This window comes from Elephas maximus, chromosome 4, assembly GCF_024166365.1.
Source record: "Elephas maximus indicus isolate mEleMax1 chromosome 4, mEleMax1 primary haplotype, whole genome shotgun sequence".
Lineage (NCBI taxonomy): Eukaryota > Metazoa > Chordata > Mammalia > Proboscidea > Elephantidae > Elephas > Elephas maximus.
In genome coordinates this window covers 60,170,813-60,314,991 of record NC_064822.1, presented here as the reverse complement: position 1 = coordinate 60,314,991, position 144,179 = coordinate 60,170,813, and the positions used below count along the sequence as shown (strand labels likewise).

General features: G+C 40.1%; 1 protein-coding gene across 10 annotated transcripts; it reads left to right on the top strand.

Annotated features, from left to right (window-relative positions):
* Positions 1 to 69,821: 69,821 nt before the first annotated feature.
* PARP11 (poly(ADP-ribose) polymerase family member 11) lies at positions 69,822 to 129,104 on the top strand. 10 transcript variants are annotated; one of them, XM_049882236.1, is made up of 9 exons: positions 69,822 to 69,843; positions 96,958 to 97,072; positions 98,622 to 98,750; positions 100,082 to 100,202; positions 105,751 to 105,826; positions 114,321 to 114,393; positions 114,477 to 114,607; positions 123,924 to 124,075; positions 125,468 to 129,100. In XM_049882236.1, exons 3-9 carry the CDS (start codon positions 98,625 to 98,627, stop codon positions 125,782 to 125,784), a joined length of 996 nt encoding a protein of 331 aa, XP_049738193.1. In that variant the 5' UTR covers positions 69,822 to 69,843; positions 96,958 to 97,072; positions 98,622 to 98,624; the 3' UTR covers positions 125,785 to 129,100. The 10 variants fall into 10 exon arrangements, with proteins under 10 accessions (XP_049738193.1, XP_049738194.1, XP_049738189.1 ...); XM_049882237.1 differs by lacking the exons at positions 69,822 to 69,843; positions 100,082 to 100,202 and adding exons at positions 70,472 to 70,674; positions 113,546 to 113,574 and having other exon boundaries at positions 125,468 to 129,103; XM_049882232.1 differs by lacking the exon at positions 69,822 to 69,843 and adding an exon at positions 70,472 to 70,674 and having other exon boundaries at positions 96,961 to 97,072.
* The last annotated feature ends 15,075 nt before the right edge of the window (positions 129,105 to 144,179 follow it).

The window sequence follows — 144,179 nt, the reverse complement described above, 5'->3', positions numbered from 1 at the left end:
GTGTGCAGGGGTGTCTCATGAATGTTTTACTTTGCAATTCCCTAATGACAAGTGATATTGAGCATCTTTTCATATGCATATTTGCCACCTGTATATCTTCTTTGGTGAGGTGTCTCTTTACGTATTTTGCCCCTTTCTAATTGAGTTGTTTTCTTATTAAGTTTTAAGAGTTCTTTTATATTTTGAATACAAATTGTTTATTAGTTATGTGTTGTCTCAGGCTGGGTTCTCTAGAGAAGCAAAATCAGTAAAGCATATAAATATACAGAGAGAGATTTATATTAAGAAAATGGCTCACACAGTTGTAAAGGCTGGACTGTCCCAAGCCTGTTGGTCAGGATACATACAGGCTTCTCCTGATGCACCTAGCCACAGGGGCTGGTGAGCCTAGGATCAGCAGGTCAAACAGCAAGGCTCTTACTCACAGGTTGTGAAGACTGATGAATCCCAAGATAGGGCAAGTGAGATGGCAAGTAAGAACCAGAGGTCAGACAAACAGGAGCCAGCTGCCAGATCCAGAGTGAACAAAAGCCCACGAGCCTTGCCAGAGAGCCCACTTATATTCAATGCAGGCCACACCCCAAGGAAACTCCCTTTCAGCTGATTGGCTACTCACATCAGATCCCATCATGGAGGTGATCACATTATATCACATCTCATCATGGAAGTGATCACATCATTATACAACTGCCAAACTACATTATAATTGCCAAACCACTGAGAATCATGGCCCAGCCAGGTTAACACACAATCTTAATGATCACATGTGTTTTGCAAATATCTTCTCCAAGTCTCTGGCTTGTCTTTTTGTTTTTTAATAATATTTTATTGTGTTTTAGGTGAAAGTTTACATAGCAAATTAGGTTCCCATTTAACATTTTTTACACAAATTGTCCCATGATATTGGTTACAATTTTCACAATGTGTCAGCATTCTCATTATTTCCATTCCATTCTATTTCTATTGATCTATCTTCCCTTCCCCTCCTTGCCTTCTCATCTTTGCTTTTGGGTAAATGTTGACTGTTTGGTCTCATATAGTTGATTGTTTAAGGGAGCACATTTCTCATGGGTGATATTGTTTGTTTTATAAGCCAATCTATTATTTGGATGAAAGGTGACCTCCAGGAGTAGCTTCAGTTCCAAATTCAAAAGGTTATCTATTTTAGGGCGATAGCTTTGGGAGAGCCTCTAGTCTGTATTGGTCCAGTGAGTCTGGCCTTTTTTTAGAATTTGAATTTTCTTCTATGTTTTTATTGCATTCTATCTGGGACCTTCTACTGAGTCCCTGTAGCAGTAAATAATGATAGGTGAGCACCATGTAGTTCTTCCGGTTTCAGGCTAGAAGACGCTGTGGTTCATGTGAGCTATTAGTCCTATGGACTAGTTTTTTCATTGAGTCTTTGTTTTCCTTCATTCTCTTTTGCGCCAGATGAGTAGAGGCCAATAGTTGTATCTTAGATGGCTGCTGTCAAGCTTTTAAGACTCCAGATGCTACTCACCAAACTAGGGTGTAGAACATTATCTTTATGAACTATGTTATATGATAATTGGCTGAGTTGTCCCATGAGATTATGGTCCCAAACCTTCAAACCCTGTAAACCAATTCCTTGATGTCTTTGGATATGTCTAGAAAGTCTCTGTAACTCTACCTCCTATGTTCTTTGTTATATATAAGAATATGTTATATATGCAGCATACACAAACATGTATCTGCATATGTCTACAGATACACCTATACATGCATGCTCGTGTACTCGCATATGCCTTCCCATACATGTATATGCATACATAGCTACCTACGTAACCACACACATATTTTTTGGTTGTTATTACTGTTGTTGCAAAATTATATATGTTGTAGTATTTACCGAAACTGGACCTTTTTCTTGCGTACTTCTTAGTGTCCTCATTTACCTTGGTCAGGTTGTGCAGACTCCACCCATATTGGATATTCTTTCCTATTACCAAAAATAACAAGTGTCTAAGTGATTTCCCCCTCCATCCCACTACCATCCCTGATAACTACCAAAGAACATTGCTTTCTGTGTATATACCTATTCTTGGCTTTTTATAATAGTGAGGCAATACATTATTTGTCTTTTTGTGATTGACTTGTTTTACTCAGCATAATGTCCTCCAGATTCATCCATGTTATGTTTCACAGACTCCTCATTAGTCTTTAGAGTTGCCTAATATTCCTTTGTATGTATATACCACAATTTGTTTATCCATCTGTTGATAGGCACTTAGGTTGTTCCCGTCTTTTTGCTATTGTGAGCAATGCTACAAAGAGCATGTGTGTGCATATGTCTATTCATGTCACTGCTCTTATACTGTATTTTTACAAATAACGTGCCCACATAAATAACATGCACTCATGTATAACACGCGGAAATGACAAAATTATGTAAAAAAATGTCAGGGCATAGTGCGCATGCCTCATGACATTTCCAGAAGTGAATTCTGGACTCATTCGCCCTCATTCAGTAGTTCTAAAATGTTAATAAGGGGATAAGCCATGCTCAAGAAGTCACGGATTGAGTTTGACAGTACTCTGGTAATCGGAAAATAAACAATTGAAACTGTGCATTTGTTTCTATTAATTTAAGTTGATAATTATATCCCCATTGCTTTTGAGTCATCAATCAGAACCTTGAACCTACTGAAGCTTGTCCATAAATCACGTGTTATCAATTGGAAGCAGAAGTGTAAATGAAGTGAAGCCTACACCTGCATAAACGGCATCGAGTAGCTATCAACAGGAATCTCAATTCAAACTGTATGGACATAAATACCACAGTCATCTTCAGACTCTGGCTTTTAATTAGAGGAATAAATAACGCAAAACTGATACACGGTCACTCCTGGCTCAACAGTTGAATGTGAAAACCTTATCAGATGATCTTAAGCAAAACCATTAAGCTATGTTAAAAAAAAAACCAAACCCTTAGTCATCAAGTCAATTCCCACTCATAGCAACCCTACAGGACGGAGTAGAACTGCCCCATAGGGTTTCCAAGGAGCAGCTGGCTGGTGGATTCAAACTGCCGACCTTTTGGTTAGCAGCCGAACACTTAACCTTTGCGCCGCCAGAGCTCCTTAAGCTGTGTTAGGTCTGCTTACTTCACAGCGTAATTATGTCTTATTAGTGTCAATGTCTTTGATCAATGATTGTAAGTCGTCTTAGTCACATGCTTGGGAGAGTATAAAAGGATGCTTTCTTCTTGTATACCTCGCATTTGACTTTTGTGATCTCTTGGGAGCCCTGGTGGTGTAGCGGATAATAGCTAGGTTGCTAACCAAAAGGTCAGCAATTCAAGTTCACCAGCAGCTCCTTGGAAACTCTATGGGGCAATTCTACTCTGTTCTATAGGGTCTCTATGAGTCAGAATCAACTCGATGGCAAAGGGTTTGGTTTTGGATTTTTTTTTAATAGAACCAGCCAGTTATCAATTATATTGTGCACATTTTTCAGTTTATAAATGTAAATCTTAGAATACTTTAGTAACATTGTGTTGAATTCCTTAGAACCCTTCAGGATCATAGAAATTCAACACAAGCCCTACTGTGGCAACTTCAAACTGAAAGACACTGTGAGGGGAGAAGAGACAGGCAACAGAGCAGCAGCAAGAGAGTTGGAGGTTGGAGAGTAGTCCATTCGCAAATGGAGAAAGGAGAAAAAGGAGCTGAAGAAAACAAATCTGTGAAAACGCGCACATCATGGGCTGAAAGAGCAATGGCCTGAGTTGGAGAATAAATTGAAAGAGTAGATTATTTCTGGAAGGAAACAAAATCAAGCTATCTCTATTGTCACTGTTCGGAAAAAAGTGAAGCTTCTGGCAAATGAAAGGGGAATCCCAGATTTCAAGGTGGGTTTCTCCTGAATCTTTAAATTCATGAAAAGCAATGGCCTTTCTGTGAGAATGAGAGCCACTGGAGGCCAGCAACTTCCAGATGATGGAGCAAAAGATAGTCAATGTCTTAGTTATCTAGTGCTGCTATAACAGAAATACCACAAGTGGATGCCTTTAACAAAGAGAAGTTTATTCTCTCACACTCCAGTAGGCTAGAAGTCCGAATTCAGGGTCCCGGCTCCAGGGGCAGGCTTTCTCTCTCTGTCAGCTCTGGAGGAAGGTCCTTGTCATAGTCTTCCCTTGGTCTGGGAGCATCTCAGCACCGGAATCTCAGATCCAAAGGATGCCCTCTGCTCCTGGCACTGCTTTCTTGGTGGTATGAGGTCTCCTTGTCTCTCTGCTCACTTCTCTCTTTTATATCTCAAGAGATTGCCTCAAGGCACAATCCGATCTTGTAGATTGAGTTCTGCCTCACTAACAGAGCTGTGGCCCATCCTCCCTCTTTAATATAGAGGCAGGATTTACAACATATAGGAAAATCACACAATATCGGAAATCATGGCACAGCCAAAATGATACACACATTTCTGGGGGGACATAATTCAGTCCATAACAGTGGACTTCCACAAATTCATCACCAAAGAAACCTCTGAACTCGGAATCTCTGTAATGGACATAATTAATATGGATGGGTTTTTGATGTCTTTCAATATTCCAGCCACCAAGACTATAGCTGCTTCAGGTACGAAAACTGTAGCCATCACAACCACCAGGCAGAAAAGGGCTTGCTTCACTGTAGTGCTCAGTTGCACTGCAAGTGGGGTAAAAATAAGGCCAATGGTGATTTTCAAGAGAGTTATCATGCTCTTTGAAAAACTGCCCAGCAGTGTGGCTGTTCATTGTAATAAGAAGGGATGGATGGACTCTGATATTATGAAAGTATGGGTAAATAAATGTCATAGGGCTAGGCAGGGGGAATTCTTTCCAAAGGAGCCTTACTAATTTTTGGTATCACAGTTACTCACAAAGGAAAAAAAATTCATAGTTATATTAACTCAACTGATGCCCATTAGCAGTCATACCTGGTGGCCTTACCTGAAGCTGCAGCAATGCAAGACTTTCTTGAGATGAAAGTGGGATGAATGGATGCAGTCTGGGATTCAAGAGTTCACACCATTAGGACAACTGAAGCAGATGATGTTTGCAGAAGTCTGCAAATGGGCGGCTTCTCCTTGGAGGAAAATAACACCAGAAACCATCCACAATGGCTTCAGAAAGGCTGGGATTGTGTGCCAGCAGAATACTGACGATGAAGATGAAGACAACAAAGGCAGCAATGATGATAACATCATTTCAGAAGTCACAGAAGAGCGTCTGCAGGTGAATATTAGGTATATCGATGATGATAGTGACGATGGATCGGACTTTGAAGAGTTCCAGGAGTTGGATGATGATGATGAAGATAATAAATGAATAAACTAAAATAGCCTATTTTAAGATGAAAGCATAATTTCTTGTGGTGACTTTTATTCATTGATTTCAAAGACATTGATTATCAAAGCTATGTTACAGTTTAAGATTGATGAAAGCAATAAAATATAAACAACATCTTGTTCTTGTAGTTTTAAGCCTAGGATCATTTCTTACTAATTTCTAGCTCTTCATTTGGTTTCAACATGGCATTCCATTTCTCCATTTCCATCACGAGCCCTTTCAATTCACCATTGGTTGCACTTGGTTTAGGAAATATTCTTCACCGACACCACAATTCAAAGGTGTCAATTCTTCCGTCTTCCTCATTCCTCATGCAGCTTTCACATGCATATGATGTGATTGAAAACACCATGGGTTGGGTCAGGCACACCTTAGTCTTCAAGGTGACATCTTTGCTTTTCAACACATTTAAAGAGGTCTTTTGCAGCAGATTTGCCCAATGTAACGCATCTTTTGATTCTTTGCTGCTTCCATGGGTGTTGACTGTGGATTCAAGTAAAATGATATCCCTGACAACTTCAATCTTTTCTCTGTCTATCATGATATTGCTTATTGGTCCAGTTGAGAGGATTTTTGTTTTCTCTATGTTGAGGTGTAATCTATACTGAAGGCTGTAGTCTTTGATCTTCACCAGTAAGTGCTTTATCTCAGCAAGCAAGGTTGTGTCATCTGCATAACTCAGGTTGTTAATGAATCTTCCTCCAATCCTGATGCCCCATTCTGCTCCATATAGTCCAGCTTCTCGGATTATTTACTTAGTATACAAATTGAATAAGTATGGTGAAAGGATACAACCCTAATGCACACCTTTCCTGACTTTAGACCACACAGTATCCCCTTGTTCTGTTTGAACAACTGCCTCTTGATCTATGTACTGGTTCCTCATGAGCACAACTAAGTGTTCTAGAATTCCCATTCTTTGCAATGTTATCCATAAATTGTTATGATCCACACAGTTGAATGCCTTTGCATAGTCAATAGAACACATGCAAACATCTTTCTGGTATTCTCTGCTTTCAGCCAAAACCCATCTGATATCAGCAATGATATCACTGGTTCTACATCCTCTCCTGAATCCAGCCTGAATTTCTGGCAGTTCCCTGTCAATATACTGGTGCAACTGCTTTTGAATGATCTTCAGCAAAATTTTACTTGAGTATGATATTTCGTTGTTTGATAATTTCTGCGTTCGGTTAGATCACCTTTCTCGGGAATAGGCATAAATATGGATCTCTTCCAGTCGGTTGGCCAGGTACTTGTCTTCCAGATTTCTTAGATGAGTGAGCACTTCCAGCGCTGCATCTGTTTGTTGAAACATTTCAGTTGGTATTCCGTCAGTTCCTGGAGTCTTGTTTTTCACCAATGTCTTCAGCGCAGCTTGGACTTCTTCCTTCAGTACCAACAGTTCCCGATCATATGCTACCTTCTGAGATGGTTGAACATCGACTAATTATTTTTGGTATAGTGACTCTGTGTATTCGTTCCATCTGCTTTTGATACTTCCTGTGTTGTTTAATATTTTCCCCATAGAATCCTTCACTATTGCAACTCAAGGCTTGAATTTTTTCTTCAGTTCTTTCAACTTAAGAAATGCCGAGTGTGTTCTTCCCTTTTGGTTTTCCATCTCCAGGTCCTTGCACATGTCATTATGCTACCTCACTTTGTCTTCTCGAGCCACCCTTTGAAATCATCCATTCAGCTCTTTGACGTCATCAATTCTTCCTTTCGCTTTAGCTTCTTTACATTCAAGAGCAAGTTTCAGAGTCTCTTCTGACATCTGTTTTGGTCTTTTATTTCTTTCCTGTCTTTTTAATGACTTTTTGCTTTCTTCGTGTATGATTTCCTTGATGTTGTTCCACAACTCGTCTTGTCTTTGGTCATTAGTGTTCCATGCATTAGACTACAGGTTTTTATCCTAGTTTTAGCTGATGTGTTTGAGACCAAAATCTATACAAAATGAGAAAATAATCCAATACAATTTCTTCTTTTAAGTGTAGACTTCCCTTTTTTCACTCAAGTTCTACAAGGAAGTTGGGGGCGGGGTGGGGGGGTTGTGTGTGTATGTTTGCTTGTTCGTTTTTAAAAAATATTTTGTTTAGTTTATAATTGTCATCCGTGGGAAGGTCGCTCTGATAGAAGGTCCTCAGCCATTACTGGAAGCACAACCTCTGTTGAAGGATTTTAAACAGATTAAACAAAAAGACCCGTTGCTGTCGACTCGATTCCAATTCATAGTGACCCTGTAAAACACAGTAGAACTGCCCCATAGCATTTCCAAGGAGCACCTGGTGGGTTTGAACTGTCGATCTTTTGGTTAGCAGCTGTACATTTAAGCGCTATACCACCAGCATTGCCTTTAAGCAGATTAGTGGTTCATATTTTTTAAAGATTGTTAAAGTTTTTTTCTGCTCAATAATCCAGTTCTCTGAAGGACTGAGTGGTTTATACTGTTTCATTCATTTGACTCCTTTACTATAAAACCAACCCAGTGCCGTCAAGTCGATTCTGACTCATACTTTACTATATTGATTAGAAAAATATGTGTGATACCCTTTCCATTCTTGGGATGCACACAAATCTGGTTTATTCTCCCCCTTGACCTTCACAGCAGCTCTTGAGTAAGGAACTACTATTTCTACTTTAGTGTTAGGTAGCAGGTGAAATGTAAATACCACATATCCATGTCTGTACAGTTCACCAGATCACTAATCTACTTTCTGAAGGAAAGTATCTTAGGTCAATGGTTCTCAGTTGAGGGGAAAAAAAAATTCCCCCAAGAGATACTGGAAATGTCTGGAGACATTTCTGGATAGCAACTGGGGGAGGTGCTACTGGCCTCTTGTGGGTAGAGGCCAGGGTTGCTGCTAAACATCTTACTTTGCACAAGATAGTCCCCCACAACAAAGAACTATCCAGCCCAAAATGTCAATAGTTCCAAAGTTGAGACACTCTGTCTTAGATTAACCCCCAGGTTTTCTTCTCCTATTTTCATCCCACTCTCATCCTCAATCCAGCCACAACGTTGAACCAACTTGATACCTTGAATGCTATTTTACAACTTTAAAATTAAATTTTTCTCTTAATTCTTTGTTGATCTTGTCACCACAGTTAGAATGCCAGCAAGGATTCAAACAATATTTTACCTAGTATCTACTGTGCACCAGGCAGCATGTTAATTGCTTTCTCTCGCTATCTCGCTTCACTCATCCTCCTCAAATATCAACTGAGCCTTGACTATAGGCCAGGTACACTACTTCAAATCGAGGGAGGGATTACTACTGCTCTTTTTACAGATGAGGAAGCTGAAGCTCAAAGAGGTTGAGTGAATTGTCAAAGACCAGAGACTTCATAACTGGCTTGGCAGTTGGACTCTGAGGAGACGTCAAGCTACTGCTGCACTTGCTGAGAGAAGTCATCATAGTCCTTCACTTTGCTGGGACTCACGACAGTCCAGATGCTCTGCCTAACTGAGAGTAGGACTTAAAACCAGTTGCTATCAAGTCGTTTCTGGCTCAAGGCAACCCCACGTGGCTCATAGTAGAACTGTGCTCCACAGGACTTTCAGTGGCTGGTTTTTTGGAAGTAGGTTACCAGGGCTTTCTTCCTAGGTGAACTCAAACCTCCACCTTTCAGTTAGCAGTTGAGTCCATTAACTGTTTGTACCACGCAGGGACTCCAGGGTAGCACTTAAACCCATTGCCGTGGAGTCGATTCTGACTCACAGCAACCCTACTGGACAGAGTAGAACTGCCCCATAGGCTTTCCAAGGAATGACTAGATTTGAACTGCCAATGTTTTGGTTAGCAGCCAAGCTCTTAACCACTGCACCACCAGGGCTCCAGGGCAGCACTTAGCATCTATGAAAGATGGGGAAACAGAGGCAGGGGCTGAGGGAGTGACACCACCATCGCAGAGAGAGAAATAGAACCTCAGTGTTCCAAGTCCCCACCCAGGTGCTTTGCAGGCCTCCCAGAGAGTGTGAATGGGTTTTGATGGGGATAATAGTCTCTCTCCCAATACACTCACTGCTGGCCTTTCCTATTGAGCAATTCAGCCTTCAAATGCTCGGTACATTAGACCAAAGGATGGGTGTTTTGTCTTCTTTTTCCCCCCGCCTTTTTCTTTTTAGGGAAAGCAATTTGCTCCTTTCTGATTTAGAATGAGATCTGGCAAGTAAGTGCTTGTTCTCCCTCCTTCTCTTGTTCCCCCACTCCCTCCTCACCCTTCAGTTAAAAAAAAAAGTCCTGGGGGGGAGAGAGGGGGAATAAGAACACAGGATCCATGCTAAGCAAAACTATTTGCATAAGCTGTACACTTGGTTCTTAGAGCCTGGGCTGATCTAACCTATGACAAATTCCTCTGTCTCGGCTACCTGCCAGCTGCGTTTTCATCGGGGCTGGCAAGACAACTGAAGTCTACATTCTGTACTAATTAACGACCTTCAGGGGAGAAGACCACCAATTGCAATGCCAGCACACTTCGCTTGTTAAAGGGGACAGGGGGCCTTGTTGGACAAGGCCCAGGCTTTTTTCTTTGGGGTGGTGGGTGGATAAGCAGGCCAGGAGGGGTGAGGGGTGGGGCTAGGGGTGAGGGCTGGGGGTGGGGGGAGCAATAAACAAACCAGAAAGACAAACTCCATGTTGTAGTAACGGTTGGGACCACATCAGCACATGCCAGAACATTGTAGTGAGCCCTAGGCTTCTGCAAGGTACCTCTGTAGCAAGCAGGAAACGTGGCCGGAGGTGAGGCGCTCTCGGGAAAATGACTTCTGCTGACCTGGAGAGCTGCAGGCAGACCCCACGCTACAAAGGGCAGCCCTGCCCCTGGCTCCACAGCATGGGTAGCACTTGAGTCTGTCAGTCACACCCTAGCGCACATAGTCATCAGTGTTGGTAGCTTCATCTGCTGGTGCAAAGATCAGGGATATGTTGCTACAAGCCACACAGGGAGAAAAACATCTCCTTTCCTGGGATTCCACTGATTTCATCTCTCTTTATTATTGGTGGTGGTGGTGGGGTGGGGGAGATGATGAAACGACATTCTTAAAGAACATTTGGGGCAGGGGGAAGAATTGCCCATGATCTTGCCTTCTAGCCCAGCTGCTCATTTTCACGTACTGCTAGACGATTGTATTGCCTTTGGCCACATTCAAGTGAGCTCTTGAAGCTGTCGTTCTTTTTCTTCTTTGCCTGGATGGAGAGAGTTTTCAACTACAACACATTAGGGCTGGAAGGGGACTCTAACGGTCGTTTCATTGAGCCTCATGGCTCCAGGAAACACAACTTAGGAACTAACCCAGGTGGATGATGACACATCAATTTTTACAGAACTGCGAGGATGCCCCATGTCCCCTCTCACCCAGCCACACATTGGGTGGCTTATGGTGCCTGTTTGTGGGAGGACAGAGTTGAAGTGCGCTTGGCTGATGCTCCTTCTACCAGGGCCTCCCCCCACCTGTCAGCAGGGCCACTCCTTGAAGGAGAACTAAACCTTCTCCACACCATCTCACCCTCTCAGCACCCCGATCTCCAAAGCCTCTGACTTGGAATGAGTTCTTCTCTTACAAGCACATCCATTTGGCCTGTGAGAGGTAAAGTGGAGCCAATTGCCCCTTCCCTCAAGAGAAGCCTGGAGTAGAAAGATGGGGTGCCCCTCTGCTCACCCCTAGCCCCTGCAGGCTCCCAACCACCCCCGTATCACCAGCCCCATGCTTCATTAAGGGAGCACAATGTGTCCTCGTGGTCGCCTGCCAGCCGGGATGTCCTGTGTGACAGCAGATGCAAAGAGAATGAACAGGCGGCTGAAAGGGTTGGGGACAAAAAAGAGCACATTGTCCAGAGTTCTGAAAGGACTGCCTGAGAGGAGACATATGCATCTGAAAAAAATACCCCAGTGGGTCTCCCCCCTGCTGGTCCCAGCCCGCCCTCACCCAAACCCTCCACTGATATTGCACAATGGTGTCTCCATGCCAGGCAGGGCCGGGCAAGCTCCAGGCTAACAGCAGGCATTAGGGCTAGTGGATGAGTGGAGGGAAGGGTCTCGGAGGCACAGGTTCCTCCAACGGAGATTCTCCACAGGAGATTCTCCTGTCTGACTTAGGGTCATGGAGTCATTGAATCATAAAAGAGTGGAGCTGCGAGGGTCTGCGGAAATCACTATCTAACCCCCTCATTTACAGTGAAATAGACTGAGACTCAGGATAGATCATACGCTACAGATGGACAGTAGAGGCAGAGGCTGGGTGAGATGCCCCACTGGCTGGTGTAGCATATTTTTGGGTGCCAGTTATACATCCAGAGGATGATGATGGAATTTCCAAATGGAAGCTGCATTTTCTCTCTAGACCTTCCTTCTGCAGCTCTGCCAGAGTATGAAACCAAAATGCAACCTGGAAAATGACTGTGTCATATTCATAAATACCCCGGGGCTTGACTGGATATATGAGGTCAGGACTCCAAAAAATGGGAGAAGTAAAAACTAGCTTACAGACGAGCTGATATTTTGTGAGGGACAGCTTCACAGTTTTGTAAAAGGAAAAGTGCATGGGTTTGCAAGTCAAATATGAGTCTAAGTCCTCTGCTCTGTTTTGTGAACTTGGGTCATTCATGAGACCTCCATAAGCCCCAGCTTCATCATTAGAAAATCAGGGCTAATACAAATGCCAATGCCAACAACCTTATCAATACCAATTCTGGGACTAATTCTAATGTTAACAATATCTGCCCTGCCTTTCTCAAGGAGCCACATTGAGGATTAAAGGTGATGTTGTTGTTCTTAGCTGGTGCTGAGTTGGCTCCCAACTCTTAGCAACCCCATGCACAGTGGAATTGGACCGTTGTGATCTATAGGGTTTCTATCGGCTGATTTTTAAGAAGTAGGCTGCCAGGCCTCTCTTCCTAATCCTCCTTAGACTGGAAGCTCTGCTGAAACCTGTTCAACATCGTAACAACATGGAAGCCTCTACTGCGAGACAGGTGGTAGCTGTGCCTGAGTTGCATTGGCCAGTAATCAAACCCGTATCTCCTGTATGGAAGGCCAGAATTCTACTACTGCACCGCCACTGCTCTCTCAAAGTTGATACCAGGAGTGAAAGCTCTCTGTGGCCTATTGAGCACTGTACGAACTAGAATATTATTCTTAACATTAGAAAGCTTGCAGGAAGTTATCATTGCTCAGGACCATGTTCCTTTGTGGAGTATTTTCTAAACCAGCAACTGCTTTTCAACTTAGGCTTTTTGGAGCAGGGGGAAGGAAGATTTGATGACAGTCAGGGTTCTTTGTAAAACCAATTGTAAATTTGATATTGCCTACTTTTAATCATAATGGGAAAAGGGGCTTTTTAGAAAGCAAACTAGTCAAAGAAGGAGTCTGTGGGATCACTCACCTTTTAGCCTGTCTCCAGTGAATTTTCTGATGTGAGCAAGTTCCCCCTCCACCTGGGGCTGCTTCCTCCTCCCTCCACAACCCCTCCCAAGGTGTACTTAAGTGGACCCCACAGACTCAACTGTGAGTCCCGGGGAAATGAGCTCACCGGCTGTGGGCTAGCAGATGTGGGGAAGTCTGTGTGGTCTCTCACAACAGCTGTTTAGAATTCTTTTCCCCTGAAAGTTTCCATTCTGTATATGGGGAGGTGGGCCAGGGGGAAGGGCAAGAATGTCAGCTCCCCACCCTGTTTTGGAGCTGTTTTCTTTCTTTGAGATCTCTATGTTTCTGAGACATTGTACATGCTGGAAGATGTCATAAATGAGTTTGTTTTGTTCCAGATGTATGAGACCAGGATCTCTGGCTCGGATTATACACACTGTGTTGTCATGCCAATGCATTTGTATGTGTGCGCACACACACACACGTCCCAAACTTCTCAGCACTGAGAAGAAAACAAGGGAGCTAAGAGAAATAACTTCTCTCAAAAAACTTTCCCACTGTTAAGTCAAGCAACATGTCCCTGAACCAATTAGAGGACTGGTAACTGCCACACTAGGGGTCCCTGGGTGGTGCAAAAGGGTTAAGCATTCGTTGGCTAACTGGAAGGTTGGTGGTTTGCATCTACACCAGAGGCACCTCACAAGAAAGTTCTGACAATCTACTGAAAAATTGGCCATTGAAAACCCTGTGGAGCACAGTTCTACTCTGACACACACACGGAGTCACCCTGAGTTGGAATAGTTAAATGATACGCTGTCCAGAATTTCACACACGGCATCCAGAATTTAGAGGAAGGAGATTTCACCTTGGACTAGGATCATCAGAAGAGGCTGTGTGGGGAAGGTGAGCCTTGAGCTAGCTGGGAAAGAGGGTATAACTTCGGTAGTGAGGCAAAGACTGGGCATCCTGAGCAGGGTAATGGAACAAGTGAGAGTGTGGACGTAGGGACACCGCAGTTTGAATCATCCACATGCAGTCTACATATGTCCAGAAGTCTACTTAAAGGTTCCAGGGACTGAGAAGGCCAATGGAGAGCCAACTGGTCTATGACCATCTCCAAACAGGATCATGACCAAATCATCATCCATCACTTGTAAAGTTTATCCAAGAAAAGGATTGCAAAATCTTTTTGGTAATGTGTTTCAGAGTTTATTACCCTAATTGCTGACAACTCTTTCCTCATATTATCTTTTAATTCCTTTGGCGGCCCACTGTTCACAATCTGAAAGCAGGTGTTAAACCTGTGGGACCCATGACCCCAAAAAGGCTGAAAGGGCCTCACTCACTAAACACAACCGAGCACCTACTGTGTGCCAAGCTATATGTCAGGCTCTAGGAATTTAAAGGTGAATTATGATGCTCGTGTTTGGAATTGGAAACCCTGGTGGCATAGTGGTTTAGAGTTCAGCTGCTAACCAAAAGTTTGGCAGTTTGAATTTACCAGGCACTCCTTGGAAATCCAGTGGGGCAGTTCTACTCTGTCCTATAGGGTCGCTATGTGTTGGAATCGACTCAGTGGCAATGGGTTTGGTTTTTGTTATTGTTGTTTGGAATTGACTTGATGGCAACAGGTTTGGTTTTGGGTTTTGTCTTCAGGTTGCTCACAGTGAAATAAGCAATTAAAACATCATGTCAGAAAGGCTGTTATAAAACATAGGCAAAAAGAATTCACAAGAAAAATTAACTAACTCTGCTTGGGGGTTGGGTGGTGTTAAAGAAGGCTTCATGGAAGAGGTTACAGCTGTGGTGGGCTTGGAGGTATAGATAGGGGTTGACCAGTAGACATGAGAGGAAGTGGCATTCCAGGCACAGGGATTAGTATGTGTGAATGCATGGAGAGATAGAAGAGGATCCCCTCTCATTTCCTCCAGGATCCTGCTCTCACGCTTAACACATAGCTGATTAGCACCTGCTGAAAGAATGAATAAATAAATGAAGGAACATATAAATAGCCTAGCGCTTCACAGAATTGTCCAGGGGACTGGCAAACCTGTGGATGCAAGTGCCTCCATATGCAGTTATGAATTGGTTGGGCTCCAAAACAGAGCGTCTGAGACTGCGATGACTGTGAAGGTTCTTAGCAGAATGCCTAGCACAGGGAGGCACTTGAGCATTCATTTATTCATAGGCCACCCTGAGAAGAGGGATTCAAACATGAGGTCAAGAAAGCACTAGCTAACTCCATGAAAGCCAGAACAATAAGAGGAAGGAGTTTGATGTTGATGTGATGAAAGTGGGTCATGTTTCTCTACTGTGCGGCCATTAGCTTGTTTTCAAGTTTCTGTTACATCATCAAAGTCCATCTCCCCTTCCTCGTTAGGTTGGGAGAACAACACCATACAATAGGAACAGTACTAGCAATAGTAATGATGGAAACTCAGCATTAGCAGGCTCTGCTCTAAGCACTTCACATTTATTAGCTCATTTAATCCTCACAATTCTGTGAAGTAAGTGTGATGATTAGTGCCTTTGTATAAACAAGAAAGGAAACCCCGGCGGCATAATGGTTAAGTGCTATGGCTGCTAACCAAAGGGTAGGTGGTTCAAATCCACCAGGCGCTCCTTGGAAACTCTATGGGGCAGTTCTACTCTGTCCTGTAGGGTCGCTATGAGTCGGAATCGACTCGACGACACTGGGTTTCTGGATAGACAAGAAAAATAAAGTCCGGTTAAGCAACTTGCTCAGGGTCACATAGCTAATGGTTATCAGAGAGTGGAGTTGAATCCAGAAACCCTGGTGGCTTAGTGGTTAAGTGCTACGGCTGCTAACCAAAGGGTCGGCAGTTTGAATCCGCCAGGCGCTCCTTGGAAACTCTGTGGGGCAGTTCTACTCTGTCCTATAGGGTCGCTATGAGTCGGAATCGACTCAACGGCACTGGGTTTGGTTTTTTTTTTTTTGGTTTGGAGTTGAATTCAGGCAGTGGAGTTTCAGAGCTTAGGATTCTAATCATGACTCTCTAAATCTCTTTCCAGTGATGTAGGGTAAACCAGACCCCTTTCCCTACCCCCTAATGCCCATTTACTGAGTTTGAAAGACATTTATTCTTTAGGTAATAATTATTGTTATTATTACAACTGCCTTCCAGAAGTCCTTTCATACTCTCCCATTGTCACTTTCTTTCCTAACCTCAGGACACAGTGAGGAGGGAGTACATATGGCTAGCAATGAAAAACGGACATCGGAGCTGGGATGGGGTGGTATTCTGTAGTGTCTGATGACTTGAAGGAGTTCTGGGCATCTCTGTCTCCTCTATGGTCCTTTTCTTTTACTGGGGAAATTCCAAGCTCGTCCATGACCCTCTACTTCGCCCCGTCCAAAATCCTGAAAAAATTATGTAGAGGAGAAACTGAAGCACAGGGACAAAAAATTCATGTCCTACTCATAGGACCCTGAGAATATGTCAGCAAGACAGTACAGGGAGTCCTTTGATACACAGCTTATGCCACTAGACCCAAAACAGACTACAAGGAATGGCAGCCTCATGGCACACCTGCCTACATTCCCCACTCCCACACCCACAGCAGGCATCACTAATCAATCGGGGCATGCTTTCTCAATTCAGTGTTTCAGGCAGTCACTACCTCCTAGTCTTATCTGGCCCATCAGATAAACCCCCTTGACATCCTTGGACCAGCCATTAGCTCTCTGAAGTCCTAAGGGGACCAGAAGGAACTTCTTGAGTTCCTTCCTAGATCTAGAACCCGTGTTTTGTCCCCAAGGGGAGCCAGACATTTTCTCACTGCAAAGCTGTGGCTGAACTTGTATTTCATCCTTTTTTTATAAGACCAGGGAGATATCTGAGCAGTGGACCTGCATCAGGTTAAATAAACAAACTTTTTTTGTGTGCTAGGCCCTAGTGAAAATAAAATTTAACTATCTCCAAAGCTGCTGCTTAGGATTGGGCAGATTGTATTTATACTACAATGTGAATGACATCCTACAGTGTGAAGCAGTGGGCAACCTGTACAATTGTATGTTGAGGCCCTTGTCAACATCTCTGGCTTCAGGCAGCTCACAGTCTTAGTTGGGTGTCTAAACAAAAAATGACAGTTCAGTCTTATTAGCACTATCACCAAGGCACGTCCAAAGGGGACAAAGAAGAAAGAAGCCAGCACCCCTCTGTTTGGGAGCCAGGGAAAGCTTCAGAGGGGAAGCAGCCTTAAAGCTCAGCGTTGGACAATGAATAGCAAACCTATAGGACAGAGTAGAACAGCCCGACAGGGTTTCCAAGGAGTGGCTGGTAGATTTGAACTGCCAACATTTTGGTTAGCAGCTATAGCTCTTAACCACTGCACTACCATGGCTCTGAACAATGAGTAGAAGTTCCCCAAGTAGAGCAGGAAAGAAGGGGCATTTTGAGCAGAGGGGCTGGAATGTGGAAAGACAGTGCGTGGGGAACAGTTTAGTGTTTGGGGGAGTGTAGAAGGGGTGTGGTGCTGGTGGGAGTCGGCTCACCGTGTTTTCAAACCACACTGGTGATGTCTGGCTGCCTGCAGCTAGGTCAGGTCCCTCCCAGGAATCCTCTTGTCTGTGCTGCTTGGGGCTGTCTGGGAAGGAATGGTCTCTGAAGACAAGCATGTCCAATGTAGAAAGGAGATGGAGAGTTTTTTTTTTTTTTTTTTAAGGCAAAACCCCCAAGCCTCACTCCCACAGTACATCAGTGTGTAGAAGTGAGAGCAGCAATTCACAGCCTGTTTGCATGGGCCAGGGAAGGAGGCTTTCTGGGAGCGAGGTGAGAGCAAGGCTGTTCCCGGAGGCTCCAGTCTCTGTTTGTGCAGACAGCGTGGAATCTTTTCAAGCCATGACCGTGTGGCATCCGCTGTTTCCCTCCAGGAAAATCCTTGACATGCTGAGGAATGGGCTGGCTGGTGTGCCGGAGAGGCGGGCAGGCGTCTGGGGTTTGCTGCCCCATATGGTGGTCAGCCTAATCGAGAGTTCAAAGCGTGTAGGTTCAAAGGAGCTTTTAGCTCAGTCACAAGCTGAATGTAAAGATGATCCTAAGGATGAGGAGAGGGAAGGAAGAGAGGATTTTCAGAGACCACCCCTTTCTCAAGAAAGAGCTCCAAGGATCAATAAGCCTACTTCTAACCTAGATGGATGGGGAGCTCTGGTGGCGTAGTGGTTAAGAGCTTGGCTGCTAACCGAAAGGTCAGCAGTTGGAACCCACCAGCTGCTCAACAGTCTGCTCAGCAGTAGCAGTGTGTTCCATAAAGATTTACAACCTTGGAAACCCTATGGGGCAGTTCTACTCTGTCTTATAGGGTTGCTATGAGTCAGAATTGATGCTGTGGCAGCTGGTTGAGCAAGATGAGCACTTGACTGCTATCTAAAGATTGGCTGATTCGAACCCACTCAGAGGCACCTCGAAAGAAAAGCCTGGTGTTCTACTTCCCAAAAATAAGCCATTGAAAACCCTATGGAGCACAGTTCGACTCCGACACACATGGGCTTGCCATGAGTTGAAGTGGACTCCATGGCAATTTTTTTTTTAAGTTTGGTAGGCCAGATGAGTCTCCAGACACTAGGCCACAGAGGAAAGTGTCCAGCGTTTCAGGCTAGAGTTCCTTTTTCTCCTGCAGCCTTAGGAGAAAAGGTGGAAAGTACAGGTAACCCCAAGCCACAGGGCAAATGGCTGGCTTGCCATCTGGGCCAGTACTGCCTTGTCGAAGCTAAATTTGGAGTACCTGGCACCATTCAAAAAGCTCCAATTGCTGTTCTTTGCCTGAAAGTACAATCCAAAGCCCTCACTAAGGCTTCTAAGATCCGTCACTGTCTCCCTCCGTCTTACCACATTTCATCTGCCCACTTGTGGTCTATTCTCACTCCCCATGGTCTGCTCACCCTTCTCTGAGCTCTCCACACCCTCAGTGCTGGACCTCCAGCTGGCTAAGCCCTCTCCTCCCTTCTCTGTCAATTGAAATGTAGCCTGTCCACCTAGAGTGACTCACTTATCGCAGATTCTAGTGCCGGTAAGCCACAATCCCTTTTTCCTTTCCTCCACATGCCTGCACTCTGCTGTCTGTACCTCTGTCATTGCTCTCATTAGACTTTTACATTATCAGTGGTTGTATGCCTTTCATTGGATTTTGAGCTTCTTAAAGGCAGGAACCAATACCCCACAGTATCTTGTGTAGTGCTTCACACTCAGTCATCATATATTTGTTGGAGGGAGGGAAGGAGGAAGAAAGAAAAGGAGGAAAAGAAGAAGAGAAAGAAGGAAGGAAGGAAAGGAGGGAGGGAAGAATGGGAGGGAAGAGGGAAAGGAAAGAGGGAAAAAAGGAGGAAAGAAAAAAAGAAAGGAAGGGAAAAAGAGTGGGAAGGAAGGAAGTAGGGATTCATTTTTTTAAATTATTCTGTTTAATGAGGTCATTTCTTATTCTTGAAGGCAGACCTTACACATACTGTCCTTTGATGTAGATATAATAGATTCTGTCTGAAAGAGAAATCCTATAAGCCAGATGCTTTCACAAAGATATATACATTTAATACTGCATCATGAACTGTGTTAACGACCCCCCCGGCATAAAAGAAAAAACCAGACCTGTTGCCATTGAGTCAATTCCGATGTATGGCGGCCCTATAGGACAGAGTAGAACTGACCCATAGGGTTTCCAAGGAGCACCTGGTGGATTTGAGCTATGTTAGATATTTTAAATTAAATTTATGGTCTTAAAAAAAATTCAATAACTACTTCTTAAGCACCTCTTCTGTGTCAGGCACTCTACCGAAAAGGGGCTGTGAATTGGAAGCAGATATTTGCTTATTTTTCACCACTATATCCCACTGGCTTACTTCTACATGGAAGGAAAAGGAATCTGTCTTCCTCATCCAAATATGAGTACACAAAAACACGGTATAACAACTGTCCTCGAGAAGCTGAGAGTCCACCCACAAAGAGACGACCTGAGGCAAAATATCAAATGTGAGCTCAGAACCTTCCGTGTGGTGAGAGAGGAAGAAGAGGGAGAATTGCCTCCAGCTCGTGAAGATGTGAAAGCAGAGCCTTTCTGAGAGGAAGGTTGGAGGAGGAATTGTAAATCTGCTTGCTTAGTGCCAAAGAATGCTTGCCTTGGAAACCAGAGTGCCTCAGTTTCAGTCCCAGTGATAAAGTGCCTCTAAACTGGGTCAGGGACAAAAACAAAGGACAGACGATACCATAAATAATGAACTTTTAGGGCAGAAGTTGTCAGCTCAAGTACTTAGAGGCTATACCAGGGAGAGGGAACCAGGAATGGAGTGATTCGGTCAGAGGTCTGGAAGACTTCAAATCAAGCCATCAATCAATTCTTCGGTTCCACACTTTTCTCTTACCTAGCATATTGCAGTAACTTCTAATTGAGTTCCCCTATGTCAATTTCTCCCGGGTCTTATCTGTCCTCTACCTTGTTGCAAGATTGATCTTTTGGGATTACATGGTAATAATGTCATTACTTCCCTTCTTAAACCCTTTCAATAGTTCCCCCTGAAAAAGAATAAAATTAAGATCTAGATGGGCATTCAAAGTTATTACCTCTTCATTCTGTGTTTTAACAAGCCTTCCAGGTGATTTTGATGTATGCTAATGTTCAAGAACTATTCACATTTGGCTCATCCCTTTTACAGAGGAAGTATATTCTTGGTGTATCCTTCACTAATACGTCCCTAATACACACAATGTTTTATATCCCTAATACGTCCTGCAGCCCCTCAGCTCAGAGGCTAGCACATGGCAGGTGTTCAAGAAATCATGGAAAGGTAAAATGTACCTTCTGAGTAAAGGTTGCATGTCAAGCGGAGTGGTAGGTGCTGCCAGGAATCAGGGAATTAGATGTTTTACCGTGCATTTGTTTATAGTTTATTTGAGGAGACAAAATCAGCACACGGAACAACTGAGAATACCTAAGTGCTAATCTGCAGAGTGCAGTTACTAAAAACAACACAAGCACAGAAAAGGATAAGAGACACTGCTGGTTTAATCATATACCCTTATACAACCGAGAAGTCCCTAACCAAAAAGCAACCCCCTGTGGATGATGCAAATGGTTAACGCACTTGGCTGTTGACCAAAAGTTTGGAGGTTCAAATTCACCCATAGGCTCCCCCGACGAAAGCCCTGGCAATCTACTTCCAAAAAATCAGCCACTGAAAACTCTGTGGAGCACAGTTCTTCTCTAACACACGTGGGGTCACCGTGACTTGGAATCAGCTTGAAGGTAACTGGTATACAACTGAACTGTCCCTCCAAGGGGACTTGATTTATTCCCTTTCTGCTCAGGAAGAAGCAGTAAGCAAGCCAGGGAATGATGCTGACGATGATGATGAGGAGGACAACGACAATCCTACTACTACTTATAATGTAACAATAATACTAATAGCTAACATTTATTGAGGTCCTACTATGCATCATGAACTAAGCATTAAAAGCATTATATGTATTTATTTATTTCATAGAGGGTGGTTAATAACCCAATGAGGTAGATAATATTATTAACCAGTTTTACAGGGTTCGAAACTGAGGTTCAGAGAAGGCGGGTAAGGTTCTACTCCAGGAAGTGACAAAATCAGGTTTGAATCCAGGCAGCCAGACCCTTGAGAGCCTGTGTGCTAAGGAGGCTGGAGAGAAGGGAGAGGACCCCAGCACCGTGACGTGATCTGCAAAGTGCATTGGGCAAACACTTTATCATTAGAATGGGATTTTAGACCAAACGGGAAATTCTTGGTGCCTTCAGAAATATCCTTCCTTCCGGATGGCCGCTGCATCTTATTTGGCCCTCCGTGAGTTTTCAGCCTTGTGATAAGCTCCCTTTCTTTCGCACGTGGTAGATCACTTTTCATCAGTTCTGTTTTAATTAAAATGTTTCCACCGTGCTCCTGCCTCACAGAAATCCCAGCCTCCACCTCATCACCCTCTCCTCCCTTGCCTGTAGCACGAACAGACTCTCCTTTGATGCAGAGGATCTTTAAGGCCTCTCCTCCTCTTTAGAACATTCTTTTCATTCCCCCTTTCTCTTTATCCCAGAAGGTGTGGAGCACCTAGGGCCTATAGCTCCTTTTGGATAGACTTTAAAAACAGATGCACACAGAGTCACAGTTCAGTGTGATCTTGCAGAGCCAGTACTTTGGGGGACTCCCATCAACACAGTTTTATGCCATCTCTGACTTCCTGTGTGACCTTGGGGCCAGCCACTTGCCCTCTCTGTGTCTCAGTCTCCCGCGGCGGGATCATAATATCTACCGCCAAGCAATGCTTGGAGCATGAATGAATTATTATCCTGAACGCCCTCTGAGCTTCTGGGACAAAGGTGCTATGTTAATACACAGTACCCCTCTTCTTCTTCTTCTCATTAGTATTATTCAAACCCAGATGGCATTATTATTGTTGTTGATTGACAGCTCCGCATAGCCCCATTCACGGGTGTCAGAGAGCCAGGCGGTAGTTAACACAAGCGAAAACCATGTTTAAAACAAAGCCCAAGGAACACTCCAATAGTGTGTGCCTTGGATTGCTATTAAAGCCAGAGCAGCTGCGGTGGCAACACGGAGGGACAGGGCAAGGAAATGCATCCCGGAGCACAAAGAGGGGAAAGTGGGTCTTGACACTGATCATATAATCGTGCTGGGCTTTTATAGACACTGGGAGGCCTCAAACAGAATAAATGCTTGAACTTTATCCACGGTTTACAGGCAGCGGCTGTAAAGGTCTTTGTTGCTGTTGCTGCCATGTTAATGACCCAGCTTGGGGCGCTGCCGCCGCCGCCGGCCGCTTCTTCCAAAGAAAACAAATCAAAGTGAGTAACTCCATGTCCAGCAATGAGTTTTCCATTATATAAATATAAGTATAAATCTTTCGTAGTTGGGCGGCCATACTGCGACGTCGGAGGCTGGTAAAGGGGTCAAAGTAGCTAGACACTTTGAACCCCTGAGCCAGCACATCAAAAAAGAGTCCCCTTCTCTTTGTTAATTGCAAAATAAACAGATAAAAATAAGCCATGGTGCTTCAGCTCTGTGGACAGTGTTTGCACCAAAAGAGAGAGGATGGGGAGGCGGATGGAGGGGGAGGGATGGAGGTCCCTTGATCTAGTTCTCCATTACTTTTTCCACTTGGCCTACTCTGATAAAACCCCATGAGTAATTGATCCTCAAGAAGCCCAGACATTAATCTTCAGCTACAGGGCATGTCTTGGAACATTAGAGAAGGTTGATCAAGGTTCTATCTTGGGTAGACGCAATTAGTGCCTTGCAGGTTTTAAAAAAATGATTGTCCATAAATATTCTGATTGTCTTAATAGACCCTGGGAGTCCTTGGTAAGTTTAGGAAGCTGAAAAACGGAGGCAGTGAGCCTTTGGTGGGGGTTTTGGGCAAAAAAACAAATAGCCTGGGCTCCAGGGACATGGGAGAGGCTGTGGAGGTTGGAGTGAGCATGTGAAATAAGGCAGGGTAGAAGTGGAGGAAGAAAGGGAGAGAAAAGACTCGGGGAACCCGTCCCTGCTGGTGGGATGATGGCTTGGGGGTGCCATGCGTGGAGTGACAGGGACAGAGCTGGTATCAAGGGAGGGAAGTTAGACGTTGGGAAGTTCTGGGAGAGAGGCCCTGAGGGGTAGATGGTTCCAGAGCAGTGCTGGTCGCCTAGTCTTCGGCCCTGTTCTTCCTTCAGACACAGCGGGAAGAGGACAACATGCTTCTTGCGTGTGACTTTTTTTCCTCCTAAAATAGAAATCACCATCCCCAGAAAAAGTAAATGCCTTTCTTTCACCCAAACACTTTGCTTTCTTCTCTATATTTTCTCATACTTTTCTCCTTAACCAAATGTCTTTCATTCACTGGATCCCTCCAGCTACCTCTTCTTTGCCACCCAGTGGGCATTCATCCATCCATTCATTCACTCAGTCAACATCATGGACTCCTTCTACCTCTGCCTTCCAGGAAGTGTGCAAGACATTCTAGATGCTAATAAGGCAGGCTTTGTCCTCAGACAGTTCTCTTCCTAGTGTCAGAGACAGACAAACTAGTGCTGAGGTAAGTGCTAAGACCAAAGAAAGCACAAGTGTGCCTGAGTCAACTTGTGGGGAGGCGGGTGAGGAGATGTGGTATGTGTGCGTGTGTGAAGGTATGGTAACAGCCGGAAAGGATTCCAGGAGAAGGGAGTGATTGGGCTGAAACATGAAAACCAAATGGGAATGAGGTGAAGAAGAAGGGAAAGGATCTGACAAAAAGGAAGTACCTTGTTCAAAGGCACAGAAGTTTGGATTGATAAAAAAGAAAGCACAGAGTAAGGGCTAGAGCAGAAGCAATACAGGCAAGGCAAGCTGTGGGAATGACTTGTTGTCTAGAAAGGCTGGAGCAGAGAATGTGAGAGAGACATGAGGTAGGCAGGGGCCAGATCACAGAAGGCCTGATATGCCAGGATGAGGAGTTTAGACTGGATCCTGAAGTACAGGGATCCACCAGAGTGTTATAAGCGTGGGTTAGGGAGGTGGGAGGAACAAGATCCCATTAAAGAAAGGTCACTAAGCTGTGGAATGAAGACCAGATTGGTGGGGCCAGGCAGGGTGTGGGATGGAGGGACCAGTTGGTTAGGAGGCTGTTGCCATCTCCAGGGCAAGAGACAACCTGTACTGAACTAAGCAAAGAAGACAGATGTGACCATATAAAAAGGTAGACTCATCTAAAGAGGAAAGTGTGGGAAGAGTGAGGAGAGGAAGCATCCCTGAATTCTAGCAGGCCTAATAACTCCTTCCTTCTAACTCACTCTTCCCCCTGAAGTATACTTCAAACTCCTCTCCTTTAAGCTCCATCCCCTTGTGTCTTGGCTTTTGCTCAAGTCTCCCCCTCATAGCCTCCTCTGAGGTACGTACATCACCATAGTTCCTAGCTAATTATCCTCTCTGATCTCTTAAAGTGCCTTCTCCTCCAAATCTCCTTTCCACTTTCTTCCTTCTCTCCTTATTCCAGTCCCACGCTTTTCTTAGCTTGACACTGCAGTGGGAGTTGTGGCTTGCTTCTTGTTGCAGGGGATGAACTGGCTTCCAGCTTCTTGCCGCAAGAGCCACAGACTCCATTCTACTCAAGAGAAAGAGTTAAAGTATCTTCCTAGGAAGCAGGAAGAAGGAGATTTGGACCGGGGAGGAGAGAAACCAAGGGAGATGAGATCCGGGGTGGATTTAAAGCAGAAATAAAATTAAATTGGTCTTGCTTCTTCATGAAATATTTGGGTAAAGATTTAATGGGGCCCCTGGAGAGTTTCACATTCCATAGTTCTAAGTTTGGGATTTTTTTTTTTTTTTTAAAGTATGGGAGAGGACCTAATTCACAGAACAAGAAAGAGGCTGCCCTGCCCCCTACTCCTTCCTTTCCACTCCATCCTCAGAAGTCAGAATAGATTTCTGATTCCAGATCTTTCTAGAAAGCCAAATGGAGGCTTCAGAGGAACCACAAGGAATCATTTCTGTGCTTGCCATATTAATGAGTCCAGGATAACTTATTCATCACCTGCTAGATGTTCTGTTTGGTTACTTAACAATAGGTCACCTCTAATCCTCACATCAACCTTATGATGTAATTATAATACCCACTTTAGAGATGAGAAAACTGAGGTTTATGGGGGTTAAGTACCCTGCCCAAGGTTCCACACTCGGTCAGCGGCAGAACCATGGTTTAAATCTAAGTCTGCAGAGCTCCTCAGCCTCTAGCCTTTCTCACTCTACTGTGTGCTCCTTCTGCTGTGGAGCTAATGCACTTAAATAAAAATAAAAGTAAAACAATAGAAACTCACATTAGTTACTAACATAAGTTTAATCTCACATTCTCCTCTCTCCTAGAATGTTAGACACAGATGTCATTGTCTGGATCTTGCCCTCAAACAGTGTTGACAATGTTTCCCACAGAAGTTTCATATTTTTCTCCAGATGAAATATTTATTGTCCTGACAAGGTTTTTGTTTATTTATGTATTTGTTTTTTAAGACAACGTCAAATAAAGTTTTTCACTAACCCTATCTTACATCTTTCCTGAGAGAGTTCCTTTGGGGAACTAATCTTGGAGGGATATGAAGAATTATTTCTCAGGACCTGTAGGAGGGGCAGAAGTTCCAGGCAGAAGCTTGCATACCTTCTGCCTGGGTGGGGACCAGAAGCAGACCTGATGAGCAGTAGTTGGGGCATCTAGCAGATGATCAATAAGTTGCCCTGGACTCATAAATAGGTGTGGAAATCTGAAGAACAGATGCAAAGTGTGAGCCAAGGGGGATGCTGCCAAAGCAGAAAACTTAAAAATGTGGGAGTGGCTTGGGGCCAGTGGTGGGCAGAAGCTGGAATGACTTAAGAGTATTAGTAAAAATCCAAGTGTCTTAAAGAGACTGCTAGCAGAAGTCTGATGTCCCCTGAGAAATCTTTCAGTCAAGGATTAAAGGAAAATACTATTGGAAACTAGAAAGAAGAGAATCCATTATGTAGTGGCAGAAAGTTGAGCAATACTGTTTCCTGCAGAAATGTGGAAAGTAGAGAATGTACCTAATGAATGAGGTGATATAGCTAGGGTTAAAGGCGAAGTAGTCCCTGGGTGTCACATACAGTTAAGCACTTGCCTACTAACTGAAAGGCTGGTGGTTTGAATCCATCCAGAAGCACCCCATAAGAAAGGCCTTGCGAACTTCTTCCAAAAAATCAGCCACTGAAAACCCTGTGGAGTACAGTTCTTCTCCGACACACAGGTGGACAACTGGACAACTGGACAACAACTGTTTTCTTTCTTTTTTTTTTTGCTTGTTTGTTTGTTAAAGGCGAACCCAGCTTCTTGCTACTTGTAATAAAATTTGAAAGGAGGGAGATAAGCTGAAGAAAAAAAAAAAATTGCTATTTATAAGGGAGCCAGAATCTGCTAAGTTTGAAAACTTCGTGCCTCTCCAGATGGCAAACAATGCTAAATTAAGAAATGGCTCTGGACCAAGATAAAATTCAAGGAATGGTCAGGAAAACATGGTCTAAAGATGAAACTGTGGGTATAGTTGTAAAATTCTTTGCTAAGATCTTAGAAAGATTAAGGTAGTTCCTTGGAGAACTGTTTAAGTAATAAAAACAGGAGTTTGAAGACCTCTCAGCAGCCTCAGCGGAAGCCCAAGTTAGAGAATAGGTTACCATGAAGAGATTTGCAGATGTGGCCTTTTTTTAAAAGGAGTCGTTAGGAATGGAATCGTGTCCCCCAAAATAAGTGTTAGAATTCTAACCCATATACCCGTAGATATAATCCTGTTTGAGAATAGGGTTTTCTTTTATGTTAATGAAGCCATTTCAATGTAGGGTGTGTCCTAAACATAATCGCTTCTGAGTTATATAAAAAGCAGATTAGATAGAGAGGTGCACATATTGGGGAATACAAATGCTATGTGAGGATCGCCAAGAACCAAGGAAGGCCCAGGGCTACCAACAAGGAGGGAAATAACAGGGTTGTGACCCTGGTTTGGACTTTTAGCTTCCAGAGCTGTGAAAAAATACATTTATGCTCTTTAAAGCCACCTACTTGTGGTATTTCTGTTACTGCAGTACTAGGAAACTAAGAGGAGTGGAACGCAACAAGATTCATAGGAGGCTCCCAAAGGTTTTAAGAGAATTGTACTAGTGGAAACACTACTAGCTAGGACTAAAAGAGAGAGAAAAAATATACAATAAAATAAAAATTATTTTTAAACCTTGGATCCCCAAATTTTTATTGCTTGAAAACAGTCTGAGAAAATTAGTTGCAATCATTTATGAAAAAAGATGACATAGAGGGCAGAACCAAGTGAATAATTCCCAGGGCTTGATCCTTAATCATGTAACTGACAACATATGCGCTGCTAGATTTCAGAATTGCTTTAGACCAGTGACTACTGTGTGTCTCTCGTGTTTCCCCTTCTTGAATGGAAGTGTCTGTAACAGTCATCCTATGCCTGTACCACTTTTGTATGTTGGGGGTGTATGGGGAAGGGGGACAGATACCTTGTCTTTTTAAAACACAGGTCGTCAGATAAAGAGGAATTATACTAGAGAAGCTGTACTTGAGGAATTTCATCTGAGATGCCTCTTCCATCTGCACCTGGGCATAATTTAGATACTGGACTCTAGTCTCTGAGCTGATGCTGAAGTGGAATAAGACGTTTGGGGACCTTGGAAGGAGGTGAATATATTTTGCATATTGTAGGAATGTGAATCATTGAGGGCCAGAAGGAGCACTGAAATAGCTGGGCTTCAAGATGGCCCCCAGTGATCCCTGCCTCCTGGTGTTCACACCTTTGCAAAGTCTACTCCTGCATTGAATCAGGGGTAGTCTGTGACCAGTAGAGTACAGTAAAGGTGACAGTGTGTGACTTTCAAGGCTGAGTCGCTGTGGATCCCTCCTTGCTCTCTTGGATTACTCATTTTGGGGAAAGCCAGCGGCCATGTCATAGTGGCCCCCAAGCAGCCCTGTGGAGAGGCACAGGTCCTCCTGCCAACGGCCAGCATCGACTTTCCAGCCATGTGAGTGAGCCCCATGGGACAGGTTTGTGAGTTCAAAAATGGTAGGGACTATGTCTTATCACCTTTTCTGCTTATTCAAACTCATTGCAAAATTAACACAGGTGAGCAACAGATATTTGTTGGTGAATTAATAAATGAAAGGCTACAGGTGGTATCAAAACCCTGGTGGGCTTGACAACTGAGGCTGGAGAGAAGGTATGATAAGGAAGGTGTGGGGCTGGGGTCCTGTCTTATAGGTTAGTGCCTGATTTGGTGTCTAAGAAATCTGAATGTACTTACCAAATAATGGGAGAACACAGGAAAGACAGCTTCATTTCTTTGAGGAGAGCTGGGCACTCTCTTCTCCTTTGCATATAATCAGTATTTTTAGAACTAAGTTCCTTTGGTATTTAGGGACATGTCATACAACATGAAAGGGGAACCAGGGATTCTGGAAACCTGACCATCTATTTTCTAGAGACTATATGAGGGCTAACTTTCCTGTTGGGAAACCCACAAGGCATTAAGCATTGTGAGGCCAGAGACTGTCTTGTTTTGTCACTAAATATTCACTAAAAACAGTTCTTGAATGGTCGAATGGCATATGGAATTTCCAAGAGGGAGAAAGGGCTGTGAGAAAGGTCGGAGCCATTCTGGGGATTTCTAATGCTGTTTGAATGAGTAGGTTTTTTTTTTTTTTCTTTAAATAATGGTGTGAGTTTATGGGGTATGGGTGATATTGAGAGACCAGTATTATAGCACCAAGGTAGTGATTTTCAATGGCTGTGACCCTCAGACCCTTCTCCAGAAGACTTCCTATATCTGCAGCGACTCTGTTCTCCTTGATTCCTAGTAAAGACCACTCTTGAGGAAGCATGAGGCAGAAGCCCAAGCTTCCTGCTGTTGTGGAAAACTCCATCTGCGTGCCAGCAAACCAGAGTCATGATGGCAGACAAGTCACATTGGGCCCAGGATAAGATTTATTGAAATGATTGACTTATTTTTTTTTTCTGTTTCTCCCTGGGAAGATCTCGTAGTCAAGCCGAAAGAATTAGAACAAATATACACACCCCCAAACTACACAGAACTTTTACAAAGACGGTGTAGGGGTCCACCTGCAAGACATGTTTCAAGAGGATCTGGCAAGCCCCCTTCCCTTCCTCTTCTTCTCCCAAAAGGCCCCTTTAGCCCAAAGCTACTACTAACTAATAGAGTGGCTTTGTGAAAATTAGAAAGAGGCGTTCTTTCCTTCAGGAGGACACAGTTCTGTGCCACGGTGCACAGTGTGGGGAGTAAAGATGGGATTTACGATCTCACTTACTCCCTTGTCTTTAAGTCCTGTGTAGAGAACCATCCTCACAATCATGGACAACAGTCCTATTGTTATGGAGCCCAAAACTTCACCATTTAGATCTCATTCTATAATCTATACAACTAGATGAAGGTTTGTTTTTGTTGTTAGCTGACTTACGGGCCATCAAGTAGCCTCCAATTTATGGCAACTCCATACACATTGGAAAGAAACACTGCCCAGTCCTGTGCTATCTCCATGATCAGTTATGGATCAGGCCATTGTGATCTGTTGGGTTTTTACTGGCTGATTGTGAAAGTGGATTGCCAAGCCTTTCTTCCTAGTCTGTCTTAATCTGGCAGCTGCACTGCAACCTGCTCAGCATTGGATGAAGTTGTTATTCCTCATATCTTAGAGTGCAAGGCCTCCTGGATATTGAGGAAACATCCAGCTCCTACCAGATGTTATTGCATCACTCTTTAGCAAATGGCAGCTATCCAAAATCAAAGAAAGAGGAAGCGACACAAAAGGGGAGGCATGCCTTGGTGGGGATCATGGGCCATGGTGGGCATGCTGGCAAGTCCAGCTGGAGGGCCATGGGATGGCACTGGGAAAGTAAGGATCATCGCGGTAGAGAAGAGTAGTGGGAGCAAACCTCACTTATTTGCCAGTTCTGCTCAAATCTAGTCTCAGAGCTGGGAGAGAAAGTCTGAGCATCTAGCTTTCAGGGCATGCATTTCCCGATGCCCACTGAACGAAGCACCTGACTTCTCAGGGCTATTCCTGCTTAATGGTCCTGATTGTTTCCCTGCCAGGGCCCTCAAGGTCCTATGCCTGAGGTTTTCAGAATGTCTAGCCTGGTACCATGCCGCAGAGGGGAAGTGAGATGGGGAGGAATAGGGGAAATATAAGACCAAGGACTGAAACCCAGGTAATCCAGATTCTACTGGAAGGGAACTGAGCTGGGAGCCTAATCTTTTAAATAGTTTCTTCAAAATTTTAAAACCCATGATGACTGTACAACGTGAAAGTCTTGTGGGTTCTAGGTCAAAAGTAAAGCTGCAGTCTTTTTAGGGAACTGGTGTGGATGTAACCTGTGGTGGTGAGGAGCTATGCAATACACAGACTGAAGTAGCTGTTTTTATTACTGTGGCTGTTGGTTTGCAGAATGTGAAGGATACCCTCCACTTTATGCTGACTTCCACCTATTTAGGAGAGGGTTACGGGTGAGGTGAGGACAAGGGATTTACAGCATTGGTGTTTAAGTGGTAGAATTTTTGCCTTCCATGTGGGAGATCGGGTTCAATTCCCAGCGAAGACATCTTATCTACAGCCATAACCTGTCTGTCAGCAGAGGCTTGTGTGTTGCCATGATGCTGAACAAGTTTCAGTGGAACTTCCAGATTAAGAAAAGACTATTTCATTTCAGCCAATGAAAATTCTATGGATCACAGCACTCCAATCCTGTTGTGTGTGGGGTTGTCTTGAGTTGGGAGGAAACTGGACAGCAGTTAGCAACAATACTTAAAAGGTGAACATTCAGTGGTTTGTTCATGAAATATTTTCTGCTGCTGTCAAAAAGCCTCAGTTACATCCTTTGCACTTTGCATTTCAAATTGGCCATGAGGTCAAAATGTCCCGAAAAGGTGGAAGGACAAACAACGTGTATCCTGGCGAAAAGACCTTTACCCCTCTACTTGGGATGGGATAAGGCAGTTCTCATGGACCTCAAGCAAAATGGCTTGCATGTCTTCCCCCAGCATACATACACTTCAGTTGGTAACAGTCCCTCTCTCGTCTGCATTCCCATAACACAGACACATGCAGATATCACACTGAGATTGTGACTGTGTGTAGTTCTAGTTCTTCCCCTTGGGCGATGGTTCCTACTAGTGGGCCAAGACTGCCAGAAACTGTACAATCAGCACTGTCCTCATTTATATTTGCCCCTGTAGAGCTGTACTTTCCAATACAGTAGCCTCAGTCATACATGGTGCTAGAGCATTTGATATATCACAGCCCAAGTTTGGGTGTGCTGTAAGTGTACAATACTTGGCAGATTTTGAAGACTATGAAAAAAAAGTAAAATATCTCATTAATTATTTTCTTATTGATTACATGTTGAAATGATAATATGTTGGTAGTATTGAGTTAAATAAAATATATTATTAAAACTAATTTTGCCAGTTTCTTTTTAGTCATTTTAATATGGCTACTAGAAAATTTTAAATCACAATATGTGGCTTGCGGTATTACACTATTTAAGTACAGTATTATACTATTTTATACATTATTAAGGTATATTGGAGGTACTGGACAGCACTGTTTTAGAACTTAACTCACTGCCTAGCACATAGCAGAGGCTCATAACTGTGATTTGAAATGAAATAAACTGTGTACAAGAGCTATGATTGTCATAGTTCCTTTTGGCAGTTTTTTTTTTTTTTCCTCTTAGTGGCTATTTTTTGTTTTCCTTCTCAAACATTCACAGTTACTTGGCATAAAAGATCAAGACAGTAAGCCAAAAGATACTTCCAGATATTTTTTTCTGTTAATAAGATAACTTCATGCTCCTCTCCCTTATCCCCTTATCTGGGATGTTCCACAATGTGTCAAGTACAAGGAAAAAAGGCAATTTGTCAACTTTGCGTCCCGTCTGTAGATGTTGAAATTGATGCGAAATTCCAAATTATCTAAACTCTAAAAGCTTTCTGAGAGTCAATCATGGGTTCAAAGTCTATATCCATAGGAAATACAGCATCAAGCAGAGGAAGTAATTAACAATTTTCTGTTAAATGAAGTTAATTGAAATAAAGCCTTGAGCTTAAATTAGAAATGGGGACTAAAACAGTAACTTGGAGAAAAATTTTAGAGACTTTTTTTTTTCTTACTGAATCACTAGGGAGAAGAAATCTTATATAAGTTTAAGTTTTCAGAAAATGCTGATGACAATGACATTAAGTCAGAACAGAGTTCTGAAGTTAACTGGATGATCGTAACCTCATGCTTGCTTTGTAGTTCTCATACCCACATTTTTCATATGTAAGTTTTGCCAAAAGAACGAGCCTTACTTTGATGATTACTGGACCAGGTGAGAATGGGCTTGTGGAGGAGGAGTTCACTGGATAGGACAGGAGGGGAGAGGGGGCAGGGGGAGGGAGAGAGAAGGGGGCGTAGACAGGCACCAGAGGGAGGCTGTGGTTTTAGGGGATTTTTGTTTGTTTGTTCAATTACTTGTTGAATGGATTTAGTTTCTCTCCCCAGAAGAGATACAAATTTGAGATAAATTTTAGATGCTTTGAGAACAAAAATGCTACTCAGTTGAATTTGTTTTTTCCATAGCTGTGCAACTGAGCTGGAGGAAAAGAAAGCACAAGTAACTCCCATCAGACTGAAAACTTTTTTGTGTTTCTTCCACGTCACAGAGCCTTCATTCTCTTCCTGAGGAGGAAATAGTGTCCTGAAGGATTCCAGAAAAGTCAGACAATTAAACAAGTATTTTTGCTCAAACAACATGCCATTTGGTAGCATTTTCCTTGATAAATTATCTTCTCTTTGTCAAAAGGAGACCAAAAGTAGGAGAGAGATGCTGATGAAGAGAGAGCTAATTATATCAGGTGGACACTTGAGACTGTGTTGGCATCTCCTGTCTGGAGGGGGGATGGGAGGATAGAGAGAGTTGGAAGCTGGCAAAATTGTCACGAAAGGAGAGACTGGAAGGGCTGACTCATTAGGGGGAGAGCAAGTGGGAGTACGGAGTAAGATGTATATAAACTTATATGTGACAGACTGACTTGATTTGTAAACGTTCACTTGAAGCTCAATAAAAGTTAATAATAAAAAAAAGAATTATTTTAGGTGAAGGGAAAGACAATGCACAATACAGGCAAGATCAGCACAACTGGACTAAACTAAAAGTAAAGAAGTTTCCTGAATAAACTGAATGCTTCAAAGGCCAGCATAGCAGGGGCAGGGGTTTGGGGACCATGGTTTCAGGCAACATCTAAGTCAATTGGCATAATAAAATCTATTACGAGAACATTCTGCATTCCACTTTGGAGAGTGGCTTCTAGGGTCTTAAACGCTAGCAAGTGGCCATCAAAGATGCATCAATGGGTCTCAACCTACCTGGCACAAAGGAGAATGAAGAACACCAAAGACACTAGGTAATTATGAGCCCAAGAGACAGAAAGGACCACATAAACCAGAGACTACATCAGCCTGAGACCAGAAGAGCTAGATGGTGCCTGGCTGCAACCGATGACTACCCTGACAGGGAACACAACAGAGAACCCCTGAGGGAGCAGGAGAGCAGTGGGATGCAGACCTCAAGTTCTCATAAAGAGACCAGGCTTAATGGTCTGACTGAGACTAGAAAGACGCTGAGGTCATGGTCCCCAAACCTTCTGTTAGCCCAAGACAGGAGCCATTCCCAAAGCCAGCTCTTCAGACAGGAATTGCACTGGACCGTGGGATAGAAAATGATACTGATAAAGAATGAGCTTCTTGGATCAAGTAAACACATGAGACTATGTTGGCATCTCCTGTCTGGAGGGGAAATGAGAGAGTAGAGGGGGTCAGAAGCTGGCTAAATGGACATGAAAATAGAGAATGTAGGGAAGGAGTGTGGTGTCTCATTTGGGGGAGAGCAATTAGGAGTATATAGCAAGGTGTATATAAGTTTTTGTATGAGAGACTGACTTGTAAACTTTCACTTAAAGCACAAAAAAATAAAAATAAAAACTACTTTTGCCCAATTACACTAAAATATCTTATTAAAGTATTGTGAAGAAATGACAATAAAAAAATTTTATGGTGGAAAAAAAAAAAAGATTATAGCCAAGAAAATCCTAGGGGGCAGTTCTACTCTGTTACATGGCATTGCTATGAGTTAAAATCGACTCAATGGCACCTAACAACAACAATATTGCCTTAGTGAAGCAATATTAGATGATAGCCCCCCAAACAAACAAACAAAAAAACAGAAAGTAAGTGTAAAAGTCTAATAAATTTTTATTTTTTCCATGAAAAAAAAAAAAAAAAGGAGACCAAAAGAGTAACCTTTCTCCTGAGATAGAATCATCATTGATAGAAAGATAGAACTGGGTTTTTGGAGATGTTAAAGCATTTAAACGTACTAGAGATTGAAGTAATTAAGCTCTTTTCTATTACATCTTAAATTTTCTGAAAAGAAAAACAATAGAGCCCATGCTAACATCCTTCTTCCCTCCATTTTTTAAGGATCCCATGAAATTGAGGCAGAAAATGAGACTGCTTGTCCCTAAATTGTCTTACCTTAATAGCTGTCAAAGCCACACTTTCACAAAAGGTATATTGGGGTATCTCAAATGGCTCCATGCAGGGTTGGCTTAATGGTCGTCATATAAGCAAAAGTTAAGGGGAAAAAAATCTGTCCGCTCCTTTCTCTTTATTTTTGGAAGCAATAATGCGCCCTGGTAGCAGAGTGGTTAAGTGTTTGGCTGCTGATCAAAAGGTCAGCGGTTCAATCCCACCAGCCCAATTCCCTGGGAGAAAGATGTGGCAGTCTGCTTCCGTAAAGATCACAGCCTCGGAAGCCCTATGGGGGCAGTTCTACTCTGTCTGTCCAATGGGGTCGCTATGAGTTGGAATCAACTCCACGACAACAGGTTTGGATTGTTTGGTTTTAAAGGCAATTGGTAAATACAGTACATTGTAGTTACTCAGAGCAGATACTTAGATAAACAGCAATTGGCTGTGGAGGTAACAATATGGCAATAAACCACATGCATGTTTACCTTGCATACCATAGGATTCATTCAATCATTTAGTACACATATATTGAGTGCATACTTTGTGCCAGGTCCTTCACTCTTTCCAGAAAGTAAGATACTCTCTGCCTTCAGGAAGCTCTCAGCCTGGCTGGGAAGATAACAAGTACTAAACATTCACAATTTGGTGGCATAGGTAGTGTACAGAAAAGCAATACAGAGTAATACAGAAAGCAGTACATAGAGGTTTTTTTTTGTGTGTGTGTGTGTGTGCTTTAGGTGAAAGTTTACAGCTCAAGTTAGTTTCTCATATAAAAGTTTATACACACATTGTTATGTGACACTAGCTGCTATCCTTATAATGTGACAGCACACTCCTCCTTTCCACACTGGATTTTCTGTGTCCATTCAACCAGCTCCTATCCCTTTCTGCCTTCTCATCTTGCCTCTGGACAGGAGCTACCCATTTAGTCTCAAGTGTCTACTTAAACTGGTGCCACTGGTGAACTAAGAAGCATGATTTTCATGAGTATCATTTTATGTCTTATAGTCCAGTCTAATCTTTGTCTGAAGAGTTGGCTTTGGGAATGGTTTTAGTTCTGGATTAACAGAGAGTCTGGGGACCATGTCTTATGGGGTTCTTCCAGTTTCAGTCAGACCATTAAGTCTAGCCTTTTTAATAGAATTTGAGTTCTGCAACCTACTTTTCTCGTGCTCCGTCAGGAACTCTCTGTTGTGTTCCTGTCAGGGTGGCTGTTGGTGGTAGTCGGGCACCATGTAGTTCCTCTGGTCTCAGGCTGATGGAGTCTCTGGTTTATGTGGCCCTTTTTGACTCTTGGGCTCATATTTTCCTTGTGTCTTTGGCGTTCTTCATCCTCCTTTGCTCTAGGTGGGTTGGGAGCAATTGATTCATGTTAGATGGCCACTCACTGGCTTTTAAGACCCCAGACACCCTTACCAAAGTGGTATGCAGGGCATTTTCTTAATAAACTTTGTAATGCCAACTGACCTAGATGTCCCCTGAAACCATGGTCCTCAGACCCCTGCCCCTGCCACTCTGTCTGTTGAAGTGTTTGGTTGTATTCAGGAAACTTCTTAGCTTTGGGCTGTCTAGTGGTGCTGACTTTCCCTGTATTGTGTGTTGTTCTTCCCTTCACCTAAGATAATTCTTGTCTACTGTCTAGTTAGTGAATTCCCCTCTCCCTCCCTCCCTACCCTCGTAACCATCAAAGAATGTTTTCTTCTGCATTTAAACCTTTCCTTGAGTTCTTATAATTGTGGTCTCATACAATATTTGTCCTTTTGCAACTGACTAATTTCACTTAACATAATGCCTTCCAGATTCATCCATGTTATGTACATAGAGGAATTTAACAACATGATCTTTGCACGGAGAAGGAATATTAACTTAGTCTGTTGACTCTGGAAACAACTTTATAGTTGACATGATTTTTGATCAAGGTCTTGAAGATTAAAAGAGTGGCAGGAGGGCAGCCCTGGCAGTGGGAATAGCATATGCAAAAACATAGACTGAAAGGGCATACCATGTTCAGGGAACAGCAGGTAATTTGATGTGAGTGCTTGGCAGTGGAGTGAAAAGTGGGTCTGAATTGTGAAGGACCTTGCACGTCATCCTAAGAAGTTCATATATTAGTTTTGAAAAAACAAAACACAAAACGGACCTCCAGACCAGGCGGCTTCCCTTAAGTTTACACTTCCACACAGCCTCTGGGCTTGCACAGCTCTGGGCTCAAACCAAGGAAGAAATGTCAGGGAGCCTATCTCATTCTCTGTGCTCTAAGTACAAAGCAATGAAAGACAACAACAACAAAAAAAAAACCTAATAAGATATAGCCAAAGTCAAAAATGAGAAAAACAAAAATCTGTATGGACCAGAATGGCAGAGAAATGCAAAGCAGTGAGTGGGGCTGAAGCCACCGGCTTGCATGGCTCTGGGCCCAACCAAGGAAGAAGTGTCAGGAAGTAATAGAAGCTAAAGGTATCTATGCAAGAGAGGATAGAATCAGGCTGGTAGTCTGAAGTTAGGGTCAGGTGTTCTCACAAACCTTGGATCAAATGAAGTAGAAGACCCAAGACTCGGTCACCAGGAACTAATCCAGGCTCTTTGACAGGCTCTGTAATATTCTCAATATCACTGTGGGGCAGGAGCCACAGAAGACTATCATAAGACCTGCCTCTGGACTGAGGGTGCAGGTCACTGGGTGGGCACTTCCACAAAACTTCTCAACTGGGTGCAAGAGAGAGCACACAAAAGACAAAACAAAAACCTTTCATTAAAAAGAGCCAGCAAACAGAACAACCGGAACAGAAATAATGAGATTGTTTACGCATTGTGAAGAATGTAACCAATGTCACTGAACAATTTGTGTAGAAATTGTTGAATAGGAACCTAAATTGCTGTGGAAGTCTTCACGGAAAACACAATAAGTATTATTAAACGAACAAACAAAAAACCCAGCAAACATTCCAGAACATAGGTAAAAAATGAATGCTAAGAAAGACAGTCAACAAAATCAATGATCAGAGCATAAATTCACTCCAGCTGGGAATAATTTTATGAAGCAGTCTGGCAAAGACTTAAACGGTAAGTTTAAGATGATTCATAAAATGAAAAAGGAATTATATCCATTAAAAAATGACAAAAAATTATGAAATGAAACAGTGAGAAACTAAACAAGAATAAACAGTACATCAATAACATATGGCTGCATCACAAACCCTTCCAAAACTTAGTGGCATAAAAAACAAACCCGTAATATTTCATATGAATCTGTGAGTTGGCTGCACACAATAATTAGGCGGACATAGAGGATAGACTGAAATCTCCAAACACCAAAAAACCAAACCTGTTGCCATCGAGTTGATTCCAACTCATAAGGACTCTACAGGACACAGTAGAATTGCCCCACTGGGTTTCCAAGGCTGTAAATCTTTACGGAAGCAGACTGCCTCATCTGTCTTCCACTGAGTGGCTGCTGGGTTTGAACCACCAAGCTTTGGGTTAGCAGCTGAGTGCTTAACCACTGTGCTACCAGCGCCCCTTGAAAGCTTCAACACACCTCTAATTTAAGGACCAGAAAAAAGAAAAAGAGACTGGGATAAATGATAGAGAAGCCATTACTTGAAAATAGAGTAGCTTAGAATTTTCCAGAAACCCTGGTGGCATAGTGGTTAGGTACTATCGCTACTAACAAAGAGGTCGGCAGTTCGAATCCGCCAGGCACTCCTTGGAAACTCTATGAGGCAGTTCTACTCTGTCCTATAGGGTCGCTATGAGTCAGAATCGACTCGACGGCGGTTTGGGTTTTTTGGTTTAGAATTTTCCAGGATTGAAAAAAAAACACAAGAACTCAGATGAAAAGTGCACTCTGAGTACCTAGCAGAATAAAGATACGTCTATATCATTTTTTTTTTATATCATAGTGAGACTTCAGAACATTATCAATAAAAGGAAACTCTTTAAAGCTACCAGAGAGGAAAAATAGATTATTTACAAAAGATTAACAATTAGACTGAAGTTACATATTAAACTTTTCATCAGTAGCAATAAAAATCAACATATCTTCAAAGGATTCATGGAAATTTATATGTAGTTAACTCTCATTCAAGAATCAGTATACAATAAAAACCTTTCAGACATGAACAGACCAAAAATCTTACCACCCACGAATACTTACTAGAAGAAAAAAGATAAAGGAAAGAATAATACAAGAGAAATAATAGTGAGTACAGAAATTAATAAAATACGTTATTAAATGTAATAACTATTGGCTCTAGAGAGAATACTAACTTATTTGTGTTTATAAAAAAGCAAAAGTAAAATTCTAAACAAGATGGAGAAGGACGGGTTTAATAGGTACAGTGTAGCCAGGAGAAAAACAAAAAAAACAAAGAGGTTTAGTTTTGTTAAAAAATGTTGAGATGACTGTTAAATATGTTAAGGTTAAAAATATATAGTGATTAAAAACTTTCTTAATCCAAAAGTACGTAGAAAAACAGAAGGAAAAAAAGCATGGTAAACAGAAGATAATCACTCATAAATGGATTAAACTGAACAATTGAAAGCAGAAATTATCAGTATGAATGAATGAGGTAGATAGATAGATAGATCCAACTATATATGATTGACAATAAAGACACACCTAAAGCAATAGGAAAGATTAAGAATAAAAGGTGGAGAACGAGATTGGGCAAATTCCAAAACAATGTTGGGCAACAATGGTAATAACAGAAAAATGGCTCTTACGCCAAAAAGAATGAATAGGGGAAATGAGTGAATAGGGAAAAAAGTTTCATCTGGAGCCTCCAAGATGATCTAACAATCATGACCTTGCATGTACCTAACGACGTGTCTTCAAATTATATAATAGAGGAAAATGGACAATTTTATATTTATAGTAGGAGATTTTAACATTCCTCTAACAGAAAATGATAAACGAAACAGACAAAAATAAAATCTATAGAAAATATTTGGAAAGTGAATTTGCTTTCTATAGAACCCTGAACCTAACATATAAAGATTGTATATTTTTTCATATTAACACAGAACATTTGCAAAAACTGACCAAATAAAAAATATTTTAACAATTTTCAAGGAATTTGTATCATATATATCCAACGAAAGTCAATGTCTACTAGCAGAGAGGAGAGTTAAAAAAAAAAAATGCATATTTGAAAACTTAATAATGCCATCATTTAAGTAAGCTCTGGGTTCAAGAGGAAATCATAAAGTTCAAAATATTTAAAACTAAGTGAAACAGAGAGGATCATATAAAAAAGTATGATGCAGCTAAAGTGAAATTAAAAGGCACAACTATAACTTCAAATTTCTTTATTAAAAGGAAGAAAGATGAAAAGTAAACGAGTTTCTATTCAATTCCAGATGCTTGGGACAAAAAAATTCCAGAAAGAACCTAAAAAGAGAAGGAAGGAAATATGTAATAAAGACAAAGTAGATATCACTGAATTAGAATACAAATAAACAATACAAAAAATCAATAAGATAAAAATGTGTGCCCTTGAATAAAAGACGAATCTCTAGCAAAATCCATCAGAACAAAAAGCACAAGGAAGCAGCATTAATACTAAGAACAAAAAAGGGAGCTGACCACATCTAGAATAGCGACTGCACAAATTATAAGAGAAAATGAATCAATTTAGGCAAATAATTTGAAAAATCAGAAAAAAGAATTGCTTTTTTTGTTTTTAAACAAAAGAGTAAGGAGAAAATGAATACTGGAGTGAAATTAGAAATCTCTGCCATACCTTCTAAACCTAGTTTACTAAGAGTTTTTTTTTTAATCCTAACTGATAAATTCTGTTGAATGCTTTTTCTTCATCTATTGATAAAACCTTATGTTTTTCAATCTTTACTATTAAAAATGTGGACCAACAAGATAACTGAAACCTGGATCTCTGTCACTGTGGAACAATATTCTATTCCTGAAGACTACGTCTGAGATACCCTGAATATGAAAAATAAGTCTCTATCGTGTATGATTTACCACTATTTAGACTTTATGTGTTATTTGCAGTCAAGCCTAATCCTAATGGGTACATAAGGGAACACCTTAACCTAATAAAGAATATTTATAAAAATGTATTCTAAAATAACACATAATGGCAAAGTAACGTGAATGGTGCTTGCCGGAGATGTGCCTTGCAGAGGCCCTGAAAGGTGAAAAAATCAAAGAACCAAACCCATTGCCATCGAGTCAATTCTGACTCATAGTGATCCTATAGGACAGAGTAGAACTGCCCCATAGAGTTTCCAAGGACTGCCTGATGTATTTGAACTGCCGACCTTTTGGTTAGCAGCCCGTAGCTCTTAACCACTACACCACCAGGGTTTCCGAAAGGTGAAAAGAATTCCTATCAATCAGAGTCAGGAGGAAACAGAGCTGCTCACTATAACTGTTTCTGTTCAACGCTGTACTGGAAGTCTTAGCTAGTGCAATAAGATAAGAAAAATAAGTGATAGCTACAAGAATTTAAAAGGAAAAGGAAAGGTGTCTTTATTTGCAGATGGTATGATAGTCTGTAAGAGATTTTATAGATAAACTATTGGAATTAATAAGAATGTTCACTAAGCTAAACATAAGACAACAAACGAAATCAGTAGCCTACCTAATCACCGGTAATAAAATATCAGAAACATAATTTTAAAAAGTGTCTTATTCACAAAAATGTGAACGACGCTTAATGGAAAAAATTACAAAACATTATTGAAGGACATGAAATAAGACTTGATACATGCTTTCAGCTGCAAGTAAAAAATACCCCACCAGAAGTGTCTTAAATATGAGATATTCACTATTTTGCATAACAAGAAGTCCAACATAGAAGTCCAGGGTTAGTTAATTCTGCAACTCAAATATGTCAGTCAAACATGGCTCCTTCTGTCTCTCTACAGCATCATCCCCAGCAGGGCATTTATCCTCAGGTTTGTCCTCTCGTGGTTGCAGGACAGAGGCCTTGTTGTTGTTGTTGTTAGGTGTCATTGAGTTGGTTGTGACTCATGTACAGCAGAAAGAAACACTGCCCAGTCCTGGTCATCCTCACAATCGTTGCTATGCTTGAGCCTGTTGTTGCAGACACCATGTCATTCCGTCTCATTAAGGGTCTTTCTCTTTTTCATTGACCCTGTACTTTACCAACTATGTTGTCTTTCTCCAGTGACTGGTTCCTCCTGATAACACGTCTCTCCATCCTCGCTTCCAAGGAGCATTCTGGCTGTACTTCTTCCAAAACAGATTTGTTAACTCTTCTGGGTGCATAAATTCAAATGCATAAATTCTTCTTCGGTCTTCCTTATTCATTGTCCAGCTTTCACATGCATATGATGTGATTGAAAATACCACGGCTTGGGTCAGGCACAGTTCAGTCCTTAAAATGACATATTTACTTTTCAACAATTTAAAGAGGGTCTTTTGCAGCAGATCTGCCCAATGCAATACTTTGATTTCTTGACTGCTGCTTCCGTGGGCGTTGATTATGGATTCAGGTAAATTGAAATCCTTGACAACTTCAATATTTTCTCTGCTTATCACGATGTTGCTTATTGGTCCACCTATGAAGGCTTTTGTTCTCTTTATGTTGAAGTGTAATCCATACTGAAGGCTGTGGTCTTTGCTAGAGTCTATGTATAAAGTCCTCCCCACACAGCACTGTTCTAAAGCAAATAAATGAAGTATCTCTTCACACACCCATTTCTATCAAGCAGAAACAACTTTCCCAGAAAACTTCACCTCAAGTCCCATTGCCCAGGATTAGCCATGAGCCTATCTATGCCTACTAGCAAGGGAGGCAGGGAAATTATCTCATATTTTCAGACTACATCATGGGAGGCATGTCCTGTCAGCAAGCAAGAGTGGCATGGGGTAGGCTGCTGTTGAGTTGGCAATCAACAGGCTCTGCCACACCCAAGTAAATGGGTGGAAAGACTCAGTACCATTAGGTTGTCAGCTCTCCCCCAATTAAACATATGAATTCAAGGTAATTCCAGTCAAAATCAGAACAAATTTTTGTTGTTTTTTACAGAACTTGAAAAACTCATACTAAAATTAATATGGTACAGCAAAGGGGCAAGAGGAGAAAAGACAATTTTGGTGAAAACAGAACAAATTGAGGGCTCTTGTCCTATCAGAGATCAAAACATCTTAGAAAGCCATATTTAGCACAGGAACCACAGTCCAATAGAAGTTAGAGAGTCCAGAAACAGTTCTAAGCACTTACAGAAATTTGATATATGACGGAAGTGACATTATTTCACCCCTTAGGTCAATGTTTCTCAAACAACAACAATAAAATCTAAGGCCTTGTTTGGTAAAAATAAAAATCGCATGTACTCCTCCCCACCCTCAAAACAATATTCTCTCCTTAAGAGGGTTGAGAATTATAGTATTGCCTATATATCTCTACCAAGCAGGAAATGTATTTATGAGCCAATTTGCTTTAATGTTTCTTTTCTCAAATAATGTTGTATTTCTTCTGCTGCTTCAAACCGTACTTCACTTCCTCCCCAAATTCTGAAAAGTGCAAGGCTCCCTTCTCCCTGGTTCCCTCCCAACTGGGTTAAGAGTCACTGTGGGAGACAATGGGAAAACAAAGAAGAATTTTAAACAGGGGGATGACACAATCAGATTTGCATTGTAGGGAGATCATTGGGCAGCAAGAGGATGGGATATAAAAGAAAATAAGGTATAATCTTGTCCTAAAGGGTTTAAACATCTAGTTGAGAAGATAAAAAATACACATGTTTGGTAGCCCATAAAAGAGCCCACCCAAGGACTCACACAGAGAAGAGTGGGTTCGGGTTGTGTAAGGGGCTGGGAACTAGAGTTGGAGGACATGGCTTTGTCAGTTTAGCTCTTTGGACCTCCATCTTCTCATCCATGAGATAATGACAATACCTCCTTCACAAAGCTAGTATAAGAATTAAATTATAAGGCGTATATGGAAAATACTTAGATGACTGTAAAATACTACCTAGATGTCAGTGAATATAGAGTTCAAAGACTTATATCCTTGAGCTACAATACTTCAGCAGTAAAATTAATGACTTTGACCTGTTTGCTCCTTAAAAAAAAAAAAAATTGCTCCTTACCTGCCATAAATTCTTCAAGTGAGCAAGGTCAAAGGAGGGTAGTTTTATCACTTAGAAAGAAAAACCAAATCTTCCAGTTGGAAGGAATCTTAGAGGTTATTATTTCAGTCTCCCACTCAATGTAGGAATCTCCTCTACAAATTCCTGACCCAGGTGGCCATCCTGTCTCCGCTTGAACACTTCCGATGATGGAAGTGTTTACTCCCTCACAAAACAGCTCATTCCATGGGTGAACAGCAGGAGCTGTTATAAATGAAGCTTAAATCAGACTCATTCCAACCTGTTTTCATTTGTCTTAGTTCTACCTTCTAGGGCAACACAAAGCTAATTCACTCCCTTCCCCAGTTGACTGCCCCTCAAGGGTTTGAAGACTGCTATCAGGGCTCTCTAAGTCTTCCCTTCCATGGGATAAACAGTCTCAGTGTTTTTATCTGCTGTTCACATGACATGACTTCTAAGACCCTTCACGAAACTGGTTGACCTCCCTGGGTTGCTTACTACTTTGTCAGCATCCCCATTAAAATCTGGTGCCACTTCCCTTCCACCGCCTCTAAATGAAAACAACTCAAATGTCCCACAGTGAGAAAATTTAAGCAAATGAAGGCATAAAGCCGTATCCATATAATAGTGTATAGTGTAACTATTAAAACTGTGTTTTTAAATAACAGAGAATGATTTAGGGAAATAATACAGGATATCATGTTGATTAAAAAAAAAAGCGGAATACTCTATAAAAACCACATTTTAAATTCTCCCCGCTGTATGCTTTCATGTCTTATGAAGGACTATACCAAAATAATAACAGTGGTTATCTCTGAATGGTGAGAGTTAGATAAATGTGTTTTCTTCTTTATATCTTTTTGTATTTCTAAGTAGCTTTCTACGGTGAATATATTTGGCTTCTATAATTAAAAAAAAAAGGCAGAGCCCCACAAAGTTTAAAGTGAAGAAGTGTGGTACCTAAAACAAACCCCATGCTCTGATGCCAGGAGACCAGTGGCGCCCTCACCACTTGCTCTGTCCATTGCACTTTAACCAGTGTTGCCTCACATTAGTTTTTTTAATTTTTATTGTGCTTCAAGTGAAAGTTTACAAATCAAGTCAGTCTCTCATACAAAAATTTATATACACCTTGCTATATACTCCTAATTGCTCTCCCCCTAATGAGACAACCCACTCCTTCCCTTCAGTCTCTTTTCATGACCATTCCACCAGGTTCTGACCCCTTGGCCCTCTCATCTCCCCCCGCCCCAGACAGGAGATGCCCACATAGTTTCAAGTGTCACATTAGTTTTTTTGTAATCATGTCAGAATTTTTTGGCTCATATTGAGCTTTTTGCTAAGTAAAATTTCCAAAATCTCTCCATATTAACTATTGTCAATAGTTTGAATAATTGAGTTTTTTCTCTCATTGTGTTTAGCCAAAATGAAGAACTTACATTTTTCCCATTAAATTCCATTGTGTTTGTTTTGGCTCCTTGTTCAGACAAATCATATCTTGTTCCTGTCATGTAGCATATTACTTATACTACTTCTCCATTTTGGGTCAGCTCTTGTTGATATGAAGGCATATCTTTTGGGTCATTGAAAGCTTTTTAACAAAAGAGAGTCCACAACAAGTACCAGCAGCATCTTGTTCTGTATCTCTCTCGGGATTGACTTGGCTCAACCTGCCAGTGCTTTCGGGATACAACGGCTCACCCAGCTGGGACTTCACTTAGCTGTAGATCATCCAGTCGCTACCTCTTTACCTTCCCATGAGAAACTTAATCAAGAGCCCCGCTGAAAGATTCACTACATCTGGAACAATCTTGTGAGGTTTGGTAACATTTCAAAAAAAAATGAGATGATGTTAGTATGACGTGGCTTGTTGTACTGGAACTTGTACTGGCTTTTAGAGATCACACCACTTCCTTTCCTAAGTGATTACAATCTAGCCCTTTAATAACTCAGGTTAGAGTTTGCTGGGGATCTAAGTTAAACTCAGTCGTACAAAGTTTCCAGAACCTATATTTTTTTCCCTTTTTGACAACTCGGACAGTTGCCCATCACTAATCCTTTGGCAACACTCCTGAGATTCCTGAAAGATTACTGACAATGGTTTTGTGATGAAATCTACAAGTTCTTTCAGTCCCCAGGGATGTAATTTGTTGGGGCCTGGAGACTTGAGCTTATTTAGAGAGGCCAGGTATTTATTTTCTAAGGAGCTTCTCACCTAGGACTGCAATTTCCTCTTAACCATGTTTATACTACTCTTTCCACTTTGAAGATCATTCTCAGAGATAGAGAAGATGGGAGCTAAGTAGGAGTTGAGTAATTGTTTTGTATCTGTCATCTGCTAGCATTACTCCATCTGCCCCAAGCACTGAACCTGGCCATTCCCTGTTCTTCCTGCTCAGAACATACTTTCGCAAAGCTCTTTTTGCTGTTCCTGAGCATTTTTTTTTGCAAATCTCAGCTCATTCTGACCCCGAGCCCTGCTAACACTACGGCTACACGTCACGGCTCTGCCACTCTGCTTTTCTTCTCTGGTTATGTGCCCCTTCTTCCCACCTTTGAAAAGGCTCTTTGAAAACTTGGGAGTGCTGAAAGGCTTCCCCTACTGGCTCTTGGTCTTCCCTTTGCTTCCTCAACAGGAACACATGAGATTGTGTTGTCAGAATTTAATTTTGGAAAGAATGTTTCTTTAAAACACCCTCTGTCTTCTTGTCTTTAATAAACAATACCAACAAAACTACACCAACAACAAACCTTTTACTCTTGGGTCATATTACAGCTGCAAAGGAGGCCCAATTAGCAACTCTGCATCTTAAGCTCATCATGTGAACTTTCCTAGGAAAACAGGACAAATGATTAAAAAGTGTTACTTAATTTGCTTCAGACAAGAATGTGGAGGAGCTGTTCTTTGTTCATTGTGCAATAAGAGAGAGAAGAGATTAAGGAAAGAAAGGAAATTAACATTGACTATTAACTACATTATTTCATTTAATCTTCATATCAGCCCTGGAAGGTAAGCAATGTCTTGTTTTTATAGATGGGAAAACCAAAGCTGAGGTTAAGCACCTTGAAATAACTTTGTTCATGATCCAGTAAAAGCCACGAGTCAAACCCAATCAGTGCGATTCTGCCGTTCTTGTTCTTTCTCCAGCATTAGAGGCGATAGATAAGCAGCTCACAGGACCACTCATCCCAGAGACATGTTTTTTGGACCACAGAGCATTTTTAAAAATTTGAACTGATTGTCAGCATTTACAGTTTAGGGGATTTTACATCGAATTCCAGATTTCTAGCTTCTTGTGAAAATCTCCGGACCCACAGTTCCCCCAGAGCAATCACTGGCCAAGCTGAGTAGTGAAGATCCCTTAGAGAGATCATGACTCCCCAGACTGCCATACCCCCCACTTCCTTCCACATCTGTAATCTCTCCTTGGTTCTGCTAGGTATTTGAGTTTGGGATGCCCTATACCATGCTGCTGTTCCATTGTTTTGTTTTTTCCCAGTTTCAGAGAGAAAGCCTTCTGCCACATGAAAAAGAAGATAACAAAGGACATGAAAATCAAAGATATGTCTCTTACACCCAAGTCAGCAGGATTTTCCCCCTGGAAAAAGGGCTCCCAGAAAGAAGATCATAAAACTCCATGCTTGTTTTACTTCGCTTGTTCCCAGCGTCACCACTCCCAATAATGTACTTATTTTCTATACTGAATTTCTTCTAATTTTTTTTTTTTTACTTTTTATTGAGGTGAAAATATACACACCAAAACATTTGCCAATACAATGTACTGTGTTCCTTAAGTCACAGAGTCTAATGAGAAGATCATTTAAACCTTAAAATCTCCAAGAGTGAGCAAATGAGTTTGTTTGTATGACTGCCTAAACAGAGCTCTTGAGTGTGATTGAAGTCCATTTTCTCCCAGAGTCTCCAGCTAAGCCACCCTGCCTTTGTGGTTGGACGCTACAAACAGTATATATATCTCTCTACCACTGGTCTGTCAATTTGTCATATTGTGGTGGCTTGCATGTTGCTATGATGTGGAAAGCTACACCATGGGTATTTCAAATACCAGCGGGGTCAGCCATGGCGGAAAGGTTTCAGCAGAACTTCCAGAGTAAGACAGAGTAGGAAGAAAGGTCCAGTAATCTACTTCTGAAAATGATCCGATGAAAACCTTATGGATCACAACAGAAGAAAGAAAGAAAACAACAAAACCTATTGTCGCCCAGTCAATTCCAAATCACGGCCAGCCCATGTGTTGGAGTAGAATTTCTCCACGGGGTTTTCTTGGGTACAATCTTTATGGAATTGGTTTGCCAGGCCTTTCTTCTGCAGAGCCACTGGTGAGTTCACACTGCCAACCTTTAGGTTAGCACCCAATTGCAAACCGCTTGCGCCACCTAGGCATCTGTCACAACAGAATATTGTCCTCTATAGTGCTGGAAGATGAGTCCCCCAGGTTGGAAGGTACTATACAATAGCTGCAAAAATGGGCTCAAACATAACAATGATCACCAAGGTGGCATAGGACTCAGCAATGTTTTGTCATGGGTCGGAGTAGACTAGATGACAACTAACAACAGCAAAAATATGTGTGTCTGTGTACAGTGCGTACATGTATATACGGACTAGATGGACTGTACAGTGGAGAGAAACTAGATAGGGAATCAGGAAACCTGTTTTAGTCTTGGTTCTGGTACTACAGGGACATCAGCAGGTAGGACATTATAGTAACACAGACCTCAGGAGGCAAGACCAACACTAGGGCTGGGTAGTTAAAATGAAGAATATAGAGAGAATCCAAAAGTCATTTTGAAGGGAGAAATTCATTCATTCATTCTCTCAACAAATATTTATTATGTGCCTACTACATGCCAGGCATTTAGGCAAAAGGAACTCAAAAGCAAACAAGACAGACAAAAATTCTTGCCATTATGGAACTTACATTTTAGTAGGGGGAGACAGACCACAAATGAATAAATATACATTATGTCAGTCAGTGATAAGGCTATAGAAAATAATAAAGCAGGGTAAGGAAGTTAGGCAGCTTTAGGGCTGGGGAAGAGGGGTATTTAAATAGGGTAATTGGGCCCTCTTCACCAAGAAGGTAATATTTGAATACAGACCAGAAGGAGGTAAAGAAGCAAGCCATGTATTTCTTTGAGAAGGAACATTCTAGGCAGAGGGACCAGTGAGCACACAGACCCTGAGGCCGAACCTGCCAAGCACATTTCTGGTCAAGCAGAGGCCAGCGTGCCCGGAGTCAAGTAAGCATGGGAGAGAGTGGGTGGAAATGAGGTAGGACAGGTGACAGGCCCAGATCGCAAAACGACTTGCACACTGTTGCAAACACTTTGTGGTTTTGCTCTGATTGTCATGGGAAGCAGGAAAGTGACATGATCAGATGTACAGGATTCTTCTGACATCTCTGTTGAGAATAGAGTGTAAGCTGCAAGGGTAAAAGCAGGGAGACCAGTCAGGAAGCTATTACACAGTGGCTTGACTAGGCTGGTAGGCTTGGAATTGGTGAGAAGTGGTATATTTTGAGCATATTTTGAAAGTAAAGACAATAGGATTTGCAGAAGGACCAAAATAGGATATGAGAAAAGAGGAAGAGAGGGGGGAGAGAAAGGGAGAGTGAGGACTCTGAGGTTTTAAGCTGGAGCAAACCAGAAGGATGCAGGTGCCATTAACTGAGATGAGGAAAGCTGTGGGAGGGGCAGGTTTGGTGTCAGGACCAGGAGTTCAGTTGTGGATATTTTCATGCCAAGATGCCTACTAGACATTCAAATGGAGATTCTGAATAGGCAGATTGGGTATGTGCGTGTGCAATGTGAGCATCATACATGCCTTGATGGTATTTAAAACCATAGTCTGGATGAGATCACCAAAGACGGGAATGCAATTAGAAAAGAGGAGAGGTCTAAGGACTGGGCCCTGTATACTCCAACATTAAGAGGTGGGGACATAAGATGGAATCAGTAAAGGAAACAGAAAAAGAGCATCCAGGAAGGAGGGAAGGAGAAAACTCCAAAGACGGTGGCTTCCCAGAAGCTAAGTGAAGAAATTATATTAAAAAAGAGTAGAGTGATCACCTGTGTTGAATGCTGCTGAGGGGTCCAACACAATGAGGACTTAGAAATGACCACGGTACATGACAGTGAAGAGGTTATTGGTAAACTTGATAAGAACTGTTTTGGTAGTGGTGGTATGTGTGGAGGGGAGGGAGTGGAAGGGCAGGGTATTATAACATCCTAGTTAAAGTTAGTTCAAAAGAGAATAGGCTGCAAAACAAAACTAAATAGAGATATTATCTCACTCCTGCAAAAACGGCACTCATCAGAAAAACAGAAAACAACAATGGTGATGAAAATGTGGGGAGATTGGAACTCTTATCCACTGCTGGTGGGATTGTAAAATGGCATAAATACTATGGAAAACAGTATGAAACTTCCTTAAAAAAGCTAGAAATACCTTATGATTCAGCAATCCCTCTCCTAGGTATATACCCTAGAGATCTAATAGCAACTTCGGGAATAGACGTATGCACACCTACGTTCATCACGGCATTGTTCACAATGGCAAAAAAAGATGAAAACAACCTACGTGCCCATCAATGGATGAAAAGATAAACAAAAGGTGGTATATACGTACAATGGAATACTGCTGTTGTTGTTGTTAGGTGCCATCTAGTCGCTTCCAGCTTATAGCGACCCTATGCACAACAGAACAAAACACTGCCCAGCCCTGCGCCATCCTCACAATCATAGTTACATTTGAGCCCATTGTTGCAGCCTCTATGTCAATCCATCTCGTTGAGGGTCTTCCTCTTTTTCACTGACCTTCTACTTTACCAAGCATGATATCCTTCTCCAGGGACTGATCCTTCCTGATAAAACGTCCAAAGTATGTGAGACAGAGTCTTGCCATCTTCGCTTCCAGGGAACACTCTGGCTGTACTTCTTCCAAGATAGATGTGTTCCTTCTTCTGGCAGTCTATGGTATAGTCAATATTCTTAACCAACACCATAATTCAAAGGCATCAATTCTTCTTCAGTCTTCCTTATTCATTGTCCAGCTTTTGCACGCATATGAGGTGATTGGAAATATTATGGCTTGGGTCAGGTGCACCTTAGTCTTCAGTGGAATACTGTGCAACCATAAAGAATAATGATGAGTCCAGGAAACATAACATGGATGAATCTAGAGGACATTATTCTGAGTGAAATAAGTCAAGCACAAAAAGACAAATATCGTATGATAAAAAAAAAAAAAAACCCAGATACCACTTGTATAAAAAGACAATAATATGTATACATACAGAAATCAACATTCTTTGGTGGTTACCAGGAACAGAAGGGGGAAATTGGGGAATCTTTCTCTAGATAGTAGACACTTGTTATTTTTGGTGATGGGAAAGGCAATACTGAATGTGGGTGAAGTATGCACAACTTAACCAAGGTAAATGGTGACAATAAGAAATTCGCAAGATTAAGAGACTTCATTGGTAAATGCTATAGCATATACAGTTTGGTAACAACAGCAGTAACAACAAAAAGATAAGTGAGTGGTTACATGGGTAGAGATATATATACATATATGTGTATAGCAAGGTATATGTATGTATATATGTGTGCCTATATAGGTGTACCTGTAGGCATAGATATATACATGTTTGTGTGTACTCAACATATATTCATATCTATAATAAAGCACATAGGGGACACAGTCATAGTTACCTCCCACACATAACCAAACACCTCGTAAAATTGGTTTACTGGATTTGAAGCCTTCACCCAGTACCAGATCATAGTTTTGTGGGATAGTTTGGTTAATTGGCACAATGTAGTCTATAAGGCTTATGTTCTACACTCTAGTATGGTAAGTAGCATCTGCGGTCTTAAAAGCTTGCAAGTTGCCATCCAAGGTACAACTATTGGTCTCTACTCGTCTGGAGCAAAAGAGAAAGAAGAAAAGTGAAGACTCAGAGAAGAACCTAATCTACAGAACTAACTGCCTGCACAAACCAGGGCCTCATCTTATCTGAGACCAGAAGAACTAGATGGTGCCCAGCTACTACTATCCACACAGTAAATGGTCCCAGATAGAACAGGAGAAAATTGTAGAACAAAAGTCTAATTCTTATTAAAACAAAACAAAACAAAAAAGCCAGACTTACTGAACTGGTAGAACTAGAGGAACCCACAAGACTATTGCCCTGAGATACCCTTTAAACTCTGAACTGAAACTACTCTCAAAGGTTACCTTTCAGCTAAACAAGAGATTCGTTGATAAAATAAACAATATCACCCGTAAGTACCATGCTCCTTTAAAAAAAAAAAAAAAAAAGAGATCATTTTTGTGAGACCAAATGGTCAACATTTATCCTAAAGCATAGATGAGAAGTTCAGGGGGGCAGGGAAACTGGATTAATGGAAGCAGAACAACCAGGATGGAAATATGGAGAATGTAAACACAATATGGAAAATATAACTGTCACTGAACAATATGTATAGAAATTGTTAAATGGGAACCTAATTTGATGTGTAAACTTTCACCAAAAACTCAATAAAACATTAAATTAAAAAAAAAACAAAGAGAATGAGAAAAAAGAAATCAGAGAGAGTAGTACAAACAACTTTTTAAAGTAGCTTCTTGTGCAGGGAAGGGTAGAAATGGAATAGTAGCTGGAGGTTAAAAGAGGTTATGTGTTTGTTTTTAAAATGGGAGCATGTCTGAACGCTCAACAGACAGGTTTGTAGAGAAAGAAAAACAATGATTCAGGAGAGACAGAGAAATTGCTAGGACAATGTCTGAGTAAATCAGAGGGATGGGATCTAGTGCACATGTTGGGAGAGTGGCATTTGCAAGGAGCGTGGGCAACTCACCCATGATAATGGTATAAGGGCAGGATAAAGGTAGGCCCACACACTGTTCTTAGGGCATTTCTGCTTAGTCCTTCCTTGTAGTGCAACTGGAAGCATCATATGGCATTCAGAAGGACATTTTCTGATGTACTATTTGTCCCATAGGCTCTTGGCAAGATTCTATAACGAAATGAGGGCATGGAAAAGTGAGACGTACTTTGTACTAAAATTCCCCAGATCTCTCTTGGGGGAGCTTTAAAAAAAAATTTTTTTTTGGCAAAAATATACATAACAAAACATACAGCATCTCAGCAATTTCTACACGTACAATCCAATGACGTTGATTACATTCTTCAAGTTGTGCAACCATTCTCGCTATCCTTTTCCAGATCATTCCACCACCATTAAATAAACTCGATGCCCCCTAAGCAAAAACTCCCTCTTTCCTCCTCTTTCCCGTCCGTAGGGGGAGCTTTTATGCTTTGAAGGAGACAATGTGGAGCAGAACTTGTAGATATTGAGTCTTAATGTTGCTTTCCACATTCCCTTTCTTTTTTATTATTCCCACATGCCTCTAAGTCTGGATAAAACATTGTGTCTCTAAGATGTGTTCTAACAGAGTTCTAATCAAGTCTAAGAGCTTTCTCTTGGGGTGGTGCCTTCAGAGCTGGCTTCTGCAGCATTTGGGGAATACTAGAGCATTGTGCTCTGGCCCAAAAACATCCTCCAAGCACCACCGGACAGGCCTGGTGGCACAGTTGTTAAGAGCAAGGCTGCTAAGCAAAAGGTCAACAGTTTGAATCTACCAGCTGCTTCTTGGAAACCCTATGGAGCAGTTCTACTCTGTCCTATAGGGTCACTATGAGTCAGAATTGACTTGATGGCAATGAGTTTGGGCTTTTGTTAGTACCATCTGAGAAAGGTCTTTGTGGACACTCAGAGACATCAACCAACTTGCCCACTATTTATTCCCCTTACATGCTTAAATAAGATCCCGTTATGCCTCCAGAGCTGAAGTGCCAGTCATAATTTTTACTCTGAAAAGAACTTCTTTATGTGTATATATATACATAAAGTTAACATCAAAGTTCAGAAACTAAAGTTTTGAAAAAATCACCTCAGGCATTACATAATGATAAAAGGGTCAATTCTTCAAAAAAAACATAACAATTCTCCATGTGTATGTACCTAACAATAGCACATCAAAATACATGAAGTGAAAACTGACGGAACTGCAAGGAGGAAGAGACAAGTTCACTTTTTGGTTGGAAACTTCAATATCCCTCTATCAGTAACTGACAGATCCAACAGGCAGAAAATCAGTAAGATATAGTTGAATTGAACAGAAACACCAGTCAACTAGATTTAATTGACATTTATAGAATACTTTATCCAACAGCAATAGAATACACCTTCTTCTCAAGCTCACATGGAACGTTCATCAAGGTATGGGCCATAAGACATACTTTAATAAATTTAAAAGAATGGAAATAATAAAATAATACAAAGTACGCTCTCAAACCACAATGGAATTAAACTAGAAATCAATAACAGAAAGATAGCTAAAAAATCCCAAAATATTTTGAGATTGAACAACACATTTTATATAACACGTGAATCAAGAAGTGTCAAGAGAAAACAAACAATATGTTTAACTAAATGAAGTTGAAAATATAACATATCAAAAATTTTGGAATGCAGCAAAAGCAGTGCTTAGAGGGAAATTCATAACATTCAATGCATATATTTGAAAAGAAGAAAGATCTAAAAATTGATAACCTAAGTTTAACCTTAGGAAACTGAAAAAAAGAAGAGTAACTCAAATTCAAAGTAATCAGAAGAAAAAAAATAATAAAAATTAGAGCAGAAATCAATGAAACTGAAAACAGGAAATTAATAGAGAAAGTTAACAAAACAAAAAGGTGATTCTTTGAAAAGATTAATGGAATTGATAAACATCTAACCAGGCTAACCAAGAAAAAAAGAGCAAAAACACAAATTATTGATATCAGAAGTAAAAGAGGAATCATCACTGCTGATCCAGAGACATTAGAAGGATAATAAAGGAATATTATGAACAACCTTGTGGCTTCAAATCTGATAACTTACATAAAATAGATCAATTCATTGAAAGACACAATCTACTGAGTTCACACAAAGAGAAATGGAGAATGCGAATGGGCCTATATATATCTCAAAGAAATTGATTCAACAATTAATAACCTTCAAACACAGAAAGCACCAGATCCAGATGGTTTCACTGATGAATTCTACCAAATATTTAGGAAATGACACCAATTCTGTACAATCTGTTCCAGAATATACGAGCAGAGGCAACACTTCCTAAGTCACTCTATGAGGCCAGCATTGTTTGAATTCCAAAACCAGACAAAGACACTACAAGAAAGAAAACCTATAGACCAACATCTCTCATGAACATAGATGCGAAAACCCTCAACGAAAATATTAGCAAATCAAATCCAATAATTTATAAAAAATAATTATGTACCACAACCAAGTGGGATTTATTCCAGGTATGCAAAACTGGTTCAACATCAAAATATCAATTAATGTAATCCATCACATCAACAGACTAAAGAAGAAAATATCGTATGATCATATTAATAGATGCAAAAAGAGCATTTAACAAATTCCAACACCCATCCGTGATAAAAACTAAATTTTCTGTAGACCTGGAACTACTCTAAAAATAGTCTATTAATTTTAAAAAGAAATCACCTCTCCACTTATATCACTGAATAAAGCAGATATTGATGAGTACTTGAAATTTGCCAGTCATTATGTCATGTTTGACATGTATTATCACATTTGCTCTCAAAAAAAGTTGATGAAGTTTATTGTCCCTGTTTTATAGATACAGAAAGTGAAGCTCAGAGACCTTCAGCAGCCCAAGACCTGGAGGTGGTAAGTGACACAGCCGGCATCCCACTCCCAATCTGCTCCATCTAATACGTGTTTCTATGCAGTTGGAATCACCTAGCATTATTTAGTGGGCATTTTTTCACGTGGCTGCCTAGACTTCACAGTTGTCATGGTGAGGCTTTCCCAGTAGGAGCAAGACCTTTGGGAAATCTTCCAGTCCATCCCTTTCCTCCTGGACCAAATGATGCCTCTGTGCCAAGGGAGCTTAAACCTCCTCTGAAATTCCTCATTGTCACTGAGAACCTCCGTGGGTGGAGGCCCAGCTTCCTACTGGTGGGAGGCAGTGTACGCAGACAGCGCAGAGGCTGAGAAAGTAGGCCTGGGTCATACTTCCAGAGCTCAAGTTCTGCTGAGCCTCTTACTAAGTGTGAGACCATGGACAGGTGGCTAGGCTTCCTTGGGCTTCATTCATTTCAGGTTGAAAGAGTCATGATGTGGCCTCCTCTGCCCAGCTTTACGGGGGCCACACCTCTCCTCTCCTAAGGGACTCATCAGAGGAGTGAGGACAAAAGGAGTTCCACCCAGTCGTCCGGAGATGACAAAGCAGGAGGTGAGGAGAAACTCTGTGGGGAAGCCGTTGCTCAGACAATCGGCTGGCCTGGAATCCAGCTAGATGAAGGCCTGGGGTGGAACAATTCAGGGGTTCAGCACATGGTGGGGGAAAAAGATGGCTTCACAGGGCTAGGTTTCCCAGTAAGGGAAAGAACTTTACTTAAAGTGACAAGATTAGACAGAACTCTTTGGGAAAAGTAGAAGTGGCTTCAGTGGTATAATTTCTGGATGACTGTGAAAGGAAGCTGGGATGTACGTTCCCATGCCTGATGATGTATCTGGCAATGTGTGTGGCTGGAGTGTTTCTTCCTTACACTTTTATTTTTGCTTTTCTGTAAGAAGTTCCAGTGTTGTCTTTATTTTTTAAAAGTTATAAACACTTCCACTTATTACGAGCTTGCTAAGTGCCAGTTTTAAATATATTTGCCTAAGACTTTGGGCTGGAGTTCAGGCTTATAGTTCTTAGTTACGGAGAAGTTACTTTTAATGTATCCTACTTAGGCTGTTTGGCCAATATAGGGAAGGTTAGATTAGGATAGAATAGGCACCGGTGAGTTAGGCTTGGTCCTGAACTAATGAGTGATTTTCTATATATTCAGCAACGTTTCTCTCAAATCCCTTATCTGTGTAGAATAGGGAGGAACACGATCTGGTTTAAACTTTATTAGCAACTGTATAATAAAATCCATTTCTTGTCCTTAAATGAAGTGTCTTTATAGTATTAAGCTAATTTAGCAATGGGTTACTCTTCTATGACTCCTAAGATGAGAAAGAAATTTCCATGTATCAGATAATTACCTAAAGGTTATGATTAGGTAAACTGATGATGGCTTTGAATTCATCCAACATTCCTCCAGAGTTTATTGAGCATTCCCTATGCATCCAGGACAGTACTCAACATGGGGGGTAGGAAGAGGGAACCCAAGACTCAGAAATCAATAGCAATATAATTCACCGACACACCCACATTCAAATATCCCAAGGCATTATCGGGATTAAGGGTCAGATGAAGAGACCGGCACTGAATGCATTAGACGTTTAGGGAATGAAGAGCGCGCTGTGGCTTGGAGTGGTCAGGAAGGACTTCCAAAAAGAGGATGGTCACGCATGAAGCCTTAAAGGAGGAGTAGAGTCTGACTGAAAGGGATGGCTGGGAAGATAATTCCACCTTAGGGAAGAGATCTTAGCAAAAGGACAGAGCTGGGCACACAAATGGCACATTCAGGAAGAATGGCAAGGCCCATCTGGATGGAGAGAAGGTATGTGCCTGGGTGGAGTAGGAGATAAATTAGAATAAAATGTTGGGGCCAGATAATGTTGGACTCTTGAGTATCACTCTAAGGTATTTGGATTCTAAACCAAAATTTCTGTTCAAAATAAAAAAGGGTAGGACAAATTTTATTGGGCAGAAACTAAGAGCCAAGATAAACAATAAGATAAAATGATAGTAAGAAAATACTAGATTACTTAAGACACGGGACATGGACCATCAGACCAGGAACAGATGTTCAACTTCATCTGGTCCATAAGCATTATTTTACAGATGGGGAAATTGAGACTAAAATGAAATCAAAAGCTGCCCATGTTCACTCTGCTAGTGAGCGGGCAAGGCTAGAGTTAGAAATAGTCTGGTGTTCTCTCTACCCCCCTTAATAAATTCAAATCTCCAGACTTAGACAAGTCACGTCCCAGGTTATTCAAAGAACTCCCAGAACCATTGTCAATAATCTTTGAAAAAGCATGGAGAATGGGAGAGCTGTTAACAGACAAGAGAAGGACAAAGTTGTCCTGATTCTCAATAAGGGGGAAAGGGGCATATTATAAAAACTATAAGCCAGTCAGCTTGACAATTATTCCTGGCAGAATTCTAGAACAGAATTTTAAAAAGCTATTTACTGCACAAACATTATTATAATAATAGAAACGAAGGAGGAAATAACCCACAATTTCACCACTTTAACCCATCAACTGAACAGATTATTAAGTAGACTCTTTGTAAGTCTTTAGAAAAGCAAGGATCACTCAGAGCCAACCCGAAATCTCCGAAAACAAAACATGTCTTCATGTTATTCCCTTTTTGATAGGGATATGAGACTGGTAGTGAGAAGAGGCATCAAAATCATACTTGCTTTCAGCATGGTGCTTGACAAGATTTGTCAAAATCACCTTGTGGATAAGACAGGAACTGGCCAATAGCCAGTGGGTTCAACCACGGCTGGGGCAAGAATTATACGTAAAAAATGCTGATTATTACCTGTATAACAGCCTAAAGGGAAACTGTGTTGAGCAGTCATGGAGAGCTCTCTTTTCCACTATCGTGATAATATTTTGGTCCGTGCCTTAGAGGACATGCTTATCAGATCTTCATAAGGCATGAACAAGGAGATATGAAAGATGATAGAATAATATTAATAATAACTAACACTTAGTAGGCATTTGTTATGGCCTAATTGCAATAAATACACTTTTTCAACAAAATTTTGACATTTAAATAGTACCACCCTGTGAGGTGAGGTAGTAATATTATCTCCATTTTAGAGATAATAAATTCATGTTTTAATGGATTAAGTCTTTTGCCCAAGATTACACAGTTTGCGAAAGGAGGAGCAAAAATTTGAATACAGGTATGTATGGCACCAAAATGACTCTAAATAATTTTGAGAGGCCACAGCATTGAGCTTAAATCCACAAGATGTATTAGGGCTTAACACCCGTATTTTAATTTAAAAAATCAATTATACATACAAGAATTGGGCAGATCTGATCCAACATGTCCCTGTGAATGACCAGGGAATTTTGGTTGACTACAGGCACTAAAGAGAAAACAGTGTGACTAAGTTCTGAAGAAAAGTTAACCAAATCTTGGTCCTATTCATAAAAGGAAAGCATTTAAATCAAGGCAGCTAACAGCCCTGCTGGCTATGTGATCAGAGCACAGTTTAAGATAAAGCAGAGAAAGGTAAACAAGATAGATCTAGAAACCATGTCATATGAAAAATGATTAAAGAAACGGGTACTGCTTAGGCTAGGAAGCCCTAAAGTATCAAATATTTAAGGAACGAACCAACCAACCAACCAACCCATTGCCGTTGAATCGATTCATTTAAGAACGGTCATACAAAAGGGCAATTTTATTCTACATTACTCTAAAAGGAACGACCTAGATAAACGAGCGACAGATATAAACAGCCACACTTTGGCTCAATCTGAGGAAGAACTTTGTAACTATTGAAACTGTGTAGAAAAGTAATGGGCTGCTTCTTTGAGTGGAAAGCTTGCTGTTACTACAACGTTTAAACGGACCATGCGAGCACTTGTTAACGTGGAGGGATTCCTTTGTGCTGCGGCCGGAAGGCGCAGGCCATGTAGCTTCTTGCCAAATACAAAATTCTAAGGCTCAGTTTAGATGTTGGCTTTTCTCCACTTGGTTGGTGGTTATATTTCAAACAGTGAATGATCTATAAATAATCTTCAGATAAATCTAAATAAGTTAAAACAATTTGGATTGAGCTGAAGCGTGCTCTTTATAACTGCCGCTCATTTGATTTTAAGCTGCCCGATTCCATATTAGCATTATTTTAGGAGGGAATACCCATCTTATATCAGAATGAAGATTTAAGACTTATCACCTTTGATGGTTGTGTGCAGCTAAGTCTCCCGGCTACTTAATCTCTGTTTTTCACACTACGGAGTTAAGGGATTGTAGTTCTTTTTAAATACCTTTGCTCCTAAATACCTGATCCTGTGTTCATTCAGTCTTGGCCATTTGGTTGATTTAGGGTAAAGGGGCACAATTAGATCATTGCTACTCCAGAACAAAGCTATTCTAAAATGTGCTTGACAAAAGCTGATCTTGCTCATCCGGAAACAAAGGAATTCTCTGGCTTATTAGAAAGTTTGTGCTTTTTTTTTTTTAAATAAATCGGCGCTGTCCTTGCTTGTGTGCCAGCGCCATCTTGTGTTAGAATGAGCACATTTTTCCAGCCAAGGAGGAAATAAACTCATTCGGGACAATCTTTGAGGGACACCCCCTCCCATCTGCACCCCAGAATATTTGGATTGGAAAAAACCTTCAGAAGTCAAAGATTTAATGCTCCTGCATCATCTAGGCAGCCCTTTCCCAAGATCTTTTCCAGAGATATGGGGCTTTTAGTCTAGTTCCCAGAGTAAGCCTAAATCCAAGAGGCTGGGAATGAAAGAAATCCTCCCAGGACAAATGACAACAAAACAGTTGAATGGGATAAAGTGGTTTTTCCTTTCTCTTTCCTTTTAGTTTCACTTTCTTCCAACTCCTGTCATCTTAAAGCCTGCAAAGGCATGTGACTGGAGACCTGTGGAAATGCTCAGAAATAGCCTTTGTGAGTTAGAGCGGATCTAAAGCAGAAGGAGGAAATAGAAAACTGTAAGCACACTTCAACATAGGGTAAGAACACAGTTTTTTTATGGACAATAATTTTTTATTTTTGCCATACAGATCTTGTTCAGCTGTATGCTAATAATTAAGATGTCTTAAAATCATTCCCTATTTTATTCATTGAGCTGTGAAAAAGACACTGTATGCATTCCTGTTCTAGTTTCAGAATTATTCAGGATTTGGAATATTTAAGAATCCTGTAGCAAGTAAAAATGTAACCGTGAGTCAAGCATTAACCCCAAACTTGGATATAAAATGAGGGGCATGGTTTGATCGCTAAGATCCCTATTTTGCTTTGAGGGTTTCTTATTCTGTGTCAGGGTGACCTGGCACAAAGGACCCTGCGATTGGCAAAGTGAGAGCCTCCTTTCCTCTTTAGTTTTACAGGTGATTCACAGGAATGCACGCTCACTGACGCTGTGATGTGGACTGTAGATTTGACTATGCAACATTCTCGGCTGTTATCTCTCATGCCTTGTGTTCTTCAAATGGTTTGTATATTTACTTTATACTTTTCTCAAGTCTTACATGTGGCTTTTGTTTGTCTTTGTGGTTAAGCATAGGTAACAGAAGGAGCCCTGGTGGCACAATGGTTAAGTGCTAGGCTGCTAACCAAAAGGTCAGTGGTTCAAATTCACCAGCCACTCCATGGGAGAAAGGTGTGGCAGTCTGCTCCTGCAAAGATTACAGCCTTGGGAAACCCCTATGGGGCAGTCCTACTCTGTCCTACAGGTTGCTGTGAGTTGAAATTGACTTGACGCAATGGGGGTTTTATAGGTAACAGAACATTTGCCATTTCTACAATCTTCACATGTATAGTTCAGTGACATAAATTACATTCGTCATGTTCAGCCATTACCATTAACCGTTTCTGAATTTTTCCTTCCAAGTGACTATCTCTTTAGTCTCCTCCAATATATGAAAAGTTCCACAAAGGTAAAGACTGTTATCTTTTTCTGAGCATTTTAGTGCTAATACTCAGTATCTGGCCTAGCATTGATTTGTCTGATTATGACCAAATCATTGACTGAGAACAAGAAGCAACCTTGAAGATCACCTGGTCTAATTATCTCAATTTTCAGATGGGAAACCGAGACCCAAAAGTGGGATGTGATTTATTTGATATAGGTGGTGCAACGGTTAATATGTTTGGCTGTTAACCATAAAGGTTAGTGTCTACCCAGAGATGCCTAAGAAGAAAGGCCTGGTGATCTACGTCTGAGAAATCAGCCATTGAAAACCCTATGAAGCACAGTTCTGCTCTGACACACACGGGGTTGCCATGAGTCAAAACTGACTTCATGGCAACTGGAGAGAGTGAGGCTCAGAGCCTGGGTCAGTGCCCTGAGTCTCCTGTTTTAGCCACTAATACTGCATCTCAAGCTCTTCTCCAGATAATAACAGAGAACATGTGCCCCACTGCCACCAGCTGGAAGCAACTATCCACAATTGAGAAACTGCTTCAAAACCTCATGTGTGTGAATATTGCCTTCTAGTCCGCAATATAAGGAGCCCTGGTGGCACAGTGGTTACAGTGCTTGGCTGTTAACCAAAAAGGTCGACAGTTGGAACCCACCAGCTGCTCCATGGTAGAAAGCTGTGGCAGCCTGCTTCCCGTAGATTTATAGCCTTGGAAACCCAATGGAGCACTTCTACTCTGTCCTATAGCGTCGCTACGAGTCAGAATTGACTTGATGGCAATGAATTTGGTTTTGGTCTAGCCCACAATATGGAGTCCCTGGGTGGCGAAAACAGTTAAGCACTTGATTAGTAGCTGAAAGGTTGGTGGTTCGAACTCATCCTGAGGCACCTTGGGAGGCAAGCCTGGCCGATCTCTTTCTGAAAGATCACAGCCTTGAAAACCCTATGGAGCAATCCTACTCTGCACACGTGGTTGCTGTGAGTCGGAATCGACTCAACTGGCAATTAACAACAACATCCCATAGTATATACATGTTTGCTTTAATATAAAACTTTAGAATTTTATATTCTACTAAGGAAAATAGGTACGGAATGTATACTAGGAAAGAGTCATTTATTTTCCTTAACATAATGCTATAATCACTGGAGTCAGAACAGAGTAGTAACTGTTGGTATAGTGGTTGGAGTTTAGTGGTGAACATCTTTCTGGGTGTGGTTCTAGGCCCCCTACAGCTATGTGAATGGGGATAGACATCAGGAGGAGGGTGAATAAGGGAGATGAATGCCAAGGTTCTGTCTTTACTTTTTCTTTCTTTTTTTTTTTTTAACAACTTTATTGAGGTGTAACGCACATACCTACAATTCATTCATTTCAAGTGTACAGTTCAATGGGTATTAGTATAAAGGTGCTGTGAACAGCACAGAGAAGCGTGACAGGAGAGGAGAGGAGCTGGTTATGGCTGTGTTACAAACACACCCCCTCCACAGTGTTCTTTGGCATGGAAGGAACAGTGGTACCTCATTTTAAAACTCAAAGTATGCTCTGTCTTGCCTCCTAGTGACCTGTACGACATTATTAACCCACAAAAGAACCCTCCCCTCACCCCGCACACACACATACAAACTGAACCAAAGCTCTGTCCATAGACATTTGCTTGATTTGCTAAGCAGAAGCAATGGAACCCAGTGATTAACTTCCAGAAAAAAGCAGTTCTTGAGTTGATGGGTGTCTTGGTTGTCTAGTGCTGCTGTAACAGAAATGCCACAAGTGGATGGCTTTAACAAAGAGAAATTTATTTTCTCATAGTCTAGTAGCTTAGAAGTCCAAATGCAGGATGTCAGCTCCAGGGAAAGGCTTCCTTTGTCTGTTGGCTCTGGAGGAAGGTCCTTCTCATCAATCTTCCCCTGGACTAGGAGCTTCTCCATGCAGGAACCCCAGGTGCAAAGGATGTGCTCTGCTCCCTGCACTGCTTTCTTGGCGGTATGAGGTCCCCCATTTCTCTGCTCGCCTCTCTCTTTTATATCTCAAAAGAGATTGGCGTAAGACACTATCTAATTTTGTAGACCTCATCAATATAACTGCCACTAATCCACCTCATTAACATCATAGTAATAGGATTTACAACACATAGGGAAATCACATCAGATGACAAAATGGTAGACAATCGTACAATACTGGGAATCATGACCTAGCCAAGTTGACAGATATTTTGGGGGGACACGATTCAATCTATGACAGTGGGGAAAGGGACCAAAGGGGCAGAGAAAGGGTCATAGATGACAAAGCAGTAAGCAACATTGCCTTTTTAAAAAGAACGTAAATGTATCCTAAGAGCTGCTCGAATACAATTGAGGCTGGGTAATCGGGGCTGGTGTCAGAAGTAGTCGGGTTAAAGCCATATTGAAAGATGATGACTTAGTTATCTAGTGCTGCTATAACAGAAATACCGCAAGTGGATGGCTTTAAAAAACAGAAATTTACTCTCTCACGGTTTAAGAGTCTAGAAGTCTGAATTCAGGGTGTCAGATCTAGGGGAAGGCTTTCTCTTTTGGATCTGGGGGAAGGTCCTTGTCTCCTTTCAACATCTGCAGGCCCAGCATCCCTTGGAGATCTCCATGTGTCTTGGCATCAATCTTCCCCTGGGTCTAGGAGGTTCTCAGTGCAGGTACACTGGGTCCAAAGGATGTACTCCACTCCCAGCTCTTCTTTCTTGATGATAATGAGGTTCCTCTCTCTCTGCTTGCTTCTCTCTTCTTTTATCTCTTATAAGATAAAAGGCGATGCAGGTCGCACCCCAGGGAAACTCACCTTACATCGGATCAGGACAGTGATCTGAGTAAGGGTGTTGCATCCCACCCTAACCCCCTTACAAATGATTGGTTAATCACATCAGATCACATCATAGGGGATGATTACATCATTACATAACTGTCAAATTACATCATTACATAACTGCCAAACCACTGAGAATCATGGCGCAGCCAAGTTGACACGTATTTTTGAGGGACACAATTCAATCCATGACAGATGGCATAGAGTAGTGATTAGGAGCAGGGGCTCTGGTTCTAGCTAGACATCTAGGTTCAGATCCTTAACCTTGGGCAAGTTAATTAACCTCTTTATGCCCCAGATTCCTTATATGTAAAATGAGGATTGTAAGAGTACCTACTTCATAGGGTTGTTGTGAGGACTACATTTTTTAATACAGATAAAGAGCTTATAACAGTGTCTGGCACATACTTAGTGCCATGTAAGCATTTGCTAATTATTGTACCAGACACCATTCAATCTGCATCTCCTCCTGCCCCACCCCCACCCCCGCTTCCCAAACACACACACACATTCCTATTCCTCCTCACTCTTCTTTAATGTACCAGGCATATTCCTGCTTGGAACTTTGCACCAGGTGTTCCCTCTACATAGGGTAGTACTCTTTGCCCAGATATCTCTTAGCCTTACGCCTTCACCTCCTCCAAGTTTCCTCTCAATGTTACTTTCTAATAGAGGACCATCCTATCCACTCCCAGTGTCTCTTACCCTAATCTATGTTTTTTTCTGTGGTTATGTTAAAAAGAATTTTATTATTTATTGTCTCTCTTACCCACCCCCCCACCAAGGCCTGTGCCATCCCCCTAGCATGTAAATTCCACAAGGGCAGGGATTTTTATCTGTTTGTTCACTGATATTTTCTAAGAGTCTAGAGACAGTGCCTGGAACATGGAAGGTGCTTGCTAAATATTTGTTGAATGAAGAATGGAAGAGGCTAGTGATTCGTATTAGATAATCTGTTCTAATTTCCTGACGTCCTTGGATGTGTTCATTAAGAACAGGCTCAACCCCCACATGTATGGGGTGACTTAAGTCCAGGCAGAATCCCTAGGGCTGCTCCTTCTATCCCCCAAAGCTTTTATTTGCTTCCCTCTCCTTTAATTTTTGAAATTATTTCTTAGGGAAGTGTTTTCCTGCTTTTAACCTCAAAGCTTCTCATACTCTTTTCTAAGTCATTTCTGTTGTCCCTTTTGGGATCATTCCTATTAAGTCCTTTTTTGAGATGTGATGACCAAAACCCTAATGTGGCATTCCTGGAAGGAAAGCCCCAGCCAGGAATGTCACAGCTTCAGAGTCTTTTCAGAATTCTCCATCCTCTAATTAGGATGGCCACACATCTCAGCTGCTGCTTTTGACTGCTGCTGTGAGCTGAATGTTGATGCCCATCATTGTGCCTAGATCATTTCCCTGAGCAGCTAAAACTCATAATCAGTGGTATTTTCAATAGAGCAATCCCATTTAGCTCGGCCGAGTTATTTAACACTTCATTTTTCTAGGTTGAATTTAATTCCTTGTCATGTTTCCTAATTAGGAAGAGCTGTGGGATTTGTCTTGATTTTTTGAAAAATTCTTTCCCAGGAATGCTTATCTCGGCTTCAGCAAATGTTTTATCTGCTTGTTTCACCTCTTAATTCCTGCTGGGGTTGTTAACGTGTCAGACTTCAACAGCAGGGCTGATTCTGGGACTGCCTCATTGTTGGCTCTTGTTCAGACTGAGGCTGGGGCTTTATATTCAAGGCCAATGGCACAAATGCAGCTTTTTCTCCCTTACTCCTTTACCCTCTCCTGGCCCCTCGTCTCTCCTTTTAAGCCTTCTTCCGGTCTCCTGCTTCTCCTTTCTGTCTAATGCAGCCTGTCTCCCATATCCCTTCCTAGCTCTCCCCCATTTCTGGTTGTTAATCTGGCCTTTAAAAATAAAAACAATTATGATAATAAGATTAAAATAATAATACTCTGTCCTGCTTCTCTTTTGGGAGTCTGATTTTTTACAAATTCACCTTGCCACTCTCTTTATTCATCTACTTGTTTTCTCTATCTTGTTATTTTCATGCTATCTAGTGAGGGGTCTTCTCTGTTCCTTTCCTTCTCCCCTTCTCCTTTCCCATTGGTTATTTCCTCCTGCCCCTCCCAGCATTCAAGGACCGTTTAATGAACTCAACTGGGAGGGGTGTGTGTGTATGTGTATAATTAGTACCATCCTGGATTGGGTTTGGCATGGTTTAAGATATTGCCATCCAAAACACTCATAGGAAATATAAAAGTTAAAGTAAGATGTCTTCCATCTGTCAGGTTTTCCTGAGAAAACTAGTGACCATGGTCAGTTTGCATAGTTTCTACTGCTGTGGCACTTTGCCCAGAACTATGATGCAGAAGGAAGCCTTCCCTGTGCCAGACTCTGTGTAACAGGGAATATTTCAGGCATCATGGGCAGAGAGGAATCTATTGAAGGACTGTAGAGGTTCGGCTTCAAGGACTGAGCCCACCCCTGAGGATGTTACGGGAGAGCCCACTGAATTTGTTTTCTGTGAGCATGTTTTAGGAAGTCCCAAATCCACTGCATTTCTTCAGTAAAATAAGAGGTGACTTATCATTAGTTAAGGTCCCTAGGTTGAGGAGCCCTTGTGCCATAGTAGTTAAGTGCTCAGCTGCTAACCGAAAGGTCGGCAGCTCGAACCCACCAGCCACTCTGGCGAAGAAAGATGTGGCAGCGTGCTTCCATAAAGATTTACAGCATTGAAAAGTCTATGGGGCAGTTCTACCGTATCACATTTGGGTTGCTGTGAGTCGAAATCGACTTGATGGCAATGGGCAACGGGTTTGGTTTAGTTTTGGTTTTAAGATCCTTGGGTAGCACCAAGTTTGCTCTCGACTACTAGCCTAAAGCTTGGCGGTTCAAACCTACCCAGTGGCACCATAGAAGAAAGGTCTGGTGATCTGCTTCCGTAGAGATTACAGCTAAGAAAACCCTGTGGAGTTCAGTTCTACTCTGTAACATAGGGTCGCCATGAGTCGGAATCAGCTCGATGGCAATGGCTTTCTTTTTCTATCATTAGTAACAAACCCAAATTCCTAAAGGGCCCGGGTAGGTAATTTAAATGAGGAGGAGAGACGTTGGCCTGGTAAGAACTGAGGTAAACCTGAGAGCCCATTCCCAGGCTAAAGGCATTGCATGGGAATACAGTGTGTAAGGAAGCTGTTGTTTAATTTCCCACTTTTAAAATGGTGACCAAAATTTTTAAAATCTTCTGTGCGTGCTACAGCTCATTAGCTATCAGTTTGTGACTGCAGGACTAAATGATTGCTAAGGCTACTTCTCACACTTGCTCTCTAGTTCAGTGGTCTCAGTAATTGTTGCTGTGTGACATTGGTGGTTCAGTGGTAGAACGCTTGCCTTCACATGCAGGAGACCTGGGTTACGTTCCATTCTATCAGGGGAGACTTATGTACTGTTATGATGCTGAACACGTTTCAGGGGAGCTTCCAGACTGAGAAGCTAATAAGAAAGGCCCGGTGATCTGCATCTGAAAACCAGCCAATGAAAATCCTATGGATCACAAGGATCTGATCCACAACTGATCATGAGGATGGACCGGGCAGCATTTTGCTCAGTTGTGCATGGGGTTGCCATGAGTTGAGGGTCGACTCAGCCATAACTAACAACAACAATCAGTAATTCTAAGAAAAAAATTATCATTAACATTTGCATAGCTATTTTCAGTTTATGAAATGCTTCCCTTCATATTACTTTAGGACGTTGTTGTTAGTTGCTGCTGAGTTGATTCCAATTCATGGTGATCCCATGAGTACGTTGGGATACACCAATATATTTTAAAGACTTATTCACCTGATATGTATCTAAACCATTTGTGCTCTCTCCTTCCTACCTTCCCACTCAGGCAATACTAAGGATTCAAAGAAATAAAGTATAGCTCCAACCCCACAAAAGGTTGAGAACTTGGCCCTAATTTTTCTAGTTAAACTTCTTTTGTAAAAATCCACTCCACCTTAAAGAAGAGTTAATTCTTCAATTACTTAAATTGCTACTGTTCACTTTTCAAGGCTAGCATTACTCTGAGAACAAAAGCTGTCAAAGACAATCACAAAATAACACCAGTTACAATGGACCAATTTCATTAGTAGTAAATAAATTTTAATCCTAAATAAAAGGTTAACAAATTGAACCCAGAAGGATATTCAAAGACTATTACCTCCCCCTTTAGTTCTCAAAAATTTCAGAGGTTTTGGCCAATGTAGTAAGGAAGAAAATGGCATTACTTGTAGGTCGTATGACTGTCTATATAAAAATTTAGAGAGATGAACTGACAAGCTGTTAGAACAAATAAGACATTTTCAGAGTGTGATAGGATACGAGATAAATGCTCAAAAAATCAATAGCTTTCCTAAATTACAGCAATGAACAACTAGCAAATACAAAGGGAAAAAATCTCATTCACAATAACAAAAATCATAAAATATCCAGAAGCAAAGTTAATAAGAATTGTGCAAATCAATGTGAAAAAATGATTTTAAAAGTGTTCTTAAAGATGTAAAAGATCTAAATACATGAAGACATAGGTCCCCGAATGGGAAGATGCATGCTTTTGAAAATTTTGAAAAAGAAGAAAATTAGGAGGGAACTTGGTTTACCAGAGAGCAGATGTAATAACTGTAAAAAAAAATTATAAAAAAAGCTATAATAATTATAACAGTGTGGTATAGCATAGAAACAGGCACATAGTTAGAATAGACTAGAATGTTCAGAAAGAACCATACATACCCATGGAAATTTAGTTTGTTATTAATGTTGGCACTTCAAAGTAGTGGGAAGACTGGATTATTCAATAAATAATATTTGAGTAACTGGTTATCCATTTGGCAATAAGTGAGGATCCCTACCTCAATTTACAAAAATAAATTAGAGATTGCCAATTTATATACTATTCTTGAGTATAGTTTGGCACATTTTCATAATCTCTTATTGAAGAATTCCATTTCTGGGAATTAATTCCAAGAAAGTAAATGGACAAGTAAGCAGAAATGTCTGTACAAAGATGTTTGTAGTCAGTTATTTTTGAATAATAAACAAAAACTACGGAACCGTCTATCACAGTGGATTGTAACTATGGAACGCCACAAGTTAACTTTAAAATGATGAAAAATGCATTGGAATGCAAGGATATCCACATCACATTAAGTAAAAAAAGGAGGTTCTAAGTCTGTAGGTATTCTTTGATTACATTGTGTAGTTCTTGTTTAATGCGCAGAAGTATAGAGAAGTCTGGAAGGATGCATAGCCATTTCTTTTTCATTTTCTATAGGTAGATCCTGGAAGATTCTTGCCCTTTCTTTACCCCAATAGGAGTACACCCTAGTGGTCTTGGCTTAAACTTCTTGAGAGGGGAAGGGCTTTTCAGACATCCTGTCCTAGGTAAGTATGCTCCCATAGAACCCTGTACTTGCCATACTTTCTATAAATTATACATTTTTGAAAAAAATTACTTTCTTCTCTAGACTCTAATCTCCATGAGGGCAGGGGCTGTATCTGGATCAATCTTGTTCACTACAGGCCCTAGCAGTGTTGGCAAATAACTGTCATTTATTGAGCTCTTGCTATATGCCAAATACTGTGCTAAGCGCTTTGCATGATCTCACTATATCCTTAGGTAAATAGTAGTATTATCTCCATTTTGAGGATGAGGAAATTGAGGCTCAGATCATGAACCTTGTCCCCAAAACCCTTTGCCTGAGCTGGGATTCATTCACAGGTTTTTTTTTTTCACTATGGGCTACTACACTTACTATGCGGTGATCAGTAAATATCGGTTCTGCAGGAAGGAAATACAACCAGCTGTGGCTTGAGGATCACTTGGTGGGGATGTTGTAGAGATTTAGCATGAAAGGGCGGTCGAATTAGAAGCTCTATAAATTCATTTCCAAGGCAGATATCCGCAAGCCCCGCCCATTACGCCCCGCCCACGAGAGCCGGGAGGGACGATGCCGGGGCGGGAGAGCTTCCGGGGGGTGGGGCGGGGCCAGCGCTGGTTGGCCGGCCTCGGGCGGAAGTCGGGCAGTACGGTGGTCGGAGGACGCTGGTTTGTGACAGGGAGGGGGAGAAGGGAGGCCTGTGTAAAGGTTGCCTCCAACCCTTCGTTCCCGGGGACCCTCAAGAAAAAAACCCAACACCCTGGTCCCGCGGCTAGCCCCTTCCCCCAGGCTCTCTCCGCTTGATTTCGCCACCGTTATGTGGGAAGCGAATCCGGTGAGTAGCCCGGCGGGACGGGGCGGACCCACTGGGCGGGGTTGATGAAAGAGGGGCGGGGAGGGGGTTCCCGGGAACTGCTCCCCCTCACCCGCTTTAGGCTGGGTCTTGAGTTCCGGAGGCCTGAAGATCCCAGCCCTTGAGGCCTCTCTGGTCTCTGCCTTTTTGAGCGCTGGAGATGGCTCGGTGGGTTTTCCAAAGCTGTGTTGCTTTCCTATTACAATTACTTGTTTTACTTGTTGTGGTTTCACCGCTTCCCTTCACACTCTTTAAGGCTTTTTTTTTTTTTACTTGAGTTTCTGGGCTCCGAATCTGTTACTTTTCCTTTATCTCAGGTGTACCTGCCAGTTCCACCAATCTAAAGCGAGGGGATTCGGCCCCCGTGCCTTGAATGGGCCTAAAATGAGCCATTATTACTCTTGTTCTCTTCTTGGTGGAGAGTCATTTAAAATTTGGGGAACCGATTTTATATCCTAGGCCTCTAAATGGTGCAGTTCTGTAGATGTTTTCCTTCAGTGGACAGAGCTGATGCCTGGGAACGTTTCAACTGCAAGTCAGCTTCCCCCCTTGTTTGACTGCAGTATTTGCATTATGTCCGCATGTATTTTTCTCTACTTTGTTTTTATACATTCATTTAAAGTGTAACCCTTAAAGAGTGGGATCAGTTTACCAAGAGTATTCCATCAGTCTCTTCTTAGAGTTGAAATCACCTGGCAACGTGGCAAATGTACACTATTTACACCTTATGAGTTGACTGGAAAAATGGCAGTCACGTTTCAGCAAGCTGTTGAACTGAACATGTGAACTTACCCCATTTGCTGGGAATCCTGGTGGCCTAGTGGTTAAGAGCTACAACTGCTGAGTCAGCAGTTCAAATCCACCAGGCGCTCCTTGGCAACCCTATGGGGCAGTTCTGCTCTGTCCTGTAGGGTGGCTATGAGTTGGAATCCTTTCGATGGCAATTTTTTTTTTTTAACTGCATATGCTAATTGCCTACGTTTACTTTATAGTGTTTGGTTTCCGTTCTTGTAATAACTCTGCTATAATCAATACTCCTTTTTTTTCTTCTATTTCTGAAATGTATTTCCAGTATTAGCTGGATAAAAACCAAACCCAATGCTCTTGAGTCGATTCTGACTCATAGTGGTCCTGTAGGACAGAGTAAAACTGCCCCATGGGGTTTCCAAGGCTGTCATCTTTACAGAAGCAGATTGCCACATCTTTCTCCCATGTAGTAGGCTGGTGCGTTCCGACTGCCGACCTTTTGGTTAGCAGCCAAGTGCTGAACCGTGGTGCCACCTGGGTTCCTTATAAGTTAGAGAGTTAGTTTGTCTGAATTTGATGGTTGCACATTGCAGTTTCATCCCAGCCTATAATGTAAAAGTAGTCATCATCAAAGATTTTTTTGGTGCATACATATAATCCTCCAATATCAGGGCGCGTTAGAGGAAAGTAACTACTGGTATTTGATTTTAGCCAAAATAATTTGGAGTTATGAAAATATGTTCTCTGCTTAAATACTCAGTTTCACTATCTGTCATTAGCAGAATTCATTATGGATATTTTTTTTCTCCAATTTTAATTAGCAGTTCTTCACAAGCTTTCCGTAACATACCCTTCAGTCACTCAAGTACATGTCTTGTTTAAAATCACATGTTTTAAATCCTTCGCTATACTGTAAACTCCATATGAGCAGGGATTTTGCCTATTTTGTTTACTATATTATCCTCAGACTACAAAACAGAGCCTGGCACATAATAGGCACTCAATAAATATTTGTTGGATTAATGAATCATCTTAGCTAAGGTGATTGAACCAGTTCTAGATTGCCCCCACTGTTCACGCTCCCTCCTCTTTTGCACATACGTCAGAATTTGCTGTTGCATGTTTGTGAGGATTATAAAGGTATTAATGAGTGTCTCATACATTTGCCTCATTATGTCATTAAGTCACTTTGTAAGAAACACTTTTCCCTGAAATCACCCTAGTGATATTGCATGATTTCAGTAGAGCTGGCCCACTGTTGTTAATAGTGGTGATCCTTCCACATATAATCCCACATTTTTCTTTTGACCTTGATGCTACTGTGTTTTATTACTTACTGGTTCTGTTTTTCTTCCTATGACCATATGAATAAGGACAGGTTAATTTTTAAAAACACAACATTCTGATGTGAGTTTATAAGGGGCATCTGGATAGTCTGGCTGAGCTCCTGGAATAAAAAATAATTTTAATGTTACCCTAAGCTTAACACAATTCAGAAGGTGTTAAAAAAAAAAAAAAAAACCTACTGCCCATCCTAAAGATAAATGCAGATGACCTTTGCATTAACTCACTGTTTACCATTTCTTTCATTGAACGAGGCCACTCTACTTTGTGAAGGAAGGCCATTGTTAACAGCTTTACTTCAAGACTTCTGCCTAGTTTCTCCTTGTATATTTTTGGTAGCATCCATGGCCTTAATATGTCACCTCTGACCTGCAGATATACCTCCTATTACTTGTATTGCAAATATACTGTCTGTGTAATACTGTGTTTCACTCACAGGTGTTTCTTTTTTTTTTTTAATTTTTATTTTGCTTTAAGTGAAGGTTTACAAATCAAGTCAATCTCTCACACAAAAACATATGTACATCTTGCTACATACTCCCAATTGCTCTTCCCCTAATGAGATGGTCTGCTCCTTCCCTTCACTCTCTCTTTTCGTGTCAATTTTGCCAGCTTCCAACCCCTTCTACCCTCTCATCTCCCCTCCTGGCAGGAGATGCCAACATAGTCTCAAGTGTCCACCAGATCCAAGAAGCTGACTCCTCACCAGCATCCCTCTCCAACCGATTGTCCAGTCCAATCCCTGTCTGAAGAGTTGGCTTTGGGAATGGTTCCTGTCCAGGGCCAACAGAAGGTCTGGGGACCATGACCACTGGGGTCCTTCTAGCCTCAGTCAAACCATTAAGTCTGGTCTTTTTATGAGAATTTGGGGTCTGCATCCCACTGTTCTCCTGCTCCCTCAGGGGTTCTCTGTTGTGTTCCCTGTCAGGGCAGTAATCGGTTGTAGCCAGGCACTTCTGGTCTCAGGCTGATGTAGTCTCTGGTTTATGTGGCCCTTTCTGTCTCTTGTGCTAGTAATTACCTTGTGTCCTTGGTGTTCTTCATTCTCCTTTGCTCCAGGTGGGTTGAGACCAATTGATGCATCTTAGATGGCCGCTTGCTAGCATTTAAGACCCCAGATGCCACTTTCCAAAGTGAGATGCAGAATGTTTTGTTAATAGATTTTATTATGCCAATTGACTTAGATGTCCCCTCCTCACAGGAGTTTTCAGAAAATGTTACACTGACCCAAGTTATTGTAATTCTCAGAAGCAGCCACTCCTTCACGAGAAAGTCCATGAAATGGCTGGCAAGTGCAAAATCATCACTGACCCATCGTCGTTTTCTTGGAGGGAAAACACCAAGATAACCAAAGAGCTCTAAGTAAAGGTTAGCAGACAGTTACAGCTTTTTCAAGATAGTCGTGAGGTCTGTGATGACTTTCAGGGAGGCCAGATTGACAGAAACAGCAGGCAGTCCCCAGTGCTTATGTGAGCTCTTGGCTCTCCATCTCTCCATCCTCCTGGGGGAGCGGTAGCCCTTGACTAATAGTTCCCCAGTTTAAGAAAGCAGTAAATTTTGTAGAAATAAGTGGTGGGTGGGGGAGTTGCCACCACTGCTTTTACTCTGTGTATTCTGACTTTATCTTGCCTTTCTCAGTCTCTTTGCCATTGTCATATCCCACTTTGCTGGGATTGGAACAGGTAGTTCAGCATTACACACAAAGGAGTTTTGGCTTCTGTTACGTTGGTGAGGGAGAATGAAAAGTGACAAACATCTGGTCAAGATTACAAACCAGCCATTGCAGGAATAATTTATAGAAAGTGATAAACTTCCAAAATTCTATTCCATTTATTAACTCCTTAGATTAATCAGATGAGTTAGCTAAGGCAGGGGAAAATGATTTTCACAACATCACTCAAGTGAGTAACCGAAATGTAATAGTACCCAAGTCCCCTGACTCCTTTCTGTCCTGGTAGCAATGATGACATTTGTATATTAGTGCAGTGCTTTACTTGGCTGAGGCACCTTTTTCTCTCTTTTTTATGTCATAGTTGCTTCCAAATTCCCTTGGAGCTCTCTGTCCTTTTTCTATCAAGCTCCTTAAAAGAATAGTCTTATACTTTTGTCGTTACTCATGCCTTGACTGCATTAGCCGAGCTTCTACCCTTACCAGTTTATTGCTAGGAGGTCACCAAGAACCTTTGAGTGACTACATATGGTGCCACCCTGTCTGCCTTCAGCCTCTTCCATCTGTCTGCAATTTTGATGCCATCAGGGATTTTCCTCAAAATTCTTTTTTTTTTTTAGTTTCCTCGGAACTGTATTCCTTTGAATTTCGTCCCCTTTCTATAATTTATCTTTGAGTCATAATCTTGACTTAGCTACACTGCCTTCTACCCCTGAAATGTTCTACCCTTAATCTTTCTCTCTCTCAGCACATCCTTTTTTGGTGAGCTTTTCCAAGGACTCATATTAACTTTTGTGACTATGCCTGCCAGATGTATGTCTTTAGCTCCAACCCATCCTCTGAGCTGGGTGATGGATCACTCTACTTGATTGCCCTTCTGATAGTCCAGAGTTAATATGTCTAATCGGAACTCATTCAGTCATTTATTCATTATTTAGTTAATTCAGTCAACAAATATTTAGTAAGTATCTACCACATGTAAAACACTGTGACACATGTAAAACACCTAGACACTGCAGACGGGTAATGCAAACATGTATTGAATCAGACAGAGCCTGCCTCACAGGGGGCTATCAATACAGTTTGAGAAGAGAAAGTGATACCAGAGGAAGGTTTATTATTGGACCTAAGCCTTCCACTTATAGATTGTTCACATTTGTGGTCTTATGGGAAAGTCAAGGAAGCAAAATGACCATGCTCACAAAAGTGAACGAGAATGGCAGGTACAGTTTGGATAAAGGAATAAAGTGGAAAAACTGTGTCTCTGGTGATTAAAGTCTCAGCAAACTTATGAGGCACGGGCATCTTGGAGAATAAGGATGCAGGGGCTGGGGGCGGTGGTGACTAACGTTTATGGAATGTCTACTCTGAATCAGGTGGTGTATTTTATAGATACACCTTCAGGTTGGGGCGGGGATGGAGGCAGGATGTGTTGCTGGAAATGAGAGTACTATAGAGAACATACTGTCTCTGAAGATAGGTCCCTGACAGTAATTTATTACCTAGGATCAATATCCAGTCAGGGATTTATTTACTAATATCTTTATCTTCTTGGAATTCTGTGTAATTGTTCTAATAGTGGATTTAGCTAAGTTTAGAGCATGACCGATATCACTCTGAGGCTCAAAACAATTCTACTATTTGCTGGGAAACATAAACCTTTCACCAGGAAAAGAGAATATTAATAGCAGACGAGCGCCCACCCAGGAGTGAACTGAGGAGAGTAGTGTGACGTGCCAGTGATTAGTGGCCAGGGAGGCAGCACTAAGCAAAGTGTGCCCACATTTAGGTTGTCTAATGCCTCTGAGAGGTAGGAATTATTATCTTCAGTTTTTACGGACAATACTAAGGCTCCAAGAAGTTGGGTGAACTTTCTGAATAAGAACAGAACGAGGTTTTAAACCTAGAACTTTCTGATTCCAGAGCGCATACTCAGCAGTCTAACACAGGATATAGGAGTTGAGGGGAGTAGAAAAGTCAGGAAAGTAACAGGAAGTTAGAGATTAAGGAAGGATTCCTAAGCTGCTGAGAGCCACTGACAGCATGACTTTTTCATGGCACCAACTGTCCATGTTTTTAGAACTTTTTCTAGTGATGCAGGTGAGCAGGAGAAGAGAGATAATTGTCCTTCCCCAGGATTGGCGTGGCAGATACAGCAGAAGGCTGGGGAAGTAAGCCAATAGTTTTCACATCAGGGAAGGAAATGGAGTTTGGGATACAGGCTGCAGGCACATGATTGTAGTAGGTGTTTGAATGAATGATTTGAATACGCTGAGTGTGACTTACCTGGCGTAAAATGGTAAAAGCAGATTGTTGAGGTCTTTGGCTTACGCGACTCAGCTTCTAAGAATTAGGTATGCTGTTGAGAGGACTTCTGATGGCACTAATTTACTTATTGAGTGCCTACTATAAGCCAGTCAGTTCCAAGTCTCAGAGTTTACACTGGGGAACAGAACAGACTAGGTCACAGGTTTTGCAGATTTGCAGTCTGGTAGAGGGAGGCAAACAAGTAACAATCTCAATTGTAATAAAAACTGTATACAAAGGAGAAAAGCACACAAAGACCATGTATAATAGAAGGAGCTAGTGCTAGACTGGGAGATCAGGGGGAAGGCTACCTTGTAGAAGTAACTTTTACAGATATCCAAAGGACTGAACAAGAGTTAGCCCAGTAAAGATTGGCTGGGAGGTGAGGTAGACTGTTGAGACAATGGAAATAGTGTGAATAATGACCCTGATGTAGAATGGAGCTTGGTGCTTGAGGACCAGAGAGAAGCTATGTGTGGCTGGAGCACAGTGAACCAGGAGATGAGGCCAGGGAGTAAATAGGCACCAGGCTATGTGTGGCTTTGTGGCACACGTGGAGGATTTTGAACTTTATCCTTGGAAGGGTGACAAGCCTTTAAAGGATTTTATACAGGAAGTAATAAGAACAGATTTTTGATTTTAGAAAGATCTCTGGCTGCTGTGTGAAAATGAGTTACGTATTAGAAGATAGGGTAGACAGAATAATGGCCCCCCAAAGATATCCATGTTCTAGTCCTCGGAACCTGTGAATAATGTTAGGTTATGTGGCGAAGGGGAATTAAGTATACAAATGGAATTAAGGTTGCTAATCAGCTGGCTGTGTGTGAAAAGATGTGAAAGTTTACTTGGTTTTACACCACCATATTTGCTGAATGCTATTTGATATGAATTGATCAACACAGACCTTGTGGTGCATGTTTAACCTTTAAGAACATAATGGGACATTATAGTGAATGGTAACTTTAAAGAAAATAAAGGGATTTTTGTGAAAATCATCATTAATCTTATATTTTAACTTCCCAAACTCTCTGTGAACAAATTTCTTTCATTACTTTTTCCTCTGAAAATGACTGTGAACTACTTCATAGTCCTTGAGGACCATGCTTTGAGGATGCTGAGAAGAAAAAGAAGACGTATGAGCCATGAGGAACTCTAAAAGTTAGAGGTCGAGTAGAAGTCAGGGTGCAAAGGAGACTGAGAATTTGTGGCCCAAAATATAAGATAATCTGGAGAGTGTGATGCCCTGGAAACCAATGAAGAGTAACTCAAAACGAAGGGTAAACTGTGTAGAATGTTGCTGAGAAATCAAGGTGGATAAGACTGAAAAGTGTCTATGAGATGTAGCAACATGAAGCTCAAGCAAGTGTTTTTTTTGTTTGTTTTTTGTTTTTAGTGGTGGGCTGGAAGAGTTTGGGCCAAAAGCAGAAAAACTAAATTAGAGTGAGTTTTAGAGAACATGGAGAGTAAAGAAGTAAACATAGTGTGTATGGACAAAGAGTTATAGTTTATAAACCACCAAATGAGATAAAAGAGAAGTCTCAAAATATTCATTCCAAAAGAAGGTAGAAAGAGAGGGAGAAAGTAGCAAAGAACACATGTGAGGAATAAAAAGCGAATAGCAAGATAATAGACTTAAACCTAATGATATCAAATAGCCATACCAAATGTAAATGCTCTAAGCACCCTAATTCAACAGCAGAAATTTTCCAATTGGATAAAAAAGCACAACCCAACGTAGGTTGTCTCCCCAAAACAGATGTTACATATAAAGACACAAATAGTAAAAAACTAAATGCTAAAGGGAAATCATTACCACAGATACACAATACTTTTAATATGATATGTTAATATTAAAGATATCAAGGAAAGTGATATCGTGGATAAAGAATGTCATTTCCTAACGATAACGATCAACTGATAACAATCTTAAATGTTTACGTACCTGGTAACAGAGCTCCAAAATACGTGGAACAAAAACTAGTAGAACTGCAAGGAGAAATTTAAAAAACCATAGTTATAGTGGGATATTTCAGTACTCCTCTTTTCATTAATTGATGGTATAAATAGAAAATGAGCAAGGATCTAGAAAACTTGAACAGCACTATTAACCAGATTGACTTAATTGGCGCTTATAGGACACTCCACCCAACAACAGCAGAATACATGTTCGTTTCAACTCACAGAGGACATTTAACAAGTTAGACCATACTCTGGGTTACAAAACAAGTCTCAATAAATTTAAGAGCATTCAAGTCATATAAAATATGTCTTCTAAACAAGATGGAATTAAATTAGAAATCAATAACAGATACCTTAAAATCCCAAGATATTTGGTAAGTAAATAACACACTTCTAAATAACCCATAAATAACCCATGTGTCAAAGAAGAATTAAAAAGGGAAAATAGAAAAGTATGAAAACGTAACATTAAAATTTATGGGATGCTGCTAAGGCGGTGCTTAGAAGGAAATTATTAGCTAAATTAATAACTATATTAGAAAAGAAGAACCGTCATGAATCAGCATTCTCAGCTTCTTCCTTAGGAAACTAGGAAAAGAGGGTAAATTAAAGTAAGCAGGAACAAGGAAATAATAAAGGTCAGAGCAGAAATCACCAAAACAATAGAGAAAATTAACAAAACCAATGCTGGTTCTTGGAGAACATCTATCAAGTTGATAAACCTCCAGCCAGAGGTATCAGGAGAAGAAGAGAAGACACAAATTACCAATAGCAGGATGAGACAGGTGGTGTCACTACATATCCAGCAAACATTACAAGGTTAATAAAGGAATGTAATAAACAACTTTATGCCAATAAATATGAAAATTTAGATTAAATGGACAGACCCCTAGAGAGACACGAATTGCTAAAACTTACTGAAGAGTAAATCGGTAAACTTTAATAGCCCAATATCTATGAAATAATTTGAATTTGTATTTAAAAAATAACGTACCCACAAAGAAAGGTCCAGGCCAAGATCGCTTCACCGGTGATTTCTACCAAACATTTAAGGAAGAAATAATACAAATTCTACACAAGTTTCCAGCAAACTGAAGAGAAAGGACTACTTCCCGACTCATTCTATGAGCTTGTCATGACTCTGATACTGAAACCAACCAAAGACATTACAAAAAAAAAGAAACTGGAGACCAGTATCTCACGTGAATATAGATGCAAACCGTTCTAAACAACATGTTACCAAGTTGAATCTAACAATATATAAAGGCATTAATACAGGATGACCAAATGGTATTTATCCAGGAATGCAAAGTTGGTTTAATATTTGAATAGCAGTCAGTGTAATTCACTATATAAAAAAAGAAATAAAAAATCATGTGATCATTTCAATACATGCCAAAAAGCATTTGACAAAATCCAGTGTCCATTGCTGATAAATACTCTGAGCAAACTAAGAATAGAGCTTGCTTAACCTTATAAGGAAGTGTTCAAGAAAGGGCTAACTCCGAGTTCTTGGGTTGCTCGAGCCCTGCACATTGCTGAGAAAGGCTTGTTTCCATGACTGGCCTATGGCCAGCTTTGAACAACTGAGCTCTTAGAATGTTTTGTTTGCTGTGAGTGTATTTGCATGCCTGAGGCCATGCTACACCAGTTTGTCTAGGTAGTTTATACAAACGGTGTGATTCACGGTCAATACCTGCTTTCTCTTTTGAGGTCTGAAGCTTTAGTAACTGAGGCCACTCACACAGGCATTGTACACCTACGTAACTGACCCCGTTAATAAAAACCCTGAACACCTAGGCTTGTGTGAACGTCCCTGATTGCAACGCTTTGCACATGTTGTTACACTTTGTTGGTGGTGGAATTAAGTGTGTCCTGTGTGACTCCACTAGGATGAAACACTTGAAAGCTTGCACGTGGTTTCCTCTGGACTTCAGTCCATGGGCCTTTCCCCTTTGTTGATTTTACTCTGTCTTTTCACTGCAATAAACTGTAACCATGAGAATAACAACTTATGAGTCCTGTGAGTCCTTTTAGCAAATCATCAACCACCTGAGGGTGGTCTTGGGGAATCCTGATACAAGGGGCATCTATGAAAATTGCACATCTAACGCCATACTTAATGGTGAAAGACTGAATTCTTTCTGTGTAAGATTAAGAACAAAGCAATAATGCCCATTCTTACCACTTGTATTCAGCATTGTACTGGAGGTTCTAGCCAGTGCAGTAAGTAAGATACAAGAAGTAGCAAGCATCTAGATTTGAAAGAATGGGGTAAAACTGCCTTTATTCAGACAGTATGATGCTTATGTAGACAATTTGATGGAATCTCAAAATAAATAAATAAATAAATAAAAGCCCTAGAACTTAGGAAGGCTTCAGAATATAAGATCCATATACAAAAGTCAGTGTCTCTGTGTGTCTTATGTGTCTTAGCAACATACAACTGGGAATTGAAGTTTAAAATGGAAATGTGCATGACCTGTACACTGAAAACTACAAATCATTAAAAATTTGAAGATCTAAATAAATGGAGAGATGTATTTCATTCATTGGTTCGAATACTTAATATTGTTGAGATGTTAATTTCCCAGGTCAAGCGATAGATTCAGCGCAGTCGCAGTCAAAACGCAGAAGATCTGAAATAAGCAAAGCGATTCTGAAAAACAAGAACAAAGTTGAAGGGCTAGCAGTGCCTGATTTACAGCTTCATTGTGAAACTACACCAATCACAATGGTGTGGAATTGGCAGCAAGACTAGAATTGATTAATGGAACAGAATAGAGGAAAATTTAGACAATTGATTTTTTAAAAAATAATTTTTATTGTGCTTTAAGTGGAAGTTTACAGATAAGTCAGTCTCTCACATATAAACTTATATACGCCTTCCTACATACTCCCACTTACTCTCCCCCTAATGAGTCAGCCCGCTCCCTCCTTCCAGTCTCTCCTTTCGTAACCATTTTGGCAGTTTCTAACCCCCTCTACCCTCCCATCTCTCCGCCAGACAGGAGATGCCAACATAGTCTCAAGTGCCCACCTGCTGCAGGTAGCTCACTCTTCATCAGCATCTCTCCCCAAGCCATTGTCCAGTCCAATCCATGTCTGATGAGTTGGCTTTGGGAATGGTTCCTGTCCTGAGCCAACAGAAGGTGTGGAGACCTAGACAACTGATTTTTTACAAATTAAAATTCAGTGGAGAATGGACAGTTGTTTCAACAAATGGTGCTAGAACAATTGCATACCCATATGTAAAATAAACTTCAATCTGTACTTTGCACCATATTAAAAAATTAACTCAAAATGGACCATGGACCTAAAACTATAAATTTCTAGGAGAAAATCTTTGTGACATTGGATTAACCAAAACCAGAACCAAACCCCTTGCTGTCGAGTTGATTCCAACTCATAGCAACCCTATAGGACAGTAGAACTGCCCCACAGGGTTTCCAGAGAGCGCCTGGTGGATTTGAACTGCAGACCTTTTGGTTAGTAGCCATAGCTCTTAATGACTACTCCACCAGCGTTAGGCAAAGATTTCTTAAATATGACACCAAAAACATGATCCATGAAAAACAAAAAAGATAAATTGAACGTCATCAAGAGTAAAATCTGCTATTCAAAAGACAGTGGTAGGAGCATGAAAAGATAAGCTGCAGACTGGAGTAAATATTTGTAAAGCATATATTTGGTAAAGGACTTGTATCCAGAATATTCTCTCAATACACAGTAAAAAGAAAACAACCCAACTAAAAAATGAAGATTTGAACAGAAACTTTACCAAAGAAGACAAGCAGGTGGTAAACAAGTACATGAAAAGGTGATCAACATCATCGTCCTTGTTAGGTACCCTTAAGTAGATTCTGACTTAGTCATTACAGAAATGCAAACTAAAACCACAATGAGATACCACTATACAACTATAAGGGTGGTTAGAATAAAAAAGGCTGACCATAGCAACTATTGGTGAGAATATGGAGCAACTAAAACTCTCATACACTGCTTGTGGGAATGTAAAATGATGTCATTGTTCTTAGGTGCTGTTGAGGTTCCGACTCATAGCAACCCCATGTACAAAAGAACGAAACACTACCCAGTGTTGTGTCATCACAGTCGTTGCTGTTTCATGCCATTGTTGCAGTCACTGTGTTGATCCATCTCATTGAGGGTCTTCCTCTTTTTTGCTGACCCTCTACTTTATCAAGCATGGGGTTCTTCTCTAGGGAGTGGTCCCTCCTGATAACATGTCCAAAGCACATGAGATGAAGTCTCGCCATGCTCACTTCTAAGGAGCACTCTGGCTATTCTTCTTCCGAGACAGATTTTCTCGTTCTTCTGACAGTCCGTTGGTATGTTCAGTATTCTTCACCCACACCATAATTCAAATGCATCAGTTTTTCAGTCTTCTTATTCATTGTCCAGCTTTCACATACATATGAAGTGATTGAAAATACCATGCCTTGAATCAGGTACCTTAGTCCTCAAAGTGACGTCTTTGCTTTATAACACTTTAAAAAGACCTTTTGCAGCAGATTTGCCCAGTACACTATGTAGTTTGATTTCTTGCTGCTGTTTCTGTGGGTGTTGATTGTGAACTCAAGTAAAATGAAATCCTCAGCATCTTAAAAACTATTTTCTCTTTATCATGATGTTGCTTATTGGTCCAGTCATGGGGATTTTTATTTTCTTCATTTTGAGGTATAATCCTTACTGAAGGCTGTAGTCTTCGATCTTCATTAGTATGTCCTCAAGTCCTCTTCACTTGCAGCGAGCAAGATTGTGTCATCTGCATATCACAGATTGTTAATGAATCTTTCTTCAATTCTGATGCCACGTTCTTCTTCATGTAGTCCAGCTTCTCAGATTATTTGCTCAACATACAGATTGAATAAGTATGGTGAAAGGATGCAACCCTGACACATACCTTTCCCAATTTTAAACCGCACAGTATCCCTTTGTTCTGTTCAAAGGACTGCCTCTTGGTCTATGTAAAGGTTCCACATGAGCACAATTAAGTGTTCTGGAATTCGTATTCTTCCCAATGTTATCCATAATTTGTTATGATCCACACAATTGAATGTCTTTGCAGTCACTAAAGCACAGGTAAACATCTTTCTGGTACTATCTGCTTTCAGTCAAGATCCATCTGACATCAGCAGTGATATCCCTGGCTCCATGTCCTCTTCTGAATCCAGCTAGAATTTCTGGTGGTTCCTTGTCGATGGAATACTGTAGCCGCATTTGAATGATCTTCAGCAAAGTTTTACTTTTGTGTGATACTGAGGATATTGTTTGATACTTTCTGCATTCTGTTGGATTACCTTTCTTTGGAATGGGCACAAATATGGATTTCTTCCAGTTGGTTGGCAAAAACGAGCGAGCGTGTCCAGCATTGCATCCATTGGTTAAAACATCTCCATTGGTGTTCTATGAATTCCTGGAGCCTAGTTTTTCACCAATGCATAAGATTTTCACTGGCTGATTTTGTCAGAAGTAGACCGTCTGGTCCCCCTTCCTAGTCTGTCTTTAGTTTTGAAGTTCTCCTGAAACCTGTTCACCGTGGGTACCCTACTGGTATTTGAAATACCGGTGGCATAGTTTCCAGATCACGGCAGTACGCAAGCCACCACAGTACAACAAACTGACAGAGAAGTGGTAAAATGATACAACCACTTTAAAAAAGTTTGCTTTTTTTTTTTTTAATTTAAATACGTGCCTCCCATATGATCCAGCCATTGAACTCCTATTTACCCAAGAGAAAAGAAAGCATAGATCCAAAGGCTTGTATACAAAGTTATAGCAGCTTTGTTTGTAATAGTAAAGAACTGCAAACAACTCAGTTCTCCGTCAACAGGTGAATGAACAAACTGATATATCCATACAGTAGCTATATCCACACAGTAGATATATCCACACAGTAGATATGTCCACACAGTAAATATATCCACACAGTAGATATATCCACACGGTAGATATGTCCACACAGTAGCTATATCCATACACTACTCAGCAATAAAAAGGAGTGTACAGTTGATACACATACCATGGATGAATCTCAAAATAATGGTGTTGCGTGAAAGAAGCCAGACAAGAAGAGTACACACCGTATGACTCCGTTTATGTAAATCTCTAGAAAATGCAAACTATAGTGACAGGAAGTAGACTAGTGGTTGCCTAGAGAGGGGATAGTGCCGATGGATAGAAGGGAAAGATTACAAAGGAGATGAAGAAACTCGTAGGGGTGATAGATCTGTTATCTTGATGGTGGTGTCAGTTTAATGGGTTTTTACATGTGTCAGAATGTACCAATTTTTATAGTGTCAATTGTGCAGTTTATTGTTTGTCAGTTATTCCTCAATAACACTGTTAAAAAAAATACCTGTTGTTTTGTAATACAAATTCTGGAAAGTAAAATGTCACAAGAGTCTTCATGGTGTTTGGAGCTAAGTCACAGATCCTCTGGTCTCACGTGGAAGCACACTCCTTGCAGAACGGGTAGGAGAGGAATCTTATGAGACTTCCCTAAAGACTTTACTTATTGGTCTGATTTTATTTTTTTATTAGAAAAGCCTTTCAAGTAATTTAACTACAATTTCTTAGGCATTTTCTCTTTGTTCACACCTCTCTTCAGGCACCTAACCTTTTCTGGAATTTCTTTGTTGTTTCCTTTAGAATCTGCCTCTGGAGCATCTTTTCAGAATGTCTGTCATTTTTTTACTTGGCAATAGGAGTCCACTTAGTTGTTTATTGACTTTTAAAAAACAGCTTTGTTGAGATGTAATTCACACACCAGACACATCACCCATTTAAACCGTACACTTTAATGTTTTTTGATATATTCACAGGGTTTTGCAACCATTACCGCTCTAATTTTAGAACATTTTTATTACCCAAAAAAGAAACCCCATCTCTGTGAGCAGTCACTCCTCATTCTCCCCCTCCTTACCATCCCTAAGCAATCACGGATCTACTTTCTGTTTCTTTAAAAAAAAAAAAAGAAACCAAATCCGTTGCCATCCAGTTGATTCCGACTCACAGTGACCCTATAGGCCGGAGAAGAACTGTCCCATAGGGTTTCCATGGAGCAGCTGGTAGATTCAAACTTCCAACATTTGGTTAGCAGCTGAGCTCTTAACCACTGCACCACCAGGGCTTCTCTGTCTCTATAGATTTGCCTATTCTGAGTATTTCATATCAATGGAATAATACAATATGTGACATTTGCATCTGACATCTTTTACTTTGTGTGATGTTTTCAAGGTTTATGTATGCCGTAGCATTTATAAGTACTTCATTCGTTTTTGTGGCTGAAAAATATTCCATTGTATAAATATACCACATTTTCTTTACCCACCCTTCAGTTGGAAGACACTTGAGTTACTTCCACTGTTTGGCTATTATGAAATAATGCTTCTGTGAACATTTGTCTACAAGTTTTTATGTGGACACATACTTTCATTCCTCTTGGGTATATACCTGGTAGTAGAATTGCTGTGTCATTAGGTAACTCTATGTTTAACTTTTTTAGGAACTGCCAAACTGCTTTCCAAAGCAGCTGTATTATTTTATTTTCCCACCAGCCATGTATGAGGGTCCCAGTTTCTCCATATTCTCATCAACACTTGTTATTGTCTCTCTTTTTAATCATAGCCATCCTAATAGGTGTGAGGAGCCTTGGTGGCCCAGTAGTTAAGCATTTGACTGCTAACCAAAAGATCATCAGTTCGAATCCAGCAGCCACTCCTTGGAAACCCTACGGGGCAGTTATATTCTGTCTCATAGGGTCACTATGAGTCAGAATTGACTCGATGGCAATGGGTTTGGTTTTGGGGTTTAGTGGGTGTGAAGTTATCATCTTATTGGAGTTTTAATGTACATTTCCTTAATGAATAATGATCTTGAGCAACTTCTCATTTGCCTGTTAGCCATTTGTGTAATGTGTATCTTCTTTGGAGAAATGTTTATTCAAATCCTTTGCCCATTTTTAAATTGGGTTGTCTTTTTATTATTCAGTTGTAAGTGTTCTTTATATATTCTGCATATAAGTCTCTTATCAAGTATATGATTTGCAAAAAATTTCTCCCAGTCTGTGGGTTGTCATTTCACTTTCTTGAAAGTATCACTTACAGGACAAAAGCTTTTAAATTTATTGTACTACAATTTATATATTTTTCTCTTTTTTCGCTTATAATTTTGGTGTCAGATCTAAGATACCATGGAGTAACTCAAGGTCACAATGCTTCAGTCCTATATATTCTTCTAAGAGTTTTATATTTTTAGCTCTTATGTTTAGAAAAAAAAAATTTTTGAGCTGTGATCAATTTTGAGTTAATTTTTATGTACAATGTGAGGTAGAGGTCCAACTTCATTCTTTTGTGTGGGGATTTCTAGTTATCCCCAAACCATTTGTTAAATAGATTATTCTTTCCCCCATTGAATTGTCCCTTCTTTAAAATCAAGTGACTCTAAATGTAAGTTTTTTTGTTTTTCTGGACTCTCCACTTTATTTCATTGATCTATATGCCTGTCTTTATGCCAGTACTACACTATCTTATAGTAAGTTTTGGAATTGAGAAGTGTGAATCCTCCAACTTTGTTCCTTTTCATGATCATTTTAACTTTTCTGGTCCTTTGCATTTCCGTATGAATTTTAGGAATAGTTTTATCAATTTCTGTAAAAAGGCCAGCAGGGAGTTTGATAGGAATTGCATTGAATCTGTAGATCAATTTGCAAAGTATTGCCATGTAAACAGTACTAAGTCTGCTCCATGAACATGGGATGTCTGTTAACTTAGTTAGATTTTCATTAATTTCAATATTATTATGAAGTTTTCAGTGTGCAAATCTTGCACTTCTTTTGTTAAATTTATACCTAAATATTTTATTCTTCTTGGTGTATGTAAATATAATTGTTTTCTGAATTTCATTTTTTGAATATTCATTGCTAGTGTATAGAAATAGAGTTGATTTTTGTATATTGAACTTGTATCCTGAAATCTTAATGAACTCATTTGCTAAGTTCTAATAGTGTTTTAGGGATTCTTTAGGGTTTTCTAGGAGCCCTGGTAGTGCAATGGTTAAATGCTCTGCTACTAACTGAAAGGTCAGCAGTTTGAACCCACCAATTACTCCAGGGGAGAAATATGTGACAGTGTACTTCCCTAAAGATTACAGCCTTGGAAACCCTATGGGGCAGTTCTACTGTGTCTTATAGGGTGGCTATGAGTTGGAATCAACTCGACGGCAATGGGTTTGGTTTTGGTTTTAGGGTTTTCTACGTATAAATTCATGTCATCTGTAAATAGAGATAGTTTTGCTCCTTTCTCTCCAATGTGGATGCATTTTATCTCTTTTTATTAGTTAATTGCCCTGGGTAGAACCTCCAGTACAATTTGAAGTAGAGGTGGTGAGAGGAGACATCTTCATCTTGTTCCTGCTCTTAGGGGAAAGCATTCAGCCTTTTACTGCTATGTTGTTAGCCTTCAGTGTTTTGTAGATGTCCTTTATCATCTACAAAATGGGGAAATTCCCCTCTGTTCCTAGTTTGTTGGCCATTTTTATCATGAAAAGGTGTTAGATTTTGTCAGATGGTTCTTTCGTGTGTTTTGAGAAGATGATATGGTTCTTGTCTTCTATTAATATGGTATACTACATTAATTGATACTTTTCTATGTTAAACCAGCTTACATTATTGGAAAAAAATCCACTTGGTAATACTTGAAATGAGTGTCTTTATGTGGCCTTTTACCTTGGTTTTTTTGGAAAAACACCCGGAAAGATTTTTTCCCTTAAGCCCTGAGGAGTTTCCTTTGCTGTAGTTTTCTAACCCAGATGTTTTGTTACATTTACTGGGTAAGCTGTAAACAACTTGGTTTGATACTTTTTGTCTGGCCCTTTGATTGGTATGCACCTTGCAGGAATTGGTCAATATACTATGCAAATGAAGTGTCTGTGGCCTACCAAGAGGGATTGGTCAGCTTGTGGCCCCTGCTGGGAGGGGTGGTGCCTTGAAATTGACAGGGAGTTATACATATATATATATGCAGCCAGCCTCACAGAGGGTTTTCAGACAGAAAGAAGCAGGAAGAGAAGCAGAATGAAGAAAAAAGAGAGAAGAAGCAGAGACAGAGAAAGAGAGAGAGAGGAGGCAAAGAACCTCCTAAAATAGCTGTAACACAAGTCAAGGGCTGTACAACCATAGACAGTGAGAGGCCCAGAAGGGCCCAGAAGCAGAGCTGGCAGCAACAGGCTTGAAGGGGCCCTACAGCAGAGTTGGTGGTAACAGATGGTAGAGCCAAGAGAATCCTGTCCTGAGGGGGCTGAGAAGAGCCAGCCCTGAAGGGGACAAGAGAAGCTTGTCTTGAGGGGACTGAGATGAGGCCTGTCCTGAGGGGGCTGAGAGGATCTGAGAGAGGTGTACTGCACTGAAGAAGGAAGACTTTGCCTAAATGCTTCCAGATCCTTATACTAAGTTGTACCCTCTTACTGCCTTAATAAAACACTTAACTGTTAAGTATAGTTCATGAGTCCTGAGATGTTGCAGTGAATTGCCGAACCCAAATGGGAGAGGGAAGAGTGCTGACGGGAGGGAGAGAAGCCAGTGTCAGAGAAGGAGTGGTACAGAAGCTTGGGGAATGTAGAAATCTGGGATCTATATGATCTCCGCCTCATAGGAATTGGCTTTGTGCTGATTCTTATATTTTAAGTTATTTGTACAGTGGTGTAATCTCCTTTTTATATATTGCTGGATTCAGTTTGCCAGTATTTTGTTTAGGATTCTTTTACTTATTCATAAGTGATAATCATCTCTAGTTTTCTTGTGATTTTTTTTTTTCTGGTTTTGGTTTCAGGGTAATACTGGCTTCATAGTATGAGTTGAGAAGTTTTCCTTGCTCTTCTATAGTTTGGAAGATTTTGTGATACATTGGTATTGAATTATCATTGAATATTTGGTGGAATTCACTACCGAAGCCATCTGGGTCTGTACTTTCCCTTGTAAAAAGTTTTTAAATTTCTAATTTGATATCTTTACAGGTAGTTCCTGATTTCAGACATATTCCAGTTATGATGAACTGCACTTGCGACCACCTTTTTTTTTTTTTTGGTACATCTTATTGTTAGTTATATGTCCTACATACAGTGCAGCAGCACATGATTTGCTGGTGTTCTCACTCTCAGATGTTCAATTTTATAATTACTGTTCAAAACACTGATATACAGATATACATTTCTAAACTAAATCAGGGTCTTCAGTTGCATGAAAACATGGACCCAAACACTGATCACTTTGCCAAAGTTGGTAGGTAGATTGGGGAAACAGTGAGGCGTTACTATGAAATACCTGAAGAGAAAAAGAAAAGGACCATACAGACAACTCTCACTAATTTTCTGACCAGAAGCAGCATCCCCATTCTCAGGGATAATTCGCATGATCCAGAACCTTCCACAAGTGGAGTTATTACTGCAACTGACAAACCACTGACCTCCATTTCTTCATTGTTGGAGTAAATTTTTATGATTTGTATATATTTTTTATGTATGTGTTATTAAAATATATCTGTAAGTTTGTATGTAATGTTTCCAACCTCTCAAGATAAATAAAGATCAGATTTATAAAGATAGTGGTAATAAAAGGCAATAATAATGAAAACTAAAAAAAAAAGTATTCAACTTACATCAGAACTGACTTATGATGAAGTTGTCAGAATGGAACTCCATTGTAAGTCAGGGACTACCTGTATTTGTTATTGGCCTATTAATATTTTCTGTTTCTTCTTGAGTTATTTTTCGTAAATTGTATCTGTGCGGGAATTTATCCATTTCATGTAAGTTATCTAAGCTGTTGGCATAGAGTTCTCATAGTATTCCCTTATAATCTTCTTTATTTCTGTAAGGTAAGTAGTGATGTCCCTCTCTTTAATTCACCTTTGAGTCTTCTTTTTTTCCTTTTTGAGTCTAGCAAAAGGTTTGTCAATTTTGTTTTTCTTTTCAAATAACAAACTTTCAGTTTAATTGATTTTCTTTGTTTTTTCTATCTTTTACTTCATTTATTTCTGCTCTAATCCTGATTATTTTAAAGAAAAAAAAATGCCATCAATTCTGACTCATAGCGACCCTATAGGACAGGGTGGAACTACCCCATAGAGTTTTCAAGGAGCGCCTGGTGGATTCAAACTGCTGACCTTTTGGTTATCAGCTGTAGCACTTAACCATTACACCACCAGGGTTTCTTTAAAGTGTTGAAAAACAAAGATGTCACCTTGAAAACTAAGATGCGCACGACCCAAGCCGTGGTATTTTCCATAGTATCATATGCATATGAAAGCTGTACAGCGAATAAGGAAGACAGAAGAAGAATTGACGCCTTCGAATTGTGGTATTGGTGAAGAATATTGAATATACAATGGGCTGCCAAAAGAACAAACAAATGTCTTGGAAGAAGTACAACCAGAATGCTCCTTAGAAGCAAGGATGGTGAGACTACGCCTTACATACTTTGGACAGGTTGTCAGGAGAGATCATTCCTTGGAAAAGGACATCATGCTTGGTAAAGTACAGGATCAGTAAAAAAGAGGAAAACCCTTCATGAGATGGATTTGACACAGTGGCTGCAACAGTGGGCTCAAGCATAACAGCGATTGTGGGCATGGTGCAAGACCAGGCAGTGTTTCGTCCTGTTGTTATGAGTCAGAACTGACTTGAAGGCACCCAACAACAACAACAGTCTTCATTATCTCCTTTCTTCTGCTTATTTTGGGCTTGGTTTGTTCTTTTCTTTCTCATTTCTTTAGGTGAAATATTAGACTATTGATTTGAGGTCTTTTTAAAATACAGGCATTTACAGCTATAAATTTCCCTTTGAGCACTGCTTTAGCTGCATAACATGCTGTAGGTTTTATTATGTTGTATTTCCGTTTTATTAATCTCAGAATATTTTCTAATTTGCCTGTAATTTCTTCTTTGACTCATTGATAATTTAGGGGTATGTTGTTCAATTTTTACATGATTTGTGAATTTCCCATATTTTTTTCTGTTCTTGATTTCTCATTTAATTCCACGTGGTTAGAAAGCATACGTTGTATGATTTCACTTCTTTTAAATTTATTGAAACTTGTTTTATGGCCAAACATATGATTAATTTCAGAGAACAGTCTGTGTACACTGAAGAAGAATGTGCGTTCTGCTGTCTGTTATTGTGTGGTTTATAGATACCTGACAGGTCTAGTTAATTTGCAGTGTTGTTCAAATGTCCTACTTTTTTGCTGATCTTCTGTTTAGTTGTTCTTTTCATTGTCAAAAGTGAGATACTGAAATCTCCAGTTATTACTGTTGAATTGTCAATTTTTCCTTTCGATTCTGTCAGGTGTGTTTCAAACATTTTGGTACTCTGTTGTTAGTTACATATATATTTGTAATTGTATCTTTTTGGGCATTGATTCTTGTTGTAATGAAATGTACCTATTTATCTCTAGTAGTTTTTTTTTTTTTAAGTCTATTTAGTTTGATACTAGTATATCACTCTACCTCTTGTGATTGTCATTTACAGAGCATATATGTATATATATGTATACCATTTATTTTCAACCTACTTGTACCTTTAAATCTGAAGTTTGTCTCTTGTAAACAGTTGGATCTTTTTTTTTTTTAAATCTATTCTGACAATCTTTGTGTTTTTATTGTTGTTGTTGTTAGCTGCCATCAAGTCAGTTCTGACTCATAGTGACCCCATGTACAACAAAATGAAACACTGCCTGGTCCTGTGCTGTCCTCACAATTGTGGTTATGCTTAAGCCTATTGTTACAGCCGCTGTGTCAACCATTTCATTGAGGGCCTTCCTCTTTTTCGCTGACCCTCTACTTTACCAGGCATGATGTCCTTCTCCAGGGACTGATCCCTCCCGACAACATGTTTCAAGTATGTGAGACGTGGTATTGCCATCCTTGCTTCTAAGGAGAATTCTTACTTAAGGTTGTACTTCTTCCAAGTAGATTTGTTCATTCTTCTGGCAGTCCTTGGTATAGTCAGTATTCTTCTCCAACACCACAATTCAAAGGTGTCAGTTTTTCTTTGGTCTTCCCCCCATGTGTCTGTCAGTTTGTTGTACTCGGGGGGCTTGTGTGTTGCTCTGATGCTGGAAGCTATGCCACCGGTATTCAGATACCAGCAGGGTCACCCATGGAGGACAGGTTTCAGCTGAGCTTCCAGACTAAGACAGACTAGGAAGAAGGACCCGGCAGTCTACTTCTGAAAAGCATTAGCCAGTGAAAACCTTATGAATAGGAGCAGTCTTATTCATCCATATTTAATGTTATTATTGATGTGGTTGGATTTACATCCACTTTGCTCTTTTCAATATTTCTCATGTCTTTTTTGTCCTTTATACCTCTTTTATTACATTCTTTTGTATTAAGCAGATATTTTCTAGTGTAACATTTTGATTTTTAAAAATTTTTTTAAATTACTTTTTGGAGTTAATTTCTTAGAGGTTGCTCTCTAGGGTTTACAATATAGATCTTAACTTACCAGAGCCTACTTCAGATTTATACTGATTTATTTCCAGTGAAATACAGAAACTTCTCTCCTATGTTGCTCCATTCTTTCCCTTTTTTTGTGTGTTTGAATTAGTGTTCTGCATATTATGCATATGTGTTACAAACCGAACAATACATTGTTATTATTTTCAGTTAATAAAATCTTTTAAGGAAGTTAGTAGAGTAAAGGAAAGCAAGTGTATTTTTAGTTACATTAACCTTCTTATTTACTCTTTGTCATTCCATTCTTCCTGTGGATTTCAATTACCATCTGGAATCATTTCCTTACTCCAGTACAGCTCTGTTCCCACCCACCTCCTTCATGCTCTTATTACCAAATATATTATAGTTCTGTATTAACATGTAATTAAATACATATTGTTTTTTGTAATTGTTTTTTAAATCAGTCAAGAAATGAAAGAAGAAATATACAATTATACTGTCTTTTAAATTACCTGCATGATTAGCTTTACTGGTGCTCTTGTGTGTGTGTGTGTGCGTGCGTGCATTGCTGTCTAGTGCCCCATGCTTTCAGCCTGAAGAATTTCCTTTAGTGTTTCTTATAAGGCAGGTCTGCTGGCAGTGAATTTTCTTAGTTTTTATATGGGAATATTTTTTATTTTACCTTCATGTTTTGAAAGATGGTTTTGCTGGATATAGTTTCTTGGTTGACAGGTTTTTACTTTTAGCACTTTGAATATGTCACCACACTGCCTCTGGCCTATATTGTTTCCGATGAGAAGTCAACTGTTAATCTTCTTAGGGTTCCCTTCTATGTGGTAACTTGTTTTTCTCTTGCCGATTTTATGTTTATCTTTTACTTTCAGCATTTTGACTATGATGTACCTGCATTTGGATCTCTGTGTTTGTCCTTATTAGAGTTTGTTGAGCTTCTTCAATGTGTAGATAAATATTTTTCATTTGGGAAGTTTTTAGCCATTATTTATTCTAAAATTTTTTCTGTCCTTTTCTCTCCTTCTAGTACTTCCATTATGTGTATCTTGGTGCATTTAATGATAACTCACATTTCTCAGGTTCTGTTCATTTTTCTTGATTTTTTTCTCTTCCTTCTTCAAACTGTAAAGTATATATTGATGTATCATCAAATTCCCTAATTCTTTCTTTTATCAACTCAAATCTACTGCTGACCCTCTCTAGTGGGTTTTTCATTTTGGTTATTGAACTTTTCAACTCCAGAATTTCCATTTGGTTCTTTGTAATAATTTCTAACTCTTCATTGATATTCTCTATTCAATGAGACATTGTCATCTTATGTTCCTTTAAGCATGGTTTCATTTAGTTCTCTAAATGTATTTATAATAAGAAAAAAACCAAACGAGTTGCCATTGAGTCTATTCTGATTCACAGCAACCTCGTGTCGCAGAGTAGAGCTGCACTCCGTAGGGTTTTCATTGCTGTGACCCTTTAGAAGCAGATTTCCAGGCTTTTCTTCTGAAACTCCTCTGAGTGGGTTTGAACCACCAGGTTTTCGGCTAGTAGCCCAGTAATTAACTCTTGTACTGCCCAGGTACCCCTCAAGGCCGGAGGGGATGAGAAATGGCAACTCTCTGTTGCTCCCGGAATGCAGCTGTAGCCCCAGACTGGTTGCTGGAGGGAGAGGAATCCTCTGTCTCTTTGGCTGCACATGCCAGTGGCGCAGCTTCCCTAACACGGATCTGGTGGAGGGAGGTGACGGGGCAGGCCGTGGTGCAGGTGCCACAGGGCCCCTGTCCTTACTGAGATTTAGTAGATCGTCTTGAGATATTTTTCCACTTGCTGCATGCCCTTAGGACAATTTCCAGAGACTTTAAACTTTTTTTTTTTTTTAATTTCATCCATTAAGATGTTATTTTCCTGGGGAGAGGGACCACTGAGTCCCTTACTCTGTCTGCCTGTTTTAAAGCTTTTAATATCAGATTTTGAATTTTCTTCTTTTAGAACCAAGGGAGTTTTCGTTATCACATGTGATTTCCTCAAGGCACTAACAAAATTAATTATACTGTGTTTATTCTAATAAACATCAAAAAGCTTTTAAGCAGTCTAGAAGGCAGCATTATTTTCTTTATATAGACCAGGATATTTTGACTTTTAAACTCATTTTCCCCGTAGACTTTGATAGACTGACTGCCCCTAGGCTCTATAAATGAAAATTCCCTTTGGAGTAGATAGCATCACAGACAGGCTCCACCAGCATACCCATAGCACTTCAAAATTTATAAAATGCTTTGCCACATTGTACTAGCTTTTCTTCTTGCAGCCTGATGAGCAGGAAGTGTCATTATCTGCCAATTAAAAACAGGAAAATCAAGGCGTGCATGGTAGCTGAACTAATTCATTCAGCTAACATTTATTAAGTGCCTACACAATGACTGATAACTTGCATACCTTCTTTTTATTGTCTGTAAATGTGTTCTAATCTAGAGCCGTTATTGCTATGGTTACAGTATTTTAAATTTAAACTTGACTTTCTGCTTGAGCCTAATTATACAGAATACCCATTCGTTTGAAGAGAAACTTGTTGTAGAAAATCTTAAGTTTTAGTCTTGTGAAATGAATCTTTTGAAAGAAAGCCAGAGCATCTGTGAAGCTAAGCAATTAAATTAAGCTTTGGCAACAGAGACGAGAAGGAATAACTGTCCATATATGAAAATGAGGCAGTGAGGCTTGACAGCTTAGGGAAGAAGTCATGCCCAGGAGGCCTTGGGTGTTCCTTTAATCTTTGTACTGGTAACTCTGTGGTTCTAGACAAAATAATTTTATTATTCTCTGCTCCTTTTTTTTCCCCCTGACTCTGTTTGGAGAATAATAACTTATCCTGTACATCAGGTTGTGGAGAAAAAAGTTCGTAAATTGACAAGGAATTTCATAAAAATTTGAAGTGCTTTAGGAATGCTTAGTACATTGGTACGTGCCTGTAGTGCCGTCCTTCTTAAAATAGAGTAAGTATGGCCCTGTCTTAGCTTCCCCCCAAAACTATTTATCACAGGAAGTTATTAAAGGACTTTGGTAAAATACTTTTACTTATAACATGGGCCTAAAGCATGATCTTAGGGACAGTGTGACTTACCAAAACCCACATATTACAGGTAGAAGAGAAGTGGTGATATTACAGGTACACTGTATAAAAGATACTTTTCTGTTTCTCATTACCTTTTCTAATAGAGAAAATGTGTAGAACTTATAGGGTTTTTACTGGGTTTTATAAGGCCCTGGTGGCGCAGTGGTTAAGCATTTGGCTGCTAACCAAAAGGCTGACCGTTCGAATCCACCAGCCACTCCTTGGAAACCCTATGTATAGGGCAGTTCTACTCTGTCCTATAAGGTCGCTATGAGAAGGAATCAACTTGAAGACAATGGGTTTCTTTCTTTCTTTTTTAAATCCAAATATTTAACTATTCATTTCAAACTCATCCTTCCAGACTTTTTGTGTTATTTTCAGAATAAAAATTAATTATAGGTCACTAAATTATTAAATTGCTTGCTCTCTCACTCTCCGGTGCTCTCTCTCTCCACAAACAGTAAAATTTCCAAAAGATATGAATAATAATAGAAGGAGGAAGCAGGAATTATGAATAGTTAAACAGGACAATTGATCCTAAATTTTAAGTCATTGCCTTTATTTTTCTGGTTAAAATGTATATAAGGTAAATATTGGGTCCTAAACCTGAAGCTCTTGATTCTAGAATGTTCTGTTTTTCATTTCTCAGCAGCCAGTCAACTTTAAAACATGAAAGAAAAATCCAGAAAATTATCATAACGCATTCCTTGGAGAGAGTTTCCAAACATGAATAAAAAATAACAAGCCCCCTTCATTGAGTTCAGGTACCGTACTTGATACTTTAATGCATTCTCTCATTCATTTCTAATACAAACCCAGTGAGGAAGGACTCTTTAATCTCCATTTTATGAAGAGGAAACTGTGACCTAGATAAGTTAATGGGGCCTTATCCCAGGTGACAAAAACAGGATGTACATTTAAATAATGAAATTAAAAACAACTATTTTAATAATTACCCCAGTAGTGCATATTCTTTGTAAAAATGTAGAAACTCAGATTTGTAACAAATCATCATATGTGTGTATATGATCACACATACTCACAAACACACACACATATCTAAAAGTCTGGAAGATACATAGTAGTAAATTAATACTATTGGTTAACCTTGGAGAAGGAGGGTGAGAAGGTACCAGGAGTGGAAGTGAAGGTCAGAAAATTCTTTAGCTTTATCTTGAATGGTCTGATTTTTTACAGGGAGAATGTTTTCATGTATTAGTTGTGAAAATTTAAATTACTAATTAAAAAAACCTTATAAAGAATGAGGACAGAAAGCCACATTTCAGATAAAGTTAATCTCCTTTGACCAGCCATTTGCTCCTTTCCTAGTGACCTCCTCTCCATCACAATGTCCACCCAAAAATATTTAAAACTTTTCAAAGATAATGTGTACATAAGTTACTCAGTATAGTTAAAATTATGAAATTATTGATAATGAAGTATAAGCTAGTATATCATGGTGGTTAAGAGCACAGATCCTGGAGCCAGACTGCCTGTTTTTGAATCCTGACGTCCCTATTATATGACCTCTCTGTGCCTCAGTTTCCTCATTTATAAACTTGGGGTAATAATAGTACCTACCTTATAGGGTTGTTATAAGGCCTAAATGAGTTATTTTTCTATATAGTACTTAGAACAGCACTTGGAGCTTAGTAAGATCTATGTAAGGGTTAATTATTATTATTGTCCCAGTACCCAGAAATAACTATGATAAATTGTTGTATATTCATCCAGACTTCTTTCTAGGTATATATAATTACACTTTATACACATACATACATATATATATACATATGTATATTTTCTCATGGGTATAGATGTATTTTTTATTAAAATTGCTTCATACTGTATTTTTTTGTTGTCTCAGCACCATGTGTTATAAACCTCTTCCCATGCCATTGAATGAAATAATGAATGTTAAAACAAGAATCAGATGTATTTGTTCTTAACTAGTGATAGCATGAATCCTTTTGACCAAATACATGAACACATACTAAGAAATTTCTTGGCACGATCCCAAGAATTTCAAGTTCTTGTAGATGCTGATATAGATTACCTAAATGGTTGTGTGGACATTGATACATCCTACCTAAGAGTATTGTCATTTGTCTGTTGTGTTTTAAAAAATCATGTTCAATATTTTAAAATGTTTATCTGCAGAGCCAATATGCAAGATAGAATAGAGTTTTTAAAATGTCATTGTGGGAAAGACACTTAGAATATAGCTCTTTGTAAAGAAGAAAAATGATCTGTAAAGAGCACATTGGTTATTAATAGAAATATTTGTTCCTGTGCCTCTTTCTGGCATTTCAGGAGATGTTTCATAAAGCAGAAGAATTCTTCTCCAAAGCGACAGATAGCGAGATGGATGAGATGGACACGTCAGATACCCAGTGGGGCTGGTTTTACTTGGCGGAATGTGGCAAGTGGCACATGTTCCAGGTATCTCCTCTCCTTGATTTCGCAGAAGGGGTGTTGAGTCACTTAGCATCATCTTGCTGATATATGAAATGAATATGGATGTACAGTCTGAAAAAAATCAAACCTTAAGGAAATCAGATAGCTTCAGTAAAAGAAAAGTTAGAAATTCTAGTCCTTTTCCTTTTCTTTTCCCCAGGTTTTCACAATAATATGTTTAGAAGAAACAGTATGTGTTTACTGTGTGTACAGAGGGCGAATGTGACTGAGAGTTGCATGGTATCAGTACATCTGAGCAACTCCAAGTTTGATTTGATGGACAAAGAGAAAGGGAAGAAAACAAGCCCATATGTAAACACCTTCTGTACGCCAGGTATTATGTTAGGTGCTGTACATATATTTTCACCTTTATCCTCACAGCAATTCTGAGGCAGATATTAACACCCCATCTTACAGTCAAGGAAAGTGAAACTCAGAAAAGCTAATGTAATTTTCCAGGGCCACACAGCTAGTTCATGGGTAAGCTGAAATTTGAAGCCAGACTCTAAGACTTGTGCTCTTTTTTACCTTATAAGGCTGCTTAAAGAAGAGTTAATTTGCTCCACTTAGGAAGGTGACTATAAAAAGTTGTAATAATTTGGAAAAAGTGACTAAAACCAGTTATTGAAGTTTCTTTGCTGAAGACAGGGTTTCAAACCGATTTCTTCCCAGTTCAGTCATGGCTGACGAAGTGAAACCCAAATGGACCCAAATTTTTAAAATGTGGGTGAACCAGAACAATAACCAGAATGGGAAAAATTATGGGTCGAAGGGCTGCTAGAAACTTAGTCTCCATCTTAGAAAACAAGGGCAGTGTGTGTGTTGCATAGCAACCAAATCTCTCAACTGGCAGAATCGGAAACAGCAGTGCCCCGCTCAGAGGTGGTGGCCAACTGTACTGCTTTGAATGTGTGTTGCATTCCACAGCCCTGGCAATAACGCAGTCTCTCACATCAGGCTCCTGAAGGGGCGCACTATGCTCCTTTTGAGCCTCCCATTCCAGGGCTAAGACCCGTACTTTTTCTGGTTCCCGTTATTGTTCTGCTTCATTCAAATTTAAAAAATTCGAGTCTGTTCCGATTTAGATTCGTCGTCCGTGACTGAACCAGTTCGAACTGTTTTGAAGCCCTGGCTGAAAATCAAACCATCTTTAATATGCTGGCTTAGCTGCGATTCTCCCTGTGTGTTGGGAATTAGAACAGATCAGTAAGTTTCTCTGGTCCCTCCATTCTGTTTCTGTGACCATAGTACCACTTCTGTGGCCAAGCCATTAATGTGAACAGCTGGTAAATGAAACTTTCTGGTTTGTCTTAAAGCCGGATACCAACATTCAGTGTTCAGTTAGCAGTGAAGATATCGAAAAAAGCTTCAAAACAAACCCTTGTGGCTCCATTTCTTTTACTACTTCCAAATTCAGCTACAAGATAGACTTTGCAGGTATGTTTTTTTCCCTAATAGTTGTGTGTTTTTAGTATATTGATATGGTAAAATCTATAGCTCTGAGGATCAGGATTAGTTGATATATTTGCAAATAGTGAAGTAAATCCTTTTAGTAATGTACAAAATACCTCTCTACAAATTCAAGATTTAAAATCTCCTTGAACAACATTGCCTTTTATAAAGGCGTGTTTATGTGCTTTAGATATTAATGTATGTGAAGATTCTCATATATTTTGAGTTTATGTAATTTTTCTCTTCTAAGGAATACAAAGCACTTTATAGCTCTTATTTTATTCATCATTCTGTAGGACTTTGGAAATAAGTATGAGCCTTTTTATTTTAAGGATCAAACTGAGAGGCTAACTGACAGTCAAAGTTGTATAGGTAGCTGGTGATAGTTTCAAGACCAAAGTTCAGCTGAATGACCCTTTCCCTGGTACCCTTGCCAGAAAATGATTTCTTTAAATGAGTATTGCCTTTTTCCATTTTCTGATTTCTTTAACTCTTTCACGTATTAGCCAGGTAATCAGCCCTACTTTGAATTTCACGTGATAAAAATATTGGCATGTTTTTAGGAATCCCATGAAAAATCTGTTGGATTTAACCCTTTTGGTTTCAAGCTGCTAGCTTTAGCTATTGTTGCTTAGAGGCAAACAAGGCATGGATGGGAGGTTTTCTCAATAAGAGTGCATTTTGGTTGCTACACAGCTCAGTGTTTTAGTTATTCTTTCCTAGCTTCTGTGAGAAGCACCTTTATGGCTGAGTTTTTTGTGTGTTGTGGTTGGGTAGGGGGTGAAACCCTAGGAAATTCCTTTGGATGAGCCAAGGCCCAGAAATGGGGAAGGTGATTTGTCCAGTCAGAGGTTGATGCAAGCAAATATCTAATGGTTACTGTCCCTCCGAAGTTGTTTCTCTTACTGTTTTTATTCACAAGAGTTAAAATTATCAGATTCTTACGCCTGACTAACCGTAACTTTTTTTTTTTTTTTATGACATTAGGCAAATAAGGTGCCTGTAGGGGCGCTGACATTTGTCTTTCTGCTGCAGTCTGAGCAGAAGGTGTCTGGTAGACATTTTTAGTCTTGTGTACAAATGCTATTTTTGGAGCAGTACTGAGGCAGAATGATATACACAGACATCAGGTTTCATTTAGAGGATGAAATTTGTCAAAGCATTTGGTAGATAATTCAGCAAGCCAAACATTTCTGAAGAAACATTTTCTAATAAATTGCGTTTTTGGAAGATTTCTCTCAGACAGTGTGGTTAAATAGAAAATAGCTTTATCATAGAAGAGGAGTTGTATATAATAACTCAAGTTCCCCAGCCCTCTATATAATGATACTGTTTTAAGGATGTAGGTATTAGCATTTTACATGTACTGTAGGGTCACTATGAGTTGAAATTGACTAGATGACAATGATTTTATTTTTTTATTTGCAAAGTTATCAGCCCCAACAGTTCAGCCACTAGTCAACTTGAGTTCTCTATAAAAATGGTGAAAGTAAACTCAAAATGAGGTGGCATAAGAAGAAGGCACCACAGGTTTTGCTGCACATGCTGAGATGATCTTGCTTTTTCTCTGCACTGTGGAATGCCAGTGTGTGCAGAGCCTGGGAGAATACAGAAGGGCCAGAACGTGCTTTGTACCTCTATAACTAGTATTTGCCTGGGCAGTGAAAGTCTTTATTTTGGAATCCAATGATTTCAGTTGGAGAAGGTAGACTGTCTATTAAGACTTACTACTTACCTTTTTGGAAATGAAGAGATTTATCTGGTAAATATTCCCTTGGATGAATCATAGATAAAAGAACAAAATACAGGCATACCTCTGAGATATTGCGGGTTCAGTTCGAGACCACTGCAATAAAGCAAATATCAATAAAATGAGTCAAACAAATTTTTTGGTTTCCCAGTGCATATAAAAGTTATGTTTACATATACTATAGTCTGTTATGTGTACGATAGCATTATATCTGCAAAAACAGTGTACATACCTTAATTAAAAATACTTCATTGCTAAAAAATGCTAACCACCATCTGAGCCTTCAGTGAGTCGTAATCTTTTTGCTGGTGGAGGGTCTTGCCTCGATGTCGATGGCTGCTGGCTGATCAGGGTGGTGGTTGCTGAAGGTTGGGTGGCTGTGGCAATTTTTTTAAATAAGAAAACGATGAAGATTGCTGCATCAATTGACCTTTCTTTTCACGAAAGATATCTCTGTAGCATGGAATGATATTTGATAGCATTTTACCCACAGTAGAACTTCTTTCAAAACTGGAGTCGATCCTCTCAAACCCTGCCTCTGCTTTATCAACTAAGCTTATGTAATATTCTAAATCCTTGTTGTTATTTCAACAACATTCACAGCATCTTCACTAGGAGTAGATTTAATCTCAAGAAACAACTTTCTCTGCTAATCCATAACAAGCAACTCCTCATCCATTAAAGTTTTTTCATGAGTTTACAGCAATTCAGCCACATCTTCAGGCTCCACTTCTGCAGTTACTTCCTCCACTGAAGTCTTGAACCCCTCAAAGTCATCCACAAGGGTTGGAATCAACTTCTTCGAAACTCCTGTTAACGCTGATATTTTGATCTACTCCCATGAATCACAGATGTTCTTAATTGCACCTAGAATGCTGAATTCTTTCCAGAAAGTTTTCAATTTACCTGCCCAAATCTGTCAGAGGAATCCCTGTATATGGCAGCTATGTTGTTGTTGTTGTTAGGTGCTGTCCAGTTGATTCCAACTCATAGTGACGCTGTGTACAACAGAATGAAACACTGCCCAGTCCTGCACCATTCTTAGAATCGTTGTTGTGCTTGAACTCATTTTTGCAGCCATTGTGTCAGTCCATCTCATTGAGGGTCTTCCTCTTTTTCACCGACCCTCAGCTTTACCGAGCATGATGTCCTTCTCCAGGGACTGGTTCCTGCTGATAACATGTCCAAAGTATGTGAGACTAAGTGTCACCATCCTTGCTTCTAAGGACCATTGTGTCTGTACTTATCCCAAGACAGATCTGTTTGTTCTTCAGGCAGTTCACGGTATATTCAGTACTCTTTGCCAACACCGTAATTCAAAGACATCAATTTTTCTTCCATCTTCCTTATTCAATGTCCAGTTTTCACATGCATAGGAGGCAATTGAAAACACCGTGGCTTGGGTCAGGTGCACTTTAGTTCTTAAAGTGACATCTTTGCTTTTGAACACTTTGAAGAGGTCTTTTGCAGCAGATTTGCCCAATGCAGTGCATCATCTGATTCCTTGATTGCTGCTTACGTGGGTGTTGATTGTGGGTCCAAGTAAAATCAAATCCTTGATAACTTCAATATTTTCTCTGTTTATCATGATGTTGCTAGTTAGTCCATTTATGAGGATTTTTGTTTTCTTTATTTTGGGGTGTAACCTTTGCAAAATGTATTTCTTAAATAATAAGACTAGAAAGTTGAAATTACTCCCCGATCCATAAGCTGCAGAATGAATGTTGTGTTGGCAGACACGAAAACAACATTGATTTCCTCATACATCTCCATCAGAGCTCTTGGGTGACCAGATGCGCTGTCAATGAGTAGTAACAGTTTGAAAGAAATCTTTGTTTCTGAACAGTAGGCCTCAACAGTGGGCTGAAGATATTAAATAAACCATGTTGTAAGCAAATGGGTTATCATCCAGGCTTTGTTGTTCCATTTATAGAGCACAGACAGAGTAGATGTAGCGTAATTCTTAAAGGCCCTAGGATTTTTGGAATGGAAGATGAGCACTGGCTTCAACTTCAAGTCACCAGCTGCGTGAGCCCCTAACGAGAGAGTCAGCCTGTCCTTGAAGCCTTGAGGCCAGGCACTGACTTCTCCCTGGCGGTGAAGTCCTAGACGGTGAAGTCCTCCCCTTTCAGTATAAGGCTGTGTCATCTGCACTGAGAATCTGTGTTGTGGGGCAGTCCCTTCACCAGTTATCTCAGCTCGACCCTCTGGATGGCGTGCTGCCGCTTCTGTGTCAGCACCTGCTGCTTCACCGTGCACTTTGCTGTGACAGAGACGGCTTCTTTCCTTAAACCTCGTGAACCAGCCTCTGCTAACTTCAGACGTTTCTTCTGCAGCTTCCTCGCCTCTCTCAGCCTTCATAGAATTGAAGAGAGCTAGTGCCTTCCTCTGGATTAGGCTTTGGCTTAAGGGAATGTTGTGGCTGCTTTGATCTTCTATCCAGACCACTAAAACGTTCTCCCTATCAGCAATAAGGCTGTTTCTCTTTTTCATTATTCACGTGTTCCCTGGAGAAGCACTCTTAGTTTCCTTCAAGAACTTTGCCTTTGTGTTAGCAGCTTGGCTGTTTTGGCACAGGAGGCCTAGCTTTGGGCCTACCTCAGATTTTGACATGCCTTCCTCACTAGGCTTAATCATTTCTAGCTTTTGATTTTAAGCGAAAGGCATGTGACTCTTCCTTTCACTTGAACACTTAGAGGCCATTGTAGGGTTATTAATTGGCCTAATTTCAATATTATCATGTCTCAGGGAATAGGGAGGCCTGAGGAGTGGGAGAGAGACGGGGAATGGCTGGTCAGTGGAGCAGTCAGAACACACACATTATTAAGTTCACCATCTTATGTGGATGAGGTTCATGGTGCCCCAAAACAATTACAATAGTAACATCAAAGATCACTGATCACAGAGCACCATAACAGAATAATAATGAAAAATTTGAAATATTGTGAGAATTACCAAAATGTGACACAGAGACCCAAAGTGAGCACATGCTGTTGGAAAAATGGCGCTGATAGACTTGTTGGATGCAGGGTTGCCACAAACCTTCAATTTGTAAAAAAAATGCAGTGTCTTTGAAGCACAGTAAAGCAGAGTGCAATAAATTGAGGTATGCCTGTAATACCTTTAGTTAGTTAACTAGTTAATTTTTTATCACTAGAGTCTTTTATATACATATTTATTGGGCCTAACTAGGTTTTCTGTATTTTTTGTTTAGATATACAATTTTTTTTATACAATTTAGAAAATTTACAATTTAAAGATGTACAATTTCAAGAAAAGGCAAGATATGTACCCATTTTTTAAATTCTATGAGTTTTCTAATTTTTGTCATGAGAATGTGTCTTTTTTTATTACTTCCAAAATTTGTGAAGAGATCACAGTACATCTTTCCACTTAATAAACCAGCCAAAAGATTTAATACTGTGACTTTTTTCTCTTTGTGCTACTCCTAATTTTCCTAAGATTAGAATTTGTATTATTTTAGCATCAGTTTAACCTCTTAATTGTGATACAGAGGTGAATATACCCTACATACTGAGCAGTGACATTAGTATCTTTATGTGTGAGCTTAGATCAAGCAGTGAAGCTGTGCTCCGTTGAAAAGCACATTTATGACATGAGAAATAGATACATGGCAAACTCTCCTTAATATACTGTGCTTGTCAGCTACTCCCAAAGCACCGTGACTCCTGATTATCATGTGGTGTGGCTACAAATCTTCATGACGATTTATAGCACAATATGTTTCTATGACTCATCTAATATCTCTGTCTTTGTGTACAGAAATGAAGCAAATGAATCTTACCACTGGAAAACAGCGCTTAGTAAAAAGAGCCCCCTTTTCTATCAGTGCTTTCAGGTATTGTAAAGAGAACAGAGGTAGAAAGGGTGGGAATTGGAGGGTATATGGTTTTCTTTTCCTCTCCCTTCTCTTATTATTTGATAGAAAAGGAAATAAACTGAAAGTCTTTGATAGGTTATTTAATAATCTTAATATCGATCTTTTAAATATTGAATCTCTCATTTGTTGATGAAATAGCACTGTTGTTATTTTCTGTCAGTGTTTTTCTTCCTTTTTTTTTTTTTTTGCACTGCCCTTGTATATTTATATTTTTCAATTGTTTAGAACACTTTGTATGTTTATTACAAATTGCCTTATGGTCCATGCTATAAATCTTTTAAAAAAGTACTGAGACAAGTCTGAATTATTGAAGAACCGTCTAGTTATTTGGGCCATAAATCCAAAGCAGCTTCCTACTTTGTCCCCACCTCCATTAATCCCCATTGGGCAACTCCTAGAAGTAATTTCAAACCTAAAGTGACTGAAGACCTAAGGAAGATGGCAGCTGAATATGACAATAGCACAGCTCCCTGTTTCCTGGATCTGCATTGCATGTTTTCTTTTTTGCTGTCTGGCTATGAAAAAGAAAGTTGAAAAGGGAGAAAGTATACAAAGGGAGTTAATAAATGCCAGGAGAAAATAAGTGTTTGTTTTTCCTGTGAATGGAATCGAAGGGAAAATTTTTAGACCATGTCTCCTATTAACTGGGATGATTCCTCAAGCAGGGATTGAAATTTCTTTTGCTCACATAATTTAAGATGAAACAAACAAATGCTAACATATGAATTTTTGGGAATACCCATTTGCTACTTCCAAGGAAATAGTATGAAAGAATTAAAGAAAAATTTTAAGTTTTTTACAGTTTCTTAAGACTTTTGGCTTATATTTTATTATCATGATTTAAATGTTATTCAAGTACTTATATTATGAATGCTCTAGCATTTCTGTGAGATATAGGGGAATATTATTTCCTTACCAGCTACATAATATCCTTATTCTTTACTACACAGAATATAATAAAGGGATTACCTGGCTTCAAAGAATATGTAATCTGGGAGAAAAAAAATGTGACATCTGAATGGAAGATGTTATTGTAATTGTATGTTATTATATCTGGTATACATTGCCCCCACACATCTGTCAGTTTGTGGTTTGCGTGTTGCTGTGATGCTGGAAGCTATGCCACCGGCATTTCATATACCAGCAGGGCCAGCCATCATGGACAGGTTTCATGGAGCTTCCAGACTAAGATAGATAAGGAAGAAGAACCTGGCGGTCTACTTCTGAAAAAATTGGCAAGTGAAACCCTATGAATAGCAGCGAAACATTGCTTGGTATAGTGCTGGAAGATGAGCTCCTCAGGTTAGAAGGCACTCAAAATACGTCTGGGGAAGAGCTCCCTCCTCAAAGTAGAGTCGATCTTAATGATGTGGATGGAGTCAATCTTTCTGGACCTTCACTCGCTGACGTGGCACCACTCAAAATGAGAAGATACAGCTGTAAGCATCCATTAATAATCGGACTGTGGAACATACAAAGTATGAATCTATAAAAATTGTAAGTCGTCAAAAATTAAATGGAACACATAAAGATAGATATCCTAGGCGTTAGTAAGCTAAAATGGACTGGTATTGGCAATTTTGAATCAGACAATCATGTAGTCTGCTGTGCCAGAAATGACAAATTGAAGAAGAACAGCATTGCATTCATTGTCAAAAAGAACATTTCAAGATCTGTCCTGAAATAACATACTGTTAGTGATAGGATAATACCCATACATTTGCAAGAAAGACCAGTTAATACATCTATTATTCAAATTTACACACCAACCACTAATGCCAAAGGTGAGGAAATTGAAGATTTTTATCAACTTCTGCAGTCTGAAATTGATCAGACATGTAAACAAGATTCATTGGTAATTACTAGTGATTGGAACGTGAAAGTTAGCAACAAAGAAAAAAGGTCGGTAGCTGGAAAATATGGCCTTGGTGATAGAAACAACACGGGAGATCGCATGATAAAATTTTGCAAGACGAACAACTTCTTCATTGCAAATACCTTTTTTAGCAACATAAACGGTGACTATACACACAGAAATTGCCATATGGAATACACAGGAACCAAATCGAATACATCTGTGGAAAGAGATGCTGGAGAAGCTCAACGTCATCAGTCAGCACGAGGCTAGGGCTGACGGCAGAATAGGCCAGCAGTTGTTCATATGCAAGTTCAGGTTGAAGCTGAAGAAAATTAGAGCAAGGCCACGAGAGCCAAAATACGACCTTTAGTATATCCCACCTGAATTTAGAGTTCATCTCAAGAATAGATTTGACAGATTGAACACTAATGAACGAAGACCAGACGAGTTGTGGAAGGCCATCATACATGAACACAACAAAAAGTCATTAAAAAAACTGGAAAGAAAGAAAAAATCAAAATGGATGTCAGATGACACTCTGAAACTCATTCTTGAATAGAGAGTAGCGAAAATGAAGGGAAGAAATGATGAAGAGCTGAACAGAAGATTTCAAAGGGTGTCTTGAGAAGACAAAGTATTATAGCAAAATGTGCAAAGACTTGTAGTTAGAAAACCAAAAGGGAAGGACACATTCAGCATCCTCAAGCTGAAAGAAGAAAAAATTCAAGGCTTGAGTTGCAGTATTGAAGGATTCTATGGGGAAAATATTGAACAACACAAGAAACATCAAAGGAAGATGGAAGGAATACACAGAGTCACCATACCAAAAAGAATTGGTTGATCTTAAACCACTTCAGGAAGTAGCATATGATCAAGAACCAATGGTACTGAATATGTCCAAGCTGCGCTGAAGGCATTGGCAAAAAACAAAGCTCTAGGAACTGACAGAGTACCAATTAAGATGTTTCGAAAATGGATGCAGCACTGAAGGTGCTCACTTGCCTACGTCAAGAAATTTGGAAGATGGCTACCTGGCCAACTCACTGGAAGAGATCCATGTTTATGCCCATTCCAAAGAAAGGTGATCCAACTGAATGCAGAAATTATTGAACGATATCATTAATATCACGTGCAAGTAAAATTTTGCTGAAGATGATTCAAGTGGTTGCAGCAGTAGATCATCAGGGGACTGTCAGAAGCTCAAGTCAGATTCACAAGAGGATGTGGAATGAAGGGTATCCTTGCTGATGTCAGATGGATCTTGGCTTAAGGCAGAGAATGCCAGAAAGATGTTTACCTGTGTTTTATTGACTATGCAAAAGCAGTTGACTGTGTGGGCCATAACAAATTATGGTTAACATTGCAAAAAATAGAAATTCCAGAACACTTAATTGTTCTCATGCAGAACCTGTACATCAACCAAGAGACAGTTGTTTGAACAGAACAAGGGGATGCTATGTGGTTTAAAGTCAGGAAAGGTGTGCATCAGTGGTGTGTCCTTTCACCGTATTTATTCAGTGTGTATGCTGAGCAAACAATCTGAGAAGCTGGACTGTATGAAGAAGAAGGGGCATCAGGATTGGAAGAAGACTCATTAACAACTTGCAATATGCAGATGACATAACCTTGCTTGCTGAAAGTGAAGAGGACTTGAGGCACTTACTGATGAAGATTACACTTCAACATAGATAAAACAGAAATCCTCATAACTGGACCAATAAGCAACATCATGATAAATGGAGGAAATATTGAAGTTGTCAAGGATTTCATTTTACTTAGATCCACAATCAACAGCAGTCAAGAAATCAGATGATATTTTTGCCTTGAGCAAATCTGTTGCAAAAGACCTCTTTAAAGTGTTGAAAAGCAAGAATGTCACTTTCAGGACTAAGGTACATCTGACCCAAGTAATGATTTTTTCAGTGACCTCTTTTGCATGCAAACACTGGACAATGAATAAGGGAAATGGAAGAATTCATACATTTGAATTATGATATTGGCGAAGGATATTGAATATATCATGGACTGCCAGAAGAATGAACACATCTGTCTTGGAGGAAGTACAGCCTGAATGCTCTTTAGAGGCAAAGATGGTGAGACTTCATCTCATGTACTTTGGACATGTTATCAAGAGGGACCAATCCCTGGAGAAGGGTATCATACTTGGTAAAGTAGAGGGTCAGTGAAAAAGAGGAAGACCTGCAATGAGATGGGTTGACACAGTGGCTGCAGCCATGGGCTCAAGCATAGCCATGATTGTCAGGATGGTGCTATACCAGGAAGTGTTTTGTTCTGTTGTACATAGGGTTGCGAGTCCAAGCTGACATACATTGTTGGGGGGAAGAAGCACATAATTGGGTCAAGCACTTTGTTCTATCACGGACTGTACAAACCATAGAACAAGACAAGAGAGGGACAGAATTAACCAAAATGGAGGATAATAAGCAAGATAACAAAAGTGGAGGACCAGTTAGTTAGAATACAGTTGAGTGATGAAGGCCATTTATTTATTGCAGGAGTGTATTGAGCATTTGTTATATGCATGGCAAATAAGATAGACATGCTTCCTGTTGACAAGGAGTTTACTATTAGTGAAGGTTCAGGGCTACATTAACAATAACAACTTTTGCATAGCAAAGCAATACTTCAGGTACAATAAAAAAGAAAGAAAAAAAAACAAGACTGGGAAAAATGTTTTTACTCATTATCACAGTGAAAGTGCTAATCTCCCTAGTAAATAAAGTACTCCTAGGAATCTATAAGCAAAAGACCAAAAACCTGTTAGAAAAATGGGTAAAGAATTTGGACAGTTTACAGTGTCACCTATAATAAGTTAAATACAAGTTAATACCTGTCTTAGTTATCTAGTGCTGCCATAACAGAAAGACCATAGTGGATGGCTTTACCAAACAGAATTTTATTTTCTCACAGCTTAGAAGTCTAGAACTCTAAATTCAGAGCGCTGACTCTAGCGGAAGGTTTTCTCTCTCTATCAGCTCTGGAGGAGGTCCTTGTCCCTTCAGCTTTTGTTTTCTGGTTCCTTGAAGATCTCCATGTATCTTGGCATTTATCTTATCCCGTATCTGCTGCTTTTCCTTTGGGTGTTTAATCTCTTTTATATTTCAAAGGAGATTGACTCAAGACACACTATACTAATCCTGTATCATTAACATAACAAAGGCAACCCATTCCCAAATGGGATTATAAACACAAGCATAGAGGTTAGGATTTATAACCCATGTGTTTTGGGGACACAATTCAATCCATAACACTCCATCCATTGGTCCCCCCAAACTCATCTTCGTCACATGCAAAGCACATTCACCTGTCTCATTATCCCAAAAGTCTTAAATCAACTCCAAGTCCAAATTCCATCCTGGGGCAAAATTCCTCTTCATTAGTAAACTCATGAAATCTAGAATTCAGATTATCTACTTTCGAAGTACAATGGTGGAACAGGCACAAGGTAGAGGTTTCCATTACAAATGAGAGAAATTGGAGGGAAAGAAAGGATAACAGGCATCAAGCAAGTCGAAAACCCAGCAGAACAATTTACATTAGTTCTCAAGGCTTGAAAATAATCCTCTGTTCTCTGAGACCATCCAGGCAACGGCCCCTCCCTCCAGACTCTGGGTGTTGGCCACACCCTGTGGATCCTGGGTAGAGGCCTGTTGGCCCTGGCCTGAAGCTCTGCCTTCCAGACCCTCTAGGATGGCAACTCTGCTCCTTCGGTTTTAGGCGGGCCCATTCTCCTAGCCTATCTGAGTGGCGACCCCGTCCTTTGAGATCCAGGAGACCATGGCCCCACCCTTTGAAACTGAGAAGGCCCTGTTACCCATGCTGTTTCTAACAGTTCAGCTGATCTCCAGATTGCTCCAGGGATGGTCCTTTTCTTTTCTTGGAGAGCAACAGATGTAGCTCCTTTGGCCTTTTTCCTGCCTGTAGAATTCCAAGAGGAATTCCTTTCATTCATTTCTCTTTCCCCTTCAGTCTAAGTTGATAGATTTTCTGCTGTGGTAATTGGTTTGATCTATCACAGGCTTAATCTCTTCAACAAAAGATTGTATAGCCACATCCTTGGTCCATCTCTTTCCTCTAGCATTTTACCAGAAGCGACAAGGAGAAACCATGCGGCTCCTTTAAGATCTTGCTTAGAAATCTTGTCAACGAGATGCCCAAGTTCATTACTTACAAGTTCTACCTTCCACCAAGTATTTGAACATAATTCAGACAAGTTATTTGCCACTGCATAAAAAGCATCACCCTTCCTCCATTGTCCAATCACATGTTCATTTTCTTTTGAAGCCTCATCAGAAGCACATTTAACATCCACATTTCTAGCAACGCTCTTTTGCTGGTGCCATATGTATTCTCTAAGACGAGAGATAATTTCTCTAAGGCTGTCCTCACTTCCTCCTGAGCCCTCATCAGAATTGCCTTTGTTGTCCAGTTCTACCAACAGTCTCTTCAAGGCAATGTAGGCTGTTAGATACCTTAAAACTCTTCCAGTCTCTACCCAATTCCAAAACTGCTTCCACATTTTAGGTATCTGTTAGAGCAGCACCCACACTTCCCAGTACAGAATTCTCTTTTAGTTATCTAATGCTGCTGTAATAGAAGTACCGCAAGTGGATGGCTTTACCAAAAAGAAATTTATTTTCTCACACTTACAGAGGCTAGAAGTCTAAATTAAGAGTGCTGGCTCTAGGGGAAGGCTTTCTTTTTGTTGGCTCTGGAGGAAGGTCCTTGTCTCTTCAGCTTCTATTTCCTGGTTACTTGGAGATCTCAATGTGTCTTGGCATCTGCTTTCCCTTGCTTGTTTAATCTCTTTTGTATCTCAGAAGAGATTGACTCAAGAACCCACTATACTAATCCTGTATCATTAGCATAACAAAGACAACCCATTCCCGAACGGGGTTATAACCATAAGCATAGAGGTAAGGATTTACAACACATATATTTGGGGATACAATTCAATCCAGCACAGTACCTGACCTTTTTTTTTTTTTCCCTATCAGATTGACAAAAATTCAAAAGCTTAAAATAACACACCTTATTGGAGAAGTTGTTGGAAAATTGTCATTCTTTACATTTCTGGTGGAAATGTCAATGAGTACAACCTCCATGGAGGTCATTTGGGCAGTATCTATCAAAGTTCTGAATAAATATATTCTTTGATACAGAAATTCCATTTCTAAGAGGTTATCCTATAAATAGGCTCATCTGTATGTAAAAAGACAAATGGACAGACTTGTTCTTTGAAGCGTTCTTAATATAGTAGCAAAAAAGCTCAAGATAAGCTAAATACCATTAATAGAGGACTGGTTAAATAAATTATAGTACATCTGTACAGTGGAATCCGATGCATCTGTGAATGAGAATATGCTCATCCATTCATCCAATATTTATTGTCTTCCATTGGCGAGGCTCTATTGTGGGGACTGGAAATAAGGACGCTCTTTATGTACTGATACGGAAGATCTCTAAAAATATGCTAAGTGAAAGAAGCCAGGTGCAAAAATATATGTTTTTTGTTACCTTTAAAGTGAAGAAGGAAAAAAAAAAAAAAAAAAAGGCTTCTATTTACCTAAAGAAGTTCTAGAAGAATACCCAAGAGATGAAAAATACTGATTACCTGGGGTTGGGGCAAGGGAGTAAGAATTGGGCAGCCCACAGACTGGAGTGGAAGGGACACTTCTCACTGTGTACTTTTTTTATACATATTAATTTCTGATTGTATTATCTTTTCAGATATTAAAATAAGTTTGAAAAAGTAAGCTAAATTAAGTATAAGCCTGAGATTTGTGAATTTCTTCCAGGAACCTCCAATAACAGAGAAGATTATTGTGTGAGTTCCAGCTTTTGCCATTAAACCCCCAGCATTACTGTCTTTGTCAGTATTCACGTTCAGTGGCCTGGGGGTGGTAAACCAAAACTCTGTTGCTGTTGAGTCGATTCCTACTCATCGCAACCTTATAGGACAGAGTAGAACTGCCCGCAGGGTTTCCAAGGAGCAGCGGATGGATTCAAACTGCTGACCTCTTGGTTGGCAGCCACAGCTCACTGTAGCTCTTAACCATTGCACCAAGAGAATAGGGGGTGATGAACAAATTCAGGTTTGAGTTAGATCTTGGAGGACATTGAATATATTGCTGATGGATTTGGATTTTTTTTTTTTAATTCAGTAAAAAAAAAAATCAGTAGGCAGTATAAATATATTGAGAGGTTTTTTAATCAATAATTTGATTTTCTTCTTGGAAACTTCTTTTTTCTTTTTTTTTTTCATATAAAGCCTTCTTTATATTTTAAAGAAATTCTGGACATTTCAGAAAAACAAGACAAACAACTGTTTTTGAAATTTTGATAGTATCTAGGGTTGGGTGTTTTCCATCAAAGTTCCCAATTCAGCACTTAAAAAGTAGCACACAACAGACATTCAATAAATATTTTTAAATAAAGAAGTGAAAGGCTGCGCTTAGTTATATTTGTACTAGTACCTGAACATGAAAATTCTGTTTGGGAGAAAAGACTAACCGGGGACAATTAGTTTACAATCAGCTTCTAATATTTTGTTTTGTCTTTTGCTTTTTAAAGTTATATCTGTGAAAATGAGGCTATTCCCATGCCACCACACTGGGAGAATGTGAATACTGAAGTACCGTATCAGGTGAGTGCAGAACTGAGTTAAGTGTATACTCTGAAAGAGTTTGGAAAGGACCTCAATGAAATTATGCAAACTTCTTTTTCCAGCTCATTCCTTTGCACAGTCAAACACATGAATATAATGAAGTTGCTAGTCTCTTTGGGAAGACAATGGATCGCAACCGAATTAAAAGAATTCAGAGAATTCAAAACCTAGACTTGTGGGAGTTCTTTTGCAGGTGAGACAGTTTCTAGTCTGAACCCTTTCTTTGGCCTCTAGGACTTTTATAGTCTTAAAGACAGTTAAGTACAAATGTTAATTTTATTAATCTTTAATGATGCCATGTGAACTGTTCAGATGTGCTGTGCTTTTCTCTTGCCATATTTTAACCTGGTCTCTCAGCCCTTTTGTTCAGCATTCTCAGGAAGTAGAAGGAAGCTGCTCTATAAGGTAAATGTGACTGATTTTGCATGCATTATTATAATGCAGTGTTAGAGGTAAAAGTCTGTTCACCACTCCCAGAAACTTTCTCTTCTTTCAAGGTTTAGAGCTGTGCATCGTGGCTGAAACTGACTCTCTTAGGCTGGATTCTCTATAGAAGGAAAACCAGCGAAGCAACTATATATACAGAGAGAGATTTATATCAAGAAAATGGCTCACGCAGTTGTAGAGGCTGGAAAGCCCCAAGTCCATGGGTCAGGTTAGAGGCTTCTCCTGACTCACACAGCTGCAGTGACCGACAAATCCCAAGATTGGCAGGTGAGCTGGCAGGCTGCTGGCTCAAAGACTGAGGAAGCTGGTGGATCTTAAATTCAGCAGGTAAGCTGTTAGCCTCAAGTTCCAAGAACTAGAGGCCAGATGCACAGGAACCAGCTGCAGGATCCAGAGCGAGCAAAAGCCCGCGAGCCTTGCCAGAAAGTCCACCTATATTGGGTGTAGGCCACACCCCCAAGGAAACTCCCTTTTAACTGATTGGCTGCTCATGGTAGAGCCCATCATGGAGGTGATCACATTGTATCACATCTCATCATGGAGGTGATTACATCCTTATATGACTGCTAAACTACATCATAACTGCCAAACCACTAAGAATCATGGCCCAACCAAGTTGACACACAACCTTAAAGATTACATTGGCATTATAACGGAATCTGGGGAGCTGCTTATTTTGGTTGAAACGACTTTGTCAATTCAGCCTTTTATGTTGAATTAGAAGTTTCTGAAAACATTGTTGAGTAAATTTTTAATAATCATACTGCCTTGCCTATAGTCTTTTGCTTGTTTTGTCTTGAAGGACACTTAAAACCTTACCTTCAAATTTTCTGCTTAGCCTAGGGTTTATGTTGTAAGATTTAAAATCTCAATTTATCACTCGATTTAAGTTGGAAATGGCCCATGAGATTGCTTAGTGCACCCTTAGCCTGAAAGTAAAGCCCATTACAGAAAACTTCAAAGAATTGCCCAAATTAATTTGCTGTGCTGTATTTTTTATTTATAAAAAATGTGGCATCTGGGGTCTTAAATGCTAACAAGCAGCCATCTAAGATGCATCAATTGGTCTCAACCCACCTGGATCAAAGGAGAATGAAGATCACCAAGGTCACACGGTAACTATGAGCCCAAGAGACAGAAAGGGCCACATGAGCCAGAGACTTACATCATCCTGAGACCAGAAGAACTAGATGGTGCCCAGCCACAACCAATGACTGCCCTGACAGGGAGCACAATAGAGAACCCCTGAGGGAGCAGGAGAACAGTGGGATGCAGACCCCAAATTCTCATAAAAAGACCAGGCTTAATGGCCTGACTGAGACTAGAAGAATCCCAGCGGTCATGGTCCCCAAACCTTCTGTTGGCCCAGGACAGGAACCATTCCCGAAGACAACTCATCAGACATGGAAGGGACTGGACTGTGGGTTGGAGAGAGATGCTGATGAAGAGTGAGCTACTTGTATCAGGTGGACACTTGAGACTGTGTTGGCATCTCCTGTCTGGAGGGGAGATGGGAGGGTAGAGAGGGTTAGAAACTGGCAAAACCGGTACAAAAGGAGAGACTGGAAGGAGGGAGCGGGCTGACTCATTAGGGGGAGAGTAAGTGGGAGTATGGAGTAAGGTGTATATAAGCTTATATGTGACAGACTGACTTGATTTGTAAACTTTCCCTTAAAGCACAATAAAAATTATTTTAAAAAATATTACTTAAAATGACTGGTTCTCTGAAATATTTTTTATTAATATTTTTGGATGAGATTTAATTTCTAATTTTTTAATATAGGCTGACATTTAATATTTTTAATTCAGAAAAATTTCAAATAGGCAAAAAAATAGAATGTCAAATATAATGAATCCCCATGTACCTGACTGAACATTTATCAAGATTTACCACAAATCATCTATCCCATTTTTTGTATTATTACTGTTGCCAAACTATTTTGAAGCAAATCCTAGACCTTAACTCATTTCATTCTCATAGAATTAGGCTGACTTTTGCTTGATAATGGTACCTGAAATTCTTTCATGCTCTGGTAAGTCAGTTAATATGGCCTGAGTACATTCCAGATTTGAATCTCACAATAGCGTATGGTAAAATAAGGGGCTTTCAGCTTGTGTTCTTTATAGTCTTGAGTCTTTCCATCAACCAACTGTTACTTCAGTAACTCAGTTCAACTGAGTTTAGAATGCTTTATTCAATTCTTGTTTATTCAATTCTTATAGGGGAGGATAAAGTCCTCTGCTCCTTTTATTTTATTCTCGCAGTGAATAAAGTATGTTTTTTAAAAAATGATCTGGTGAAAATTTAATTCATTGTTCTTAATCTGGCCTCTGAAATGGAGTTCATATTAGTTTCTCTCATAATTTGAATCCTCAATTAAACTCCAGTGGTAAAAATATACCAATGAACCCCAAAACATTTTATACTAAGAATTTCATTGAAAATGATTTTACTCCGATGACGCCCATCACAGTTTTATGTAGTGAGCCTATAGAAATACGTGATGGTAATTGAACTTGCCACCTGCTATGACAATAGGAAGTACTGAAACTCATTGTAAGGGCAGCCTGTCATTTTGACATCTCCCTGAAGAACTAAAATAACCAATCAGTCTCGTTGTCATGTAACCTGCGACTCACCATGTAAGCAGTCAGGCCCATGTGAGTCCACAGGGCGTTAGTTTACACACTGCCTGGGCCTTTCCTACTTTCCTCCCTTCCAGCAAATACATTTTAGCACCTACTTTGTGACAGGCACTGTTCTGGACAGTGGGGATATAACAATGTACAGGACCATAGCTTTGACAAGGAGTCAGGCCATTATAACATAGGAATGTAAGGGTGAGCAAGGGCATCGTAGGAGCACAAAATGAAGGTATCCGTCCACCCTTGCAGACAAAAGTGTAGCTTGTGTGTGTTGTGGAGGGGAGAGTAGCAGGTGTCATTTAAGCTATACAAAGGTAGGAGAAGGGCAGGGCATGACAGGTATCAGAAGCAGCATGGGCCATAGTCTGGATACAAAAGGGAACATATAATAAATACTGAGAGAACTTCAAAGAGAATAGGAAATGAGGATGACTGGTGAGAGAGAAGGCTAGAAAGGTAGGCAGGAGGCAAAGCATGCAGGAGTTCATAGTGGAATCACTTGGGTGGTTATAAAGTGCTTTTCTTCAGTAGCCTTAATTGAGTTGGATGGAACCAGAGTTGAGGTCAGAGAGTTGGCAGGGGCCAGACCATGTGGGGCCTTATAAGCCAGACTAAGGGGTTTGGAATTTTTCCTGGGAACAGTGGAAAGCCATCCTGGGACTTTAATCTATTTTAGAAAAAAGATTCATCAGGCTATACTGTGGTTATAAAGCAGTAGATCTCAGCTGGGAGTGATTTTGTCCCCCAGGGGACATTTGACAATGACTGGAGGCATTTCAATTATCATATGGAGGGGTGGGGAGTTGCTACTAGCATTTAGTGGGTAGAGGCCAGGGATGCTAAACATCATATGATACACAGGACAGCCTCCCACAACAAAAGATTATCTAGCCCAAAATTTCAAAAGTGCCAAGATTGAGAAACTCTGGTTTAAAGGGATCACAGAAGCAGAGAGACTAATCTAGGAAATTGTTTCATTCATTCAACTGAAAGACATTGGGTGGCCTGAAACAAAGTGATATCTGCTGTGTTGGAGGGCAGTTTTGAGATATTAAGGATGTACAGTGATAGGACTTGGTGCTTGATTTGATGTGTGGAACAGAGTAGGTAAGGGAGATGAGAAGGATAACCCCCAAGTTTCTGATTTGTTTTAATTGACTAAGGAAATAGGCATAGGAACAAGTCTTAGTCTTTATCTTTCTGGAAAGTTTTATTCAATTCTTGCTTAGGGAGAAGTTAATGTACCCACCACCCATCTGTCAGTTTATCCTACTGTGATGGCTTGCATGTCGCTATAATGCAGGAAGCTGTGCCATTGGTGTTTCAAATACCAGCAGGGTCACCCATGGTGGACAGGTTTTAGCAGAGCTTCCAGATTAAGACCAGGAAGAAAGGCTTGGCAATCTACTTCCAAAAATTAGCCAATGGAAACCTCATGACTCACAACAGAACATTGTCTGACTTGTTTCCTTTGGACATGCCATCAGGAGAGATCAGTCGCTACCGGAAGACATAGTGTTTGGTGAAGTAGAGGGCCACTGAGGGCATGGGAGACCCACAGTAAGATGGATTGGCACAGTAGCCACAATGGGGGACCCAAACGTGATGGCTAGCAATTATGAGGATGATGCAGGACTGGGCAGTGTTTTGTTCTGTTGTACATAAGGTCACCATGAGTCCAAGTCGACTTGACAGCAGCTAACAACAACAGTTAATATATGGCAGTTGATATGTAGGCTGAGAGTACAGGAGAGTGGTGTAGACTGAGGATAAAGGTTTTGGACTTGTTAGGAAATGTGGAGTAATAGAAACTATAAGAACTGATAAGATGACTAGGGAGTGTATGTAGATTAAGAAAAGACTAAGCCAAGGACCAAACTCTGGAAGTCGACAGAGGAAGAGACAACCCAAGGAGGAGAGTGAAAAGTAACCGCCATAGAAAGTAGAAGAGAATCCATGGGGTGTGGAGCCACAGAAGCCAAAGGAAGAAGGTAGTTGGTGTCATCCACAGCATCAGACATTGAAGAGATGCCAAGTAACATAAATATTGAAAATGTCCTTTAGATTTGGGAACAAGAAGCCATCAGTAACCTGAATGAGAGCGGTTTTGGTAGAAGCCATGTTGTGTATACAGGGAATGTCGACAAGTCTTAAGAAGCTGGCAGTGAAGAGGATGAGGGATGTGAGAAGACCGGTAATGTGGGGTTGAGGAGGATGCTTTTGTTTTGTCTTGTCTTCTTGTGTTGTGTTTTTAAAATTTAAAGATGGGAGAGATCTGAACGTGTTTAACTTGTAATAAGAAAGAGCCTACACTCACAGAGTTTAAAAGACAGGAGAAGGAAGGGAGGGGTAATTGATGGATTAAGCCTCCTAAAGATGTGTGATGGGATAGAATTCAAGAACATATGTGAGAAGGAGATAGAGAAGGGTAAGTGTGATCTGGTTATATGTACAGACAGGTGGAGGTGGAGGTGGGGGAGGAGTTAGGGAGTTCCGCCTAATACCTTCAGTTTCCTTGGTGAAATAAGAACTGAGGTCACCTGCAGAGAATGAGACATTGGGAGATGTGGATAAGCAGGAAAGGTAAAGGAAAAGGGAGATTTGAAATGGTCACTGTGAGAAATGGAGGAAAAAGTGCTAACTTGGGAAACATAGGATTTCCACCAGCATTGAGGACCCAGGTGAAGTTGGGGTACATGAATTTGGAGTGGAAACCATGGGGATGTTGTCTGATTTATTTTAGGAGTCCAAATGCAAGACCAGAGAGGGGAGGTGGTTGGATTGGCTCAGGGTTGGGAAAGATAAGGCAGCAAGGAGGTAAGAGCAGTGACAGCTGCTCTGTCATTAAGAACGTGGATTTGAATCAGAGATCCTCAACCTTGTCTGCATATTAAAGTCACCTGTGGAGCTGTTGACCAAGCAGAGATGTCTGTTACCCACCCATCTACTGAATCAGCATCTCTGGATTCTGACATTTTTATCTTTAAAAAGTTCTACAAGCGATTCTGATATTCAGCCAAGAACCCCTCGTCTAAATCTCCATGAACTTATCTTAGTACAGAGTGTGAAGATATTCCTGCTCCAGTTTAGAACAGGGAGCATACAGTCCAGGCCTTCTGGTGCTCTAGTTTCTGAGAGGGTGTGTCGTTTTGAGGCATCTTTGAGAAGACAGTGCCACAGTATTTTCACTAGATTCAGCATTAATGTGGTGATGGAGAAAGGTAGGCAGGACCGTGAAGAACTTAGTGTAGTTTGAATCCTGTGACTTTCCCCTTAAAAAACTTCACTAATGTCCAGGAAGCCTTGAAGCTCACGCTAGCCTTTCTGGAAAACCAGGGACATAAACCAGTGAGTGCACATTTCACGGGTGCCTTTGTAGTGGGCCCTGGGATAAAGCGTGTTGTGGGGATTCAAAGCTTTGACCGCCTTCCTTCTCTGCTTTCACCGGGTGCACCTGCTACATCCAGTCCAGTAACCGAGCAGTTTTTCAATGCCTGCCAGTGTCTGCCAATGGCTGAACTCCAGGCTCTTTAACCAGCAGTTCATTTACAATATCTGCGTGAGACCCTAGTGAGTTTTCAAACCAAGATTCATTTTAATCTGTGCCTAAAAAGTAGAAATGAGTGGCTGTTTTGATATCTAATAGTAGATTGATTACCCGGACCATTAATCTTGACATTAGAAGGATGTGTATTAAGCAAATGTTTACTTAGGTTAAAAAAAAAACAGTATGGATTTGCTAATGCCAAGCTAATAGGATTACCGTAGTAGTAAATAGATGAGGCCTTTAGACAGTAAAACTTGATTTCTATAAAGTGGATGAGAAAGTTTCTTAAAATAGAGACAAGGTGAAGAAATACATGTCAGGTGATAGTACAAACAAAAAAATTGATAGCTGATTAAAAATCTTGTGCAAAGAGAAGCTTGAATGGTATGGATGCTTTCTTCTTGGGCCCTTCAACATTTTTATCAACAACTTGGATGTAAATATAGAAGGTTTGCTTGTCACATTCCTGAAAGATTGAAAACCGGAAGGGGGTAGCTTATTTATTGTGTGAATGAATCAGGAGTCAGAAAGACCTTGGAAAGTTAAAACGGTGGATCAAAACAAATACGATGATCTCTTTTTAAAAAGCTTTTTTATTTCCTAGTTACAAAACTAACAAATGTTCATTGTTTAAAAAAAAAGTACATAAAATTCTAAAAAATGAAAGTTAGCGTAATCCATTCTTAGTGAGAACATGCAGTTTTTTTCCCATGTAAATATTTGTTTAGTGCACATTCTTCCAATGTGCTGCCTAATGGACTCCGAAGCTATCACCAGCGGATCAAAGCATGCGCATTTTAAATTGTGATGCATATTGCCAAAGGGCCTTCTAGAAAGATTGCATCAGCTTCCATTCCTATCATCCTCTGAATGAGAGGATTCATTTCCCAACACATTCACTAAATTGGATGTTGTCTTTATAAATTTTGTCAGTCTCAGATGTGGATATTTTACTTTGTTATTTAGTTTATTTCTTTTAAGTTACCATATTAAGCTGAAGCTTAGCTGAAATAAATCTACTGCATTAGTTTATAAACCAGCTGTATACAGCCGGCTCAGTGAGGCTTGGCTTGATAGCAGTGAGGGGAAAGAGACCTTGGAGTTTTCATTGACGACAAGCTTCTGTAAGTCAGCAGTCTGCTGCCACTGCCACAGAGATGAACGCAGTGGTGCCAGCGGAGCTGGTGCGGTCGGGTGATGCCTGAGCTCCGTTTCTATTTCCAGCCACCAGTTATAAACTAGAAAGGTATCCATCATGTTCTTGTCAACTACAGACTGCCCGGGATGGAGGAAGGCCTGGAAGCTGCGCCCCGTGAGGAAGAGTTGAGGGAACGGTGCAGATTTAACCTAGAGAGGGAAGCCTAGTTGGTGTTCGTAGTTATTTTTGGATTTTCAGATAGGGGTGTTATGTGTAAGAGCGGTTTACATTGTTCTTTGTTCAAAAAAGAATAATTAAGACCAGTCAGTAGAAATAGCAGGAAGGCAGACTGTGGTTCAGTGTCGGGATGGATATACTTTTGAACAATTACAGCTGATCACAAATAGATTGTGCTGCCTTGCAAAGCAGTGAGCGCCTGACAGCGGAACAGATTGAGGCAAGTGTTAAATAGTTCTCTTTCAGAGATGTTGTGGGGGAAGGAGATTCTTTTTAATTTTTAAAAATATATTTTTATGAAATACTTCAAAAATAAAAATGCAGTAGTTTACAGACACCCATGCATTTATCAATCAGATTTAACATTTTTAAATTTGTTACATTTTCTTCATCTTTATGTCTTTTTTTTTTTTAAGATAGCATTACACATACAGGTGAAGGGTTTACCCATCCCCCATCCCGCTCTCCTCCCTTCTTCCTGAGGTTGGTGTGTTGCCTTTTTGTCCATATTTTTATATTTTTTACTATTTATGTAGATATACAATACACTCTATTATTTTGTGTTATATATTTTGTTTTGTCAAAATTATTTTTTTACATTCAACAGTATATTTCAAGATTTATCTATGTTAATACATGTAGATTTAGTTCATTACTTTTTACTTTTATATATAAATATTATTTTTCAACCCTTTATGAAAGAATTTTGGACCGTTTTTAGATTTTTCTTGATGTTGCAATCAGTCCTACATTGAATATCCTTGTACATATTAGAAGAGATTTGTCCTTTGGGAAAGGGGTTGAACTAGATGGCCTAATGTCCCTTCCAGCCCTAAGATTTCAAACTTCAGTTCAACCAATATTTTCTGGTCTCTGGGGATAAAAACATTAAGACATGGTCGCTGCTCAAGGAACTCACTGTCTTAGATCCTGAACATTCCCTTATTTGTTTTTAGTTTCATTTTTTAGGTATCCGTAAAGCTTAGCTGGTTTTGGAAATCAATTACCTTCACTATGATGGGGTGTGGAAACCCTGGTAGCATAGTGGTTAAGTGCAATGGCTGCTGACCAAAGGGTCCGCAGTTTAAACCCACCAGTGCTCCTTGGAAACCATGGGAGCAGTTCTACTGTGTCCTATGGGGTCACTCTGAGTCGGAATCGACTCCACAGCAGCGCGTTTTATGCTGGGGTATACTCTGGAATAACTATAGCTTTTGGATATAATTTTCAACTTTAAGCCTCAGTATTAAATCAGTATTTGCTGAGATGATCTGCCTCTTAAGAGAGCACAAAACAGAAAAAACCCAGTGCCATCTTAAGAGAAGCATTTGAAATTATTTTCCAGAGCTGCTTTATCCATTTATGATTTATATTAAGAGATGTGTTTTCTATTTCACCTTTTCTATTTAGCTTTGCTCCTTAAAAAAAATAATAAATGCCACTAATGGTATATTTCTGTATGTGCTTTTGTGTATATGTGTGTTGTGTTTTTAGGAAAAAGGCTCAGCTCAAGAAGAAAAGGGGTGTGCCTCAGATTAATGAACAAATGCTATTTCACGGAACCAGCAGTGAATTTGTGGAAGCAATTTGCATTCATAACTTTGATTGGAGAATAAATGGTATACATGGTGCTCTTTTTGGAAAAGGTAATTATCAGAAGTCCAGGTCCAATTTGAGTTCTAGGTTCTCTCTTGAGGGATAATTGGTTGTTTTATAATTCAGGAGTTTGGTAGTCGTTAAAAGTCACTACACTAGGTTCCTGGCATACTCTCAGAGTTTTTAAGTCACAGAAAAGTCACTTCTTTCATGTACAAGATGAAAGTAAGACTTTTGTACATCCATCAGATTATCTAGCTCCCAAAGTCCCAGTCACCCAGATGTGACATCATGTCTGTATTAGCTAATTTTTTTCATTGTATTTATTCAATGTCCTTTCCATGCACAAACCTATACACTAAACTGATTTATGGCAAATATAGGAAAAATTTGTTACATTGTACATGGATACAGGTGCTAGGTTTTATTTTATTTTATTTTTGGAACATGGTAGGTAAGAATATAAATAAGGAACAAGGAATAATAGGTGGAAAACCTCACCTTACATCTAATGGCTGTGAAAGTCCAGGTTCTCCAATTTATGCCTGGTACTCAAGCAAATTAAGGAGAGGGATGAGGAGAAAAGGTATGGGATGGACGTTGATTGTTCTGGTCCTTACTTTGTACCTTACGCCCAGCAAGAGAACTGGCTGCCACTTAATTGTTTTAAATAACTGTAGAAAAGGCCATCCACTTATTAACTGTAAGACGATCAGAAAAGTGTTAGGTAACACTTGTCAGGATTGATGTGAATCTTCTCTTGATGATGTTCTTCTCTCAGGCCCCCCATTTAGGAAGAGTCAGCAGCGTTCTTGAGTTTTTATATTTAGAAGATGAAGCAGTGAAATTGTTCTTTTGGAATGCTCAGATAGGAATAACATTGCACTCTCAGAAATCTTTTCCTATGTATGGGGTTCTCTTCTTTCCAGTAATATTACTGGCTACCTTGTATCACAGAAATATGGTTTTCTGGGGTTTAGAATAATCTGTAGACCAGTAGTTTTCCAATTGTGCTCCCCAGAGCCCTGCTGGATGCAGGAAGAAGGTGGGGGGGCAGGTAGGCAGAAGTAGAAATGAGCGGGAAGTCCAGGCAGTTAAGCCTGAGGCCCTGTCTCACTCTTAGCCACAGAAACAGTGTTTTTATCTGTCTTATATATTGGGTTTCTTTTTCAAATTTTCTTTTGAAAACAGTTTTGGTAACTGCATTTGGGGGCTGGAGGCTTCTCTATACCAACAAATTATCCCTGTGGCAGGCTTTACCACAGCTGTCCTTAGCAGATGGATTTCTGTTCTCTTCTTAAAGATCTGCAGATGAGGAAATTCCACATCTCTGTTTGTTATACAATTCCATGTGTCTGTTCCCCTGACAGTTACAGTGTTTCTGCTCGTGTTTAATGCATTCTCGGGAGTAATCTTGGCTCTTTTGGGTCCTTTTGTTTAAGGAACCTATTTTGCTAGAGATGCTGCTTACTCCAGTCGCTTCTGCAAAGATGACATAAAGCACGGAAACACATTCCAAATTCACGGCGTCAGCTTACAACAGCGGCACCTGTTTAGAACATATAAATCTATGTTTCTGGCTCGAGTGCTAATTGGAGATTACATAAACGGAGACTCCAAATACATGCGACCTCCTTCCAAAGACGGGAGCTATGTGAATTTATATGACAGCTGTGTGGATGACACCTGGAATCCAAAGATCTTCGTGGTTTTTGATGCCAACCAAATCTATCCTGAGTACTTAATAGACTTTCACTGATTCCACTGTCAAATCTCAGCGGTCAAGGAAGTTTGATTCTTTCTTGCAGGAAGGTTTGCTCTCCTGTCTGCTAGCCACTAAACACTAATTATCTGATACTTTTGAAACAGGTATGAAAAACAAGTGGCCTCCATATAAAAAGACATACTGACATTAAGGTTGGTTTTTTGTTGGTGTTTTGTTTTTGTGTGTTACGCATAGTCCTGTTTTTAAAAAATTGACAATATTGCCATTTTTACACACAGGGGTGGAAGGTACCATTCAAAGTTGAATCAGCTGTGTCTCAAATAACATGGGCATTCCAAGCCTTTAAAGTCGATGTGTGCATTCATAGGATAAATGTTTTCAGTACAAATAGATTTATTCATATATGTGTTCAAAAAATAAAAATTTAGGGATAAATATGTCCCTTTAGAGGAATTCATCCTTTGCAAGTTGAATTCTGGTATTATGCACCAGCATGTTGCTTTGTTGGTCTTCTGAAGGAAGAAGGGGGAATTTAAAACCCTCAACAGGCTGAGTACCTTGAGAGAAATCAGAAAGAAAAGTGTTTGCAGTGTTGCCCAACAAGCCAGAAGGGGAAAATCAGGGCCAAGTGCCCTGCTTCTCACTGCCTTGGGATTGCAGGCTGCAGCCTCAGACTTGCTCCTGTCATTCTCTTCTGTCTCCTACATCTGATTGACAAGTGCTGCAGACTCTAACTAGCCTACAAGTCATCCACCAAGGCTCTTGAGTTTTCTGCGCCAAAAACAAGTTTATTGCATCTTCAAAGTGAAGCTTTTATTATTTGAAACATTCGTTTTCCCTTTCATTTTGGGGTCCCTACAATGATCATTTCTAAGATATTCTTATTACCCACACCGTGTAGCTATCAACAGTGATTTCTAAAATTCACATTTCCAAGTTGTATCTCCACATTATGAATCATTACAGAAAGTGTAGGATGCTTGAGACAAACCTGATTTAACCTTTTGAGTAGCAACTGACAATCTACTAACTTTCTTGAAAAGTCAGATACAATTCAGAACCACATTTAATGGAAACTTGTTTACCTGCTCCATCTGTTGTGCTATTCTATTGTAAGGAAGAATCAGTAGTGTTGGAACAGCTTTCCTGACCCTAGAGATGTTCTAAGCAGAGGCTGGACAACAACTTGGCAGGAATGTTATACAGGAATTCAGATATGATCTGAAGGATTGACCATATAATTGTTATGAGTCTTTCCAGTCTAGATTTTCCATGATTGTACCTGAAAAGGAGAGCTCTTGGATCAAGGCTTTCCCAGGAAAACTTTTTTCTAATTCACTTGATCACTAAATTCTCTATTATCTTTACTGAGTTTTGGCTGAAATTTAATGAACATAGTTTAATTTCTCAAGAAAAATCCGGTAAGGGTCCATTGTTCGTGCCTATTTTGTCCAATTTGATAGTTTGGATTAGGAAGGCGTCTAGAAACAATAAAAGTAAAGAGTCTGGAGCAGGATTAGGGCTGACAGTCCTTCCACTGTCATATTTCCCCAGATCTTTATTATAGCCCAGGCTACCTGTAATTATACAGTGGAAAGTAAGTAGTGCAGAGGAAATGGCACTTAGAATACTTTGAAACAAGTGGCAACAAAGATTTCCTCAGTCAGATGTGCAGACTAACAGTTGGCTTAGATGAAGTGTGGTGAATATTTAGAAAGAACATATTTTAAAAACATTCCAGAGATCATCATGGAAATAATTGGAGGAAGAGTTAGTAGGCTGTCTTGTTAGTACTGTGCTGTTACTTTGTCTAAGCATGTACTGCCAACTCCCCATTAATAAAGAGAGCTGACTTCGACACATTCTTTAACAACGTTAGAAATATTAGGAATTCAGGTTTTGAAGATCTTTTTGTTCTATTGATCGGTTATTTGCGTTCAAAAAAATGTTAACAGAGTCCCCCCTTTGACTGTCTTTTTTTCCAATTTAACATGAATACTTGTCCCATCACTTGAATGGAATAACTGTTGTAGCATTTTAGGGTTATTATTCTTGTAGACATCTTATCTCAAGGTGACTGAGAGCCCAGAATTGAGTATTTGCAAGGCAATCTATGTAACCCTAAACTGAACTATTTGGCTTATGTGTAGTCAACATTCTAGAGTGTACTGCAGTAGCCATTGTAAGAAAGTGCTGTGCTGTTATTTTGTCTGAGTGTGTACTGACAACTCCCTTTTATAAAAAAGAACTGATTTCATACATTCTTTAACATGTTACAGTGTAGAATTAATTGATGTTAAAGTCTTATTTCTTGATCTTGGTCAGTGGATTAAGTTGAAAATCACATAATCACCCTGGAATAAGACTGGACACAACCATTTGCCATCTTTTCCTCTCAGCAGCAGGTAGTGTGGGCAGGAGGAGGGAAGAGAAGTCATTCCAGATGAATGAGTAAATGGTTTTAAAAATCCTACATTGAAAAATTTCCAGCTGATAGTAGATTTTGTTTTTCACTTTGGTGGTATTAGCCTCAGGGTAAAAAATATGTTTATAAAAAACAGCTTCTTAAATCTTTTCGTTATGAACAGGAAAGTTTTGTATTAGTGTAACATTTCATTCCAGATTGTTGATGGTGATATGATGATAAAGAATTTAGAGCCATTTTTGATACATGAACATGCTGTTTTTAAATGTGGTAATTAAAGCTTTCCCTGGCAGGTCTTGGTTGTCTGTGTATGCCATGTATTTGTTTCTCTGATTTCTGTGTTCCGTCTCTACCTTGCATTATGTAAACCTGGGTTTTCAGCTCAAAATTAATAGGCTTTCAAGGAATTTTTTGCCTATAGCTCTTAGGTAACCCCCTTGCAGATGGGGGGAGGGGAGGAATCTCTTGTTCTTAGTTTGAATCATCATGAGCAACAGCTAAAAAAAAAAAAAAATCAAATAACCTGGGGGGAAATCATTCACTCTGAGCTATCGAAAGTTCCAAAGCAGAAGAAGGCCTGGGACCTACCACGTGCGTCCCCGCTAAGAGGAGCAGCTCTGGGGGGGGTGCCTCTCACCCGTGGAGCATGCATCCTGCCGTCCAGACAACTCCACCACACTGGTATGTTGACAGTTACCCCTCCTGAAGCCAGTGAAATGCTCCATTTCTCTTTAAGCTTCTATTGGCAAAAAGAAAGATATTAATGGATGTCCTAATTTTTAAGCTGAGAAAAATGAGGGACAGGATGATGTATACTTATCTGTGGGAGGAAAAAATCAAGTTTTTCACTTACTAAAATCCTGTCCCCAGTCTATCTAAATGTTGGACTAATTTTTAAGACTTCTTGGGATAAAAATTCCATTGAGCTTTGGCTGATGATGTACAAGCATGACAGAATTTGTTCCTAGGCCATCCAAGCATTTGAGGTTGTCTCCCAGGTGGCCAGGAAACAGCCTGATACTAGAAACAGTCTTCCATTGGCCAGCATCGTGCTTTAGACCCCAGATGTCCCTCTGTCCTTGGAGAAGGATGTTTTATTTTTAAATATGATATTTTCTTTTGCTTAAAATAGTCCATTTCTAGATGAAATTATACATTCCATACTTGTAAGAGAGAAAGATAAAAGACAACGAAAATATAGCAGGAAAAGGAAAAAATAAACAGCCTTGTCAAAGATTATTTTTGATTGCAAACTTTGGCGAGGTGATTTTACACACTTTACTGATTTTATTTATTTTTGTTCTTTGCACTACATGCAGGAAGAGTTTTAAAGAAACCAGCTGCCCTGCCTCACTTTCCTACTAAATAATTTTATGATGTTGCTTGGGGCAACACAGATGGAAGAAGTGAACATTTCAGAGAACAATGAAGTACACAATTATTTGGGGGCTGCCTGGTTAGTGTGAGTAATATATACAAGGAGAGGTGAGCTCTAAATCTTTAAGAAAGAAGCTCAAAGGCCAACCAATGACCCCTTGCAAAGGTAGTTAACTTCTCATGTTCAGAGACTCTGAGATGGAAGGTGGTTTTGGAGCTCATGTAGTCTATCTTGCCCTACCTCACCCCGCTTCATAGGCTGGACTAGATTCATCCCAGGTAAAAAGATGTCTTGTTACTCTTACTGCCCAGACAGTGAATGCCTTGTTATAGCTAAGTCTCCTTCTGCAAGATTATGTAATCCATTTCTCAGCTTTAATTGCTTGGCTTTCATTCTTCAGCACTGCAGGCTAAGAGCTTGGCTTTTATTCGAACTATCTCACTATGTGGCTATGTATCTAAGAATTTAGCATTGATCTTAGTAGTTTTCAAATGACTTTTCATGAGACTAGAGCATAGGGTTATGCCAGAGACAGTGGGGTTTTCTGCAGCTTTCTACCTTTGCTATACTATCTACCAGGAGGTTATACAGTAAACTTATTCTGACTCTGTGGCTTATGCTAACTTCACTACAGTAAACCATCTTAGGAGAGTCACAATCCAGAATTTAATTCAAATTATTAATTATAAACTCAGACTGTACTTATTGTGTTTTCTGATCCTTTTTAAAACGTACCTTTGCCTGAGGGGCTCGTTATACTTTAATGTCTCCTAGATAACGCGTGAAAGCAGCAGGCATTAAAAGCCCATGTTTGGAGAATCAGTGTCATTTCTTCCTCTTTCTTTCTTAAAGCATAAGATGAAGCATCCAGTTGGGAGCCAGCTGATCTGAGTTCTATTTCTGGCTTTGCTATTTTGACTCAGTGTGACCTTGGACAGCTCACCAGAGGGGAGAGCTTTGCTTTTGAGAAGGTGAAGGTTGTGAATGGCTGATCAGACTCTTGTTAAAAGAAAAAGACCTAGTAGAGCCGGCCAGATTTCTCTAGGCAACACCTGACCTGCCTCAGGAAGCTGTTTGTTTTTTTAGTTTGGGTTAAGAAAATACAATGGCAGGGAGCATGCTTCATTAAGAAAGAAGTAAGGGCTTGAAGGAGGAAGGGAAAAGAATTGAGCTGGTTCTTCCTGAAACTCTGCCTCATTAAATCCCCACCCCCCTCTCCACGTTCACAACTCTGTGCCTGTGGTGTGCCAGGCAGTGAGCAGGTCAGACGTGGCCTCTGCTCTCAGGAAACTTAAAGCCTATCAGGGAGGACAGATACTGAGCTGTAAGGATAAGAGTGATGAGCCTCACCAAAGGGGAAGTTCAGGTTACTTGGAGCCTGTGGCAAAGGGAATTAATTTTTTTTAGGGAGTTAGAAGTGACATTTGAATGCGGAGACCTGAAAGATGAGTAGGTGTTAATTAGGTGAAGGATTGATTTTATGTCTCCTGTCCCTACTCATACGTGCCATATCAGGCTTTGAAGAGATGAGAGAAACAAGGTGTGGGGTAGAGGCAGGTTGGAGGGTTTTTTTTCCCATTAAAACTAAGGGTGGCAGAATCAGCCATTTAAAGACCCAGAATATGTTGTCCCCAGCCTCTCCACCAGGCCCTGGGGACCAGCTGTAAGGGAACCAGGATTGGTGCTAAGGGGCATATGGAGAGAGGAGTAGGGGTTATGTAGGCTTTTATATAATTTACTAAGAGAATCAAATTTCTTATTAGGTAGAGGAGTTCACTCTTGCCCCTGCCTTTGCTGCTTCCCCTCAGAACACACACACGCCTCCTTTCTACCTTCAAAGTCCTATTCCTCTGAAGCATGTTCTCAGATGACCAGGTTGATTGGTCACCACTTATCAGCTGTCTGACCTCGAGGAGGGTGCTTAACCTCTCTGTTCTTCTGTTTCTTCACCTGTAAAGTGGAGATAATAATAATGCCTACCTCACTGGGTTGTTGTGAGAATTAGTTGGCTGTAAAATGCTTAGGATAATGCCTGGCACCTAGTAAGTACACCTCAGCAAATGTTAGTGGGTATTAACATTTGACGCCCTCCCATCCCTTTCAGGAAGTATTCTGTAACTAATAAAACCCTCATGAATCTGGGGTTCATACGGAATTCATATTGCACTTGGTGTTGGGGCATCTTTTTTTTTTTTTTTTCCTTAACATCTGCTTGGTCAATGCCCTTCAGCTAAAGGCCATCAGGAACAACCCTGTAGTTAGACAAGTGGGGCTTATTACTTGCAATGATGGAAAACCCTCACTATGGGAACTGTAGAGTGTCCCAGTAAGAAGGAGTTAGAAAGGACTTACTCTAGGATTTGGGCTTTGGTTGGGTGATTTGGGGAATGGTCTAAGGAAGTAGGGCTTCCCTCTAGATTGAATGCTGTCAGAAAGCTGGGGCAGTTCTAGAATTGGGTGTCTCAATAAATCATCTGTAAAGGGGAAGACTAGCCCCGCAATAAGCTATAATTGGTAAAGAAGCATAGTCACTCATTTTGGCTGAGAGAAGGAGTGTTTGTTATTCTCTGGGTGGCACAGTGACCTTATTTTTTTGTCTGTGCTTAGACAAAATTGTGAAAGTGACCTTGCTTTGTCTCATTTTATCACAGTCTCAGAATAACCGTGTCTAAGGTTGGTACTCTGTGAGATAGTTTATATTCGGTAGGAGAATAACGAAGCTTTGCTGTGTATGCCAGGCCAGCTTCTAAATGTCAGGGACTGCTCTTCTTTCTAAACTTGTTAAATAACTTTTACTTGTGCTCGTTTTCTCCCTCCCAGGGAATTACCAGTGAATGTATTTATTCATTCAACAAAACACTAACTGGGTGTCTGTATCTACTATATACCAGGTACTATGCTTAACACAGGTTTCAGTGGTGAAAATCTGGGCCTTCCAGGAACTCAGAGTCTCAGACAAGAAGAGACTTAAACATTGTCTGTTTCAGTCAACAACTATTTTGCCGGTTTAAATGCCTTCTTCAGCTTTCCCACAAAGAAGTATTCTAGCCTATGTCTGGTACTCCAGTGACAGGGAACTCCTGCCCACACCAGACAACACCGAATGTCAGAAAATTGATTCTTACTTTCCTCTGTAATCTCTCTCCATGTATCTTCCACCACTTGGTCCTTGTCTGCCATTAAAGACACACAGAACAAGCTCCACACATGCTCCCTGTAGTGCCCCTGCACATAGTCAGTTCAGGGAAGGTGAAAGTGAACCCTGGATTCTCATGTTTCAACACTGTATTAACTACTCTTAAATTGTTCCCAAAAGAATATTTCAACAAGTAAATGAATGCTGATTCCATTTTCTGCGTGGCTTTGCTATGTAGGTCTATTTGCTTACAAGACAGAGACTAAGCCACAGAGGATTTTGCTAATTAGATCAGTGGATAGACAAGTAGGTATAATTGAGGTTGAGAGCAACAAACACTAGATGGCAGCATCTTATTTCAGAACTGTCACAGCAGCCTCATGGGGAGCTGAGTTCATATCTCTGAATTTTAGGGAACAGAGTAAAAGTAGACCTCCAGAAATTACAAGAAATTATTCCCTTGATGCCAGGTGGGACAGTCCCTGCCCAAACCCACGTGGGAAGGTATTTATCCCATTTGTAATAGTTGCTGGAAAAAGTCAGCCCCTACCCAATAGTAGGTGTCCCTGGGTGGTACAAACAACACACTCAGCTGCTAACTGAAAGATAGGTGGTTCGAGTCCACCCAGAGCTGCCTCTGAAGAAAGGCCTGGCAGTTGGCTTCCTAAAAATCAGCTGTCGAAAACTGTATGGAGCACAGTTCTCTGATACACGTGGGGTCACTATGAGTCGGGATCAACTCAGTTGCAACTGTTTTTTCCCAGTAGTAGTCTGTTCTAATGTTTTAGAATCTTGCCTGTTGAAAGTTCTTCCCGAATAACCCACCAATCTGCTATCATTCAATCTTATTTTCTTTCCTTCCTTCATATGAGATTTTATTTAATCCAGCAAAGAATTTGGGCACTTTCTGAGTCTATAAACACAAAGACAATGACCCCTTAAACTTTACTTTTCAGGTCAAAAAAAAAAAAAAAAAACCCTAATCCCTAATGCTGTAACCTCTTTTATGTGCCTTACTCCCTAGCTGTTCACCTACTGCGCAGTCTCCTGGGTGTGCTTCGCGTCGTTCTTCATTATGGAACCCCAAGGTTGTGCAACCCTCTTTGGCACAGATCAGACACTCAGTTTCTTATAGTTGTATAGTTAACACCTCAAAACACAATATGCTCTTTACAAAATGTGTGTCAGAAAAGATGAGTCACAAACTTTGCTTAAAATTAGAACCTATGACATATCAATACCACATGTTTAGTCATTTATTTTTAATAAATTTATTTTTTAATTATTTTATTTTTGTTGAGAATGTACACAGCAGAACATATACTACTTCAACAATTTCTACATGTACAATTCAGTGACACTGATTACATTCTTCAAGGTGTGCAGCCATTCTCACCCTCATTTTCTCAGTTGTTCCTCCATCATTAACATAAACTCACTGACCCCTAAGTTTCCTGTCTTTTAAGTTGCTGTTATCAGTTTGATCCCATATAGCTGGGTCTTAGAAGAGCTCAGTGCTCAAGGCAGACATTCTTTACTGGTTAAGCTAAACTGTTATTTGATTTTAAGAAGACTTCAGAAGATATTTTTGGTTTAAGGTGTGGTTAAGATTATCTCAGGGCAGTAATTTCAGGGGCTCATCTAGTCTCTACAGCTCCAGAAAGTCTGGGGTCCATGAGGATCGTAAATTCTGTTCTGCATTTTTTCCCTTTTGATTGGCTGCTTCTGTAGAATCTTTGATCAAAATGTTCAGTAATGGTAGCCAGGCACCGTACAGCTCTGGTTTCATGGCAAAGGAGGCAGTAGTTCATGGAGGCAGTTAGTCACACATCCCATTTCTTCCTCCTCTTCCTGACTGTCATTCTTCCTCTATTGTTCCAGGTGAATAGAGCCTAATTGTTGTACTTTAGATGACTGCTTGCAAGCTTTTAACACCCCAGGCACTGTGCAACAAACTAGGAGGTAGAACGGAAGCAGTAAACATGTTATTAGGCCAAATAACTGGGATGTCCCATGAAACCATGACCCTAAACTTCCAAACCAAGAAAGCAGATCTCACGAGGTATTTGATTGTACATAAGCAGCCTCAGCAGCTACTCTTTTTTTGTCGTTGTTGTAAATATATCTCTCACACAACTTTTGCCAATTTGACTTTTTGCAGGTGTACAGGTTACTGACAGCAATAACATAACATTAATCAGCTGTGCAAACCTACCCTTAATCAACACGATTTTTCCATCACTGAAAACCCTGATAGTGTAGTGGTTAAGTGCTATGGCTGCTAACGAAAAGGTCGGCAATTCAAATCCACCAGGCGCTCCTTGGAAACTCTATGGGGCAGTTCTACTCTGTCCTATAGGGTCGCTATGAGTCCGAATCGACTTGACAGCAACAGTTTTTTTTTTTTTTTCAGTAAACCAAAAGTCAGTACTCCATAAGCAATAACTCCTCCTGCTTTCCCTTTCCCTCCCTGTACATTTTCCTGTTCTTTTTTTTTTTTATGTAAGTGAGGTTATGCAATATTTGTCGTTGTGTTAATACTGATTGACTTATTTCACTCAGCATAATGTCTTCAAGCTCCATCCATGTTGTAATATGTATCAAGACTTCATTTTTCTTACTGATTGAGTAGTATTCCACTGTATGTATGTACCATATTTTGTTTATCCATTCATCTGTTGATGGGCATTTAGGCTGTTGTGAATACTGCTGCAGTGAACATTGGTATACAAGTCTCTGTTTGAGTCTCTGCTTTCAAGTCTTCTGGGTATATACCTAGGAGTGGAATTACTGGGCCGGTTTTTTTTATCCACGGTAGTTTTTTTTTTTAGTTTTTTGAGGAATGGCCACATTGTTTTCCACAATGGCAGTACCATTTTGCATTTCCACCAGCAATAGATAAGGGTTCCAATTACCCCACATCCTCACCAATCTTTGTTATTTTCTGGGCTTTTTTTTTTTTTTTTAATCTTTAGCTATCCCAGTTGAAGTAAAATATTATCTTATTGTGGTTTTGATTTGCATCTCTCTGATGGCTAATGACGTTGAGCATCTTTTCATCTGTTTGGAGTACATTAGAATGTCCTCTTTGGTGAAATGTCAAAGCCCTTTACCCATTTTATGGTTGGATTATTTGTTTTTTGTTGTTATGTTGTCAAAGTTTTATATTTATGTTGGCTATTATATTCTTATCAGATATAAGGTTTCTGAAGATATTCTCCCATTTGAACATTTTTCCATTTATTTAAGTCATCTTTAATCTTTTTCAGCAGTGTTTTATCATTTTTATTGTACAGGTCTTTCACATCCATGGTTAAATTTATTCCTAGGTATTTTATCCTCTTAAGTGCTGTAGTAAATGGAATATTTCCCTAATTTACCTTTCAGGTTTCTGATTGCTGGTATATAGAAACCCAACTGATTTTTATCTGTTGACCTTGTATCCTGCAACTTTGCTGAATTTCTCTATTAGCTCTAGAAGCTTTCTTGTGGACTGTCAGATTTTCTAGATATAGGATCATATCATCCAAAAATAAAGATGGTTTTATTTCTTTTTTTCCAGTCTGGATACCTTTTATTTCTTTTTCTTGTCTTATTGCACTGGCTAGGACTTCTAATACAATATTGAATTGAATTGGTGGGAGTGGGCACCCTTGTCTAGTTCCTGATTTCAAGGGGAGAGCTCTCAATCTTTCTTCATTAAGTATAATGTTGGCTGTTGGCTTTTCATATGTTCCCTGAATCATATTGAGGAATCCCCTTCTAGTCCAATCTTTTTGGGGGTTTTCATCAAGAAAGGGTATTGGATTTTATCCCATGGTTTTTTTGCATCCATAGAGATGATTATGTGGTTCTTTTTCTTTGTTCTATTGATGTTTGGTGTATTATGTTGGTTGATTTTCTAATGTTGAACATTTCTTCATTTCTGGAATAAGTCCCACTTGGTCATTGCATATGACTCTTCTAATACACTGCTGGATCCTGTTTGCTAGTATTTTGTTGAAGATTTAATACCACATGTTTTTGAAATACTTCTCTCAAAGTCTGACAAGTTGAATTTGGTGCTGTACAAATTTTATAAAGGTGTAATTTTCATACCATACCTACAAAATTGAGATACTGCCAGATGATAATTTGCCATGGTAGAGGGGAGGAAGAACCGACTGCCTGAGGTCATGCCTCACCCTCAGAGCCATGCATAAACCCCAGGCACTGTGGCGCAGTGGTTAAGAGCTATGGCTACTAACCAAAAGGTCGACAGTTTGAATCCACCAGCTGCTCCTTGGAAACCCTATGGGGCAGTCCTACTCTATCTTATAGGGTTGCTATGATGGCAATGTGTTTTTTTGTTTTGTTGTAAGATCTTAGCACTGATAATGTTCCTTTAAAAAATATGTCTCATAAGGTTAGCATTTTAAAAAGATAATTGTTGTGGAATTAGCATTTTGTGTTTGAAAAGCGATGTACTAAATGAAAAGACATAGGTTTTAGGGTGAGGTCATCCTAGGTAATGGACCCAGTTTTGCCAATTTCTAGTTGTGTAGCCTTAGTTACAAGTTGCCCAACTTCTCTGAACTGCTGTTTCCTTGTGTTTTAATGCTGTTGTGAGAATTGCCTGGGGCTGTGTGAGTATGTAAAGCACTTTGCACAGCGTCTGACACCTAGTAGTTGCTCAACACTTAAGTATAATTATTATTAGCAGTTGGGTTGCTCCAAGAAGGCTTCTCTAAGGTGGTGGTTAAAGGCCTAGGTGTTTTGGGAGAAGCCCTACTGCAGTGCTATAATAGTGTCAGATCTCACCACTGTCCTTCACTATACTTCTTGAAAAGCATAAGGAACTTGGGATACAGGAGGAAAAAAACCAAGGCACAGAAAGGCCAAGCAACATAAACGAAAGCAGATCTGTGATTTAGAGTCCTTAACGTCCATCCTCTGGCTTCTAGGCAGATCCGTATCTCATCCATTCTAGATAGCCCTTACTGCCTGAGGGAGAAGGCAGGGTTATGGGTAAAGATAGTATGATTTTAGATATCCCTTCCAGTCTGAGGACTTTACGTTGAGAATATTTTGTATATTTTCATTGTCAACATCAACAATAGCAATAATAGCATCTAATACTTTTGTTATATCTAGATTATCATAGACTGGAGTTAAGTAACTTGCCATCATTGTTCTGTGAAGCCTTTCAGGGCCAAGCTGTAATTTATTCTTCTGTATTCTTCAAACAGTGCCTAGCTCAATGCCTCAAACATCCACATTTATATTTGTTGGTTTTATGATTAATGACATCAACCTGGAACCCCCGCTTGGCAAGTCATTTCTTCCTGGGCCTCAGTTCCATATCTATGAAATGAAGAGGTGGTCTAAAGATCCCTTCTAGCTTTTGTTTTCTGTGATACTCAGTTTCTGCTTCCCTTTTACTCTCTTCAAGCTGTCAAAATGAAAATGAGATACCAATTCTGCAAAGCAATTTATGTTCGCAATCTTTCCAGCTTAAGATCAGACTCAAGCCATAAAATGGAGGGTAGACAGAAAACTATATAGTAAGCAAAAGATACTAAAATAAAGGATTAAGTGGCAGAGATTGAGGGTATTTTCACCATAGCCAGAGTTGCATTAGAGAAAGGTGGTCTTCTTGCCAGATGACCTTTGGATGTCCAGTCCATTCTAGTAAAAGGAATGACACCACTGGGGGCTGTGAATCTACAGTGTCACTTCTCAGTATTCCTGCTGCTGCCCCACAGTTGAGGTGACATCCAGAAACAAGATGCATCCTCATAGGTACACCCAAATTTTGAGGAGTCCTCCCACACATATGGGATGGTACAGCATTAATTCAAATTGGCATGATTCTGACTGCTAATTCCCCGCTGTAGCAGAGATAACATGCTGGGCTTGTAGGAGGCAGCTAGCTGAACTTCATACCTTCATCTCCTAGGTGAGAAAGCAGATTGGAGAGGAATGGGAAAGGGATAATCTTGAATAAGTTCTAATGCATATAAAACATTAAATCACTCACAAGTATAAGTTCTTAATTAGCAATAACAATTTACTTGTCACAAACCTCAGACCTGTTTAGAATCTTTGCTGTTGAAATCTGCTAATCTGGGGAAAAGAACAGTGACTAAAAACCAGGTATTTGAATAACCTAACGTGTAGCCAGCTCTACAGGTACATTGCACATTTACTGGTCAGTGGCTGCGTGTCCACTTTGGAACCCAGGGAAAGTAAGATCTATCTACATTTTGGATTAATATCATGGTAAAAAAGAAAAAAAAAAAAAGCCTCAAAAGTATTTGACAGTGCTGGCTGGTGGGTGCTACAATAACATTTGATATATTCAAATGAAGTATTTTGGATAGAAACGGAACCACATCAACATACTCATTATCCTTTAATTCACTTTCATTTTCTAAAGGAAAAAATGTTTTGGTAATATGGTTCCAGCCATTAAAACTGCCAACTGAATTATAAAAATTGAAATGTTTAACTGTTGCTTTAGTCATTAAACCTTTGTTGACCATCCACCATATGACAGGCTATAGCCATTCACCTGTTGGGCCCTGTGTTAGGACTAACATCAAAGATGAGTAAGTTGTGGTCTTTGCTTTCCAGAAGCTCTTGGTCTAGTGAGGAGACACATATGTGAACAAATAAATGATAATTCCATGTCGTTTAAGTGCTTATCAGGAAACCCTGGTGGCGTAGTGGTTAAGTGCTACAGCTGCTAACCAAGAGGTCGGCAGTTCAAATCCACCAGCCACTCCTTGGAAACTCTATGGGGCAGTTCTGCTCTGTCCTATAGGGTTGCTATGAGTCAGAATCGACTCGACGGTAGTGGGTTTGGTTTTTTTGGTTTAAGTGCTTGTCAAAGATATGGAGTCAGTATCATGGGAAACACAAAGAGGAGAGAGATTAGGTGTTCCTGGAGAGTAAGTAGGCCTAAATCTTGAAGGAATACCAGGTGAAAAAAGTGAGACAGGACTATCTAATCCAGGCAAAGAGAGCAGCATGGACAAATGTGCAGAGCTGGCAAAGGGCTCTGTGTATCTGAGGAAGAGTGGGCAAGTGTGACAGCAATGTATGGTTGCTTGGAACAGAAGAATTAGAGGAGATAAGGCTGGAGAGATAGGCTGGGCCCAAACCGGGAAGGAATTTTTATTCTAAGCTAAGGAGTTTGGATTTTGTTTGGGGAACTAATCAAAGTTAAGAAGTTGAAGCACAGTTTGCAAGACTGGGTAGGTAGAGATGCCATTAATAGACTTTATGAATATGGAAGGCAGGACATTGTTGGAGAGTGAGGTAGGCATTAATATTTTGTATTTGGAAGAAGCTGGTCTACAGTAAGGGAAAGATGGAAACTAAGTATATAGAGAAAAGCAGATATGAGAGAGAGAAAGACAGTTCTTGTGGCCTTCCAGTCCTTGATTCCAGGCATCCCTGAAGCTAGCTTAATCCTTGCCCATCCAACAGTTTGGTTAACATGAACCAATAAATTACCCTTTTTGCCTAAGCTAGCTAATGTTGGGTTTCTGATGGTTGTAACCAAGAGTCCTGACTAATGAAGATAAGATGGTAATTAACTCTGATTTTGATACATTACATTTGAAAACACTCTTCTTAGATGGTAGTAAAACTCAAGAGAAAGGTCAGGACTAGAGAGAGAGATTTAACAGTTATCTTTGGATAAGTAGTTGTTAGAGCCATGGAAGTGGCTGAGCTCACCTAAGGTAAGTGTATGATGTGACACAAGGATAAAGTGATGGAACCTTAAAGAATACCAACACCCAAGAATGTACAGAGGAGGAGAAACCAGCTGTTTCAGCCTCGGGCCATTTCTGATGTTAGCCAGTTCTTCCAATCTCGTGTTCCTCAGTTGGAGAAGTCAGTGGGAGAGGTTAAAGTCCTTTAGGGTGTCACTAGCTTTGGTTGCTTTTTTGTTTGTTTTTGACTGCTCTAGGCCACATCTTCTGAAATCTTTCCTATAGCTTTCAGGCATTGGAGTAACTCTAATTCTTCTTTCCCAAAATGTTCTTCTCTATATTGAAATCTGTGATCTCATAACCATAGGCCTTCTCTTTTTCTGGGTTAAATCACTTGTTTCTTTCGGCCATTCTTCATCTGATACTTATCAGATTTTATCGAACTTCTAAATGTCCATGTTGCTGGTGAAGAGTAGTATCTGGAAGAGATACAATATTCTAGATATAATGGGACTATCACAGAGTACAGTGGAACTAATGCCTCCCTGACCTGAACACCATACTGGTTATACTGTTGGGAAATATTGCACTTGTGAACATAAAAAAAAAAAATCCTAGGTCTTTTTTTCCCCCCTAGAAATTGCTGGGAAACAAGACAAATAGAGTCTATAATTGTATGACTGTGTTATTGAGCCTAAATAAGGCCTTTTACATTTGTTCCTGTTAAATTATGTTTAACAGAAAAGGGTGATCACTGTAGCATTATTTATAAGAGCATATGATTGGAAAGAACTTACCTGGCCAAACATAAGGGGTTATAAAATATATTGCATACTTAAGAAGGACTACCATGTACCAGTGAAAATGACCTTTTTGAAGAATATTTAATAACATGGGAAATTGCTTATGGTATAATGTTAAGGAAAAAATGCAGGGTTTAAACCATATACAACAAGAGATTGTTAAAGTCCTACCTGGGAAAGGCACTGAGGCTCAAGGGAAGGGGTGGGAGGGAGTTTTCCTGCTAATTTTAATCTTATTGGAATTAATCCACTGTTCCCGCTTGAAAAAATTCAAGCCTCAAGTGACAATATTGAAGGATTCTATGGGCAAAACATTGAATGACTCAGGAAGCATCAAAAAAAGATGGAAGGAATACACAGAGTCACTGTGCCAAAAAGAATTGGCCTACATTCAACCATTTCAGGAGGTAACATATGATCAAAAACCGATGGTATTGACAGAAGAAGTCCAAGCTGCACCGAAGGCATTGGTGAAAAACAAGGCTCCAGGAATTGCCAGAATACCAACTGAGATGTTTCAGCAAACGGTTGCAACACTGGAAGCTCTCTAGGCCAAGAAATCTGGAAGACAGCTACCTGGCCAACCGACTGGAAGAGATCCGTATTTGTGCCCATTCCAAAGAAAGATGATCCAACAGAATGCTGAAATCATCCAAAAATATCATCATTATCACATGCGAATAAAATTTTGCTTAAGATCATTCAAAAATGATTGCAGCAGTACAGAGACAGGGAACTGTCAGAAATCCAAGGTGGATTCAGAAGAGGATGTACAGTGAGAGATATCATTACTGATGTCCAATGGTTGTTGACTGAAAGCAGAGGATACCACAAAGATGTTTATCTGTGTTTTATTGACTATGCAAAGGCATTCAGCTGTGTGGATCATAACAAATTATGGATAAAACTTCGAAGATTAGGAACCCCACAGCACTTAATTGTGCTCTTAAGGAACCTGTACATAGACCAAGAGGCAGTCATTCAAACAGAACATGGGGATACTGTGTGGTTTAAAGTCAGGAAGGGTGTGTGTCAGGGTTGTATCCTTTCACCATACTTACTCAATCTATATTTGAGCAAATAATCCGAGAAACTGTACTATATGAAGAAGAACGTGGCATCAAGATTGAAGGAAAACTCATTAATAACCTGCAATATACAGATGACACAATCTTGCTTGCTGAAAGTAGAGGGGACTTCAAGCACTTACTGATGAAGATGCAATCTACAGCCTTCAGTGTGGATTACACCTTAGTATAAAGAAAACAAAAATCCTCACAACTAGAATAATAAGCAATACTTTGATAGAAGGAGAAAATATTAAAGTCAAGAATATCATTTTACTTGAATCCACAATCAATGCCCATGGAAGCAGCAGTCAAGAAATTTGCATTGGGCAAATCTGCAAAAGACCTCTTCCAAAGTGTTCAAAAGCAAAGATGTCACTTTGAGGACTAAGGTGCGCCTGACCCAAGCCATGGTATTTTCAATTGCCTCATATGCATAGGAAAGCTGGACAATGAGTAAAGAAGACTGAGGAAGAAGTGATGCCTTTGAATTATGGTGCTGGCAAAGAAAGTCACTGAGCATTGTGCAAAGAATATACCACAGGCTGCCAGAAGAATGAACAAATCTCTCTTGGAAGAAGTACGGCCAGAATGCTGCGTATGAGGAAGGATGGCAAGACTTCATTTCATATGCTTTGGACATGTTATCAGGAGAGACTAATCCCTGGAGAAGGACATCATGCTTGGTAAGGTAGAGGATCAGTAAAAAAGAGGAAAACCCTCATGAGATGGGTTGACACAGTGGCTGCAACAATAGGCTCAAACATAGCAATGGTTGTGAAGATCGCACAGGACTAGGCAGTGTTCCCTAAGTGACAGATTATCTGGATGGCAGCAAACTTCCTTTGTCCTCTAAAACAGGTTTTAGAATAAACTTCTGTGGGTTTTAATGGTGATGAACTGTTCCCCAGGATGCATCTTTGTCTGTTTATAGTCCGTGGGAGAAAATCACTGACCATTGTGCAGCTGCCTACCTCAAGACTTGTCCATAGCCAAAGGCTACTTGCATTGTCTTCCATGTCACTGAATTCCCACAGGAACCCTTTTGCCATGAAAATGAAGTACAATGTCTGCATCCTATTTTCTCAGTTAACCCATGATGGGTAATTGTATCCAGAGCTCAAAAGGAACTTAATAACAGTCTCTGACCCCCTAAAGAGTTATTATGCAAAAGACGGTGGCCAGCTGCTCTCCATCTTCCCTGAGAACAGACCAGAAGGGCTGGACTTAAACTATAACAAAGATGTTTTGGTTAGACATTAAGAAGAATTACCTCTTATGATTTGAGACAGAATTGGTGACCGAGAGCAGCTAATGCAATTGCTTGCCTTGGGGATGTTTAACAACAGGAAAGACAAGCAGATGGACTAGGCAACCTTCCAGGGTAGGTGTGATACAGTGATTTGATTACCCTTGGTTGATCTCCCTCTAGGCACATGTGAGCTTGTCCTTAGAACTGTGCAGTCATGAGACTTATCCCCTTGTCTGTCCTGGTAGACTCTGACAATATTTAGGGGATGGCAATGCCTAACATGGTGCCTTGTACGTAGTAGACACTCAAGAAAGATTTTCGGAATGAATGAATTAAATTCAGGTGAAATTTCTCACCTTTTTTACCCTCTTCCTCCTTTCCTTTCAGCATCCTTTCTATCCCAGGTGATTTCCAAAATCTCTTCCAGCTCAGAGATTTTAGTAGTCTGGGTTTACTCATGTTGTGACTACACCATTTCACCTTTTTTGGAGACACAGATCTTGTAAGTCACAGCTGAATGGAGATTCATTAATAACAGGATAATAGCTACCAATTATATACATTATGTCAATTAATCCTCAGCTCTATGGACATCACAATTTTACAGATAAAGCAAATTAAACCTTAGATTGTGACATGTCCATGATCAAACAGCTAATAAGGA

Coding starts and splice junctions, on each gene's coding strand:
- PARP11 (XM_049882230.1), top strand. Junction 105,827..114,320: donor TTTTCTATCAGTGCTTTCAG/GTATTGTAAAGA, acceptor TGCTTTTTAAAG/TTATATCTGTGAAAATGAGG. Junction 124,076..125,467: donor TGGTGCTCTTTTTGGAAAAG/GTAATTATCAGA, acceptor CTTTTGTTTAAG/GAACCTATTTTGCTAGAGAT.